Here is a 122,115-nt window from a genome sequence, read left to right on the forward strand (position 1 = left end):
TGTGTCCCCACCCAAATCTCATGTTGAACCGTGAGCCACAATGTGTCCCCACCCAAATCTCATGTTGAACCGTGAGCCACAATGTGTCCCCACCCAAATCTCATGTTGAACTGTGATCCGCAATGTTGGGCGTGGTGCCTGGTGGGACCCTTCGTGAATGATTTAGCTCCTTCCCCTTGGTGCTGTCCTCATGATAGAGACAAGATCTGGTCAATCAAAAGCATGTGGCACCTCCCCCATGACCCTCCCTCTTGCTCCTGCTGCCGCCGTGTGAGACACTTGCTCCCTCTTTGACTTCTGCCGTGATTGGAAGCTTCCTATGGTCTCCCTAGAAGCTGATGCCACCATGCTTCCTGTATAGCCTGCAGAACCATGAGCCAGTTAAACCTCTTTTCTCATAAATTATCCAGTTTCAGGTATTTTATAGCAGTGCAAGAATGGCCTGATACAATACTTGATTAATTTGAAAGAAGGCAAGAAAGGAGGAATAAGAACAAAAAGCATAAAGGACAAATAAAAAACAAGACGAGGCCGGGCGCGGTGGCTCAAGCCTGTAATCCCAGCACTTTGGGAGGCCGAGACGGGCGGATCACGAGGTCAGGAGATCGAGACCATCCTGGCTAACATGGTGAAACCCCGTCTCTACTAAAAATACAAAAAAACTAGCCGGGTGCGGTGGCGGCGCCTGTAGTCCCAGCTCCTCGGGAGGTTGAGGCAGGAGAATGGCGGGTACCCGGGGGGCGGAGCTTGCAGTGAGCTGAGATCGCGCCACTGCACTCCAGCCTGGGGACAGAGCGAGGCTCCGTCTCAAAAAAAAACAAAAAACAAAAAACGAGAAACCCACCGCAGCCAGCCCCCAGCCAGCTGCCTTCTGGTCTCGTGCTCACGTGAGGCCCCTGGGCAAGGCCCGGTGCTGGCACCTAGTGCAGAGTTGGTGCTCAGCGTGCGACTGAGAGTGAGTGAGGTGCGTCCCGTTTCTCTCCAGGGGAGGAGGCAGCGAGTTCGGAGTGTGAGAGGCTCCCACCTCCGTGGCTGGCGTCCAGGCGTGATGAGTGGTGTGGACCCATTGTTTCCTAAGTATTGAGTGAAGCGAAGGAAACGTGCCAGCCGTCCTTGATGCTGGGATTTGGGAAGTGTCTGTTTCTTTACGCTGCTCTAAAAAACAGTATTTTTACAACTTTGTTTCCATGCGCACTAAAATATCCTTTCGAATTTCCGCGTTGGTGTGAGCACTGATGCCAACTGTTTGTGGGTAATAAAGACTACATGTGGAAAGTGGTGTTCACCTTCCCTTTATTCTGCGTGCTCAGCAAGGAGCTGCGGGCCGAGGGGTCTTGGCCCTGAAAGTGAGGCCCAGGGCTGAGCGCTGCACAGACAGACAAGCTGCGGGCTGGGCTTTCGCAGACGTCCTGAGGCCGCACTTCCCACATCTGAAAAACAGGGCTGGGGGGTGCTACTTACACAGCTGTTGTGAATTCAAACAAAATAGTGTTTCTAAAACATCGAACACAGTGCAGGCAGAGCGTTTGTGATTTATGCTCCAAAATGTTGGCCCCGTCCCCTCTCGAATGCAAAAGTGAACTTGTTAGCAGAAATGGTTGGATTTGACCAAACCCTGGGGTACTGGGACCTTTCCAGGAAGCGGTGACAGGGCATGTAGGCATCCTGCAGCCGGCCAGATGGAGTGCTGGACACGTTTCGTGGGCATCAGGAGGGACAGGCTGGGTGCGGCCAGCAGCGCATGCCCGTGGGTGTGGTCGGAGGGGGATCCCGGGCCTCCCTCACCGCCCTCCCCTCTGACCACCTTTTCACATGGGGGGCTTGGGTGCTGTTTCCTCTGGATGCTCTCAGACCGTCGTATACACTCAGGGCAGGGACCCCGACACACCCAGTTCCTGTGCGGCACTGCGGGTACAGCTGGTGCGTCTTGGTCATTCAGAATGACTGTGGGAGCCTGGGCAACGTGGCGAAACCCCGTCCTTACAAGAAATTAGCCAAGCATGATGGCGCCTGTGCTATGGTTTCAGCTACTCAGGAGGCTGAGATGGAAGGATCGCTTGAGCCCAGGAGGTCGAGGCTGCAGTGAGCCGTGATTGCATCACTGCCCTCCAGCCTGGGCCACAGAGTGAGACCCTGTCTTTAAAAAAAAAAAAAAAAAAAAAAAAAAGCTGTTGGACTTGGGGGAAGTGATTTGTTTGTGCTTTTTCTACTGTTTCTGCGTCTTGACAGCCTTCCCTGGGTGTGGCTTCGTCCATGAAACCTTTGTTGGTTTGTGTGTGCAGCAGATGGGGCCGGAGGGCACGGCTTCCCCCCAGATGTCCATTTCACCCGCGGCAGCTGAACCATGGCCCCCGGTGCCAGTGTCTGACCTTGGGGAACGCACACCCCAGCTCGGCCTCTGCGGCCCTGGCAGTTTCTCCCCTTCCTCCTCGGGGCCTTTCTGTTCTGGGCCCCTCCTTTCAGGAAGGGAGCCCCTGAGCACGTGGGGGGGAATGGCCGCGGAGCCCGAGGCTGGGACCTTGAATGGTTCTGGCTTCTTCCCAGGGCCTCTCCCTGCAGTGAGAGTGCTGTGTCCTCTGCATCCTGAGTGTGTCCTAAATCCTGAAGGTGGGGTGAGGGCACACCCGGCACTCCTGGGTGTGTTTGTGTGTGGGTGCATGCAGTTTTTTTTTTTTTTTTTTTTTTTAGAGACAGGGTCTCACTGTCTCGCTGAGGCTGGAGTGCAGTGGCACTATCTCGACTTGCTGCAGCCTCTGCCTCCCAGGCTCCAGCAGTTCTCCTACTTCAGCCTCCCAAGTAGCTGGGACTACAGGTGGGTGCCCCCACACCCCACTAATTTTTATATTTTTAGTAGAGACGGGGTTTCACCGTGTTGGCCAGGCTGGTCTCGAACCCCTGAGCTCAGGCGATCTGCCCACCTCAGCCTCCCAAAGTGATGGGATTACAGGCGTGAGCCACCGCACCCGGTCCCATCTCACTCGATTTTTAGTACAGCTGTGACTAATTCCAGGTGAAGTTGGCTGGTGGGTCTTTTGTTATTTCTCTTAAGTTCTAGCCTCCTTTTTAATATTCTAAATTTTCCATCTCTCTTGTAAGAATTTGCCCTTTTGGGCCAGGTGTGATGGTTCACACCTGTAATCCCAGCACTTTGGGAAGCTGAGGCAGGTGGATCACGTGAGGTCAGGAGTTTGAGACCAGCCTGGCCAACATAGCGAAACCCTGTCTTTACTAAAAATACAAAAAATTACCCAGGTGTGGTGACAGGCATCTGTAATCCCAGCTACTTGGGAGGCTGAGGCAGGAGAATCGCTTGAACCCAGAAGGAGGAGGTTGCAGTGAGCCGAGATCACGCCATTGAGCTCCAACCTGGGCAACGGGACCAAAACTCAGTCGGGGCGGGGCGGGGGGGAGAATTTTCCCTTTTGTTTTCTGTAAATACGGTTTAGAAGTTGTCAGCATCCTTCGCTTGTCGGGCTGTGAACTGGATGACCCAGACGCCTGCCCAGCAGACAGAGAGGCCCTAGAACTCGGCAGGGGACAGCTTATTTTAAAACGTAATTTTCTGGCATCCTGCATGGCTCCTCCCTGTTTCCATCATGCACTGAGGTAAATAATAGAAATACTTAGAAAAAAACTTGGATTTTCCAAAGTTCGGTGGTCCTCCCTCACTGTCATAGGCATTCGGTCCCCGACAGGTGGTCCCGCAGAATCCTCGCGGAAGTAAACCATGGACACTGGCGCCTGCGTCCAGGGAAGCCTCAGCCGAGGCGCCTCAGTGTGATTTGAACGTGGGGTCCAGGGGCCTGGCCTCTGTGGGGGCTGCCATGGGGGCTGCTGTGGAGGAGGAACTCCTCAGAGTTCATGGCGCAGCCCCGCTCGCTGGTACCTGGGTGGACACCGATCGGGGGAGAGAACTGAACTTTGGGGTCTGACACCGTCTGTTGATCTGAAGCGTTTAACTCATGGACTTCTAATTCTCTCAACACCGTGTGGGAGCAGCAGGCCCGGCGGGACCCCATCGCACCCCTCTCCCCCTCCCCGCCTTCTGGAGGGGCATGGACGCAGAGCCGTGTCCTCCCATTGCTGAATGTGGGGGTGACTGTGGGGTCGGCGAGAGGGGGCAGCTCACTGTGGCTTGTGGCGTGGCCCCCCTATCCTGTAGCTCTGGAAATTCAACCCTGAGCCCTGGGGGCCGCCTGCTCCTCTCCTCTGCTCCATCAGAAGAGAAAAGACAAGAGCGGCCTCGGCTGGGCAAGGGCACCCGGTACCCTGCCCTCAGAGCGGAGGGAATGCAGCTTCAAGTCAGGAGAGCTCTGAAGAGGACCTGGGAGGGCAAGTGGCCCCTGCTGTGGTCCTAGGGGCCCCTGCTGTGGTTCTAGGGGTGTGGCTGCTCTGCCAGGCGTGACTGGTCCTGACTTGCGACCTCCTCGTGACGTGTCCCCTGCTGTGGTTCTAGGGGCGTGGCTGCTGTGCCGGGCATGGCCGGTCCTGACTTGCGACCTCCTCTGTGTGCTGGTTGCAGGCGATGAGCATTTCCAGGGTTGGGCCTCTTGTTAGTGTGGTCTAGGGTGTCCCGTCGAACGCATCTCCCAGTGGCCTGGCGTGCTGTGCAGGAAACAGAGGGGGACACGGCGGTCCTCACTGTGTGTCCACTGCAGCTTTGTGGCGTGGGGTGCTGGGGTGGGGATCCCACCACCTGCCCGGTTCTCCTCATCATGAATGCACCGTGGTTGAACAAATACAGCCCGGCCATGGCAATTTTGCACAAGAATGGGATGGTGGTCACAGATTTCTGAATTTAGAGAACCATTAAATATGCAGGCAGCAGGCACAGAGCAGCCGACACTCAGAGGGCCTTTGGGGATGGTTCTGGAACATTCTAGAAAAACTGAACTAGTTTCCTTGGATTTGTAGGACCAATAACCTTGGCTTGGCTGTTAAATTAAACAGATGGCAGTTTCGTTAGTAGACCACCAATCTCTGACATCCCTTTCAGAGGACTTGCTGTACTTCTCGTTTGATTCCGTTGAACTTTGCTCTGCTTACTTTTATTCCTTTTTCAGCATTTCAGCAGTAGGCTGGCCTCCTCCCTGTTAATAGTCATTGTTCACCCAGTAGAAACCATGAAAAGTGTCATTTAGACTCAGAACATGGCTGCCCACAAGTTGTGCTGGGCTGGCGCTGACCTGGGGCCTTGAGGTGTGCGCTGCCTTCATGTCTGCAAGCAGCACAAAGATGCCGACTTCACACAGACAAGAAGAGGATGTGCCGCTGGCTGGCCGACGGCCGGGGACAGGAGGCTGTGAGCCCCACATCAGCCGTGCCTGGAAATGTGGGACACGGCCTCTGGAGTGTTGCCGGTGTAACCCCCCTCACTCTTTTAAAGAGTCAAGGATTCTAGGGACAGCCATGGCGGTGCGGTCCCGCCTCCCGTGAAGCTCATCCCAGCTCCCTGCAGTCCCCTCCTGGGGGCACTGCTTCCAGCCGGCTAGTTACTGGAGAAGGTGGCTGAGCCCAGGCATCAGGAGGCGTTTTGCAGAGAACAGTCTCAGCTTGTCTTTGTTTTGGTTGTGGTTTAAAGGCTGTTTCCCTCTGGTATTTAGAGGATGAATCGAGAACTTTACCTTGGTTCTGGATCGAGACTGGAATCGTGAACAGTTACCAACCAAAGGGATTTAGTGGATGTGCATTTTCAGGCAGCCCAGGCCGGCGCGCCTCGGTGTTCTCATCAGGAGAGCATTTCTGCAGTCCAGACGCGTTCACACTCCGACTCCCTCCACCAAAACCCTCTGTTGGAATCACTTGGCTCCCAGGAGAGAGACCCACCCTGGAGAAGTCACGGGTGGAGACCCCAGACATTTGGGGTCGGCCAGCTGATCAAAGCACTTGAACACCTGCCTCCAGCGAGACCCCCGGGTCATCACCGGGCTCGCACCGCATACCGGGAAGATCATCGGTGCTTCTGGAACTCTCTAGAACCCAGCGGCTGGTACGCGTTCCCGTGGGTGAGACTCCTCCTTTCCTGTGTTCCCAGGGCCTGGGTCCCTTTGAGGGTCACTGATGGCAGAGCAGAAGCCCCTCCAGCCTCCACCCTCCACCCTCAGAGCCACAGGATGGGCTCTGGGGAACCGCCAGACCCAGCCCAGGGAGCCGGCGCTGCCTCCCCCAGCTCAGGTAAGACACCAGGGTGGCCAGCTTTGTCTGGGGCAGCTGGGCCAAACACTGGGGGCGCGGTGACCCTGATACCCGTGTGCTCGTGGCCACGACCCAGATGAGCCTGGGCACCTCCAAGGAGGCTCTTTGGTGGCACCTGCTCTCCATGTGCCCTTCTCTGCCACCCTCAACTCACCCAGGTACAGAGAAAGCCCGTTTTAGGTCAGCCAAGCTGTTCTCTTTTGCAGCAGTAATTGTTCCACTCCCATAGCAACAGGTTGTATGAAGTTGAATTGGTTTTTATATTTTGAGCAATTTTTTTTCCCCTAACGTAAAGACATTCAATTCATGTCGCAGTGGGTTGGAAACATCAGTTTCTAGAGCTCAGTGGTGGCGGCTGGTCCCTTCCAGGCCCGGTCACTGCCTATTTCTGGCCAAGCCCCGACTCAGAGGCCACTGCCCCAGCCGGAGCTGCGCAGAGCCCTGGTGGAAGGTGTTCTCCTTCCTGTGCCTGAAGTCGCAGGGTCTCTTCTGTAAAGAAAGGGCCATGGGGCGTGTTTGCCTCCTTGGAGAAAAAAAATTCTTTTTTTTTTTTTTTTTTTTTTTGAGACGGAGTCTCGCTCTGTGCCCCAGGTTGGAGTGCAGTGGCACGATCTCGGCTCACTGCAAGCTCTGCCTCCCGGGTTCACGCCATTCTCCTGCCTCAGCCTCCTGAGTAGCTGGGACTACAGGCGCCCACCACCACGCCTGGCTAATTTTTTGTATTTTTAGTAGAGATGGGGTTTCACCGTGGTCTCGATCTCCTGACCTTGTGATCCGCCCGCCTCGGCCTCCCAAAGTGCTGGGATTACAGGCGTGAGCCACTGCGCCCAGCTGAAAAAAAATTCTTTAACAAGAGCTCAACCCACTTTTTTTTTTTTTTTTTTTATTGAGATGGAGTCTGGCTTTGTCGCCCAGGCTGGAGTGCAGTGGCGCGATCTTGGCTCACTGCAAGCTCCACCTCTAGGAAGCGATTCTTCTACCTCAGCCTCCCAAGTAGCTGGGACTACAGGTGCCCCGCCGCCACGCCCAGCTAATTTTTTGTATTTTTAGTAGAGACAGGGTTTCACCATGTTAGCCAGGATGGTGTTGATCTCCTGACCCCATGATCCGCCCGCCTCGGCCTCCCAAATTGCTGGGATGACAGGCATGAGCTGCCTCAGCCTCTCACAGTGCTAGGATCACAGGCGTGAGCCTCCTCGGCCTCCCAAAGTGCTGGGATGAGCCTTGGTGCCTGGCCTCAACCACACATTTTGGATTTTGAAATTAATTGCTATTGCTACACGAGTCATTTCTCACAGGATAGTGTTGGTGGTGGGCGTTAATGTTTTGTTAATGCATATTTTTTTTAGTGTCTCTTCATTGAGAATTAATTACAGTCTTCCTTTCCAGATGGCTGTTGACAGGCTGTCTCTGTAGCGACTGGACAATGTCCCAGGTGAGTAAGGGTGGCAGAGCATCCACCTAGAAGTCTTGCCGCTTTTATCCCATCCTGACGGTCTGTAACTTGTCTGTCTCTGGTTCTAGATGGACACTTCTCATGGCGTGGAGAGCTGGGCGGAGCTGTCCTCTTCCAGTGTTGGCTCCGCTGGCACCAGGGTGGGTTTCTGCAGGGCCTGTGGCCTGTCCAGGATGCCTGAGGAGTCTTCTTTCAGCCCAGGCCTGGATGGACTTGCCCAGCCCTGGGAGCAGCCAGTGTCAGGACGGCTTGGCCTCGCCTGGAGCTCCTTGGGTGCTGACAGCTTTACCCTGAGGCCAGCTAAGGAGCCCCGTGAAGCAAGTGACAAGCAAAGGCACCTGCTGGAAGTGGTTTGGGACAGAACTGTGGGTGCCTCTGGTCTGTGTGCTGGAGCCAGCGTTTGCATTTGCCTCGATGCTGCAGCCAGGGCTTTGGTGACCAGGTCCCGGTGGCCGGCTAGGTGCAGCTGCCCATGCGCGAGAACTCTCAAGTGTGTTGGAGCAGGGGGGAGCTGGGTGACTGCACAGCCGTGTCTGGGAGGGGACGTCTGTGGAGAGCTGTGACCGGGAGCCGGTGTGTGCCTTTCTGTGGTCATTTCTCGAGTCCTCTGCCGGCCGCTGCCAGGTGAAGGCGTCTCCGTGCCCAGCTGGTGGGCAGGTGGGGCAGGTGGACCTCCAGCTTCTGCCTGATGGGGTTCAGATGACCGAGATCCCACGGGATTGCCAACATGTGGGGACGGGGGCTTTCGGGGACAGGAAAACATGCCCCCATCCATGGGAAGTGGAGCCACACAGCTCTAACCCAGCGACTTTCTAGGAAGATCTAAGGACACAGCCTGCCATGGCGTCCTTGGTGGTGTGTGCCTGGCATGTGCGTGGCGCTCTACGTGTTGGCGTGGAATCACAGGAATGTGCTGCTTTTCAGAAAGAGCGCCCCGCGGTGCCCTCGCCCGTCCTCGTCAGACGAATTAGGTTCAATGTCAGCTTTCTATTCAGAGCAGGTGGTTGTGGACTTGTTGAGCTCCGGGGACCCAGAGCAGCAGGTGGGCTCGGGAGGGAAACAGGCATCCCCCATTCCAGATTCTGGAATCACCAGAAGTGCCATCTGGCAGGGAAAGTGGCGTGTCGGGGGAGCCCACTCCCAGACCAGAGACGTGTCCCGCCATCTGCCCAACAGCCCATCCCCTTTCCGGAAGGTCCCCTCTTCACTCTGCCAGTCTTGTCTGCTGGAGCCTCCCCTAGTTGCTCAAATCTTTATTCCTGAGATGAGTTTCTGAAGATGGAGAAAAGTGGGATTTCTAGCGAGGTTTGGGGCATTTTACCAAAGGTGACTTGCGCTCTGCTGGCATCTGCGAGAGTCGGGAGAGCAGTCCACACAGGCCGCGCCTTCCGAGCTGCCAGACACCTCTTTATGCAAATGCCTGTTGGAACTGTAATGTCAGTCGTAGAGAAAATGAAGCTTTTCTTTTTTTATTGGTCACAATGGGATCTCTTGGCCAGGCGTGGTGGCTCATGCCTAAAATCCCAGCACTTTGGGAGGCCGAGGCAGGTGGATCACCTGAGGTCAGGAGTTCAAGGCCAGCCTGGCCAACATGGTGAAACCCTGTCTCGACTAAAAATAGAAAAATTACCCGGGGCTTGGTGGCGGGCGCCTGTAATCCCAGCTATTCAAGAGGCTGAGGCAGGAGAATCGCTTGAACCCGGGAGGCAGAGGTTACAGTGAGCGGAGATCACGCCATTGCACTCCAGTCAGGGCAACAGGAGTGAAACTCCCTCTCAAAAAAAAAAAAAAGATCTCTCAGCTGTTGGACCTGAGATGATATGTCTCAACCTGGGCACCGTGACAGAAGCAACATGTGGCATCTGACTGTGAGATTAGCCCACGCCTAGGCTCTGCGTTCATGGGTGGGGCACACCCTGGTGCTGTTGAAGCAGAGGCATCAGAGGCTGCACGACGACTTTGCCCTTTGCTCTCCAGGGTGAGCAGCAGGTGGGCCCAGCAGGGAGAGAGTTGTCTTGGGGGATTGATAAGGAGGCCTGATTGTAGAGATTCTCTCCGCACCATTTTGCTGAAAGAGTTTGGTTAACTTTTTGAAAACAATTTAAAAAGCATAGACATGTGCCATAGAACCTAAAAAAAAATGTTCGTGGCAGATAGTAAAATGATAAAGGCTGTAAGAACATTTTTAGGATAGATAGCAGTATGACTTTATCCTTACTTCTGACATTCTTTCCCCTGAAACTACACAGACATTCATTCAGCATATAAAGTTTTCAGGCCGGGTGCAGTGGCTCACGCCTGTAATCCCAATACTTTGGGAGGTTGTGGCAGGAGTACTGTTTAAGCCTGAGAGTTCAAGACCAGCCTGGGCAACACAGGGAGACCTTGTCTCTACAAAAAAATTTAAAATTAGCTGAGTGCGGTGCTGTACATGTGTGATCCCAGGTACTCGGAAAGCCAAGGAGGGAGGATCGCTTAGGCACAGGAGGTTGAGGCTGCAGTGAGCCGTGATTTCACCACTGCACTCCAGCTGGGCCACAGAGCAAGACCTTGCCCAAAAAACAAAAACAAAAGCAACACACACAAAGGTATTTTCAGCACGTTCCCTTAAATATTTCTTCTCCTGTTTTGAAATATTATTGCTTAGAGATTAACTTCAAAGAGATTTTTAAAAAATGTATCAGTAAGTAACATTAGTCTTCCTTAAAAAGAGAATTTCCATAATAAAAGCCTGGTTCGTTCTTTAGGTCCCTTCATTGCCACAAAGCTCGCTTCCTGTCTACAAAATTCATTCTGGGTTTCTTGGCATATTCACCGTTTTCACAAAATGTGAATGACCTCACAGACCTGGGTGCCCATCAGTATAGCAGTCCTGTGTGTCTGTGTGTGTCTGTAGAAATTAAGACCTCAAGCTGGGCACAGTGGCTCATGCTGGTAATCCCAGCACTTTGAGAAGCTGAGGTTGGAGGATCGCTTGAGCCCAGGAGTTCAAGACCAGCCTGGGCAACCTGGTGAAACCTCATCTCTACAGTTACTCTGGAGGCTGAGGTGGAAGGATCGCTTGAACCCAGGAGGTCGAGGCTGCAGTGACCCGTGATTGCACCACTTCACTCCAGCTGGGCCAGAGTGAGACCCTGTCTTAAAAAAGAAAAGAACCCCACACACGTAACCCATCCGGGAAGGGGGCCAGTGCAGGTGGGACAAGGCTGTCATCCTTGAGAGAAGAGAATACAGACAAGCTGCCCTTCACCCCAGCAGTGTTGCTGGCGTATTTCCCAAACCCTGGAACAGGAAGTGGAGCCTGAGCGGACGGCAGTGCACGGATACAGAGATTGTCCTTCAGGGTAGCCAGAGGAGCCGGGACTTGAGGGGTAAAATCCCAAAAGGCAAGAAACAAAGAGGAGGACCCCAACCTCTGCATACAACTGCCCCCCCCCCCACCACCCCAACCCTCTAAGCCACACACACACACATGCACACAGAGCAACACTGCAAGAACCAAGCAGAACAGTGCTGGGTGGGAGGCTACGCCACATGGCAGCACAGCAGTGATCTCCGTGCTCATGCACGTGAAGACACAGGCTGGAGGCCAAACCCCGGCAAGGTGAAGGAGATCCAGGAAACACCCTGGGCTTTCAGGTGAGACCCCAGAGGGACCACATCTCCTGAAGAGGGACCACATCTCCCGAAGAGGGACCGCATCCCCCTGAAGAGGGACCACATCCTCCCGAAGAGGGACCACATCCCCCTGAAGAGGGACTGCATCCCCCCGAAGAGGGACTGCATGCCCCCCAAGAGGGACCACATCCTTCTGAAGAGGGACCGCATCCCCCCCAAGAGGGACCACATCATCCTGAAGAGGGACCGCATCCCCCCCAGGAGGGACCACATCCCCCCGATGAGGGACCACATCCTCCTGAAGACCCCCGAAGAGGGACCGCATCCCCCCGAAGAGGGACCACATCCTCCTGAGGAGGGACTGCATCCTCCTGAAGAGGGACCACATCCCCCTGAAGCTTACTTCCTGCCCTTCACTCATTCCCCAGGAGTAAAACTAAAAACAGAATCGGACCAGTCCTAAAAGTTAAAATGAAGCCTTCACGGGATCAAAGGAATTCTCCAGAATCTACTTAGCAGAGACAAAAGCAAACCACCACCATTATAAAAGACAAACTTAAGTGTCTTTGGAAAAAGATGCCAATGTCTAAAGTGTGGCCTCCTTCTTTGATTTGCCATATCTAGCATCTACTAGGAAATTACAGGGCAGGTTAAATACAAGGGCCAAATGACTAAAACCAGCCAGAAAAAACAGATATTGCAGTTATCAGGCAAGGACTTGAAGACATCTGTAACATATGCAAGAAAATTGAGGAAATGATGGATAAGATAGATTAAAAGATGGGAGACTTTCAAGAGAATTTGAATGTATAAAAAAGAAGTGGGCTGAGAACAGTGGCTCATGCCTATAATCCCAGCACTTCGGTAGGCTGAGACGAGCAGATCACCTGAGGTCAGGAGTTCGAGACCAACCTGGCTAACATAGTGAAACCCCATTTCTACTAAAAATACAAAAATTAGTTGGGTGTGATGGCACGCACCTGTGATCCCAGTTACTCGGGAGGCAGAAGAATCGCTTGAACCCGGGAGGCAGAGGCTGCAGTGAGCTGAGATCGCACCACTGCACTCCAGCCTGGGTGACAGAGCAAAGACTCTGTCTTAAAAAAAAAAAAAAAAGAAGTGGAAATTTTGGAACTGAAAATAAAATATATGAAATGAAGAATTATTTGGAGAGTCTAAAAGCAGTCTGGACACAACAGAAGGTAGGATGAGCAAACTGGAAAACCGGCTCATGGAAAATATCCATGCCAGGGCTTAGAGAAAAATCGAAAAGAATGAGGAAAAAGGCAAAGAGACATGTGGAACATAGTGAAAATGCTTAATGTATGTGTAACTGGAGTTCCAGAAGAGGAAGGGAGAGAAAATGGAGCAGAAGCAATAGCTGAAGAGATAGTAGCTGAGAGTTTCCCAAAACTGATGAAAGATACCAACCCACAGATTCAGGAACCTCAGTGAACCCTAAGCAGAACAAATACCACACAAAACAATAAAACAACAACAACAAAACAATCTAGTACATTATAGTCAAACTGTTGAAAACGAAAAACACAAACATCTTGGCTGGGCGCAGTGGCTCATGCCTGTAATCCCAGCACTTTGGGAGGCTGAGGCGGGCAGATCACCTGAGGTCAGGAGTTGGAGACCAGCCTGGCCAACATGGTGAAACCCAGTCTCTACAAAAGTGCAAAAATTAGCCAGGCATGATGGTGGGTTCCTGTAATCCCAGCTACTCGGGAGGCCGAGGCAGAAGAATCACTTGAACCTGGGAGGTGGAGGTTGCAGTGAGCCGAGACTGCGCCATTGCACTCCAGCCTGGGTGAGAGAGCAAGACTCCGTCTCAAAAGAAAAACAAAAAAAACCCTTAAAAGCAGCCAGAGAAAAAATGCTTAACATTCAGAAGAACAACACTGGTGGCTGACTTTCCCAGAAACCACAGAAGCTAGAAGATAATGAATGACGTCTTTGAAGTGCTGGAAGGAAAAAGGTGGCCAACCTGGAACTCTATACCCAACAAAAATATTCATCACAATTTTTTTTTTCTTTTTTTTTTTTTTTGAGACAGAGTCTCGCTCTGTCACCCAGGCTGGAGTGCAATGGTGCGAACTCTGCTCACTGCAACCTCCGCCTCCTGGGTTCAAGCAATTCTCCTACCTCAACCTCCCCAGTAGCTGGGATTACAGGCGCCCGCCACCACACCCAGGTAATTTTTTGTATTTTTGGTAGAGACAGGGTTTCACCATGTTGACCAGGCTGGTCTTGATCTCCAGACCTTGTGATCTGCTGGCCTCGCCTCCCAAAGTGCTGGGATTACAGGCGTGAGCTGCTGTGCCCAGGCTTCGTCACAAATTAGGGGTATATAAAGCATATTGTCATGCAAACAAAACCAGGAAAATTCATTGCCAAATGACAAGAGGTACTAAAAGCCCTTCAGGTGAAAGAAAAAGTATCCCAGATGGGAGCGCAGAACTGAAGAAAGGAGTAAAAAAACACCAGAACGTGTCTGAGCACAGGAGCCGTGCCTGTGATCCCAGCACTGTGGGAGAATGAGGAGGGAAGATTGTTTGAGGCCAGGAGTGTGACACCGACATAGCAAGATCTCATCTCTACAAAAAAAAAAAAAATTAGTTTTTATTTTATTGATTGACTGAGACAGGGTCTCACTCTGTCACCCAGGCTGGAGTGTAGTGGTTTGATCTCAGCTCACTGCAACCTCTGCCTCCTGGGTTCAAGTGATTCTCGTGCCTCAGCCTCCTGAGAAGCTGGGATTACAGGCACCCACCACATCCGGCTAATGTATTTTATTTTTAGTAGAGACAAGGTTTTGCCATGTTGCCCAAGCTGGTCTGGAACCCCTGGCCTCAAGTGATCTGCCCACCTCGGCCTCACAAAATGCTGGGATTACAGGCATGAGCCACCGTGCTTGGCCTATAAATGTTTTTTTGTTTTTGTTTTTGTTTTTGTTTTTGTTTTTGTTTTTTTTTTTTTGAGACGGAGTCTCGCTCTGTCGCCCAGGCTGGAGTGCAGTGGCCGGATCTCAGCTCACTGCAAGCTCCGCCTCCCGGGTTTACGCCATTCTCCTTCCTCAGCCTCCTGAGTAGCTGGGACTACAGGCGCCCGCCACCTTGCCTGGCTAGTTTTTTGTATATTTTTAGTAGAGACAGGGTTTCACCGGGTTAGCCAGGATGGTCTCGATCTCCTGACTTCGTGATCCGCCCGTCTCGGCCTCCCAAAGTGCTGGGATTACAAGCTTGAGCCACTGCGCCCGGCCAAATGTTTTTTAAAATTAGCTGGTTGCGATGGCTCATGCCTGTAGTTCAGCCACTTGGGGTGGGAGGATCGCTTGAGCCCAGGAGGTCAAGGCTGCTGTGAGCCATGGTTGCACTGCTGCACTCCAGCCTGGATGACAGAGCAAGGCAGTCTCTTTTATATATATATATATATAAAAGCACCAGAAAGGGCAACTGTGTGAGTAATAGAAAAGAATCTTGATTGTTTAAAGCAACAATTATAATTTTAGGGATTTTTAAACCTAAATAGAAGCAAAACATATGACACTATTAGCATTGGGGTAGATGAGAGTTAACTTTCGTGTGGTTCTGGTTCTTTATAGTCACATGAATGATGACTAAAAGTAGTAAAATAAAGTAGTGTGATTCAAAGGCTCAATGAGGAGAAGAAATGGAATAATACTTGATCCAGTTTGGATCTGTGTCCCCACCCAAATCTCATGTTGAACCGTGAGCCACAATGTGTCCCCACCCAAATCTCATGTTGAACCGTGAGCCACAATGTGTCCCCACCCAAATCATGTTGAACCGAGCCACAATGTGTGTCCCCACCCAAATCTCATGTTGAACCGGGTGAGCCACAATGTGTCCCCACCCAAATCTCATGTTGAACTGTGATCCCACGTTGGGCATGGTGGCCTGTGGACCTTCGTGAATGATTTAGCTCCTCCCTTTGGTGCTGTCCCATGATGAGACAAGATCTGTCAATCAACAGCATGGGCACTCCCCCATGACCCTCCCTCTTGCTCCTGCTGCCGCCGTGTGAGACACTTGCTCCCTCTTTGACTTCTGCCGTGATTGGAAGCTTCCTATGGTCTCCCTAGAAGCTGATGCCACCATGCTTCCTGTATAGCCTGCAGAACCATGAGCCAGTTAAACCTCTTTTCTCATAAATTATCCAGTTTCAGGTATTTTATAGCAGTGCAAGAATGGCCTGATACAATACTTGATTAATTTGAAAGAAGGCAAGAAAGGAGGAATAAGAACAAAAAGCATAAAGGACAAATAAAAAACAAGACGAGGCCGGGCGCGGTGGCTCAAGCCTGTAATCCCAGCACTTTGGGAGGCCGAGACGGGCGGATCACGAGGTCAGGAGATCGAGACCATCCTGGCTAACAAGGTGAAACCCCGTCTCTACTAAAAAATACAAAAAAAAACTAGCCGGGCGAAGTGGCGGGCGCCCAGGGGCCCAGCTACTCGGGAGGCTAGAGCAAGAAGAAGGCGTGAACCCGGGAGGCGGAGCTGGCAGTGAGCTGAGCTGCCGACCCCACACCACCGCGGGGGAGAGAGCAAGACTCAGTCTCAAAAAAAAAAAAAAAAAAACAAGACGATAGCCTTACACCAGCCACATCAATAATTACATTATTAAAAATGAACAAAACACACGCCCTGTTTTTAAAAACTATTTTTTGGCTGGGTACAGTGGCTCACACCTGTAATCCCAGCACTTTGGGAGGCTGAGGTGGGAGGATCACGTGGGGCCAAGAGTTTGAGTCCTACCTGGGCAACATAGCAAGACCCCATCTCTAAAAAAATTAAATAATTAGTTGGATTTGGTGGTGCACACCAGTGATCCAAGCTACTTGGGAGGCTGAGGCAGGAGACTAACTGAGCCCAAGAGTTTGAGGTTACAGTGAGCTATGATTGTGCCACTGTACTCTAGCCTGGGTGATGGAGCAAGACCCTATCTCTACAAAAGAAAGAAAAGAAAAGAAAAAGACGAATCAGCAAACACCAAAAAGGAAGTCAGTATAGAAGGCTTAATATCAAAGTAAACTTTGGGAAGTATTACTCAGAGGGACTGGCATAATGATAACTAGTCAATTCAGTAGTAAAATAGAACAATCCTAAATGTGTATTGCTTCTAACGGCTCAGATTTTTTTTTTTTTTTTTTTTGGAGAGGAGTCTCCGTTGCCCAGGCTGGAGTGCAATGGCACGATCTTGGCTCACTGCAACCTCTGCCTCCCTGGTTCAAGCAATTCTCCTGCCTCAGCCTCCCAAGTACCTGAAGTACCTGGGAATACAGGCATGTGCCACCACCCTGGCTAATTTTTTTGTATTTTTAATAGAAACAGACTTTCACCATGTTGGCCAAGATGGTCTCAATCTCCTGACCTTGTGATCCACCCACCTTGGCCTCCCAAAGTGTGGGATTACAGGTGGGAGCCATCGCTCCTGGCAACAGCTCAGTTTTAAAATACATGAAGTAAAAGTTGGCAGAACTAAAAAAAGAGATAAGTTCACAATTACAATTGGGGGTTTTAAAACACTTCCCTCTTGGTAATTGATAGAACAGCAAACAAAATCTCAATAAGGATAGAGAAGATTTGAACACAGTTTTCAAATGTTAAATTCACCTTGAATTCCTGGAAATAAACACATCTGGTCACAAGCTGCTATTCTTTTTCTGTATTATTGGATTCAGTTTGCTAATGTTTTGTTTGAATCTTGCATCTGTGTTCATAGAGATACTGGCCTGCAACAGCACAATTAATCCAATTTGAACATTACACCAAACAAGTGCAGGATATTCCAAAAGGACAGGAAACATTTACCAAAATAGACCAACCAGGGCCATAATTCAGTTCAACAAATATCGAAGGATTGAAATCAGAGAGTGTACTCTCTGACCTTAGCAAACTGGAATTAGAAATCAGTAACAAGACACTAGAATGTCCCCCAAATGTTTGCAAATCAAATAGTATCACAAGTCAACCAATAATTCACTATGGAAATGATAAACTTTTTTTTTTTTTTTTGAGACAGAGTCTCACTCTGTCATCTAGGCTGGAGTGCAGTGGCACGATCTCTGCTCACTGCAACCTCCGCCTTCTGGGTTCAAGTGATCCTTCTGCCACAGCCTCCTGAGTAGCTGGGACTACAGTTGCCTGCCACCACACCCAGCTAATTTTTGTATTTTTAGTAGAGACAGGGTTTCACCATATTGGCCAGGCTGGTCTTGAACTCCTGACCTCATGATCCGCCTGCCTCGGCCTCTGAAAGTGCTGGGGTTACAGGTGTGAGCCACAGTGCCTCGCCAAAATATTTTTAACTGAATGATAATGAAAAAAATGCTGTATCAAAACTTTTAGGCTACATCTAAAGCAGTATTTAAGGGAAACGTAGAGCTCTAGTTCCATATTAGGAGAGAAGAAAGGTTCTAAATTTGTCAAGAAGAAAAAGAATAGCAAATTAAGCCCAAAGGAAGTAAGAGAAGGGAAATAAAGAATAGATACCAGGCTGAGTGTGGTGGCTCATGTCTGTAATCCCAGCACTTTGGGAGGCCGAGGTGGGTGAATCACTTGAGGTCAGGAGTTCGAGACCAGCCTGGCCAACATGGTGAAACCCTGTCTTTACTAAAAATACAAAAATTAATCGGGTGTGGTGGTGGGTGCTTGTAATCCCAGCTACTCAGGAGGCTGAGGCAGGAGAATTGCTTGAACCCAGGAGGCAGAGGTTGTAGTGAGCTGAGATCGTGCCATTGCACTCCAGCCTGGTCGACAAGAGGGAGACTCCGTCTGAAAATTAAAAGAAGAGCTATCGTTGAAGTAGAAAGCAGACATACAAAAATGAACAATGCATCTGGCATGGTGGTGCACACCTGTAATCCCAGCACTTTGGGAGGTTAAGGTGAGAGGATTACTTGAGGCCAAGGAGTTTAAGGTTACAGTGAGCTATGATTGCACCACTGCATTCCAGCCTGGGCAAACCCCAAAACCGAAAATGAACAATGCCCAAAGCCAGTGTGTTGAAAAGATTAATAAAACTGATATAACTCCTATGAAAAGTGATCAATAGATACTGGATAGATAAGATGATTATACACAACTGTATGCAAATATATTTGACAAATTGGAGGAAATGGGAAAATTCCTGGAAAACAGAATTTATCAAAACTGAAGCAAACAGGAAGAGTTCAATAATTGTATGATCTGCTGAGAAAATTGAATTAATAACTTTAAAACCTTCCCACAGAGAAAGCTTCAGGGTGAGTGCCTTCACTAGTGAATTATTTCCAGTTTTAACGGAAGAAAATGACGCCAACGTTACACATATCTTCCAAATACTAGAAGAAAAGAACAGTCTCCAGCCTATTTGAGCTGACATAGTCTTGATCCTAGAGCCTGACACGGCATTACAAGAAAGGAAATTATCACTCAGCAGAGATGCACAACTATTAAAGTCAATACCAGCAAATCGAATCCAGTGATACAGAGGAAGAACCGTGCCGCATGGTCCGCAGGCTCATTCCGGGAACTCAAGGTTAAGTGAGTGGAATCACCGTGTGTAATTCACCACATTAGCCGAATAAAGGAGAGAACCTGCTATATCACCTCAATAAATGCAGAAAACACTTTAGATAAAATTCAGTAGCCTTCATGATAAAAATCAGCAAATTGGAGTATAAAGAAATGTTCTGGCCGGGTGCGGTGGCTCAAGCCTGTAATCCCAGCACTTTGGGAGGCCGAGACGGGCGGATCTCAGGTCAGGAGATCGAGACCATCCTGGCTAACACGGTGAAACCCCGTCTCTACTAAAAAATACAAAAAACTAGCCGGGCGAGGTGGCGGGCGCCTGTAGTCCCAGCTACTCAGGAGGCTGAGGCAGGAGAATGGCGTAAACCCGGGAGGCGGAGCTTGCAGTGAGCACTCCAGCCTGGGTGACAGAGTGAGACTCCGTCTCAAAAAAAAAAAAAATGTTCTGAATCTGACAAAAAGTATCTACCAAAAAAAAAAAAGTTAACCTCCTGATTAATCGTGAAATCATGGTGACTTAGCCTCTGAGCATGGGAACGATACACAGATGCTCATCGTTACCACTTATATTCAGAGTTGGCTGGAGATCCCGGCCTGGGTTGTGTGTGCAGCGCTGCACTTGAGAGCTCTTGCCTTCCTAATGTGTGTGTCAGGAACCTCCCTTGCCCCCCTCCTCCCCAAGTCCCACCTCTTGTCCCAAGCTGTGCAATACAGTGATAAATGAAAGGGGCCAGGCCCTGTGGCTCATGCCTGCAATCTCAGCACTTTGGGAGGCTGAGGTGGGTGAGTCTCTTGAGCCCAGGAGCTCAAGACCAGCCTGGGAAACATGGCAAGACCCTGTCTTTACTAAAGAAAAAAAGAAAAGAAAAAAATGGCCAGGCGCAGTGGCTCACACCTGTAATCCCAGCACTTTGGGAGGCCGAGGCGGGTGGATCACAAGGTCAGGAGATCGAGACTACGGTGAAACCCCGTCTTTACTAAAAATACAAAAAATTAGCTGGGCGCGGTGGCGGGCGCCTGTAGTCCCAGCTACTTGGGAGGCTGAGGCAGGAGAATGGCGTGAACCCGGGAGGCGGAGCTTGCAGTGAGCCGAGATCGCGCCACTGCACTCCAGCCTGGGTGACAGAGCAAGACTCTGTCTCAAAAAAAAGAAAAGAAAAAAATGAATGGAAAGGAATAAGTAAAAGTGTCGTTATTTGTAGATGACATGATTATGCATGTAGAACATTCAAAAGAATATAGAAACCGTTAGATTTTTAACAGGAGAATTTACCAAATACATTGGATATAGAGCCAGTATACAAAGCGGGCTTTTGTATACAAAAGTAAATTGTATTTCTATAAATAACAGTTTCATTTTATAGGATATCAAATGCCTAGGAATAAATTAAACAAAAAATATGCAAAAACTGCTACACAGAAAACTATAAAATATTGCTGGGAGAAATTAAAGAAAATGCTAATAAATGCAGGGATATACTACGTTCATGGAAAAGAAGACTCACAATTGTTAAGATGTGAATCTCCCTAAGTTGATATGTTGGGTCAGCACGATTCCTGTTAAAATCCCAGCAGAGGGGTGTGTGTGTGTGTACGTGTGTGTGTGTGTGTGTGAGTAAATTGACTAACTCCTAATATTTGGAGATGCAAAGGATCTAGGATAGTGATCTAAGGACACCTGGGGATTTGTGTTAATCAGGTATGGTAGGACGCACAGACACAGAAATAACTCATAAAGGGAAGAAGTTTGTTATACCGATTTCTAGAAAGAGGAGGCCCACCATCCTATACAGAGCTACATGGGGAAGCACCAGGGTCAGTCAGGAGGCAGAGGGAGAGAGGGAGATGCAGGCTGGAGCCTTGTTTGGTTTCTGTGGGGAGGAATGGGCAAGGCAGGGTAAGCTGGTTAGGATTGTGTGATTTGAATAATTTCAGCAGGCTCTGGGGCATAGGAGCTGTGTCTAGTTGTATGGCCCAGGGGTGATTAGGGGAGGAGGATACTGGCCGTAGTGTGAGAACCTATGGAGGAGGTGGAGGGAGTGTGAGCTCTGGATGGGTTGGCTTACATATGAAAGGTGTACTCAAAGGTGAATCCAATTGCTATCTCTGGGAACTGGGAGAAGTTCCTCCAGGGTTATTGAGACCCCCTGATGTGAGGGTGTCTGAAACCAGGAAATAAAAGCCAGGGTTCATACAGATGGCTAAGGTGATCTTGGGAAGGAAGGAGAAAGCTGGGGGACTGATATATGCAGGTATCAAGGCTTACGGTGCTGCAGTCATGGAGACGCCGTGGTGTTGATGCAGGGTAGACAAGCCGTCACGGCCAGTGAGGCACTACAAAGCCACCTCTGCAACTCAAAGACGGATGGCCTTTTCAATATGTGGTACTGAGTGATTGTACATTTACATGGAGGAAAAAAGTCAGTCGTGGCTGGGCGTGGTGGTTCACACCTGTAATCCTAGCACTTTGGGAGGCCGAGGCGGGTGGATCACCTGAGGTCAGGAGGTTGAGACCAGCCTGGCCAACATGGCAAAACCCAGTCTCTACTAAAAATACAAAAATCAGCCTGGTGTAGTGATGAGTGCCTATAATCCCAGCTACTCAGGAGGCTGAGGCAGGAGAATCGCTTGAACCCAGGAGGCGGATGTTGCAGCAAGCTGAGATCACACCACTGCACTCTCAGCCTGAATTGACAAACAGGGAACTCCATTCCCCTTTCCCAAAAAGTGAATCACCATTAAGTACATTAAGCTAAGAGATAATTTGGGAGATCATAAATCTTTTGGAAAATTGTGGGAGGAAATCTGCAACGAGCCCAGGCAGGTGTTCAGTCCAGCCCCCCTCAGGGGGCATGCCAGCAAAATGAGGAACTTAAGAGCCAAATCAAAGTATTTCTAGGGCACCAGCAGAAATGAGGGAACTTAAGTCCTGCCAAGAAATCAGAAGCCACCCTCAGGGCATGCCCAACAGAAATGAGAACTTAAGTCACCAAAAGACACATGTAAGAGCCATCAGATCACCACTGTTCAACAGGTCCAAACTGGAACCTGCAGGATGGACATGTGGCTTAGTGGTGCCATGGAGTACTATGCACAACAAACAAGACCAAATCCTCCTCCAGGCAGCAGTGCAGGCCATGTCTAGTGAAGAAAGCCAAACACGAGCATAGGATCCCACATATACGAAGTCCTAGAGCAATAAAACGTGTGGTGATTGAGGGCAGAGCGTGGTCTCTGGGAGTTATAACTAGGGGAGGGCCAAAGGCTCATTCGAGGGTGCTGGGAACACACAATGACTGTTTGAGTGGCGATGTGGGATGTACGTACATAAAGTTCATTGAGCTGTATACGTATTTGCACTTTACATAAGGCTTAAAACGTTTTTGAAAATAATCTGGACATACCACAGTTTTGTCACATTCTAACACAGAGTAAGTGACAGCCTGATACATTTGTAAACAAATGGTACAGTTGATGTTTGGATCCTTTTCTGAAATGCACTTGAAGTGCAGTCTTTTGAAAGTTATATCCATTCCAATTCAATATCCAGATGGTATTGTGATGAAGACTCAGGAAGCAGCAAACTTGACCCCTCCAAAAATGCCTTGTCCCCTGTCTGCCTGCTGGAAGCCAACTGCCAGTCCGTTTGGTTCATGGCTGGTTTCTTGCAGTCTTTGACACTATCATGAAAAGGTTCTGGAATGTTTCCTGGTACAGTGGCTATTTAGGACAGGTCTGATTCTCCTGCAGTGGAAGCGTGCTGTGAGGGGACAGAGGAAGGGCCAAGGGCAGGTGGCCATGCAGCCGACTTGGCGTAGTGCAGGGAGGCCAGAGACCTCCACTCTTCCTCGAGCATAGGGGAGGGCGGCTCCAGTCCAGCATGAATGACTGCAGTGTTTTCGCAGATGCAGTTCTGTACCGTTGCAGCCGGATGTCACTGAATGTCCTATTTTAGGGGGTTCATGCCAGCTTTGATAGCACTGCTTTGCAGTTATTCTTTTGGAAGTTGGCCTTTTCCTTGCAAGAACACCTGATTCCTGGCAAAGGGTTCCGTTTTTAGGACAGATTGCGAGATTGCCTGTTTCCATGTAATGATCTTTATGCTTTTTTTTTTTTTTTTTTTTTTTTTTTGAGATGGAGTCTCGCTCTGTTGCCCAGGCTGGAGTGCAGTGGCCGGATCTCAGCTCACTGCAACCTCCGCCTCCCGGGTTCACGCCATTCTCCTGCCTCAGCCTCCTGAGTAGCTGGGACTACAAGCGCCCACCACTACGCCTGGCTAGTTTTTTGTATTTTTAGTAGAGACGGGGTTTCTCCGTATTAGCCAGGATGGTCTCGATCTCCTGACCTTGTGATCTGCCCACCTTGGTCTCCCAAAGTGCTGGGATTACAGGCGTGAGCCACCGCACCCGGCCCTTTATGCTTTTTTATTTAATTACTGTTACCAAATGGACTTTAAGGCCTTCCTAGTGTTTATGAGAATGAAACTATGTGATGTTAATTTTTCCTAAGATATATAGACTATAAATCACAAATAAATCATGGAAGGTGTTGTTTCCAGTAAGAAATTATTTTAGTAATGACAGCCAGTGAAATTCACTCAACGATCACGGTACTGTCAGTCAAATGTAGTGGGTTGAGCAGCAAACACCCGCCCCAAACATAGGTCTCCGTCCTGATCCTCAGAGCTGTGGATGTGACCCTTTGGAAAAAGGGTCTTGCAGATGCGATGAAGGATCTCCAAATGAGGTCCTCCTGCATTGTCCAGATGGGTCCTAAGTCCAATCACACGTGTCCTTCTAAGAGGCAGACGAGGAAGAGACCCAGACACAGAGAAGGCCACACAGATGGTGGCAGAGACTGGAGCAATGCGGCCACAAGCCAAGGGACAGCTGGAGCCACCAGGAGCAGAAGAGGCTGGAGGGACCCTCCCTGGAGCCCCTGGAGAGAGCCAGGCCGTGCTGATGCTTTGACCTCCGACCTTTGGCCTCCAGAGCTGCAAGAGAGTGGACCAGTTGTTCTGAGCCTCGCACTTTGGTTCTTTGTTATGGCAGTGACAGGAAAATAGAGCAGTAAGAAAAAACTGAAGTGCGTCACAGGCAGCGTCAGAAAATGCAGGGTGTAAGGGGACCGTCCACAGCTGCAGCTCTGCCCTGGGCCCATGGCGTTTATTCTGATGGGGTCATTAACACTGAGTCCTGCTCATGTCCATTCTAAGTTGTTTTTCTAGGGAAAAAAATACAGGGTTTCTATACAGAGATAAATATTTAACATGTAGGTATGAATTAAATAAAAATGGCTAAAATATGTGATAATTCAAAATTTTAATTTTCATGTTTGTATAGGAAGAATAGAAACCATGAAAGAATATATTCTCAAAAGAGTTGTTTTGGGCAGGTGCGGTGGCTCACGCCTGTAATCCCAGCACTTTGAGAGGCCGAGGCAGGTGGATCACGAGGTCAGGAGATCGAGACCATCCTGGCTAACGCTGTGAAACCCCGTCTCTACTAAAAATACAAAAAATTAGCCGGGCGTGGTGGTGGGCGCCTGTGGTCCCAGCTACTCAGGAGGCTGAGGCAGGAGAATGATGTGAACCCGGGAGGTGGAGCTTGTAGTGAGCTGAGATCGCACCACTGCACTCTAGCCCGAGCGACAGAGCAAGACTCCGTCTCAAAAAAAAAAAAATACAAAAAAGTTGTTTTGGGCCAGGCAGGGTGGCTCACACCTGTAATCCCAGCACTTTCGGAGGCCCAGGTGGGAGGATCACTTGAGCCCAGGAATTCAAGACCAGCCTGGGCAACATGGCGAGACCCCATCTTGTTTTTTTTAAAAAAACAAAAACAAACAAACAAGCTGGTCTAAATAAAATAATCGAAAAACTCATTTCCTTGCTCTCCTTTTGCAGTCTAGAATGTGTGGAGCGTTTGCTCTGTTGGGTGTGATGATGTGGGAACCAGGCGCTGTCAGGGTGAGAAGGGTGGCCTGGGGGACGGTGTGGTGTGAAAGAGAAGCCGGGGCACAGTGTGGCTGGCAGAGGACAGGCCAGGAGGAGCTTGCGTTTTCCCGCTCAGGAGCCGCTCAAGTGATGTGTGGCGGGGACGTGCGTGTCCGAACGTGGCCAGCTGGTCAGAGGTGGAGCCGTGCCAGGCTAGGCCTCTTGGTTTTTCTGTCTTGGCTACACAGACATGCTCATTTCACAAAATGGGCACTCCTGGCAGATGCTGAGTTTCCTGTTAGAGCTGCCTTTTGAGATGTCCTTGTCATGGGGGTGTGCCTGGTGCCCCCAGAACCTCAGTAGACCCTCCCTGCCCGGCAAGTGGGGACTACTGGTCAGGAGGGCAGGTGCTTATCCCACTTGTCAGAATTTATCTTCAGGAAGTGGCAGAAGGCTGCAGAGACCCATCTGTAGGAGCCTCACTGAAGTGTCCACAAGGGTGAAAACACAGAAACAAGTGTTCAGCAGTAGTGCCTGTTTAATAAATTATGGTGTTCAAACATCCAAAAGCTGTGTAGTTAAAAATCCTGGCATTGAGGCCGGGCGCGGTGGCTCAAGCCTGTAATCCCAGCACTTTGGGAGGCCGAGACGGGCGGATCACGAGGTCAGGAGATCGAGACCATCCTGGCTAACACGGTGAAACCCCGTCTCTACTAAAAAATACAAAAAACTAGCCGGGCGAGTTGGCGGGCGCCTGTAGTCCCAGCTACTCGGGAGGCTGAGGCAGGAGAATGGCATGAACCCGGGAGGCGGAGCTTGCAGTGAGCTGAGATCCGGCCACTGCACTCCAGCCTGAGTGACACAGCGAGACTCCGTCTCAAAAAAAAAAAAAAAAAATCCTGGCATTGAAAGGTGGTCGCAGTATGTGGAGGGGAAGATGTCCAGCACAGCAGTAAGTACATCGTAACCCCAGGGTGAGCAGCCCTTGGCAGGTGCGTACACCAGGCCTCGGGGAGTCTCCTGGAGGGTCCCGTGGACGAGGCTGCTCCGGGCTCTCTCGGTGGCCCATGCCCAAGTCTGACGTGCCTGTATCTGGGCCTGAGTAGCATAACGGCATTGGGGGTGCTGGGGCCCCCCAGGTTTTTGAGGCTGGCCCCAGAGCACGCACCGTGGAGATGGTGGTGTGGAGTTCCTGCCGCTGAGTGATGTTGGTTCTCAGGTTTGGGGGAACAGAACTTGATTAAACGGGTCTGGCTGCTTCTCTCGCATCCAGCAATTAGAGCCCAGGGCTTTGAGTTGCACCCACGTCTCCCATTTTCCCTGCACACTTCTGGACCCGTGTAACTCTGCAGTGTTTGTTTCTTATCTGCCTCTAGGGAGGCGTCTGATCTGATACCACGCCCAGGGCCTGCTACCCACGGATGCTCAGTGGGGTCCGAGGGCTGGAAGGAGGGTCCTGCAGGGACTGGGCACTGTGTTTGACATTGGCCGTTCTTACCGCTTGCCTCCTGCCTTTGGCCTGAGGGCTCTTGGTCTGTCGTCAGTGGAGCGATGGCCCCTTGGAATGTTCCCTGATGGAAACATCTCCTGAGAGCTGGGGCTCCTGAGCTCCCTGGGGCTCAGCCTTGCTGTCACCGTCCCTGCCAGACAGTGGGCAGGACAGTCTATGCAGATGGTGGGGGAGCCTGGCCTGCTCAGCCCCCAGTGGTGACCCCAGTGCTGACCAGCCCCCAGTGGGTCACGGTGGGAGACAGCCCGTCCTGGCTGCTGGGCTGCGCGGTGCAGCCGTGGTCTGTGGGCCGCGGGGTGGCACATCCCAGGCCCTGCTGACGCCTCGGGGGTCCCTCTCTTTCAGTGAATGAGTTCACGGTGATCAGGAAGAAGTTCAAGTGCCCGTACTGCAGCTTCTCGGCCATGCACCAGTGCATCCTCAAGCGTCACATGCGCTCGCACACGGGAGAGCGTCCCTACCCCTGCGAGATCTGCGGGAAGAAGTTCACACGGCGCGAGCACATGAAGCGGCACACACTGGTGAGTGCGGGGAGGGTCTGCGCACCGCGCGCTGTGTGTGGCCACGATGTCTGGGCAGGCGGGTCCCAGTGGAGGTGCAGACCGCCCCGGACCCCAGACCGGGTCCACTCTGCGCGGCGCGGGGAAGACAGCAGGGCAGGGAGAGCCGCCCCGGTTAGCACATGGCCCCTGCCTGCTCCGCCCTGGCCTCCTGGGCGTGGGTGGGCCACATGGCCCCTGCCAAGGCTTCTGCCCGCCCTGCCCACCTGCTGGCCCCCAAGGCAGCCAGGCCTCGGCAAGCTCAGCTCGCTCTGCTTGGAGCCCCCAACCCTCAGCCACTCTATGTCCCCCGCCCCCGCCCTGCCTCGGGACGGGAAACCCTGTCCTGGTGCCTGCCGACCTGTCTGCGCCCACTGTGCCCATCCTGGAGCTCAGCACCGGCAGGTCGTTGTCAGGTAGCAGGTGTGGAGTGGATGGATTTGCTTGGGGAGGAAATAGTAGAAAAAGGCAGGCTGGGAACAGGGAGGCAGATTTGCCAAAAAAGGCCTGACGAGAGCATCTCAGGTGGGTGAGATGACCCAGTGAGGTGCGCGGGGCACAGGCAGCCCAGAGCAGGGGCGGCCCCAAGGGTTCAGGGAGTCCTGGGACGCCCGCCCCGAGGCGCAGGGTGCAGGGGGAGCTCGCGGCGCGCAGCTGTGTGAAGAGAGTCAGTGGAGGCGGCCCCGGGCTCCGGGCTGAGGTGGGTCCGCTGTCGGGGCGGGAGAGGCGCGGGAGCACCGCTGCCAGTTTAGGAATCGCAGGAGAGTCAGTAGGTTCCAGAGTGGGACCTGCAGGAGACAAGCTCCACGGGGAGACCCACCAGGGGGTGGGGCCTTATGGGGAAACCCACCTGGGGGAGGACATGGGAGGCTCCCACCTGGGGGCGGGAGGGCTTTATGGGGACCCACCTGGGGGCAGGAGGGCTTTATGGGGGGGACCCACCTGAGGCGGGGAGCCTTATGGAGAAACCACCTGGGGAGGCTTTATGGGGAGACTCCTCCCACGGGAGGTGGGCCTGCTCGGCTCCTGGGGCAGGGAGCTTACTATGGGGAGACCAGAGGCGAGACCTTATGGGAAACCCCACCTGGGGGCAGGGCCTTATGGGCCACAGGCAGGGCTTTATGGGAGACTCCTGCAGGGGCCCAGGGGGCCATATAAACACCAGGCGAGACCTGCTCGAGGCTCCCACCTGGGGGCAGGGCTTTACAGGGGGAGACCACCAAGGGGCAGGGGAGGCCTCTAGATACAGGGGCAGGGCTTTATAGAGAGCTCCTGGGGGCGGGGCTTTATGGGGAACCCACCGGGGAGGCTGGGGCCTCAGGAGAACCCACAGAGGCGGGGCCTTATGGAGAAACCACCTGGGGCTGAGGACTATGGGGAGACCACGGGCCCGGGGGTCTTATGGGGGAAACCCCGCCTGGGGGCAGGGCATGGAGAAACCACCTGGGGCTGAGGGCTTTATGGGAAACCCACCTGGGGGGCGGGGCTTTATGGGGAGACCCACCCGGGGCAGGGCCTTATGGGAAACCCACCTGGGGGCGGGGAGGCACAATGGGAGACCACCTGGGGGCAGGGCCTTATGGAGAAACCCACCTGGTAGGGGGCTTTATGGGGAGACAGAGGCGGGGCCTTATGGGGCCTGGGGTGGGGCCTTTATGGGGATACCCACTGGGGGGGCAGGGCTGTATGGGGAGACCCACCAGGGGGCAAGGCCGAGCACCAGGGGTCAGGTTCTGTTGGTTTCTGCTTTTCCAGCGCAGTGGTGGATACTCATTTGGGGTAAAGACCCCTGTGGGAGCTCCCTGAGGTCAAGCTGCAGAGCTAGAGTGGCGCCAGGGACCTGGTCTGCCCGTGTCTGCCTGGCCAGCTGTGGGTGAAGGGCCACTCCAGGCCCTCGGATGCCACCTGGGATGTGTCCTGAAGTGGATGTGGAGCTGGGCTTAGTGCTGGGCTCTGGCCTTCCCTGATGCCGCCACACTTGCCTTTGCAAGGTGGAGGACAGTAGAGAAGGAACAGTCCTGAGAGGGGACCCTAGACCACAAGAGGGCAGGTCTGCAAGGTCAGAAGCAGAGCCATATCCACGTGGAGTCACAGAGGCCCCGATCTTGTTTTCCGTAGCTGTAGATGTGCTTCTGCTCACACAGGCCACAGGGCTCATCTTACAAACCACTTATAAAAAGTGGGGTAGGTAGCTGCACCATGCCAACATGTTTCCTATTCAGAGAAAATCGCATCTTGTTTTTTTTTTTTTTTTTTTTTTTTGAGACGGAGTCTCGCTCTGTCGCCCAGGCTGGAGTGCAGTGGCCGGATCTCAGCTCACTGCAAGCTCCGCCTCCTGGGTTTATGCCATTCTCCTGCCTCAGTCTCCCAAGTAGCTGGGACCACAGGCGCCCGCCACCTCGCCCGGCTAGTTTTTTCGTATTTTTTAGTAGAGACGGGGTTTCATCGTGTTTGCCAGGATGGTCTCGATCTCCTGACCTCTGATCCGCCCGTCTCGGCCTCCCAAAGTGCTGGGATTACAGGCTTGAGCCACCGCACCCGGCCGAGACAGGGTTTCATTGTGTTGCCTGGGCTGCAGTGCAGTGGCGCGATGACAGCTCGCTACAACTTTGACCTCCTGGGCTCAAGCGATCCTCCCACCTCAGCCTCCCAAGTAGCTGGGACTACAGGTATGCACCACCGTGCCCAGCTGATTTTTGCGTTTTGTGGTGATGGGATTTTGCTATGCTGCCCAGGCTAGTCCCAAACTACTGGCCTCAAGTGAGCCACCTGCCTCTGCTTCTCAAAGTGCTGGGATTACAGGTATGAGCCACTGTGTCCAACCAGGGCTGGGATGTTTATCCTGGGGTTTCATGATTGGACTTCAGGGGATCATAATTCCCTGGAAACATATGGAAAGCCAAGTGTGGTGGTACATGCCTGTAATCCTAGCACTTCGGGAGGCTGGGGCAGGAGGATAGCTTGAGGCCAGGAGTTCGAGAACAGCCTGGGCAAAATAGCGAGACTGTCTCTACAAAAAAACAAAACAAAACAAAAATTAGCCAAGTGTGGCACACGCTTATGGTCCTGGCTACTTGAGAGGCTGAGGCAGGACGATGCCCTGAGCCCAATGAGACTGAGGCTGCAGTGAGCTGTGATTGCACCACTGCACTCCAGCCTGGGCAACAGAGTGAGACCCTGTCTCTAAAGAAGAACAGAAACAAGCATATGGGGGCTTGACTTTTTCTGAGGAGAATCTGCGTGTGGCCTTCTCTGGGGTCCTGGACCTGAGAGCATGGAGATCCAGCTGGTCCAGCCTCCACTTTCACGATGGCACTGTCAGCCCTTCCCTGGCCTGCGTGGCCCCTCCACCCGCTCCAGGAGGAGCATCAGTGCTGGGGCCGGACCCCCCACGCCTTGGCAGGGCCACATTTGGAGGGTGGGCCAGCTGTCCTCTTGCAGCCATAGTGCCCCAGGGCCCGGGCGGGCTGCCAACGTGCCCCATCTTCCTTCTTCTTTCCAGGGCATTTGCCCATTTCGACGAGTGCCCAGCCATCCAGCCCTGGCCACAAGGTCCCTGTGCCACCCCAGGCTGTCCCTGCTGCCTCCTCAGGTGCCCTGGCCCCTGCACACATGGGAGCCCAGGCCTCGAGGGGCCTTGGTGGGTACACTGGCCCTGATCCAACCCTTCCTGGGCCCCTGTGCACCAGGTTGCCCTGTTGGGAAGTTTCTACTGTGGCTTGTCTTGAATTTTTGTTCTGGAAGTCCTTGGTTTAAAATGCAGCAAAACAAAAAGCCCAAAGGAGCAGTCCTGGCACCAACTTGTCTAAGGCTCTGTTTCTAGAATTAGTGTCTTTGTGCATCTGAGGTAGGCTGTGTGGTGCTGCCCTGGCCTGAAGGCCACCAGCTGCCCCCGAAGGTGTCACATCCCTGTGCAGCCCCCATCCCAGGCCATGCTTAGAGCTCACACAGTTGCTCTGGCAGCAAACATTTGAGAAGTGAGGTCTTTATGGTTCCCGGTTTTGTGGAAGTTACGGAGGTGGGTCTAGAGAAAGGGGAGGTCAGGCCGTGCTGGGTGGCCTGTGGGCCTATGGATTCGGGACGCTGAGACCGGTGACAGGAAGCGTATAAGGGCCAGGGCCCAGCCCCAGGATGGGGAGGTGGTAACTGTGGTACCTGCCTGTCACAGATCTTACAAGTGTAGAGGGACCCTCTTTCGCCATGACACACCTTGATTATATATGTACTTGCTCATGGGAGAAAACTGACGAGTTTGGAATGGTTTAAGGAGAGCTAAAGTCACAAGCACATCCCAGCCTCAGTTCTCCATGCAGCCTCAGAGGCACTGCAAGACCCAGGAGGCAGCCCTGCGGATGGAGGGAGGAGCCGAGGGGAGCCTGGGATCAGTGCCACGCTCAGCCTGGAGGACTGACCTGAGGCCGGCCCACCTCAGAGAAGCCCCTCGTGTGGACTTGGCCAGGGGTTGCTATCGGGGTCCTCTGTGGGTCCTGCTGCCTCCGTCCTTGGAGGGCAGGGACGGGGACTGTACTGTGAGGCATCAGGGCCGGTCCCCCAAGGCCTCTTCGAGTTGGCCTGGCCGAGGGTGCCTGTGCTGTGAGTGGGTACGTGGGCCGCCCCTCCCCGTCCCTGGCCATGTCTTTCTGAGGTCCTGTTCTGCCCAGCACGGGTGTCCCTGCCCACCCTCAGCAGACGCCCCCCTGTGGCCACATGTCCCCAGAGCATGTGGTAGTTCCCTCGGGCCTCCAGGCTGGTGCTGAGACCCTCCAGGAGCCCAGCACCTCATGTCCTGCCACATGGGCCTCCTCAGGGTGCTGCCCCGTCTCCCTGCCGGGCCCAGCACAGGGCACCGCATGGCTGCCCTCCCTGGCAGCCACACTCCTCCTCGGACCGTAAAGGCTCATCTCTCTTCTCGCGTGTCTAGTTGACCTTGAAACAACCTGAGAGTGGGGGAGTTGCCTCCTTTTCACATTCCTGGAGTCACGGTCAGGGGCTGAGGAGGTCAGGCTGAGGTGTGGGCCCACCTGCCCAGCTGGCAGCCCCAACCCCAGCCCGTCCCTGTACAGGGCGTACAGCCATGGCTGGGTACAGGAGGAGCTCTGTGAGCTCCAGTCCAATGCGGGGCCCTCAGCCTGTACTGAAGGGAGGTTTGGAGGAAGCCAGGCTTTTAGGCAGAGGGCATGGTGTGACCCCTGTGAGAAGTGTGTCAACCCGGAGGGCGTCTGGTGAGGGTGCTTGGACACACAGTGTGGACACTCAGACTGGCCCACCTAGGGGCTGGGCTTGCAGGGGAGGGGCACCGCCGCCCTCGTGCCAGCGTCCCCTTGGGGCAGGGCTGCGTTGGTGTGGCTCTGACAGGAGCTGGGGTCAGGGTCTGAGCACTCCTGTCTCTGTGCGCCTCCCCCACAATCCCCCACCAGGAGCCTCTGCCTATGCAGATGCTCTGAGGGCCTGGGAGGCTGTGCCCCCCAACCCCAACCAAGCCCTGCTCACCCCCTGCCCTGCTCCCCCCACCTCTACCGGGCCCTGCTCACCCCCTGCCCCACCCTCCCCATCTCCACCGGGCCCTGCTCACCCCCTGCCCCGCCCTCTCCACCTCCACCAGGCACTACTCACCCCCTGCCCTGCTCCCCCCACCTCCACCGGGCCCTGCTCACCCCCTGCCCCATCCTCCCCATCTCCACCAGGCCCTACTCAACCCCTGTCCTGCCCCCGCAGGTCCACAGCAAGGACAAGAAGTACGTATGCAAGGTGTGCAGCCGCGTCTTCATGTCTGCCGCCAGCGTGGGCATCAGGCACGGCTCCCGGCGCCACGGTGTGTGTGCCGACTGTGCTGGCCGCGGCATGGCCGGGTCCCTGGACCACGGTGGCGGAGGCGGCGAGGGCTCTCCAGAGGCGCTGTTCCCAGGTGATGGGCCCTATCTGGAGGACCCTGATGACCCACGAGGGGAGGCGGAGGAGCTGGGCGAGGACGACGAGGGCCTGGCCCCCGAGGATGCGCTGTTGGCGGACGACAAGGAGGAGGAAGACTCGCCGCGGCCGCGCAGCCCACCGGGGGGCCCCGACAAGGACTTTGCCTGGCTCTCCTAGACCCGCCCACCGGCAGGGTTGGTGGCTGCCTCGCTTCGTCCACCTGTGTGTGTGTCCGGTGGGTCTCCACTGCGGGGCCAGGGCCACGCTCACCCCTCTCGCGGCCCCTCCTCTGCTTCCCCCGAACCCACCCCCCACGGAAACCAGCCCTGTGGGCCAAGAAGCAGGTGAGACCCCAGCAAGGGGTGCTCTGGGACCAGACATGAAGTGAGTTGGGGGAGGTCACAGGGCGGGTTTGAGTGAAGGGAGAGCACGGTCCTAAGTCCCCAGCAGGTGGTGCGGGTGTGTGAGTGGCCCCTGTGACAGCCAGCCTGGCTTGGACATGTGACGGCCCTGTGGCCGGGTCCAGTGGGCACTGGGCGGGGTGGTATGTTCAGCCCAGAGGCCCCTGGCCTGAGCAGGTGCAGAGTTTTGCAGACACCCGGTCAGCCCGGCTGGAGCCCGCCCTCCCCTCCCCTAGCAGCCAGGTCACTGCCTGTGGCTGCAGCCGTGGCCCATGGCAGCCTGTAGAATCCAGGTGCAGTGCACAGAGAGCCCTGCCACCCTCTTACCTCTGGGCTTTGGTGCTTAACACACAACACAGCTGCAGAACCCTACTGGAGGCCGAGGGCTCCAGGTGCTATCTTAGGTGGACACAGCCCTGTGGGCTCCTTCCAGGAGGGGACCCTCAGCCCTGTGCCCCCCCAACTTCAGGCTACACCAGGTTCCCTCTGCAAGGGCCTTCGCTCAGTCATGTGCACTTCCTTGGAGAGCCTTGGGCTGCTGTGTCCACCCTGGGCTCTGCCCGTCCTGTTCTGCCCATGGCCCAGCCCGGCCGCTCCTGCTGACCCCTCCTGGACGGGCTGGAGCTGGGCTCCTGCCTTTGCTGCTAACACTGGAGGCGGTGTTCCTAACTGCAGTGTGCTGCTTACACCTCCCCGCGTGGGTAACCAAATTTTTAAGTAGTCAGAGACGTATCCAGGTAGTTACATAAAATTATTTTGTTTGGCATTATTTTTCTCACTTGATGTAACTATATAGGGTTGTTTTTCCTTTAGCTTGTGGTCAAGTCCTCTTGCTGTGTTTTCAAACGCGCTCACATGTTCTTTCTTTTCCTGAGTGAAAAGCAAGGGTCCCACGGTGTGCGCCGTGGTGCACTGCCTGGCTTTGGCGGTCCTGGAGGCAGACCGCCCGGACTCACAGCCTCAGGACAGTTGCCGCATCCTGTCTTCTCGTTCAGGCTGCCTGTGACAGCCCTCACCACCAGGATGTTCCATCCCTCACCCCCTCCTCTGGCACAGGCCACCACTGCGGTGCTGTGCCTTCGGATGGGAGGTGGGCACGGTGACCTCCTCCTTCCCTCCAGGACCTGCCCGTGTGAAGACCCCCTGGAGTGCTGAGCTTCAGGGCTGCCTGGAAAGAGGTTTTACTCTCTTTTTCTCTAGCCTGTATACCAGGCTTTTACCCACATTGTCAGGTAAAGCACCAGCTTCCCTGACCGCTGCTGCTCGGGGAGGGCTGGGCTGGGCTGGCCAGGGGTCCTGTGGAGGAGTGCATGGAGGACTCCAGGTACAGCGCAGGAGTCATGGCTTTTGTTTTTTTGACATCGGCCCCCAGTTCTACCAATGACAGGGCGCCCTGGCTGGAGCTGTCATCACACACACGCCTCAGCTCAGAGGCTGTGGCTCCTCTAAGCTGGAGAAAGAGGCCAAGATTTTTCTGCACACAGAGTGTGGGGATAGGAGCCAGCGCTTGCCCTGCCCACTCATACCGAGCAAGGGGGGCAGCTCTGGCACGAGTCCCCCGGGGGACAGCACGGCCACCACGGAGCTCCCACAGAGCCCTCCGCCCTCACCCCAGGCCAACCCCGCCCCGGCCTCTTTGAGAATTCTCAGAACTTTGTACCTTCCCCTGGTTTTTAAACCCCTTTTCTAAACACACTGACTTTCTTATAAAATGCATTTGGAAACCAGACCTTTGCTACCCACAGATGTCTCTGGGTTTTGTACCAGTCCCCTGCTCTCAGGCCACCCTGCCAGGACCCGGGCCCACCTCCCCCTCCACACTCAGGATGTCCTGCTCCGTCTGGCCGGCTCACTCCGTGCGGCCTTTGCTGACCGTTTCGGGGTTCCCTGTCGGAGCTACAGGGGCATTTTCTTCCCTAAAACCAACACTGTCCCACTGACCTCCCCAGGTGTTTGCTGCGCGGCAGATTTCTTGTTCTTGTTCGCAGTTTGCCGACTGAAGAGTGTGGGATTTCCGAGGCCCAGGTGCACACGTCCATCTCTCAGGAGGCGTGGAGGGAAAAGACATGTCATGAAGGGTTTTTTTTTACGTGACTGATTTTTTTTTAAATCGATGTTCAAACTAATAAATATTTTTTTATGAAGAGGAAAAATGTGTAGATTACATTTCACATTTTGTATTTTTGTTTGTGTGTTTGTATTTTGGTGTTTGCAACACCAAAGTGGGAAATACAGTCCATTGGGGGTGGTGTTATCTGGGGGTGGGGAGGGGGGGCAGGGACACCATGATTTTTCTATCAAGCTCGGGATCCTGACCAGGCTGTACACTGGGGCTCTCTGGGCTTTGGGAAACAGGACACTGCCAGGGCTATGTAGGGACCTGACTCAGAAGACGCAGCTTACTGCTTCCAACTTTGCACATCTTCCTCTTTAAAAAAAAAACTGAGAAAATGCAAAAACTGGAACTTTTTGCAATATTATAAAAGATAATCTTATTTTAGCTCATTCTGTGACATGTGCAACTCTTATGAAAGCCATACTTAATGGTGGTGTTTTTTATTTTTCAGATCTTATATTGTGTTTTGTATGCAGCCCTTTTAGAACTGCTTGTAGTGAGGGTGCTGTGTGTGCTTTTCTTAAATATTTATTTTTTCAACATGCTTTCAACCTGTCAACAAAAACAAAACAGACAAAAAAAAGGCAGTGTTTGAAGATTGTTGATTTTTTCCGGGGATAATCTATATTATATTGACTTTCTATTACTTGTTATAAACCTGTGTTTGTTTTGGAGATGTGTCTACTATTGGGGGAAGAGGTTCTCATAATCGCTCGGTGGGAAATCACGGCTCTGCCGTCCTGCCTCTCTGTGGCCGTGGGTTCTTGTGGCCTCTGCGGTGAGTCTCGAAGTTTCTGCCTAGGCGCCTGTGCGTTTCCTTTCTGTGACGGGATTAGCTTAGACATCCTTGCAAAGCGATCACTTTCAATAAACTGGGGATTGCTGCTCCAAGCAGATGCCTCCTGCGTTTCAGATGATCCTTCCTCCGGCCTCTCCTGGGGTGGGGGCGGCCGAGGGGTGACCCTCGGCCCTCTGTGGCCGGCTGCCAGCCTCCACCCACTCGCCCACCACAAGGTCCCAGCCCCACAGCCTTCCTCCCAAGAGGCAGACAAAGCTTCTGGAAAAACCTCAAATCTTTAATTTCTCTCTTCGCCTGGTGCAGCCCAGACGCGAGACACCTGAGCTTCAAAAACATGGTAAAAACAGCCCCAGGGCCCGAAAGCCATCGAGTTAAGTGCGAGTGGGGGAGTCCTCTCCCCAACACTCCTCAAAGTGCATCAGGACTGGCCCCCAAAGCTGGGCCCATAACACCCTTGACAAATCCATGGGCCAGCAGGCAGGGGGGCGGCTGCCCCCAGGGCCCTTGGGGCTAAGGGGGCAGCGGTTTGGCTTTAGTGCAAAAAGCTGGTTTCTTCAGAGGCACTTTGAGTGGTGGGACCCCCCCCCGACCTGGGGGGGTTCAGGGTCAGCCCCCCCCCCCAATTAAAAGCAGACCCTGCAGCTGGTGAAGGCCAGGCCCTGGGGCTCTCCCTGGGCTGTTTCAGCTCCAGGCCTGGGGTTGGCGTGGGGAGGGAGAAGGTGGTAGGTTATGTTCTTGAATGAGCCGGACTTAGTCCAGGAACCGCTGGCAGGCCTTCTTCCAGCGGCAGGCTGTGCACCACAGGTCCCGGCGCTCCATGCCATACACTTTCCGGCACTTCTTTGCATCGCCGCGGGGCTTCCTGGGGGGGGGCACAGGGCATGAGGTGCTGTGAGACGAGGACCCTCTCCAGCTGGTGGCGGCCGCAGGCCCTCAGCCCACACGCACCTCAGGCTGACTCCAGTCCTGGAGGACAAGGCGGGTGGGCAGGCTCCGACCTCCGTGGGCTGCGGCTCCAGGCGGGCAGGCGTCAGGCAGCCCTGCAGGGAGACACAGTCAGGGATTCACTCCCCTCCAGAGGGCCCTGAGACCTGCCCCAGCTGCCACCAGTGGCCTTACCCACCTGGTAGACACGGTCACTGTGGCAGGACTGGGGGTTAGCAACAGCGCTCAGGACAGGGGGTGGAGGCGGGGGCAGGGGCAGGGCAGTTGGCCGCAGGGGACTAGGCAGGGCTGGGGGTTCCAGCAGCTCTGGCAGCTCCAGGCGGGGAAAGGCAGGCGGCATGGAGGCCGTGGGGGACACTGGAGTCAGGCTGGACAGCCCGTCCGTCAGCGTGTCCACACCGACATCCAGCTCTGTATAGTAGAAGTCCTCCTCACCGTCACTCTGCTCAGGCTCTGCCTGCCTCCTGCTGGGGACACAGCCAGTGGAAGCTGAAGAGGTGGCCTGGCCAGGCCTCATAAACCCAGCCAGCCCGCAGGCCCCACCGCACCCCAGGCCCCGCCCCCCCCAGGCCCCTCCGCACCCCAGGCCCCTCCCAACCCCAGGCCCCTCCACACCCCAGGTGCACCAGGCGGATGTGTCTCTGCATCGCGGATGCCGTGCTCAACACCTTCCCACAGCTCTTCCACAGACACTGGAACATGACCTGGGCTGGGCTCTGCAGCAACAGGGACCAGGGTCAGGCTCAGCCGCCACACCCGCCCCTCCCTGGGGGCCGCCCCCAAGCTCACCTTCCTTTTCCTCAGCGTGGGCTCCCCAAACAGAAAGTGGGCTGCCTCAGGGGGGAGTGGGGGTGATGGGGTGGACGGAGAGGACTGGTCACTGGCCAGGTCCCAGCCCCAGTCTCCACTGTTGCTGCTGCTGCTGTAGCTGCCTGGGGGCCGTAGGAGGGCCTCCTTCCAGGGCTCCAGGCCAGGCTCTGTAGGGACACGCCCTCTGCCTTAGAACTTTGGGTGGGTCTAGGGAGTCCCTAACCCTGAGCTGCTCCTGTTCACCGAGTCCCGGGTGAGCCTGGTGGGCACAGCGTCTTGGAGGAGCTGGCCCCAGGGCTTGGGGAGAAACACCCCCGGCACAGGAAAGGGTCAGCAGATGTGTGTGGCCAGCGACGTGGAGGTAAACAGGTCAGGGAGGCCAGAAGGCCTGGGTCCTGCGGCTTTGGCCTCAGTAAGGGGTACTGAGGGTGCGGAAGTCCACTTTAGAAAGCAGTCCCAGGTTTGAGGGCTCTGCTTGCCCCACAGAGGCTGGGTGGGCGGTAGGTTCTGAGCCCTGTCCCCACCCACAGTGCTAAATGCAGACATCTGAGTCTTACCTGGGCTGAACGCTGCAACTGGGGCCCCCAGAAGGAGAGGGCTGGTGGACAGGCTTGTAAGGGCAGCGGCAGCCATGACCTCGTCCAGCCGGGCTTTTCCTGGGGTGGCTCTGGAGGAGATGGGGGCAGGGTGCGGGTGACCCAGCCAGAGCTCTGGGCCCCTCCCCTGGTCGGTCCACGTGCAGGCCTGGGCACGCGTGCACACCAGGCTCCCCACTCCCAGCTCTGGGCATGAGGCCTGGCTCCTCCCCCAGCTCAGGTTGCAGTGAGAGCTGAAAGCCACCAGGAGCCACCAGGAGCAGGGCCAGGGTCTCCTGAAGCCTGAGTTCTCCACACCTCGGGCTTGGCTCCACTGTGGTTCCTTCAGACCCTGGTGCTGGGCAGGGGTCTGAAGCCCTGGCAGAGAGGCGGGCCAGGCCCAGGCCTCCCCCTATCACACATTAACCAGGGTTGTGCAACAGCAGCTGTGGGCCTCACGCCAGGCCTGGGATGTGGGAGTGGCCAGCAGCCGGCAGCAGCCAGCGGGAGACTGGGCTGGAAGCACGGGCAGCTCCCCAGGCCCCAGCGAGCCAGGCCAGAGCCCGCCCCTGCCCTGGCAGCCAGACCGAGGTGTCCGGCCTGGCAGGGGTTGGGAGGTGGCGGTCAGGAGCCCCAGGGATTCCTGGACAGTCGCCCCACACCGACCGCGCAGCCTCTTCTGCACAGAGACGCACAACCACCCCCTCCCGGTTCTGAGCTCTACCCCGAGGAACTGCGGCGGAGGGAGGCGGAGGGACTCGAGTCACCGATCATTTCTGCTCAACTCCTCCAGGGCTGAAGAGCTTGGGGGTGGCCGGGGATTACAAACCTGCAGCCCTGACCTGGCCTCCGTCGGGGCCTCCCGAGGGAAGGGGCGGGAAAGCGCGTCTCCGCACCCCACCCACCGCCCCTGCGCACCCCGAGTCCCGGGACACCGCGCCTCCCGCTCACCTCTGCGCTGGGACGGGGATGTGCGCCGATGGAGTCCGGGGCCCCGCCGCCGCCCCCGCCCACTTCCCGGGGGCCCCCAGGTCCGAGGCCCGCGGCTCCGACTCCGGCGGCCGCGCGAACTCCAAGCCCGCGAAGCCGCCGCCCACGGAAGAGCCCTGCAGATGGGGAGGGGGCAGACTCAGAGGAGGCGGCGGCCGGGGGGGTCCCTCCACCTCCGCCGCGGATCCGCTCCGAGCCCGCCTCGAAAACCGGCTGCGGCCGGTGTGGACGGCGCGGCCCCGCCCCCGACCCCGCCCCCAGCCCGGCGCGGCGGGAAGGACTCCCCGGCCGCCCGGCGCAGCCCCGGCGGGACCCACGGACACGCGCGGACCGACGCTGCCGCCCTCCCCGCTGCCCCGCCCCCGGGGGCCCGAAGTTTGGGCAGCACTGACGCCATCTTTGCAGCGAGAGAAACTTGGTCGGCGCCCCCGCCCACCGGCGCCCGGTACCTGCGGCGGCGTGGGCACCGTCACGTGCGCGGCGCGCGGCCCCGGACCCTCCGCGTGCGGCTGAACTCGGCCCGCAGCGCACTGGGGTCCCGGCCGGCGGCGCGGGGCGGGGGGCTCTCCATGGCCGGCCGGCCGGGCGCCGAGGCTGCAGCGGCGAGGGCTGACTCTCAGGGACGCGGCCCCGGGCCGGGCCGGGCTGGCCGGGCCGCCGACCCCGCCCTGCGGATCCGGCCGCCGCCCGCGCGCCGCCCGGAGGCTACGCCCCGCCCGCTGCCAGCGCCCCGCCCGGTGCGCGCGTGCATTGGCCGCGCGGCGTCCACCACCGCAGGCGGGCGGGCCCGGCCAACCGCGCTCCCGCTGGCCCGCGCTCCCGAGGCCCGCCCAGGCCCGCCCCCTCCGGGTCGCTCCCGCGCTGGCGCAGGGAGGGAGGCCAGCCCGCTCCGACGCCTCCGCCCACCCCGCGCGCCCGCGCGCCCCTCCGGGGAGGGCCGGTGCCCCATGGGCGCGCTCGCAGAGCTGCCAGAGCCGGGGAAGGGGCCGCGAGTCCTTGGCGGGCGTCCCGGCAGCGGGTTACTCTTACACTGGCAGCTCAGGCTGCCCACCCCACCCCTTATGTAACAGCAGGCTGGTGGCGGAGCCCTCCCGTGGAGTCCAGCGTCCAAGTCCCACCCCGGGGCGGCCACCCCGCCGGCTGCGCTGCCCCCCGGGAGCGACTCGGACCCCGTCCCCGCACTGACCGGGAGTCTGGCCGGCAGGAGCACCGCCTCGGCTAGGCCCGGGCGCCCCGGGGGCAGTCAGCCCCCCAAGGCCAGAGGGGACAGCTCCCAGCCTTCCAGACAAGCCCCCGCCCCAACCCGCCCAGCTTTCAAGAAGAGCGGGCTGCGAGGCTGGCTGCGTTCCTCCTGCGAGGGCGCTTTATTTAGACGCGGGCCTTCTCTGGAGCTCGAGGAGGCCGCGGCTGTCAGAGCGGCCAGGACCTCACGGACCTCACGGGCTGGCAGCCCGGGGACCTGGGACTGGCGCTGTCAGCTGTGAGGCGGGGCGGGGCGGGGGACGGGCCTCTCTGGAGGCCGGAGCACAAGTCCTTGAGTGTTCGGGGCAGGGAGGGGTCTGCAGCCCCTCCCTAGGCTGGGGCAGCTGGAAGCAGGGGGCGTCCGGGTCCCGCACGTGCTGCTCCTGCCAGCAGGGTCCCCCAGCTCCCGGATGCTCTCATACACGTTTTCCAGGGGGCTGCTGTCCGCATCCAGGGCCCTGAGCGGGAGGGTCGCGTAGGCCAGGTCACTCGCCAGGGCCAGAATCGCTCCCTGGCCCTTGGGGTTCAGCGGGTCTGTGGTGGGTCCTGGGTCCCTCCTTCTAGGCTTGCAGACCCTGGAGTACAGGACGTCCACCTGGAGACAGGAAGCCAACCCGAGGAGGGGTCAGCACCACCAACCTGCTGAGGACCTGCCGGCCCTACCCACAGTGCCCCACCCTGGCCCACATTACCTGAGCGGCCGGGGTCACCTCAGCCTTCCCCAGCTGTGGCTCTTGGGGACTGCGTTGGGTCCCTTTGCGCTTCTGGACGCGGGCATACTCAGCCACCACAGGGCTGGCCGCCAAGCTGACCCCGGGGAGGGCCGCCAGCCCCACGTTGGAATAGGTGGCCTCGGGGCCAGCGCACCTTGCGGTGGCTGCAGCTGCCGGCAGAGCCCAGGGCAGCTCCTGGTGCGGGAAGGCAGAGAGGGCTGCCTGCGGTCCGGTGATGTCCCTGGACACCTCCAGCCAGTGTGGGCGCAGGAGATCCATGCTGGCAGGCCGCAGGGCTGGGGGTGGGGTCAGGGCAGAGTTCACTCGGGGCAGGGGGCAGGAGCGGGTCTGACCCAGGGGTTGGCACGCTGCACAGTAAGCCCCGCCCGGCCACCCCCGTCCCGCCCTCCGCTCACCCCTGCTGCTGCGCGGGCCCCGGTGCAGCTCGTGCAGTCTGGTGTCCGACTTGCTGAGGGAGCAGAGGTGGGTCCGCCTCAGCAGGGACTGGGGGCGAGGAAGGCTGGTCGGTCCCCTGCGGGCCCCGCCCTGGTCCCCGGGACAGCCTGGCACTCACCGCTTCCGCTCCCATCGCACTGCCCTGCAGCCTCGCCCGCTGCCTCCGCACCCTCTTCCTGGGGGCTAGAGCGTCCTCAGGCCTTGGGGGTAGAGGTGGGGGGCGGGGTCGTCAGCCTCAGGTCCAAGGCCCAGTGCAGGGGCGCGTACAAACCTGGGGACGCGGACCTGCCTCCAGCCCCTTCCGGCGCTGGGCTGAATGGCAGCCGCAGGAAGGCGCCAGACAGAACCGGGCTGATGGACGTACCTGCGGCAGGCTGTGCACAGCGACCACAGCCAGAGGAGCAGAGCGCAGCACCCTAGAACCCAGAGGGCAGGAGGAGCCCAGGACACTGGCAGCCCCATCCTGTGAAGCCAAGACCCTGGGGGCAGAAGAAAGGGGCACTGGGTGCTGGCCAAGGGGACCTACGCCACTTGGCAGCGCCAAATCTGCACCTCCCGCGGCTGCGGAGCTCCTGCGTCTCCCGCTCCTGCTCTGACTCAGCACAGGAAGCCCCAAGGCCTGGCAGTCCCTTCCTCCCAGAGGTGCCCACCTTCCCTTCTGGCGGGGGCTCCCGGTGAGGTGAGGTGAGCAAGGGCTGCTCTGCCTGGCCCCTTGGTGTCCCTGCAGGTGACCATGGTAACGCCCAGCACGGCCGCAAGGAGGGGCAGGGCAGCTGTGGCCACTGTAGCCCAAATTGTAACCAGCATCGGGGGGAGGCCCTGGGTGTGCGCCACAGGCCACAGACGCCACCTGCAGCCACTCTCTGCCCAGACATGGTCTCCTGTGTCAGGGAGCGCCCCCAAGCCACTCGCCACAGAGCCCAGAACTGGGAGAAGCTGGAGGCTGGGTCAGCAGGCAGCAGCAGCTGCTGGGGGTGCTGATACCCCCACCCCACTTCTGGCTCTTCTTGTCTGCCACTGTCTCTGCCAGAGGATCTGTCCCCTTCTTGGGGATTAGCAGAATTCTGGGGGTGGGGGACGCCTTATAGTCAGCACATCCCGCGGCACAGAGGCAGCGGCTGGCGGGTGAGGGGTGGTCTCTGGAGTTTGGGGCCAGTCTGCCCAGACCCAGGGGGTGGGTTTCAGCCCGGCCGACTAACCCAGCTACAGCCACGTCCCAAGGCCTCCCAGACCCCAGCTGCCCCCCAGGAGGGCACTTGGGGACCAAGAGACTTGGGGATCTGCCCAGGCACTTACCAAGCCCACGGCCAGGGGTCCTCAGCTCTGTCTGGGGCAGGCGAGGAAGGTCTTTGTGCAGCCCTCGGCTGAGCTCCCCACCTCATCACTTCCTGCTCCTGTTGCCGAGCGCCTCCCCTGAGCCTCCCACCCTGGGCAGCAGCCACCACCGCAGCCTCACCCACCTGCTGCGCCCCGCCCGAAGCCTAGATGAAACGTGTGTGCCTCGAGCCCGCACTGTTCTGACAGCCTAACTCACATCCCCTCCACACATGAAGACGTGAGCAGAGCTGGCACAGAACCCCCAAACTCACAGGGCCAGGTCTGCCTGCCTCACCAGGAGTACCCCACATGGTGGGCCACAGTCCTCCCACCCGTCTCGCCCGCTGGCCCGTCTTGCCTGCTGGAGCAGCACTGAGCTCCACCCATCTGTGGGTGTCAGGCAGCCTGGCGGGCACCCTGGCCTCCAATCTGCCTTGGACAGAGAAGGGACAGAAAGGAGAATGCTAGCCTCCTAGGCCCCTCCAGCCCAGCCCGCCTCTCACCACAGCCCTGCACAGACCCTTCTCTCCCCAGAGACCCTGCAGCCAGCTGATCTCCACTGAATGACACTGTGATGAAATCACTTTAATGTCCTTGCCAAGGAAATGCCCAAGACACTGGCAGGTGGGCAAGAAAGTGTCCAGACAGGACCCTGCAGCCCCGTCTCCACTCAGCAGGGTCCGCATGCCCCAGGCCAGCAGGCCGGCCCCTCCTTGGGCAACACTGGTCTTTCTGAGGGCAGCCTGTGCTGGGGTCCCACACTTCATCCATAGTGCTTGCAGGGTTCTCTAGAACTCAGTCATCTTCTTGTGGGTGTCTGCTTTCCTCTGCTCCTGCTGCAGGCCTGCTTCCTGAGCCCGGAGCTGCCCCAGCTGGCGCTGGGCTCCTGCCAGCTTCTCCTGCAGCTGGGCTGACGCCACACTATGCCTGCAGAGAGGCTCACCAGTCAGTGTGGGGTCCCCGGCCATGCCGCCAGCCCCAGGCTGCCATGTCCACTGCCCGTGTGCCCACTGCCTGTCCTCCAACATGCAGACCCCTCCTGGACTCAGCGTGACATGCTTGGGTCAGGTGACCTCCCGCAGGTGTCCTGGGGGCAGGGCCACCCTGGGTTTCCCTCTGCCCTGAGCCGGGCCCCACGCCTACCGGCCAGCGTTGCGGGTGAGAGCCTCCTGGATGCTCCTGATGTCCCGCTGGGTTCGCTCGATCTTCTCCTCGGTCTGGAAGAGCCGCAGGCTCAGCGCCCGCTTGGCGCTCTTGCTGGCATGGTACATGTCCTTGCTCCTCCTCCCCGCCGTGGCTGCCCCGGCCTCTAGGGCCCCAGGAGCCTGGCCTTGCAGCTTTTCATTGAGGAAGTCAAACACATTCCGAGGGGGTGGGCGGCCCCCAGGCCGGGCCCCTCTTCCCCGGCACCTGGGGGGCTTGTTGGTGCCAGCCTTGCCAACCCTGGTCCGCTTCTGCAGTGTCTCCACACACTGGTCCAGCGACTTCCCTCGTGGCAACACTACAGCATGGATGGGCTCCACCCGGCCATCTGCGTGTCGGCCCAAACCTGAGACAGGAACGGCAGTGCTGTGGCTGCCGGACGCTGGGAACGTGACGGCTGCGGGACCCCCGGGAACGTGACGGCTGCGGGACCCCCGGGAACCTGATGGCTGCGGGACCCCCGGAACCTGATGGCTGCCGGACGCTGGGAACCTGATGGCTGAGGGACCCCCGGGAACCTGATGGCTGCCGGACGCTGGGAACCTGATGGCTGCAGGACCCCCGGGGAACCTGATGGCTGCCGGACGCTGGGAACCTGATGGCTGCGGGACCCCCGGGGAACCTGATGGCTGCGGGACCTGGGCTATGCTGCAGCCTCTGCCCACTTCTCCAGGGCTGCTTGTACTCACCCTTGCCAAACTCGTAGCCCATCTTGGTGAGGAGTCTGGAGCCTATGCCTCGCGTGTGCACCTCCCAGCCGGCAAAGGCAGAGCTGCAGGTCCCGGAGTCCACAGTGTCCGACCCCACCACTGCAAGAGAAGGACAGAGGGCAGTGGCCGGCCAGGGCAGAGGACTATGCATGGTGACCTGGGCTCTGACCAATGAGCTCAGATCCTGGGCAGAGCCCCAACACCCCACCTCTGGGGCTCCGTGCTCTGTCACTGAGGCTGCTGTGGGCATGTGACACCAGGTAGAGTGCATGGCAGTCCCCACGGCCTCCTGCACCGGGGCACCTCCTCCACAGCCCTCTCCTGCCCTTGCCCTTCTCCACCTTCGCAAGGCCGTGAGCTCCTCACCTGCCCTCACAGAGTCCTTGGTTTGGTCCTCCTTCACCAGGGACTTGGGGCTTCAGAAACCACCATCACTGATCCCTGGGTACACCTCCAACATGCAGACCCCTCCTGGACTCAGCCCACCATGCTTGGGTCAGGTGACCTCCCGCATATACACACACCCCTCTGGAGAGCTGGCCACCGGCCACTAGTTCCCATTCCCGAAGCTTCCACTCTGGCTGTCTGGACACAACCTCTGTCTGCCAGGATCCACCAGGCACCCAGGTCCCAAGTTTGAGAAGCCACGCAGAGGAGCTGCCCCTCTTGCACTCCAGGCCTCATCAGTTGTTCATTTTCTGTGACTTCCTTGGCAACTGCGGGCGCCTCCTCTCCCATGGCCACAGCCATGACCGTGGCCTCCCATCAGTGAGACTGTAGCTGTTGTACCCATGCTCCTTGAAGACAAAGGCCACCATGGATCTACCCCGGCCCTTCACTCGCACTCCTGTACCCCTGCCCCACACGGCCTCCCCAGGCACGGCTGGCGCCCTCGCTGTGGCCACTCTCTCCAATAGTTTGGTTAGATGGTCGGTGCCCTCAAAAGCCAGGAGCCTCTCAGGGTGACCCCACCTTCCTGGCTCCTGGGTTCCACAGCTGCTGCCATACCTCTGGCATAGCTGGAGTCACCTGTGCCATCGCTGTCTGAGTCGGACTCTGTGGCCTCTGTGCGCAGTGGGGGCAGGATGCCGTCCCCCTCCACCACGGCCTCCCTCAGCAGCAGCGAGTCAAACTTGACTGTGTAGTAGCCATTGTCCACATCTAGAGGCAGAGACAAGCTGCAGGTCAGCATCCTTGACAGCAGGTGCCACTGATGGGGAACCACCCTGGACATCAGGAGCAAGGCAGGGCAGAGGCTGAGGGTGGATGTGCTCATTTTGGGCCCAGAGCCAGAGTCCCAACACTCATCCCAAAGGAGGCAGGGAGCAGCCACGCAGTAATAACACGTGTGGAGCCTGGGAGGGTGTTCCCGGGAGGCCTCCACGGCCAGCCTCACCGGTGATGCGCGCCGCATGCCAGAGGCCATCCTGGTGCTTGGCCAGACACGCAGAGCCGGCCTGCAGGGAGCTCAGGTCTGGGTCCTGGAAGGGGCGCAGCTCATCCAGAGAGACCACCTGCCCATGGGAGAACCTGCAGACAGAGCCATAGGGGGCAGGGCTCAGACATGGGCCACCAGGGGCAAATAAACCCAGGAGCACTGACCCATCCACCTGGGCACTGTCCTGAGGGAGCCAGACACATGCATGTATACACACACACGCACACATATACACATACATGCACATACACACATGTACACATACTGTTACACACATGCACACGCACTAACACATGCATACACGTACATACACACAGGCGCACACATGCATATACACATGTACACACGTGCATATACACACATACACATACACTACACTCGCATGCACACACATACACATATACGCATGCACACACATACACATGTACACACATACACACATGCATATAACATACACATGTAGTCATACACATACAGAGACCCTCATTTATAAACATGTACTCACACACTCATGCAAATACATATGCAGTCATACATGGATATACACAAGCACCCTCTCACCCACGCACATGCGCGCACACACACGTGCACATGCACTCTCACCCACACACATGCGTGCACACACACGCCCTCTCACACACACGTGCACATGCACTCACCGACACGAGCACACACATGCACACACGCGCACAAACGTGCCCTCACCCACACATGCAGTCACCCACACACATGCGCACACACGCAGACTGTCACATGCACTAACATATACACCCATACACGCATATACACACATGCACACACACGCACATATGCACATACATGCACACACATGACATGCACATACATGCACATATGCACATACATGTATGCACACTCACACTTGCACACACACATACAGTAGTCTCTTGGTATCCGTAGGAAACCCCCTGTGGACACTAAAACCCAAGGATGCTCAAGTCCCTTAGATACAATGACACAGTATTTGCATACAACCTATGCACATCCTCCCATATACTTTAAATCATCCCTAGAGTACTTGCAGTACCTGATACAATGTAAACACCATGTAAATAGTTATTATACAGTGTACAGACGCAGCCATCCTTTTCTTCCCCAATTATTTTCGACTGGAGATTGGTTGAATTGATGGTTATGGAACCCGCGGATACCAAGGGCCAACTGTACACTTTACACACGTATGCACATGCACACACACAGTCTCTCTCACAAAGGGCCTACTGTACACTTTACACATGTATGCACATGCACACATACACAGACACACAGTCTCACACACACACACACCAAGGGTCAACTGTACACTTTACACACGTATGCACATGCACACACAGTCTCTCACACACTCACATGGGCCTACTATTACACTACACATGCCTTTATGCACACATGCAGTCCACACACCCAAAGGACCCAGCAATTGCTTTACACGTATGCACATGTACCTGAGTCTCACCACACACAAAGGGCCTGCCTGGCCCTGCGATGATGCGCATGCCTGCAGCGGTCTCCTGCCACGGATACTGTACGCTGCACGTTAATGCTGTGCGCACATGCCGCGATCACGCCGGGATGGCCTCAATGCGCTTTACGCAGTATGCCGCATGTGCACCTGGGATCCTCACCACCCACCTGAGGACCTGCTGTGCACGGTAATGCTGTGCACGCATGGATCATCACGCACCCCAAGGGATGGCCTGTGCCTGTGCACACGTAATGCTGTCTTTTACACAGGTCACGCACGCACTCACGCAAAGGGACCTGCTGTACGCTTTACGTATGCACATGCACGCCGGTCTCACATCACACACAGACGCCGCGTTTTCTCTCAGGATGGACTTGGCTGCTCCAGAAGAATATACCCTGTCGGCGATCCCCATCGCCTGCTGGATCCCCGGATGTGGCGGCCGCGACAGCAGCTCGGTCTCACTCTGCGCACAGGGAAGCCACAGCGCCAGTTCATCAAGGCAGAGGTGTTGGGGGTGTGCATGTGCTCCTATGACTGAGTCCTCCCCCACACTAGGAGAACCTGCTTATGAAATAGCGGTGCCTTGACTTTCAGATATCAGTGAACCAGTAAAATTAAAACCAAAACCAAGACACAGAGAGAGAGAATGAAAAGGAAACGTGGGGACAGACAGGAGCGCAATCTTCAACTTTGCCAAATAAAGACATGAAAAACTAACCGCCATCCACTGCTGCCGTGCCATCGTTTCAAAAGGAAGTTTCTTTTAACCCCACAAAAGCAACTGAGCGGCCGGGCGCGGTGGCTCACGCCTGTAATTCCAGCACTTTGGGAGGCCGAGGCGGGTGGATCACGAGGTCAGGAGTTCAAGACCAGCCTGACCAACGTGGAGAAACTCGTCTCTACTAAAAATACAAAAATTAGCCGGGCGTAGTGGCCCGTGCCTGTAATCCCACCTACTCGGGAGGCTGAGGCACAAGAATCACTTGAACCCAGGAGGCGGAGGTTGCAGTGAGCCGAGATTGTGCCACCACACTCCAGCCTGGACGACAGAGTGAGACTGTCTCCAAAAAAACCAAACAAGAGCAACTGAGGACAGGCCTTCAGCCCACGACATGCAGCCAGGGCTGTTTCCAGTGGGAACGGGTGGGTGGAGCAGAGGGAGGTGGGACAGGGAGTTTGTCTCATGGGTAGACAAAGGTGGCCTCGCACACCTCCCCAGGCTAGGATTTTGGGCAGTTCCTCCTCATGCCTACTGCTCTCAGGCACACAGCGCCCTGCCAATGACCAGGGAGAACCAGGGGCTACAGGACTGGGCCTCAAATGCACTACAGCAGAGACTGGCTGCAGGGAAACAGAACACATTCAAAAAGAAAGGGCTAAACCCAGAGTGAATTCAATTAAATACGCCCCTTCAACACACCCATACCATCAATTAATCAAACCTCTTCTAGAATATTTGACAATATTAAAAGCCTTGAAATTGGTAAACTCTTTAACCCAGAAAGTGCTTCTATGATTTTTTTGTGTGCAGTAGAGCCTTGCTGTCTTGCCCAGGCTGAAGCGCATGGTGCGCTCACTGCAACCTCCACCTCCTGGGCTCAAACAATCCTCGTGCCTCAGCCTCCCACGTGGTTGGGACCAGAGGAGTGTGTCACCATGCCAGCTAATTTTTGAATTTTTTGGTTGAGACAAGGTCTTGCCATGTTGGCCAGGCTGGTCTTGAACTCCTGGGCTCATGTAATCCTTCCGCCTCAGCGACATGACTGTTAAGGAGAATGCATGTAAAGACTTAACCAAATATGAAAAACTTGGAAATAACCTAAATTTCTAACCATGGAGAGTAGCTGAGTTAATGGCATATCCATGAAGTTAACTGAAAACCAAAAGAATAGGCAAATTGATCAATGGAGCAAAGGAGAGCCCCCAGGGAGAGCCCCCACTCTTACAGAAAGCCTCGTGTGCAGAGGAAGCATCACAGATGGGGTGTGGGGAGAAAGACCACGGATTTCATAAGAGAATCGCAGGTGGGGTGCGGGGAGAATCGCAGGTGGGGTGTTGGGGGAAAGACCTTGGATTTCATGAGAGAATGGAATTGAAGTGCGGGAGAATGCATACAGGTGGGAGGTGTTGGGGGAAAGACCTTGGATTTCATAAGAGAATCGCAGGTGGGGTGTGGGGGGAAAGACCCCGGATTTCATAAGAGAAAATTAAAAACTGGGTTTTCATACATTAAAGATCATTAAAGGTCCCAACTTGCCTCACAGCATTGACAGAAATACACTCCAGAGTACGTAGAGACTTAACCCTGAAAACAACCAACATCTAAAACTAAAAGAAGCTTCTGAGTTTCAGCCACACCCAAGTAGAGAGTTCGCTGAACCGAATCTAGGCCGGGCGCGGTGGCTCACACCTGTAATCCCAGCACTTTGGGAGGCTGAGGTGGGTGGATCACTTGAGGTCAGGAGTTTGAGACCAGCCTGGCCAACATGGTGAAACCCTGCTTCTACCAAAAATTTGAAAATGAGCCAGGTGTAATGGCGCACACCTATAATTATAGCTGCTCGGGAGGCCGAGGCAGGAGAATCACTTGAACCCAAAAGGCGGACGTTGCAGTGAGCTGAGATCACACCACTGCACTTCAGCCTGGGTGACGAAGTGAAACTCAGTCTCAAAAAAACATCTAAAACTAGACAAAATTATCAAAACTCACTGATTCAGAACTTTTCAGAGTTCGGGAAACTGACCCAAGCTGAGAACTCACTGAGAAGAGATCCTTCTTGAAAAACGCTGGGCCTTGGGTCAGAACACTGGGAAGTCTGCAGCCTTTGCACCTGGGGCTGCCACTGGCTCCTACTCCTGAGTCAGCAAACCTGAGTGTTTTACCAGGTCAGGGCTGGCTGCAAAACCCAACACCAGCAGAGGTGGATGTGGGACAGAAGGCAAAACCCAGACCTCGTAGTTAAAAGTGGTGACTCGATAAACACAAAGAAAACTGACAGCCCTGATCATCTGGGGTTGTGATCCCAGCTGGAGTGAGCACTGGGCCAGCCAGATACTTAACAGGAAGACTCTGAAAATCAGAGAGCCACAGAAGGGCTCAGCTCTCCCAAGAAGGGCCTGGCTCTTGAGGAAACCACTGCAGGTGTTGGGAGCTCCAAGAGAGGCCAGGGGAAAGTGAAAGCGAAGAGAGAGGAGCTGGCTGAACTCCTAGCGTGCTCTGAAACCCCACAGGGTGGTGGGGAGCCTTTGGATTAGGAGTGTGTGACATACCCTCTTGCCCAAATCAATGGCTGACCACTACCATATGCGAACACAGAAGCAATTGCTAGGAAGCCAGAGTAAAAAATAGAATTTAAGGCCGCGTGCGGTGGCTCACGCCTGTAATCCCAGCACTTTGGGAGGCCGAGGCAAGCGGATCATGAGGTCAGGAGATTGAGACCATCCTGGCTAACATGGTTAAACCGCATCTCTACTAAAAATACAAAAAATTAGCCAGGCGTGGTGGCACGCATCTGTAATCCCAGCTACTCGGGAGGCTGAGGCAGGAGAATCAGTTGAACTTGGGAGGTGGAGGCTGCAGTGAGCTGAGATGGCACCAGTGTACTCCAGCCTGGGCAACAGAACAAGACTCTAACTCAAAAAAAAAAAAAAAAAAAAAAGAATTTAAAAATCTGAGCAGAGATATCAGAGGCTACAGGACTGGGTGGGCAGGTATTGCAGTTTAAGTCCAAACAACTTAACTAAAACAAACAGAACACAAGACTCAGGAAAACAACTCCGAATCCAGACACAGATCATCTGAAATATCCACTTTTGACAAAAAAAAATTATAAGACAGGTAAACAGGAAATCATGATCCATATTTAGGAAAAAAAGCAGTGGTATAATCTGACTCTGAGTGGGCCCAGATGTTGAATTTAGCAAAGACTTCAAAGCAGCTACTATAAGTATGTTCAAAGAGTTAAATGAAAATATGATGACAATGATTTAGGAAATAGGGAATCCTTTTTCTTTTTTTTTTTTTTTTGAGACCAAGTCCTACTCTGTCAACCAGGCTGGAGTGCAGTGGCATCATCTCAGCTCACTACCACCTCCCAAGTTCAAGCTATTCTCAGGCCTCAGCCTCCGGAATAGCTGGGACTACAGGTGTGAGCTACCACGCCCAGCTAACTTTTGTATTTTTAGTAAAGATGGGGTTTCACTATGTTGGCCAGGCTGGTCTCAAACTCCTGACCTCAGGTAATCCACCCACCTCGGCCTCCCAAAGTGCTGGGATTACAGGCGTGAGCCACCGCACCCAGCCTAGGGAATCTTAAAAAAGAAATGATATAAAATAAATCAAATGGAGGCTGGGCACGGTGGCTCACGCCTGTAATCCCAGCACTTTGGGAGGCTGAGGCAGGCAGACCATGAGGTCAGGAGATCGAGACCATCCTGGCTAACACGGTGAAACCCCGTCTCTACTAAAAATACAAAAAACTAGCCGGGCGAGGTGGCGGGCGCCTGTAGTCCCAGCTACTCAGGAGGCTGAGGCGGGAGAATGGCGTGAACCCGGGAGGCAGAGCTTGCAGTGAGCCGAGATCGCACCACTGCACTCCAGCCTGGGCGACAGAGCGAGACTCCGTCTCAAAAAAAAAAAAAGACAATGACTGAAAGGAAATTTTTACTGACTGTAGTGGGGAGGGCAGATGAACAGGTAGAGTACAGAGAAGGGGTAAGGTGGTGCAGCTTCTCTGTCTGATACCACAAGAGTAGATGCCTGTCATTACACAGGTGTCAAAACCCACAGAGTGTACACCACCAAGAGTCAACCCTAATGTAAACGATGGACCTTGGGTGACAATGATGGGTCAATGTAGGCTTTTGGACTGTAATAAACACACCAGTCTGGTGAGGAGCATGACGGTGTTGTGGGGAGGGGCTGTTGTGATTGTGTGGGGGTCGGGGTATATGTGAAATCTCTGTATCCTCCACTCAATTATGTTATGAACCTAAAACTACTCTAAAAACTAAAGCCATGGTCAGGAGCGGTGGCTCAAGCCTCTAATCCCTAGACTTTGGGAGGCCAAGGCCGGCGGATCACCTGAAGTCAGGAGTTCAAGACCAGCCTGGCCAACATGGTGAAATCCTGTCTCTACTAAAACTACAAAAATTATTTAGCCAGGTGTGGTGGAGGGCACCTGTAGTCCCAGTTACTGGGGAGGCTGAGGCACAAGAATCGCTTGAGCCTGGGAGGCGGAGGTTGCAGTGAGCCGAGACTGCACCACTGCACTCCAGCCTGGGCGACAGCAAGACTCTGTCTCAAAAACAAACAAACAAAAAACCTATTAAAAAAAAATACAAGGCTGGACGCAGTGGCTCATGCCTGTAATCCCAGCATTTTGAGAGGCCAAGGCGGGCGGATCACCTGAGGTCAGGGGTTTGAGACCAGCCTGGCCAACATGGTAAAACCCTGCCTCTACTAAAAAAAAAAAAAATTAGCTGGGCATGGTGGTGGACACCTACAAACCCAGCTACTTGGGAGGGTGAGGCAGGAGAATCGCTTGAACCCGAGAGGTGGAGGTTGCAGTAAACTGAGATCATTCCATTGTACTCCAGCCTGGGTGATAGAGCGAGACTCGGACTCCAAAAAAAAAAAAAAAATTAATTAGATGTACTCAACAGCAGATTTGAGATAGCAGAAGAAAAAAAATCATTAAAAATTATCCAGGCTGGGTGCAGTGGCTCACAACTGTAATCCCAGTACTTTGGGAGGCAGAGGCAGGCGGATCACCTGAGATCAGTTCAACACTAGCCTGGCCAACATGGTGAAACCCTGTCTCTACTGAAAATACCAAAAAAATTAGCTGGGTGTGGTGGCAGGTGCCTGCAGTCTCAGCTACTCAGGAGGCTGAGGCTGGAGAATTGCTTGAACCCGGGAGGTGGAGGTTGTAGTGATCTGAGACCACACTATTGCACTCCAGCCTGGGCAACACAGTGAGACTTTGCCTCAAAAAAAAAAAAAAAAAAAAAAATCTACATGAAGTTCGTCAAGAGTAAAAGGAAATGGCACTAGACAGTAACTCAAATTCACAGGAAAGAAAAAGGGGCAACAAAAATGGTAAAATATGGGGGATACAAAAACCTACAAGTATACTTTTTTCTCTTTTAATTTCTTTCTTTTTAAAATAGAGATGGGGTCTCGCTATGTTGCCCAGGCTGGTGTTGAACTCCTGGCCTCAAGTGATCCTCTTGCCTCAGCCTCCCAAGGCTTTGGAATTACAGGCATGAACCACGGTGTCCAGATTTTAATTTCTTTTCTTTTCTTTTTATTTTTTTAAGGCAGAGTCTCACTCTGTCGCCTAGGCTGGAATGCAATGGTGTGATCTCAGCTCACTGCAACCTCCGCTTCCCGGGTTCAAGTGATTGTCTTGCCTCAGCCTCCCGAGTAGCTGGGATTACAGACGCCCGCCACCACGCCCGGCTACTTTTTGTATTTTTAGTAGAGACGGGTTTCACCATGTTGGCCAAGCTGGTCTTAAACTTCTGACCTCAGGCGATACGCCCGCCTCGGCCTCCCACAGTGCGGGGGATGACAGACGTGAGCCACCGTTCCCAGCCCCTTTTCTTCTTTTTTGAGATAAGCTCTGCACCCGGCTGGAGAGCAGTGGCACAATCTCAGCTCACTGCAGCCTTGACTTCCCAGGCTCAAGCGATCTTCCCACTTTAGCTGGGATCCTCCCCCAAAGAGCTAGGACTGCAGGCACACGCCACCACACCAGGTTGATTTTGTGTACTTTTGGTAGAGATGGGGTTTCGTAGAGATGTTGCCCAGGCTGGTCTCCAACTCTCTGGCTCAGGCGACCTGCCCACCTCAGCCCTGCAAAGTGCTGGGGTTAAAGGCATAAGCTACTACCTCCAGGCAACTTCTTTCAAAATACTTTGGAAGCAATAATTACAACACTGAAGAGCTGAAGCTATAACATACATAAATGTATATATGGCAATAATGCATGAAGGAGAAGAGGGAATGGAGCTATGTGAGAGGAGAAGGGAGGATGGAGCTATGTCAGAGGAGAAGGGAGGATGGAACTAGGTCAGAGGAAAAGGGAGGTTGGGATGGTGCTATAGGAAAATGGAGGGGAACTATGTCATAGTACGACATAGATCCATGATGTAGATCCATGTTACAGACACGTCGCCATACTTAGGCCCGGCGCAGTTGCTCACACCTGTAATCCCAGCACTTTGGGAGGCCAAGGTGGGCAGATCACGAGGTCAGGAGTTCGAGACCACCCTGGCCAACATGGTGAAACCCTGTCTCTACTAAAAATACAAAATTAGCCGGGCGTGGTGGCACGCACCTGTAATCCCAGCTACTTGGGAGGCTGAGGCAGGAGAATTGCTTGAACCCGGGAGGCGGAGGTTGCAGCGAGCTGAGATCGCACCATTGCACTCTAGTCTGGGTGACAGAAGTGAAATACACACACACACACAAAAATTGCTATCCTTTAAGTGTTAAGTCAGTAATAATCTGAAATACATTGTGGTAAGTTAAAGACGCACATTGTCATCTCTAGAGCAACCACTAAGAAAATAACTTAAAACAGCATAGCTAAAAATTCAGCAACAGAGCTGGATATCACTCAAATGATGGTGTCGGCAGCTCAAGGATCTGTCTCTCCAGCAAAGCAACTATTCTGCTGTCAAAACGGTCACAAAAAACCTTTTTCTGTTCAGCTGTCAAAACTGTCACAATAAACTTTTTTCTATTAAACTGTCAAAACCTCACAATAAACTCTTCTGGAACTCCGGTGTCTACGAACCAGATGACTGCTCAATGAAGTAAGACCCTGCTAAATTTCAGGACAGCTGGGGTATTTCTGCTTGGCCACTACTACCAGCTCACATGTGGCCACGAGGAAGGCAACCTGCGTTTCTGCTGTGGCTTGCTGGTGTCAGAAGGGATGACACAGAGCTTTTCTCAAGGAATCATGCTTATGCATTTGGACCTTTCTAGTATCTCCCTGAAGGGCTTGCCTTTGTTTCACCCCCTCAAACTCTCTCAGGGCTGGGGCAGCCTCCAGGGTGGTGCTATTGAAGGCTTTTTTTTTTTTTTTTTTGAGATGGAGTTTCACTCTGTCGCCCAGGCCAGAGTGCAGTGGTATGATCTCAGCTCACTGCAACCTCCGCCTTCCAGGCTCAAGCAATTCTCCTGCTTCAGTCTCCCAAGTAGCTGGGATTACAGGCACCCACCACCACACCCAGCTCATTTTTGTATTTTTACTAGAGACGGGATTTCACCATGTTGGCCAGGCTGGTCTCAAACTCCTGACCTCAAGCAATCCACCCGCCTTGGCCTCCCAAAGTGCTGGGATAACAGGTGTGAGCCACCGCGCCCGGCCTGAAGGCATTTAAAGGCAGGTACGACCTGAAGTTGCAGGAGCAGGGACAACAACAGATGGGCAAAGAGTGGACAGAAAAGTCTAGGAAGGAAGAGGCTGGGAAGAGCGACATGAAGGTCTAAGGGCTTTGGAAAGCTCCTGTTCATGCTTGGAAATCCAGAACGCCATGCACACAGCGGGGGCGACAGGTGCTCAGAAACACCTCAGGCGGCCCCCAGCTTTCACCTCTGGCTCACCCTTAGGCTCCATGTGAGCGAGAAGTAAAGGGTGAGGAAGAGCCGTGAACAGCCTGGCGGGCACTGAAGGACTCGCCCCTGTACAGAGGCAACCTGGAAAGGATGGAAGATGCTCTGTATCCTTTTTTCTTTTTTTTTTTTTGAGACGGAGTCTCACTCTGTTGCCCAGGCTGGAGTGCAGTGGTGCCATCTTGGCTCACTGCAACCTCCACGTCCTGGGTTCAAGCGATTCTCCTGCCTCAGTCTTCCCAGTAGCTGGGACTATAGGTGGATGCCACCATGCCCGATTAATTTTTCTATTTTTAGTAGAGACAGAGTTTCACCATATTGGCTAGGCTGGTCTTAAACTCCTGACCTCAAGTGATCCACCCGCCTCCAACTTCCCAAAGTCCTAGCATTACAGGTGTGAGCCACCGTGCCCAGTCTCTTTATCCTTTTGCCAATAGACATTGAAAGAAATCTCTTTCAAAGCACAAGCTAACCACTAACCTAACAGAACAGAAACAAGCACCGCTGACGGAATACAGTCTTTATTTAAAAAGGTCAGGAAAGTAACTAAACAAATGAGAAACGACAATCCACAGCAAACAGCAACAATAAACCCTGCAGAGGGCGGAGGATCCGATTTTCAAAGTAACCACACTATCATCTTCAAATTGTGCAGGTTTCAGTAAAAAATTACAAGGCGTGCAAAGAACAAGAAAGTGTGGCCCATTCACCGGAAATAAAGAAATTAACAGGCCGAGTGCAGTGGCTCACACCTGTAATCTCACCACCTTGGGAGGCCAAGGTGGGATGACTGCTTGAGCCCAGGAGTTCCAGACCAGTCGGAGAAGACCCTGTCTCTAAAACAGTAACAACAACACAACCAACCAGGCATGGTGGCACATGCTTGTAGTTCTAGCTACTCAGGAGACTAAGGTGGGAGAATCACTTACGCCTGGACGGTTAAGGCTGCAGTGTGCCGGGGTTGTGCCACTGCACAACTACACACCACTACAGCCTGGGTGACAGAGGGAGACTTTGTCACACACACACAAAAAACAGGTCGGGCACGGTGGCTCACACCTGTAATTCCAGCACTTTGGGAGGCCAAGGCAGGAGGATCATGAGGTCAGGAGATTGAGACCATTCTGGCTAACATGGCAAAACCATGTCTCTACTAAAAATACAAAAAATTAGCCAGGTGCGGTGGCACGCACCTATAGTCCCAGCTACTCAGGAGGCTGAGGCAGGAAAATCGCTTGAAGCCAGGAGGCAGAGGTTGCAGTGAGCCAAGATCAAGCCATTGCACTCCAGCCTGGGCTATAGAGAGAGACTCCATCTCAAAAAATAATAATAATAAATAAAAATTAAAATTAAAAATTAAAAAAAAATTTTAAAAAAAAGGAATTAATAGGAACTATTCCTGAAGAAGCCTAGACATTTGAATGACTAGACAAAAAAATCAATTATCTTAAATATACTTAAAAAAGAGGCTGGGTGCAGTGGCTCACATCTGTAATCCCTGCATTTTGGGAGGCCGAGGCGGGCAGATCACCTGAGGTTAGCAATTCGAAACCAGCCTGGCCAACGTGGTGAAACCCAGTTTCTACTAAAAATACCAAAAATTAGGTGGGTGGCACATGCCTATAATCCCAGCTACTTGGGAGGCTGAGGCAGGAGAATCGCTTGAACCCAGGAGGCGGAGGTTGCAGTGAGCTGAGATTGTGCCATTGCACGCCAGCCTGGGTGATAAGAGTAAAACTCCATTTCAAAAAAAAAATTAATAACTAAAAAAAAATAAATTTAAAAATAAAGGAAACCATGGATAATGAACTAAAGGAAAGCAAAAGAACCATGTCTAACCAAATAGAGAATATTAGTAAAATGGTAATTTTATAGAAAGAAACCAAATAGAAATTTTGGAGCTAAAAAACACAATAACTATAGTGAAAATTTCACCAGAAGCTTCAACAGCAGATTTGAGAAGGAAGAAGAAAGAAACAGTGAACTTGAGGACTGGTCAGCTGAATTTACCCAAATGAGGAGCAGAAAGAAAAAAGAAGTAAGAAAAATGCCCAGAGCCCAAGGGACCTGTGTGACACCATGAGGCACGCCAACGCGTGCATGACGCAAGTTTCAGAAGCGGCGAACAGACAGGAAGAAACAAAACTAATATTTCAAGATGCCAAGAATAGTAGCTGAAACTTTTCAAATTTAATGAAAGGCATGAATCTACACATCCAGTAAGTCCAATGAACTCCAAGTAGCTTATAAATTCGGAGATCCACACTGATACATTACAGTCAAACTGCTGAAACCCAAAGACAGAGAATTTCCTAGAACAGCAAGAGAGAAGTGAACAGTCAGTGTACAAATGTTCCTCGGTAAGATTAACAATCAATTTCTCATCAGACACTACTGGGCCAGAAGGCAGTGAGATGACATTTTTTTTTTTTTTTGAGACGGAGTCTTGCTCTGTCGCCCAGGCTGGAGTACCATGGTGATCTCGGCTCACTGCAAGCTCCGCCTCCCGGGTTCATGCCATTCTCCCGCCTCAGCCTCTTGAGTAGCTGGGACTACAGGCGCCCACCACCACACTCAGCTAATTTTTTGTATTTTTTAGTAGAGATGGGGTTTCACCGTGGTCTCGATCTCCTGAACTCGTGATCCGCCCACCTCAGTCTCCCAAAGTGCTGGGATTACAGGCATGAGCCACTGTGCCCAGCCCACACCTGGCTAATTGTTTCTATTTTTAGTAGAGACGGGGTTTCACCATGTTAGCCAGGGTGGTCTCGATCTCCTGACCTCGTGATCCGCCCACCTTGGCCTCCCAAAGTGCTGGGATTACAGGCGTGAGCCACTGCGCCTGGCCGAGATGACATTTTTAAAGTCTTGAAAGAAGGCCAGGCACTGTGGCTCACACCTGTAACCTCAGCACCTTGGGAGGCCAAGGAGGGATGATTGCTTGAGCTCAGGAGTTCAAGACCAGCCTGGGCAACAGTGACACCTTCTATTAAAAAAAACAAAATTGGGGGGCGGGGGATGGTGGTGCACGCCTGTAATCCTAGCACTTCAGGAGGCCAAGGCAGGCAGATCACCTGAGGTCAGGAATTCAAGACCAGTCTGACCAACATAGTAAGACTAAAATATAAAAATTAGCCAGATGTGGTGGCACGTGCTGGTAATCCCAGCTACTGGGAAGGCTGAGGTGGGAGCATCACTTGAACCTGGGAGGCAGAGGTTGCAGTAAGGCAAGATTGTGCACCACTATTCTCTAGCCTGGGTGATAGAGCAAGACTCTTTCTCAAAAAAAAAAAAAAATTTTTTTTTTTTGGAAAATTTACAAATATGCAGAAATAAAGATACTCTTGAATAACCGATGAGTCGAACAAAAAAACAAAAGGGAGATTAGGATATCTTGAGATCAATGAAAATGGAAATACAACAGAACAAAACAGCCAGGTGGCAGGGTGCAGTGGCTCATGCCGATAATCTCAGCACTTTGGGAGGTCGACGCAGTAGGACTGCTTGAAGTCAGGAGTCTGACACCAGCCTGGGTAACAAAGTGAAACCCTGTCTCTGAAAAAACTTTTTTTTTTCTTCTTTTTTTGAGATAGAATTTTGCTCGTCACCCAGGCTGGAGCGCAATGGCGTGATCCCGGCTCACTGTAACTTCTGCCTCCCAGGTTCAAGTGATTCTCCTGCCTCAGCCTCCTGAGTAGCTGGGATTACAAGCGCCCGCCACCACGCCCGGCTAATTTTTGTATTTTTAGTAGAGACAGGGTTTCATCATGTTGGCCAGGCTGGTCTCCAACTCCTGACCTCAGGTGATCCACCCGCCTCAGCCTCCCAAAGTGCTGGGATTACAGGCATGAGCCACTGTGCCTGGCCTTTTCTTTTTTTCTTTTTTTTGAGACAGAGTCTCGCTCTTGTCACCTCGTCACCCAGGCTGGAGTGCAGTGGCATAATCTCAGCTCCCTGCAACCTCCGCCTCCCGGATTGAAGCGATTTTCCTGCCTCAGCCTCCTGAGTAGCTGAGATTACAGGCATGAGCCACCATGCCTAGTTAATTTTTGTACTTTTAGTAGAGACAGGGTTTCATCATGTTGGCCAGGCTGGTCTCCAACTCCTGACCTCAGGTGATCTGCCTGCCTCCTCCTCCCAAAGTGCTGGGATTACAGGTGTGAGCCACTGTGCCTGGCCTCTGTAAAAACTTATAAAAGAAATTAGTTAGGTGCAGTGGTGTACACCTGTAGTCGCAGTTACTTGGGAGGCTGAGGCAGGAGGACTGGTTGAGTCCAGGAGTTCAAGGCTACACAGTGAGCTATGATCACTTCACTGCTCTCCGAACAGCAACAAAGTGAGACTGTCTCAAACAACAAAACAGCAACAAAAAAACAAAACAACAACAAACAAAAAGTCTATGGAATGCAGTGAAAGCAGTGTTTAGAGGGAAATCTGTAGCAGTAAATGCTTACATTCAAAAAGAAACACCTTGGCCAAGAAACATCTACTTGGGAGGCTGAGGTAGGAGAATGGTGTGAACCCGGGAGGCAGAGGCTGCAGTGAGCTGAGATCACGCCACTGCCCTCCAGTCTGGGTGACAGAGGGAGACTCCGTCTCAACAGCAAAAAAAAAAAAAAAAAAAAAGAGAAGAAAAAAGAGACATCTCAAATCAATAACTTAACGACGCACCTTAAAGAATTAGGGAAAAGAAGAGCAAATTAAACCCAAACCAGCAGAAAAAAGGAAGCAAAGGTTAAAATGGAAATAAATGAAACAAAATGGGAAAACAATAGAGATCAGCAACAAAAAAGATCAACAAAATTGACAAATCTTTAGAAAAACTGACCAAGAAGAAAAAACAGGCCATGCGTGGTGGCTCATGCCTGTAATCCCAGCACTTTGGGAGGCCGAGGTGGGCAGATCACCTGAGGTAGGGAGTCCAAGATCAGCCTAGCCAACATGGTGAAATCCCGTCTCTACTAAAAATACAAATATCAGCTGGGCATGGTGGTGACACCTATAGTTCCAGCTACTCGGGAGGCTGAGGCAGGAGAATTGCTGGAATCCAGGGAGCGGAGGTTGCAATGAGCGAGATTGCACCACTGCACTCCAGCCTGGGAGACAGAAAGAGACTCCATCTCAAAAAAAAAAAAACAAAACAAAACAAAACAGAAAACAAAAAACAAAACAAAACTAGCTGGGAATGGTGACTCATGCCTGTAATCACTGCTACTCGGGAGGCTAAGGCAGAATTGCTTGAACCTGGGAGGCAGAGGTTGCAGTGAGCCAAGATCATGCCACTGCACTCCAGTCTGGGTGACACAGTGAGATTCCATCTCAAAAAAAAAAAAAAAAAAGAGATGACTCAAATTGCTAAAATCAAGAGAGAAAGTGGAGCTATTACTACTGATCTTACAGAAATAACTAGAGCTATAAAAGGATACTATGAACAATTGTATGGTAACAGATTAGATAACGTAAGACAAAATGAACAAATTCCTAGAAACATGCATGCAAACTATTGAAACTGACTCAAGGCCAGGTGCGGTGGCTCATGTCTGTAATCCCAGCACTTTGGGAGGCTGAGGCGGGTGGATCACCTGAGGTCAGGAGTTTGAGACCAGCCTCGCCAACATGGTGAAACCCTGTCCCTACTAAAAATACAAAAATTAGCCAGGTATGCTGGCGGGCACCTGTAGTCCGAGATACTGGGGGGGCTGAGGTGGGAGAATCACTTGAACTCGGGAGGTAGAAGTTGCAGTGAGCCAAGATGGCGCCACTGCACTTCAGCCTGGGCAACAGAACGAGACCAAACTGACTCAAGAAGAAACAGAAAATCTGAATAAACCTAAAACAAATAAAGAATCAGCAGTCAAAAAACTTCCAATGAACAAAAAGTTCAGAAACTTTCACTACAGTTATTGTACTTTTTAGCTTCCAAAAAACAAGTCAATTTCATATAAAGAAACTGAATCAATGGTCAATAAACTTCCAACAAAAGAAAAGTCCATCTCTCTCTCTATATATATATGTGATCGTATATATCATTTCACTGTTGAATTCTATCAAACATTTTAAGAAGAATTAACACCAATCCCTTTTCACCTCTTCCCACAATATAAAGAATACTTCCTAACTCATTCCATGAGACCAGTATTATGCTGACATCAAAGCTACACAAAGACGTGTCAAGAAAAGAAAACTACAGACCAATATCCCTTATGAATACAGATGCAAATACCCTCAACAAAACAGCAGCAAATCAAATCCAGTAATGTTATTACATGGTAAAGCCTTAAACTTTTAACTGTTAAAAAGATAAGGCTGGGTGCGGTGGCTCGCACCTGTAATCCCAGCACTTTGGGAGGCTGAGGTGGGCAAACCATGAGGTCAGGAGTTCAAGACCAGCCTGTCCAACATGGTGAAACACTATCTCTACTAAAAATACAAAAATTTAGCTGGGTGTAGTGGCGGGCACCTGTAGTCCCAGCTACTCAGGAGACTGAGGCAAGAGAATCGCTTGAACCCGGGAGTGGAAGTTGCAGTGAGCTGAGATCGTGCCACTCACTCCAGCCTGGGCAACACAGTGAAACTCCGTCTCATTAAAAAAAAAAAAAAAAAAAAAAAAGCAAATAGATAGGGCCAGGTGGCTCATGCCTATAATCCCAGTGCTTTGGGAGGCTGAGGCAGGAGGATCACTTTAGCTCAGGAGTTCGAGACCAGCTTGGGCAACAGAGTGAAATCTCATCTCTACAAAAATAATAAAAAGATAATATACCATGACTATGGGTGATTTATCTGAGGAATTCAAGGATGGTTCAACATACGAAAACCAATTAATATACTACATTAACAGAATGAAAGGAAAAAAACCACACATGATCATCTAAAGCAAAAAAGCATTTGAAAAAAACCAACACAGCTGCGTGCAGTGCAGTGACTCACCCCTGTAATCTCAGCACTTTGGGAGGCTGAGGCAGGATTGCTTGAGCCCTGGAGTTTAAGACCAGTCTAGGCAGCAAAGCAGGACTCTACCTCTACAGAAAAATTAAAAAATTAGCTGGGCATGGTGGCTCACACCTGTAGTCTCACCTACTCAGGAGGATGAGGTAGGAGGATCCCCTGAGCCCAGGAATTTGAGGTTGCAGTGAGCCATGATCATGCCACCGCCCTCCAGCCTGGGCGACAGAACAAGACCCTATCTTTAAAAAAAAAACGGCCGGGCGCGATGGTTCAAGTCTGTAATACCAGCACTTTGGGAGGCCGAGGCAGGCGGATCACCTGAGGTCAAGAGTTCAAGACCATCCTGGCTACATGGTGAAATCCTGTCTCTACTAAAAATACAAAAAATTAGCCGGGCGTGGTGGCAGGCGCCTGTAGTCCCAGCTACTTGGGAGGCTGAGGTAGGAGAATTGCTTGAACCCAGGAGGTGGAGGTTGCAGTGAGTCGAGATTGTGCCATTGCATTCCAGATTGGGTGACAGAGCAAGACTCTGTCTCAAAAAAAAAAAAAAAGGAAAACAAAAACAATTCCTTAGAGAAGCATCAAAAATAATACTTATTTAACCAAGAATGTGCAAGACTTGTACAGTACAAAACACTGTTGAAAGAAATTAAAGACCTAAATAAATGGACAGATCCTTTGTTCATGAATTGGAAGACTTAATATTGTTTTTTTCTTTTGTTACTGTTGTTGTTTAAGATGGAGTCTTGCAATACAAAAAACTAGCCGGGCGAGGTGGCGGGTGCCTGTAGTCCCAGCTACTCTGGAGGCTGAGGCAGGAGAATGGCGTAAACCCGAGAGGTGGAGCTTGCAGTGAGCTGAGATCTGGCCACTGCACTCCAGCCTGGGCGACAGAGTGAGACTCCCTCTCAAAAAAAAAAAAGATGGAGTCTCGCTCTGTTGCCCAGGCTGGAGTGCAGTGGCATGATCTCAACTCACTGCAACCTCCTCCTCCTAGGTTTAAGCGATTCTCCTGCCTCACCCTCTCGTGTAGCAGGGATTACAGGTGTGCACTACCTCCAAGTAATTTGTTTTTTATTTTTAGTAGAGATGGGGTTTCACCACATTGGCCAGGCTGGTCTTGAATTCCTGACCTCAAGTGATATGCCTGCCTCAGCCTCCCAAAGTACTGGGATTATAGGCGTGAGCTGCCATGCCCAGCCAGAAGGCTTAATGTTGTAAAGATGGCAATATGCCCCAAACAGATCTACACATTCTGTGCAATCCATATCAAAATTCAAACTGTCTTTTATGCAGAATTGGACAATCCGATCCTAAAATTCATATGAAATTGCAAAGGATCCAGAAACAAAACACTCTTGAAAAAGAGAGCAAATGGTGAATAACTACTACTTCCTGAGTTTAAAACTTATTACAAAGCTATAATAATCAAAACAGTGTGGTACTGGCATGAGACACATATACCAATGGAAGGGAAGAGAGAGCTCACAAATAAACCCATATACGTATGGCCAATTGATTTTGGATAAGGCAGTCAAGACCATTCAGTGGAGAAAAAGCATTCTTTTCAACAAATGGTGCTGGGAAAACTGGAAATCTCCATGCAAAAGAATGAAGTGGGGCTGGGCACGGTGGCTCACGCCTGTAATCCCAGCACTTTGGGAGGCCAAAGCGGGCAGATCACGAGGTCAGGAGATCGAGAGCATCCTGGCAAACACGGTGAAACCCCGTCTCTACTAAAAATACAAAAAAATTAGCCAGGAGTTGTGGTGGGTGCCTGTAGTCCCAGCTTCTTGGGAGGCTGAGGCAGGAGAATGGCATGAACCTGGGAGGTGACGGAGGTTGCAGTGAGCAGAGATCGCGCCACTGCCCTTCAGCCTGGGCGACAGAGCGAGACTCTGTCTCAAAAAAAAAAAAAAAAAGAATGAAGTGGACCCTCACCTAATAACATATACAAAAATTAACTCAATATGGATCAAAGACCTAAATTTAACAGCTAAAACTACAGAACTCTTAGAAGAAAACATAGGTGAAAATCCTCATATGTATGGATGAGGCGATGGTTTCTTAAATCTGACGACAAAGACACAGGCAATAAAGAAACAATAAATTGAACTGCATCAAAATTTAAAATGTGCATCAAAGGACACTGTATCGAGTGAAAAGACAACCCAAACAATAGGAGCAAATATCTACAAACTATATACTTCACAAGGGATGAACATCCAGAATATATAAAGAAATCCTGGCCGGGCGCGGTGGCTCAAGCCTGTAATCCCAGCACTTTGGGAGGCCGAGGCGGGTGGATCACGAGGTCAGTCGAAGAGACCATCTAGCTACTTTCACGGTGAAACCCGTCTCTACTAAAAATACAAAAACGCTTGAGTAGAGTGGCTGAATCCCAACTACTGAGGAGGCTGGGGGAGAATAAAGCGTGAAGACAGGCGGAGCTTGCAGAGTGTAGAGGCAGGACCAAGCTACACCTGCCTAAACAGGCAGGAACTCCCATCTCAAAAAAAAAAAAAAAAAAAAAAAAAAGAAAAAGAAATCCTAGGGCGGGGTCGCGGTGGCTCACATCTGTAATCCCAGCACTTTGGGAGGCCCGAGGCAGGTGAGGATCCAGAGGTGGGGAGATCGAGGTTGTATCCTAAGCTAACAGGGTGAGGCAATCTCTGCAAAATACAAAAAAACTAGCCTTGGTGAGGTCGTAGCCTGAGTCCAATACTGGGAGGCAGAGACTTGGAGAATGGTAGCAGGAACCGGGGAGGCTGGGAGCTTTACAGTGAGCTGGGATCGGCCGCTGCAACCTAGAGAGGCAAGCCGAGACTCAAAATACAAAAGGCGTGGTGGGCTCCAAACCTGTAATCTGGGAGGCGAGACAGAGAGGCCGGATCCGCGAGGTCAGAGGTCGAGACCATGCTGGCTAACTGCAGTGAAACCCCGTCTCTGCTAAAAACACAAAAAATTAGCCGGGCGAGGTGGCGGGCGCCTGTGGTCCCAGCTACTCGGGAGGCTGAGGCGGGAGAATGGCGTGAACCCAGGAGGCGGAGCTTGCAGTGAGCTGAGATCCGGCCACTGCACTCCAGCCTGGGCGACAGAGCGAGACTCCATCTCAAAAAAAAAAAAAAAAAAAAAAAAGTCCAACACAAATCCAAGAGAACTTATCAGTCCTGAATGGTGGCAAGGTGGGTGTCTGTAAGATGCTCCAGAAGCCTTCAGATCAGGCCTGATGCTGACACGGCAAGCAGCACCGGGTGGAGCAGGGGATGGAACGAGGGCGGGGGGCAACCGGAGCCCTCTGAGCCTTGAAGCCTTGAGCCACTCAGTTCTTCTATTCCTGTTTCCTCCCCTGTCAAATGGTGTGACTGCAGGGCCTACCTACGGGGCTGTTGCACAGATGAATGAATGTGTATGAAATTCTTGGAGCAATGCCTGGCCCAGAGGAAGCATCATAGGGATGTGTCAGATCTCTCATCAAGGGGATCAGGAATTCGAGACCAGCCTGGGCAACATGGTGAAATCCCATCTCTACAAAAAATACAAAAATTAGCTAGGCGTGGCAGTACACGCCTGGAGTATCAGCTATTGGGGAGGCTGAGGTGGGAGGATGGCTTGGGCCAGGGAGGCAGAGACTGCAGTGAGCCAAGATTGTGCCACTGCACTCCAGCATGGGTGACAGAGCAGCGAGATCCGGTTTCAAAAGAAAAAAGAGGAAGATACTCAAAGAACTAGAATTAGGGATGTTACGTGGTCAGCCTGAACTATTGGCTAAAAAAGAAAATTACCTACTAGAAGGCTTGATAAATATTTCTTCTAAGAGGAAAGTAAAAAGGAACAAAAATAAAGTTATGCACTTACAGAAATAGAAACATCACAGTAATAATTGTGGATATTTGAATATGGAAGAGGTATTACCATTAAATGTGTTACCATTTAATGTAATACTATTACCTATTATAACATGGAAGTTACTCTTTTTTGTCCTCACATCGACTTGGACTTCCAAAAAGTTACTTTTTAAGTGATTTCCTAATCAGTTAGATTAACGATACACTCTGAACTATTCATAGTTGGAAAAACCCAGTAACTTCTGAAATTTGCTTTAAAATGGTCCAGGAAAGAAAAAAGTAGAACAGGGAGAAGAGACAAAACAAGACTAGCAAAATGTTAATCAATGAGGACACTGGATGATGGACCGTGGATGATGGACCGTGGGCAGTGATTATGCTAAGCTCTCTAATTTGGGGTATGTTTGAAAATCTCCATAAAAGTAAAATTTTCAGGCCGGGCGCGGTGGCTCATGCCTGTAATCCCAGCACTTTGGGAGGCCGAGACGGGCGGATCACCAGCTCAGGAGATCGAGACCATCCCGGCTAACACAGTGAAACCCCGTCTCTACTAAAAATATTTAAAAAATTAGCTGGGCGAGGTGGCGGGCGCCTGTAGTCCCAGCTACTCGGGAGGCTGAGGCAGGAGAATGGTGTGAACCCGGGAGGCGGAGCTTGCAGTGAGCTGAGATCAAGCCACTGCACTCCAGCCTGGGTGACAGAGCGAGACTCCGTCCCCAAAAAAAAAAAAAAAGTAAAATTTTCAAGTTGAACTCTAGAGAATAAAACTAACAACAGGGCCGGGCGCAGTGGCTCATGCCTGTGATCTCAGCACTTTGGGAGGCCAGGGCAGGTGGATCACTTGAGCTCAGGAGCGTGAAACCAGCCTGGACGACATGACAAAACCCCACCTCTACTAAAACTACAAAAATTAGCCAGGCGTGATGGCTCATGTCTGTAATCCCAGCATTTTGGGAGACTGAGGCGGGTAGATCATGAGGTCAGGAGTTCAAGATCAGCCTGGCCAAGATGGTGAATCTCTGTCTCTACTAAAAATACAAAAAATTAGCCGGGCATGGTGGTGGGCACCTGTAATTCCAGCTACTCTGGACGCTGAGGCAGAGAATTACTTCAACCCGGGAGAAGGAGGTTGCAGTAAGCTGAGACTATGCCACTGCACTCCAGCCTAGGCGACAAGAGTGAGAAACTCTATTTCCAAAAAGCAGGCACGGTGGCTCCGCCTGTAATCCCAGCACTTTGGGAGGCTGAGGGTGGGCTGGGATCGCGAGGTTAGGAGATGAGACCATCTCCCGGAAGAGCTATACGGGTGAAACCCATCTCTACCTAAAAAATTACAAAATTAGCCAGGCCATGAGGTGGCGAGTGCCTGTAATCCCAGCTACTAGGGAGGCTGAAGGCAGGAGAATTGCTTGAACCACGGGAGGCAACAGAGCTTGCAGTGAAGGCAAAGGACGCTGCGCTCCAGCCTGGGCAACAGGAGGCAGGGGCTCCCATCTCAAAATAAATAAACAAGTAATAATAAATACAAAAATTAGCTGGATGTGGTAGTGTGAGTCTGTACCCCAATTACTAGGGGCGCTAGGGCAGGAGATCAGTTGAGCCCAGGAGGTCCAGGCTGCAGTAAGCCAGGACTGCGCCACTGCACTCCAGCCTGGTTGACAAAGTAAGACCCTGTCTCAAAAAAATTAAAACAACAACCAAAAAAAAAAAAAAATGCGATAGGCTGGAGACCTATTCTCTTCCACATAAGCCTTGCACTGTTGCTCAGGCTGGAGTACAGCGGCTCCATTTCCGCTCACTGCAACCTTGGCCTCCTGGGTTCAACCAATTCTCCTGCCTCAGCCTCCTGAGTAGCTAGGACCACAGGTGCGCGCCACCACGACCAGTTGAATTTTGTGTTTTTAACAGAGATGGGGTTTCACCATGTTGACCAGCGTGGTCCTGAACTCCTGACCTCAGGTGATCTGCCCGCCTTGACTTCCCAAAGTGCTGGGATTACAGGTGTGGGCCACCGCACCCGGCGACCTTCTATGCTTCTTGATTTACCCCGGAAGAAAGACGCAGACGCCTGAACACAGACACTGCTGTCACAAAGCATGCCTGCCCCAAGAAGCTGAGACAAAACTGCAAAGCAAAGGGAGGGCCCACCCTGACCCGACCCTGTGTGCGTGCCCCTTACGCCCCAAGGTTGGCATCCTGATAACAAAGGGTTTTACCTGCAGTTCTCCTTGAAGCGGCACTTTCCCTCCAGGAAGAACGGGCACGGCTTCAGAGACTTGTGAGTGGGGTACAGGTAGAGCACACGGACACCCGCCGAACCATCCTCCGCCTCTTCCGCTCCCACCACCATGGCGTTGTGATACTCCAGAGTGCCCCATGAGCTGTAGTAGGGTGCGCTCACCTTCGTCCCACTCAGCTCTTCCTCGTCCTCTCCCTCTTCCTCCTCCTGCCCACCTGCTGCAGATTCGGGCCCCGCCTCTGCTTTAGGAATGGTCTCTGATCCGGACTCAGGGGCTGCTGCTGGCGCCTCCACCGCCTCAGTGATGGCCTCCCGGAAAGCCTGGTACTCAGCATCTTCCCGGCCCGTGCGCTCTTCGTCCAGCGCGGCCAGCAACTTGCTCTTCCTGACAGACACCAGGCTGGCCTCGGTGAGCTCGATGAGCTCCTTCAGGTCCCCCTGCAGCTGGCGCAGGTCCGCCTGCTCAGACGAATCCAGGCCGGCGCCCAGGGCCAGCTCCACCTGCTGCAGCTGCGCACGGTAGGTCTGCAAGGCCGACTCCAGGCTCTCCTCGTCCATGCTGAGAGAGGGAGGCGCTGGACCAGGGCTGCGAGAAGAGAAGCCAGGTGAGCCCCGCGTCTCGGGACCGGCCCCACAGACTGCGGGAGGGCACGGGCACGTCCCCTTTCCCTCGGGGAGACACCGGCTCAGAGGCACAGCTCCCAGCGCAGAGGTCGCAGACCGGGTACCCTCGCTCAGGCTCCGCGCTTCCCTTCCGAGCCGCCCTGGGCTCGCCGCTAGCCGGGTCCCGCGTCACTCCGGAGACCCCTCCCCGCGGGGCGCCCCGCCGCCCGGCCCTCCGCCGAGCCCACCCGCCGCGCCCGCTGCCTTCCAGGCCGGCCCCGCCCCCGCGCCCGGCGTCTCTGCAGTCTGGCCAAGGCCGCGTCCCCGCAAACCGCGGTCCCCTCTCCCCGGGCAGGGAACCTCCCCCGCGCGGTTTCCCAGCCGCCGCCATAGAGAGCCCGCCGGCCTCACCGGCTAGAGCGGCCCGGCGCCCCCCTTTCGTCCCCGCCGCCGACCAGCACTTCCTCCCGAGCGCCGCCACTTCCGGAAGTGCCTGGCGCGCGGGGGCAGCCGGGAAGCGGAGCGCGGAGGCCGCCGGGACGCGTTTCAGGTCCTTCCCTGAGGCCGGCTCTCGTCCCGTCAGGCGCCGCGCGGGGTTAGCGCGGGGTCAGCGGAGGTCAGCGGGGGTCAGCAGCGGCGGCTCCGAGGTCGCGGCGGTCGCAGGTAGGCCGCAGGCTATGCGGTGGGGCGCGAGGCCCGAGGGGCGGCCCAGAGCTGGAGGTGGGACGCAGGTGTGACAGGAACCAGCTTTGGCTGCTTGTCGGCGAGCCTCCAACCTGGCGGCCGTAGCCGGGGTCCCCGACGCGGGTTCTTCCTCCGCGGGAGTCGTTCCCTGCCCGCCGCGCGCCGCCTCCGGGAGCAGCCGGGCCGCTGCGCACCCGCCCTGTAGTCCGCTCCCCGCTGGCCGTCCCCGTTTTAAGAAACGGGTTGATGGGGCGTCCCTGGGGAGCTCCTGGGGAGCGCGCCGGCGGCTCGCTGCTCCCGGGTGGGGCGCGGGGGCCCAGGCGGGGCTGCCGCGAGTGTGTCCCCGTTCCGCGCGCGTGAAGCGTGGGAGCGAAACCTCGGGGGAGGGCGGGAGCGCAGCGGAGCTCGCCGTGAACACCCGGCGGGGTGGTCCCGCGAGCAGGGGGGACCGGAGCCGCTGCGGGTTCGGAAAGGTCGCAGTCATTGCTGTGAGCGGAAGGACGGAGTGGCGGCCGGCCTGGGAGGAGGTGCAGGGGTGAGGTGGAGGAGGGAGAGTCGGGAATGGCCCCCAGGCTCTCGTCCTGAGCGGCCAGCTGGACGCGGGGCGCCACTGCCCACCGTGGAGAAGCCGGGGGAGGGAGCTGCGTTCTGGCTGCACACTGACACATGTTGGGGCGCCCAGGGCAGGATGTACACGCTGCTGTCGGGCTTGTACAAGTACATGTTTCAGAAGGACGAGTACTGCATCCTGATCCTGGGCCTGGACAATGCTGGGAAGACGGTGAGTGCCCACTCCCTTGCCCGCACCTTTCCCACGGCCGGGTGGCCCCCGCCTCGGTTTTGTGCTGTCAGCTGCATGTTCACTACCCAGATGGAAGCCACATTTCACCTGAGACGACAGGATTGTCACCACCAGCTTCCTGAAGAGCAGAGTGTTGCTTTGTTTCTGTTTTTCTCTCTTAAGGAACAGGCCTGAGGAAGGATATTTGGGAAGCCAGTGTAGCCCCTATTTGATGTGTCTTCCTCTCCCTCTCTCCTCAGACCTTCCTGGAGCAGTCAAAAACCCGGTTTAACAAGAACTACAAGGGAATGAGTCTATCCAAAATCACCACCACCGTGGGTCTAAACAGTAAGGGGTCTAAACAGTAAGGGGTCTAAATAGCAGGCTGTGGGTTTGGGGCCTTGAGGATGCTGTGACGTTCACAGTCCAGCTAGCCCTTGGCCACAGCCCTGTCAGTCCCCTCTCAAGTCTCATCTGAGTGGCACCAGCATGGTTTGCTCCATCCCCCGGGAGAGCTGGGACTGGGTGTGTCGAGGACCAAGGTCACGAGCCTTGCCTGTTTCCTCCTCTCCCCAGTTGGCACTGTGGATGTGGGAAAGGCTCGGCTCATGTTCTGGGACTTAGGAGGGCAGGAAGAGCTGCAGTCTTTGTGGGACAAGGTAAGACTCCCTGGTCAGGACCACCCCCCCTCCAGCCCTTCAGTGCCATTTCTTTCCAGAGGGCACCCTTTGGGCCGTTCCTCAGCAACTTTCATTACCCACTTTGTCCCTGGGGGTTTCTCTCTGGTCCTGTCCCAGGTTCCCGAGTGGCTCCCTGCTTTGTCCCAGCCGAACCCTTAGCTAAAGTTGCCCCAAAAGTGGTGGTAGGGGAGTTTCCTACTTGGGAGTTCCCTGCGATGGGGCTAGTGGAGATTCCAAGGAAAGAATCACTAAACGCCAAGGCGATCAGATCAGAGCATGTATTAGGGAACTTGTTGACAGAGTGGGCATCCTCAGGTCAGGGCACGCGTTAGGGGAACCTGTTGACAGACTGGGGCATCCTCAGGTCAGGGCACGCGTTAGGGGAACCTGTTGACAGAGTGCAGCATCCTCAGGTGACCAGCAAAGGGAAGGGCGTGCTCACTGGTTCTGTCCGAAGTTGGGAGAGCAGGGTGTGGCGTTTAAACGAAAATTTAAGGAATTGGGTTCAGGGCTGGGGCTAATTTGTTTCAATGTTTTGAAACCTGAACATTATGTTAACAACCTAAACATCTTACAAGTGTCGGAATGTTCAAGCCCTGGCTTGGGTTTGAGCCCAAGGGAAACCTCATTGGCCAGGTCAGAGAGGTCAGGGCAGTCTGTTTCTTTCTCAGTCAGGACAAGACAAAGTGTGGGGACCCGGGGACCCTGCACTCCCCCAAAGCGAGTGTCTCCTTCCAGCTCAGACATCTTGCTGCTCACCACCAGGACACAGAAATGGCAAAGACCAGCCAGATGTGGGGAAGGCACGACGGCTGCCTCTCCCCGATGGGGTTACCTCAGGTCTAGCTTAACATTCGTTCTTCCGTGGTCACCAGAAGACCCCTCAGGGTCCTGCAGCAGCGGTCTCCTCGTTTGACGCAGGTTTTGGGCTTTTCTGAGATCCCAGTGTGGTGCCCCTCCCCCACACCCCCCAGACTACAGTTTCTCTCCTTCTCAGCCTGGGCCAGGCACTGAGGCCAGCACTGAGCAGGGCAGAGCCTGTGGCTTCCTGGGGTTCCCTGCCCTAGGCTGGCACAGTGGGTGTGGGGCGGCCCCGGTGCCTTGGCTGCCCTGATGCTTGCCAGCCGCCAGCTCTAGAGTTGAATGCCCAGGTCCTGATCTCCTTTTTGATCCCAGTTCCTCTTGCCTAGGCCCCACCGAAGTGTCCCCTCCTGCCGTGACTTCTAGCCAAGAGGTCATTTCTCCCATGGCCAAGTGATCTCTGATAGATCCTGTAGGTCCACTGTAGTCAGATGGGACAAGCTGAGTCAGAGCCTGGGTCCAGTGCCCAGCGTGCTTGGGGAGGGACAAAGATGATGATGATCTTGTCACAGGCCAGTGTCTCAGGCACAGATGCCGAGACAGGTTGAGGTACAGGATGCATATTGGGGGTCAGTATCAGGAAGGCAGCAAGGATGGGAGAGGAGAGGTCGATTCAGGCAGCAGGATCCGCGGAGCTGTGGTTGGCCCAGCAGGGAGCCCTGGAGGAGAACTGGCTGTGCTGGGCCATGTGGGGCCAGGCTGGCCGGGACTTCACGCCACGGCCCGGTGGGTCTCCAGCGTGGGCTGCCCTGGGCAGGTGTGACCTGGCAGCATGGCTCTTTGCAGCCAGAGTGGGTCCCACAGAAACCAGAACGAGGCCATCCGCTGGTACAGTGTTATCCAGCATGAAGCAAGAATACACTGGGGCCACAGACGCCTGCACTGGCCACAGCCGCAGCCTTGCATGGACCCACACTTCCACATCGGAGACGGGCCCCTCCAAGGTCCCGAGGGTCTCTCTTAAGGGGAAACTGGAAGAGGGAGACTTAAGGGGGCCACTATAGCTCATCCTTGCTGCTGGTCTTAGGGCTGCATTCTTCCTTGAGTGTCCCCCCAATTCACTACCACTTCTGCTGGGGTGTGATTTCCTGGTAGTCTGAGTCCTTCTCCAGACGCCACCTTGGTGGGGCCAGTGGCTCTCTGGGTCCCCAGCTGTGGGATAGCAGCCCCGTCTCCTGCCCACCAGGGTCTCCTAGATATGAGGTGCATTTCATGCCCGTGAGGCAGCTGTGGCTCATCGTTCAGCGTGTCAGCTGAGTATGTGCTGCTCTAGTGGCTGGGACGCCTGACCCTGCTGAGCTCAGAGCTGGGAGGATCAGCAGCAGAGACCCCCCAGGAGGGACCAGAAGGGAGGTCTCTGCTCCCACCCCGGTTCCTGCATCCTGCATCCTTGTGCAGAGCGGAAGGGCTCTGCTCCCACCCGGTTCGTGTATCCTGCATCCTTGTGCAGAGCGAAAGGGCTATCATTGGGAATTGGCCTCGTCCTGGGGCTGGACCCCGGGCCGGTGTCCACGTGTGGCATGTGCCAGGACCTCAGCTCCTGGGTTCTTTGCTGTGACACTAGTCTCTCAGGCTGGCTGGCACTTGGCAGTTGGGGAGCTCCCATTGCTGCTGGGGAGAAACACTCAGACCCACAGTCCCTCTGATTGCTCCGCTGGGGTCAGCTGGCCAGCCAGGAGCCACGCTTGGACATTTCCCTCTTGCCCTCGTTGTGGGGTACCACACAGTGACCACTGCTGTGACGCCTCCACTGGGGCATGGGGCTCTAGGTCCTGCCTGCACTCAGCCCTGAGGTGCCACTCCCGTCTCACTGCAGCCCTGCTGGGCTGTGTGCCTTGTGCCTGGTAGGTGTGATGGGTGGCTCTGACCACGCACGTGGTCCCATGGTCCAGGACCCGGTTGCACATGAACCTTCTGCCACCCTGTTCAGAAGCCCCGGGGGCCACGTGGGGATTCTCTCACTGGGCTTGCTGCAGCCTCCACAGAGCCGCCCCTCCCGCCGCAGAGGTCTCCGCCTCAGGGTCCGCCTGCTCCTGGGTGTCAGCAGCAGACAGTCTCCACACTGCAGGGTCCCCTGTGGGGCTGGTGGCCTGTGTGTGGCACCTGCCTGTAGGCCAGAGAAGTTCCTGGGGGTGTGGGGGTGCCTCGCTGCCTGCAGAACCCTGGAGGACGCCTGGCCTTGGGCTTCTTTCTCCACTGTGAGAAGTGCAGGTGCACAAGCTTGTCTGGCACTGGGATGGGGTTGCCTGGTACTCCCTGCTCGGACACCCTAAGGATTTCGGAGAGTTGGGCGGTGCCTCCTGACTTGTCACGCTCTCAGGGGTATGTGTGTCTTAACACACTGACCACCAGCTTGTCCTACCTGGTCAGCATCCAGTTCCAGGTCTCTGGGACCTCATGCCCAGGCAGGAGAGCTGGCACAGCCTGGAGGCAAAGTGGCAAATGTGAGCTGTTTGCTCCACGTGGACGCGGAGTTTCCTGTATTATTTTCTGATTCCGACAGAGGTGCACTCATCTGGTCCGGGGCTCGGCACTCGTACCTGAGGCCGCAGGGTCTGTGCCCTGTCTTGCCCAGCAGTGTCGCCAGCGAGCCCAGGACTGACCAGCCCAGCCTGCAGAAGTCTTGAGTTCAGTGACTCTGGCCCTGTCCTGGCAGGGAGGGCTCGCCTCGTAGATGGCGCTGGTCAGTGTTGTCATCCGCATGGCCACAATCCCTCCCCGCACGAGGTGCTGGCACGGAGCCCCACAGGTGCACTCCCTCGACAGGCCAGGTTGTGGTTTGTGTTCCTCCAGCCCCCAAACCCTATCTTTTTTTTGAGATAGGGTCTCTCATTCTCACCCAGGCTGGAGCACAGTGGCATGATCAGAGCTCACTACAGCCTCAACCTCCCAGGCTCAAGCCATTCTCCCACCTCAGGCTCCCAAGTAGCTAGGACTACAGGCGCACATTACCATAAGCTTTTGTAGAGACGAAGTCTCACTACATTGCCCAGGTTGGCCGTGAACTGGGCTCAGGTGATCCTCCTGCTTCTGCCCCCTAAAGTGTTGGGATAATTGTGAGCTACCATGCCTGGCCCAATCCCTGTCTTTCACCTTTTTCTCTGGCCACCATCAGGCCAAAGGTTGCAGGCAGGTTCTTAGGAACAGTGCCTGGGGGCACCTCCACCAGATTTCCCCACAACCCCGGAATGCATCCCAGAAGGGTCTTGCAAGCGGGAGCTGCTCTTTTGCCCATTCCTCATGTGAGCCCCCCACAGTGGCCATGGCACAGGCCTGGCCCTTGGCAGGGTGGGGACTGAGCCCCAACTCCTGCTTCCTCCCAGTATTATGCAGAGTGTCACGGCGTCATCTACGTCATTGACTCCACCGACGAGGAGAGGCTGGCCGAGTCCAAGCAGGCGTTCGGTGAGTGCGGCCTGGCTGCTCTGGGAGGGGTGGATGGTGAGTGGGGGCAGGTCCAGCTTGGGCAGCTCTGTAACTGGGGCTGGCTCAGTGTGTGGTCAGAAGCGCTCCTGCCTCATGGGCAATGGGGGGCAGAGGGAGCAGCTGTAGGCGTCCACGGCTGTGGGCCCCAGGGCAGTCAGAGGCAGGATGCCGGGTGTGAGGTGCTGCCTCTCCTGCCCTCCCCAGAGAAGGTGGTGACCAGCGAGGCGCTGTGCGGTGTCCCTGTCTTGGTGCTGGCCAACAAGCAGGATGTGGAGGTGAGCCCCACCCCGTCTCCTGCAGCAGCTTCCCAAGTCCCCAGACTCCCCCACAGCAAGGGGAGCAGTGTGTGCACCCAGACACCCCAGGCCCAGGCCCAGTGACCGCCCAGGGGCACAGAGCCATTCTCAAGGCCCGCCCTGCCCCCGGCAGCTTCCCAAGCCTGGTTCCTCTCCGGACCTGCTGCTGCCAGCCCTGGAGGTTCTCCCACCTCGGGGCAGGCGCCCAGTAGGCCTCTTCCTGCCATGCAGGGCACCTCTCCCCTGAAGGCGGCCATGTCTCAGAAGCGTACGACTGAGCTGTGGGGAGACCCAGATGAAACTCAGAGCTCAAAAAGTGATGCTGGGGCCCTGGTGGGAGTCAGCTCTGACCCTCACTTGTTCCTGCTACGCTTGGAGGGGGCATCTGTGCCAGCCCCACCCCCAGGGCAGCCCCTCAAGACCCCTCTGAGGTGCTGCTGTCCCCTGGAGCACTGGCCACACTGAATTCTTGCCGTCCTCTTGGAGTAGCTTCCACAGAAGCAGTGCAGCGTCCAGAGGGCCAGGGTGAATCTTTACTGCCCACCTTCTCTGGGGCAGCTCTGTTGCCCCCAGCCTGTAGGGCTGGCCTCCCCTACAATCTCAGCCGACAAGAGGGCCACCTGGTGTGGGGCAGGGGTCTCCCCTCAGAGGAAAGGGGAGGGGCTGCTCTTTTGAGGACTGGGCAGGTGGTTGTGAGCAGAAGTGTCCATGATTGCAGACTGCCCCCATCACCGACGCAGGGCTCCCCCCCCACATCATCCCTGGCCATGTGAGCCCAACGCAGGGCTCCCACCCCTCCATTATTCCCAGCTGTATGGGCCCCTGGGACCTGCCTCCACCACTGCCCAGGAGGCGTCAACCCTCGGTGCCCCACCTCGGGCCTCATGGTGTCCCCCAGGAAGGGGATGGGGGTGGATTCCTTGCAGCTGTGTGGACGTCTAACGTCTGTCCCAGGCACTACCAGCCACGTTCAGCCTCGGGGTGAGCGCAGGGTCCTCACCGCTGTGGCCTCTGGGAGACACTGGGACCCTCGTGGAGCTCTGCCTGTTTTTCTGGGGTGAAGGGCATATGCCCTTCTGAGAGTCCCAGGCCCACAGCCAGGACAGGGCCAGACGTGGGGGCTGCTCCTCATGGCCTTGCCTCCCCCAGACGTGCCTCTCAATCCCTGACATCAAGACGGCCTTCAGCGACTGCACCAGCAAGATCGGCAGGCGGGATTGCCTGACCCAGGCCTGCTCGGCCCTCACGGGGTGAGTGGAGCTGCACCTGCAGGGGCTTTGGGGACCAAGGCCAGCCCCCTCACACCCCCTGTCTTCACAGCAAAGGGGTGCGCGAGGGCATCGAGTGGATGGTGAAGTGTGTCGTGCGGAACGTGCACCGGCCGCCGCGGCAGAGGGACATCACGTAGGCGCGGCCGCGCTGCCGTCGGGACGGCTGGTGCCCGGTGCTGGAGGAGTGGCCTGTTGGCTGCTCGTCTGGGGGGTGGGTTTGCTTTGCTTTGGGGTTCTTCCATTTCCTTTGTTTTCTCGAAGACAAACTTTCCTCTACGTCTGGAAAAGTGTAGGCCTCGGAGGTTTTGGAGGGGAGTCTGGCCGCCCGGCTAGCGCCCTCTGGCGGCAGCCTTTCCATGGGGCGCTGCGGTGGCCTTTCTGGGCCCTTTCGGGGGGGGTCTGAGGGAGACCTGGTTGGGAATCGGGGCTCCAGTGCTCAGGCTGGCTTGGACTGCCTGGGGACAGCCCTGTGGGGCCTTTGGGAGATTCCGTGGCTGCATGTCCACCCCATCGAGAAGGAGGCCAGTCAGCCATGGTTGCCCTCTGGCTTGTGCCCCGTGACCCTGGAGGTGGTCTGGGGCTGATCTTGCCTTGAGGAAGACCCAGGCCATGTCCCCAAAGGCCAGCGGGGGCCCTGGATTCTGATGCAGCCTCGGGACAGAGCCGAGGAGGCCTGTGAGGGAAGACATACACTCCGCACCTCAGCCTGGCTTCGCCTCATCTTAATCCCCTGGGAGGGAGCTGATGCAAAAAACCTGAGGGGGCCTCTGCTGGGAGTGGCTGTTTTTGTGCCCCAGCCCTGCAAGTGGGGAGTGTGTGTGGGGATCCAGAGCCCTCTCCCAGCCGAGAGAACCTCCTGGAGGGGTTCTCTGGGGGGCTCTGTGTCAGTGCTGTGCGGGGCCTGCGTCCCCTGCTTGGGAGTGAGGCTGATCCTGGGGCCCTCCCTGCACAGCCCCCACTGGGCCTGCCGAGGGCTCTGTTCTTCCTCAGTCTGGCTGTGGGCAGGAGCTGCCTGCCCAGTGCTGCCCAGGGTGAGTGCAAAATAAAGACGGCAAGTGTGGGTCTGTCCATCCCTTCCCTCCTGGAGGGCTGAGGCTTGGCTCCTGGCTGTTGGACACGGTGACTGTGGCACTGGGCTGCTCAGGGGCTGGTGGGCAGGTGAGGGGCTCCCCAGGTGGGTCTGGAGCCTGGAGAGTCCAGGCACTCCCTGCGGATGTGGGAAGGACGTGGGGGGCCTGGGAGGAGCTGCTGGGAAGGGGCATGAGTCAGGGTGGGGGTGGCACAGCAGCTGCGGGGCTGTGACTCACAGGAGTCGGGCCCTGGAAGTCCCCGCGTCATCTCCAGGACACCCTGTGTGTGTTTTGCAGGTTGGTTCCCAGGACCTAGGGGGCGGGGCCTCCAGCCACGGGAAACTGGCCACGCAGGGGAGTGTGGCTGGGGCGGGGAGTGTGGCTGGGGTGGGCCCCCAGTTGCTCTGGATGCATCTGAAGGCTTCAGAGCCTGCCCCAAAGGGGAAAAGCTTCACTTCCCAGGAAGCATGGGAGGCCTGGAGGAGGTGTTTGGCAGGTCTCCTCTTGGGAAATCCCCTGAGAGTTGGGAGTGGGAGGAATTCAAAAGAGGGGGTTAGTGTGGGGCCCCGGCGACTGGGGCTGGCCTGAGCCCCGTCCTGTTCTTCGAGCAATGATACCCTCCCAGGCCTTAACCCTCCCTGAGCTTCAGGGGCCCCCGCCACGTGCCACAGCCAACGGGAGCGTAGAGGAGGCACTCCCAGTGATCCTCCCTGGGAGGGTCTGAGGTAGGGGAAGCCCCGAGCAACAGTTCTGATGGCAGCCTGAGGGATCTGGGCACACCGGGTGGCTCAGGTGTCCGCGGCTGCCCTCCCAGTAGCTGTGCAACTACAACCAGTTTTATGAAAAGGCTTTATAAAAATAAGCTTTAAGAAACCTCATTTCTTCTATTAAGCCGCTTTTAGTGCAAGTGGGGTGCCAAGGATGTCGAATAAATAAGGGGGAGAGGGGGCCAGGATCAGTGCCCAGGGAGGAAGCGCTCACGGACGCTCCGCTCCAGCCCGGGCATCCTGGCCACACGCAGTGCCTGCAGCAGCCGCACCAGAAGTGCCCCGTCCTGCGCCTCCAGGAGCTCCGTGAGCCGCTGATGCAGTTTCAGCCGCAAGGCTGCGCGGCCCGCCCTTGGTGTTGGACCCCAGCCCCCCGGGGCCTCAAGGGCCTGCAGCAGCCGCTGCAACCTCTTGATGGAGATATCCTGGAAAGCCACGAAGTCGATGACGGCACGCTTGCACTCCTCAGTTCCTGTAGTGGGTGGGGAGGCAGCAGTCCCCTCATTTCACCCACAGACACTGGTGGGGGCCTGCCGAGCACCCTGTTTTCTGGGCCCCACCCAGGGGGTTTGCAGGAGAGAAATCCCTGTACAGTGAGCCGTGCTGGAGTGAGCACTGCAAGGGTGGGGACTGGAGAAGGGGCAGGAGCCTTCAGTCAGCGAGGTGGAGCAAAGGCGTGGGGGCAGGAGTGGCCACTCGGAGTTTGGCTGGGAGAGGCAAAGGGGCCCAGGCAGGATCTTAGGGCTCCTGGGCCACTGGAAGGGGCTGGTTGGGATCTGCAGATGGACTGAACCTGACTTCGTGTTAACCACTGTGGCTTCTTAACAGTGGCTAACATCGGGCCTCAGTTTCCCCATGTCAGAGGGGCCAGCCACCTTCCTCTCGGGCAGTTAGGAGAGTGCTGCCCACCTTCCCAAGGCTCCCCAGGGGAGGCTCTGCCCTGGCTCGGATCCTAATCCTCAGCCACCCCTGAGGGGGCAGACTTGGTGGGGATCTAGAGGAGGGACCCCTGACCCCTCAAATCCACTGTGGTCCCTTCCCCGAGGCCAGCTGGCATGCTTCAGGCTAGATGCACGTGTAGGGGCTGGAGTGAGGGCACAAGTGGGCCTGGCCTGCAGTGCGCTACTCCCTCAGTCCTCTGGCTCACCTGGTACCCTGGTGCTGAGGGGGAAAGCAGTGCAGCTGGTGCACAGGGCGTCATGGGAGGAAGAGCCTGGCACGTTGAGGGCCAGGCCCAGGGCCGTGCAGTTACGGTGGGGCTGGCACTGCTCTGAGCTGGAGCTGCTGGCTGAGAAGGTGCCTGGGGGGCATGGCTGGCACTGTGTGTTCTGGCTGGGGGTGCCTGCAGCCGGGAGGGAAGAACAGGGTCAGGGGAACTGGTGTCCTAGCTCAGGGTGCAAGCCTGGGACCAGCAACCTGACCCCTGCCACACCTCCGACCACCACTCCTGGGGGCCCTTCCCCTCACCCGGCTCTCACCCGGGGCCATCACGCCGGTGCCAGGTGGACACGATGCATGCTCCAGGCAGAAACCAGCGTGCGCGAAGAAGCCGGTGCGGCAGCGGCAGGCGCGGTTGTGGGTGGCGTGGCAAGGCCGTGCCTCTTCCTCGCGCTCCCCACAGAGGATGTTGCAGTAGCGGCAGCGCTCCAGGTAGTTCCAGAACTGCGTGTAGTGGCGTGGAGGACACGGGCCACACGTCGTGGGGCTGTCTCGGCGGCAGGGCTGCTGCACAAAGGTGCCTGGGGGGCACTGGGCACACACCAGCCACTCCCCCGTGTCTGTGTCCCGCCAGGGGTAAGTGGGTGCCTCTGTCGCTCCACGCATGGCCGGCACCAGCAGCAGGGTGGGCAGCGCCCACACCAGGCACAGCAGCAGCAGGCCCGGCCCCTCCAGCGCCCTCATGGTCCTTGCTGGAGCAGGGAGAGTGGCTCAGCGCGGACACCGGATCCTGCTGTGCCTGACCAACATGCCGCCGCCTCTGCCTTCCCTCCGCCTGCGGAGGGACTGCCCAATCCCCAAGCCCATCCTGCTGCCGCCCTATATGGGCAGGGAGAGGGCTGGGCCAGCCTCACCACGCCCCATAGGAACTCCTCCCTCCCCAGGCAGCCCCCCTCACCCACCTGGTACCATCCCTCCCCACAGCTCAGTGCAAGGGTGGTTCTGTGAGGGGCTTGACCAGCCAGGGAACCGCCCTCCTCAGCACCTGGGGCAACTCCTGACCCAGCAACCAGCCCAGGCAGCTGGTGTATTGGTGGATCCCCCCACAGTTGCAGCTTGGCTGCAGCAGTGAGGATGAGGGCAGGGTTGAGCCCACTGTGGAGGAAGTAGTGTCACAAGGCAGGCTACGAGGGGCCTGTGCCAACTCCCTGTCTCTCCTCAACTCCCACCACCAAGCCCAGGCCACGAAGACACCGTCCGGGGCACTGCCAGCACTTTTATTAGAGAACCCTGTCGCCTGATGAAAAGTGGACACATGCCCACGGGGGTCTCCTCCTTCCTGGTGAGGGGCTCAGCTGGGTTGCCCCTGTGGCACCACTCACAGGCCAGGAGCCAGGGAAGTTCTGGGGAAGCACCTTCCCAGAGACCCACCCCAGACCCCAACGTAGCTCAGGGCTTCTCAGAGGGAGGCCCAGATCCGGTCCCACCGCAGTGGGGCAGGCAGGCAGGCATGGGCTGGCCTATTCTGTTGGGTGGTTCTTTGGCCCACCAGAGCTGGACAAGCACGTGATCAAGCCACGTCGGGTGTGCTGAGGGCCTCCGTGGGCACTCACTGGGGCTCTGGCCAGAAGACCTGCGTGACGCTCTGCTTCCTGGAGGCGGTGTGGCAGGATGGGCACGTCCTAGAGGCCTGTGAGACAACCGGCCCACTGGACGCACCTGCCAGGCGTTGCCACCAGCCCACCACCTGGGGCTATACCCTGCCCTTTCCCCCTCAGCCCACCACCTGGGGCTACACCCAGCAGGAACTGTAGTGGCCAGGCACCAACCTGAAGGTGCCGTTGCCAACAGGCTTGGCAGCGCTGGAAATCACAGGCAGGGCACTGGAAGGGCACCACGTCCTCCGCCCCACAGCCCTGGCACACACAGCCTGCTGAGAGGGGCCCACTCGGAGCTCCCACAGCCTGCTGCCCAGCGAGGTCTCTCCCAGGAGGCTCACCCCACTCAGATGCTGCAGGCCCGTGGGGAGGTCCTGGGGACTGGCTGGGCCCTGCAGCCTCACCGCCCGCCCCCACAGTCCCTGCTGGCCTCTGTCTAAGGAAGGTCGAGATCTTGCTCTGGGTCTTTCCGGGCTTCTCGGACCGTGAGGGGCCTGGAGACGGAGACTGAGTCTAAGTGGGGCCTGGGGCTTTGCTGCTCACTCCCAGGGCTGCGTGTGGTTGGGGCACTGTCAGGAGCAGCCAGGCAGGCGCCCTACCTGGTTGGGGAGCCCTGTGGGTGAGCACAGGAGGCACAGCAAGACTCTCCTCCTGGGGTCCTGGTGGCTCCATGCCCAGGGAGGGTCTGCCGGTCAGGTCTGTGCACGTCTGTGAGAAGCGCTGCTTGTGGTGTGGACGCACAAACATGCTGAACCCTGCGGGGAGCTTCACTCAGACCCGGCACGGCCCCCACCCTGCCCCTGCCCCCGCCCCCCCCCCACTGGCTGTTCCCCACCCCCACCCCACTGGCTGTTCCCACGCCCAGGCCACTTGCTCTGCAGCAGGGGGAAGTCCTCCGGCTTTGCAGTGGTCAGGGCGGCCAGCACGGCCAGCACCTTGTCGAGGTCATCGTCTTGCTTGTAGGCTGTCAGCGCTGCCAAGAGCTGGCTACAGCCTGCAGACCCCAGGGCCCTGCGGACATCTGCCAGGTAGGTGCTCACGGCGCGCTGGCCCTGCTTCCCTGCTCTGGGCGCTCTGGACCCCTGCTGTGGGTGGCTGCCAGGGCCTCCTGGTGTGGGAGTAGCATGGCTCAGAGTGGCGCTGGGGCGGAGGGCTGAGAGTCCCACCACCCTGCCTGCCCTTCCTCCCACGAACTCCTGGAGAGCTGCTCAGGACAACTGCGGGGTACAGAACCGGGAGCCCCCACCAGGAGATGCTCCCCACAGGGGCAGCTCCACTGGCACCTCCGGTTCAAAGGCTCAAGCCACACTCAAGTGTTAGCCTCATCAAGCCACTGAGGAACCCACCAAGTCGCAGGCTACACACAGTTCAGGACTCAGCTACCTGTCGGGGGTGGTCTGGGCGACAGGTGGGGCCTGCCCTGGTTCAGGTGCTCTCGGGGGTCCAGCTGCTGGGCTGCAGCCTTGGACACAGTCAGCTTGGGATCTAGCGCTGTCCTTCCTGATGAAGAGATGCAGAGCCACAAAGCTGGTCCCGAGCACCTGGAAAGTTCCCCCGGGGAGGGGAAGGGCTGGCTGGGGAGGCCAGGCCTCACCCACCTCGGACCAGGGCGGGAAAACCCAGGCAGGCACACGTGCCCAGGTGCCAGGGGCAGCAGAGGAGACACCAACTGCTGGATAGGGGCTGGAACAGTGGCAGGCAGGCCAAAGCCCTGCTCAGGAGCTCAGAGCCCCAGGGTGGGTACCAAGCCCAGAAGGGGTCTGGGGTCTTCCCAACAGGTTAGGTTCCCCGCTGGGTGAACCCTGTACTGGAGGAGCTCTATGGGGGCTGTTCGTTAACAAGCACGAACACAGACACTCCCACCTCTGGAGGCTTGGACTCCACCCTAGGCAAAGGCAGAAGTAGGGAGGACGGGAGGACAGGGGTCTAGGGGTCTAGGACCCTGGCGTGTGCAGTGGACTCCCCAGGGCTGTGCATGGGGGGCAGGGGACACGTGCGGCAGCTGGACAGGGCTGTGCGTAGGGGTCAGGGGCTATGGGAAGGGCAGGGCCCTGCGTGGAGTTGCACAGGGTCTCCCCAACAAGTGATACTGCTGCTGGTGGTGGGGGGTGGCCCCCATCACTCCCACACAGGAACAGAGAGGCGGGGCCACGCAGGGCCCCAGGGATGCCCACCCCAACCAGCCCAGGACTCCGGTGCCTTCCACGGAGGAGTCTGAGGGTCCCACCCGAGGCCCCATTTACCAGTGGGGTCCAGGGCTGGCTGTGCCCGCTGCCTTCGGGGAACGCTGTGCTCTGGCCGGTAGCCGCAGCCCCGTCCCGTCAGCTGGATACAGACCTCCTCAAACTGCTCCTTGTGGTGAGGCCGCACAAACTGGTAGAAGCCTGTAGAGGAAGGGGTGTCTGTCCCCATCCGCCCTCTTTTCTCTAGAGAACAGAGGCAACCTTGGACCCAGATGGCCCCCACCCCACACAGCGGCAGCACTGCCCTCAGGATGGGCGGCCCCTGCAAGCCAGGGCACCTTGGAGCAGGCTGTGCTTCTTGGGGTCCTCAGCAAAGAGGGGGCCGAGACAGGCGGCCAGGGCGGCGAAGTCATCGGAACCCTTGTAGTCCTGCAGGGCCTGGGTGAAGGTGGCAAAGTTGGCTTGGCTCAGTTCCTGCTTCACAGCCACCATGAAGAGCTTGGCCCTGTCCATCTGTGCGCCAGCCACGGGCTCCTCCTGCAGCACACAGGCCCGAGGCTCCATCAGGGCCAGCCTCATCATCCCGTCCCTGGAGCTGCAGAGCCTTCCTTGGAGCATTGAGTGTTCCCCGGGACAGTGATTGCTGAGCGGGGGCTGCTGCCTGAGAAAGTGGTTGGCTGGATGGACACGGAGGTGCTGCGGGAAGAAAGCTGCGGGGCTGGGCCTGTCTGGGTCACACAGTGAGAGGCTGGCAGGGAACCGAGGGCAGCGAATGGGCAAAGGGTAGACTGGCTCTCCCTCAAGCTGGGGGTCCTCTCTCCTCCTCCCTAAAGCCCCCACCCCACAGCGGACACAGCTGAGGCTCCAGGATGGCAGATCATAGGGAGGGGCTTCCCAAGAAGCGGTGCCCATCTCTCCACACACCCCAGACCAACACAGAAACGTGGAAACCAAGGCAGGGGCAGCCCCGGCACTCCCCACCCAGGCCCTCAACAGCCCAGGCCCCTCGGCAGCCGCCCACTTCCGGATGGCACCAGCCCTGCCTGGGCACCACCCAGTTCTTCCCAGAAGCCAAGGGACATGGACAAAGGCTGCCACACTTGGGGCTTTCCAGCAGGCAGGGGGCTTCCTGGCTCCGACTACAACTCGGTTCTTTCATCCAAGGCTGGGAATGGGCTGCGCCCCTCGCATGAGGCAGGTACACGTCCACACTTGAGGGAAATGCCAGGGCCAAACCCAGTGCTGCAGCCCCCAAACCAAGCCTGCCCAAGGGCGGGGCCTGATCCCAGCTGCCCTTGAGCCCTTGGGCCGACAGCTTCACAGCCGCCCTGGACATCAGCTCCCGGGGGTAACTTCCCTGGTCCCATCGGGCCCACATCCCAACTTGGCTGGGGGCACCCAGGGCCGGGTTCCCACACATGTCTATGGTGGTCGGCACAGGTGCAGGGACAGCTCACGCACCAGGTGGCTGATCAGCCGGATCTTCTTCCTCCCTCCTCGCAGCTCCTCTGCCGGCCTCTTCTCAGCCAGGAGGGACAGGGTGGAGCAGCTGTGGGCCTGAGGAGGACACAGCTGTGGTTCCAACCACACACTCCAGGGCCCCAAAGCACCTGGGCCCACAGGGAAGATGGCCCCAAGGAGCCCTGAGCAGTAGCCAAGACGAAGGTCGGGGGAGGGGGCGCGGCACACCCTGGTGACAGTCCCACAACTTGGTCCTGTCCAAGCCACGCCAGCAGCTCATGAGGCTTACAGGTGGTGACACGTAAGAGCAGGTCCAGGAAGGACAGTCCGACCACAGCGAGGGGCTGGCAGGAAGGGGACACAGGTGTCTGGTGCCTGCACCCGGGGCTCACTCCAGGAGCCTGAAGGGCAGGGACAGGCAGCAAGAGGAGAATGGCTCCCAGCAGGAAGCAGGGAGAAAGCTTCGGGTTGGCCTGAGAAATTATGGGCTTCTGGGGCAAAAGGCCCCAAGGAGGAAGGAACCTGGGTCCCAACCGCAGCACATTCCTGGAGAAAGGCCAGCCTCAGGCACAGCCAGGGGCAGGGGCACCTGATCTTGAGTGCCCTGAGCCAAGCTGACCTGCCAGAGAATCAAAGTGATGTGGGGGCACCCGCTGAGGGCCAGGGCATGCACCACCTGGGAGCCAGCAGCCTGTGGGTGAGGCGAGGTGGAGGGCACACACATAGCCAGGCAGCCGGGATCCCTCACCTGCCTGCCCGCCCGACAGGCAGGGGATTTACAGGGGTTTGTGGGGAGGTGCCTGAAGTCAGATGGGCGGGGTGGGGTTGGCCTCAGGAGACAGAGGGTCTGTGTCCATCCCAAGGCCCTGGAACTGCACCTGCTCCTCGACAAGGTCCCCGGCCCGCTGTTCACTGTGCTCCAGGGCGGCCAGCAGCCCCCTGGGCCTCTGCCGGGCAGGAACTGGCTCCTGCTCATACTCCACACACAGGCTACTCTCGGGGTCCCCGGCAGCTGGTGATCCTGCAGAGTACCCGAGTGCGCAGTGAAGCCCACCGCGGGGCCCCAGCTGGGGGTCCCTGCCTATGACGGAGCCCCTCCTGAGGGAGGGTCCCAGCATTTGGGGGCCCTTGCCTGTGGGTGTCCCCCCTGCTATTAGGGGGAGTCCCAGCCTTGGGGCGCATCTTTGCCTGAGGCGTTCTCTGCCTGTAGGGGAGGGTTCCAGCCCGTGGGAACCCCACCCTAGGAGGTAGACACAGCCTTTGGAGGTGGGAGGGGCAGTGCATAAAGCCAGGTGAGCCGCCTCCACCCTGGGCGCCTGGTGCCGCCCACCCCACACCACCTGCCCCGCTGCTTGCCCCACACGGCCCGCCCCAATCCGCCCGCCCCGCCCACCCCACACTGCCCATCCCGCACTGGCCATCTGCACCTGAGGACCTCTGCTTCAGGCTGGGGACATGCAGGTCCAGACTCTTAGCTTTCCTGGTGGAGAGGAGGGGGTCAGGCGACTTGGCCTCCCTGACAGCATCTTCTCCTTCACGCAAACTGGGTGCTGCAGCCCGGGGGGCCGGTGCTGGCATCTGCAGAACCACTCGGGGTGGGTGGGCCCATTTCTGGCTCCTCTGGGGACAACACCCTCATCCCCTCCCTGGGCAGAAACTCACAGTTCGCTCGGCAACACGGAAGAACTGGGCCACGTCTCGGATGACGTGGCCGAAGTTGTCGTACACCCTGACGTGAGGACGCACCCAGGAGGGCAGCTGGGCTCTGGCATCGGCAAAGGCGAACCTGGGGGGTGGCCACAGCCCTGCTGCCCTGCCCACAGCCGCTTCAGGGGGTCAGTTCACCCAAGTGAAGACCCTCATCTGCCGCAGGGGCCTCAGGCTGACCCGAGTCGCCAGAGAGGCTCTGGGGGAGACGGGGCCTCATGTGGGGAAGGAGAGTCCAGGGGCCCAGTGGGATGTGGCCGTGTCCCCTGGCGCCACGCCTGCCCCCGGACTGCACGCACCTGTGGTCACAGAGGAAGACAGCCCCGTAGTCCTGGCGGTGCCGGATCACTCGCCCAATGGCCTGGTTCACCGCCCTGGACGCCTGCTGCCGGTACCACTCCTGTCCAGAGAGGAACTGGAGGGCGCGGAGGCTCGGTCACAGGGGGGCTCAGTTGCCAGACTGCCTTACCCCTGCCCCGCCCTGCTGTAACTCACCTGGCCCCCAGCCCCACCCTGGCCCTTCATCTCGTCCAGGAACTGCATCTTGAGGACAACCCGGGGGTCCATGCGGGGGGGGTACGGGAGGCCCGTGACGATCACACCACGGCCATTCGTGTCTGAGAAGTCCAACCCCTCGCTGGCCTGGGGGACACACCAGGGAGCTGCCTGGGGCCATGGGGGCTCCTCCCCCCGGCTGCCCATACCCAGCCCAGCCACCTTCCCCGAGGCTCCAACCCCAACCAGGGGTGGGAGGAAGCCCCATCTATGGGTCAGGACCCCACTTGGGGTCCACAGCTCCCAGACGCCACCTCCAACTCTCGTGGCCAGGAACCTCCTGCATCCTGCCTGCCCGACCCAGAGCAGGGCACGCTCCCAGCAGGCCACCAGTGCTTTGCTCTTGTGGGGCCCAAGGAGGGGACCAGGCAGCCCCCAGGGCCCAAAGTCAGCTGGGGAGCCATGAGCACCCACCAGGGAACAGGCAACCGGGTCAGGACAGAGGGCCCCAGAGAGCTCACCTTGCCCCGGCACACCGCCAGGAAGGTGGCGCCGGTGGACCCAGGGGCAGCGACCCTTGCATAGTAAGCACTGATGGTCTGGAAGGAAAGTTGGTCAGGCTCAGCCTGGAGCCCACCTCAGCCCCTTCTTCCCCCATGAGGGAGACCCAGGTCTCATCCTCCAAGATGAAGGACTATCCTAGCCAGGAAGGCCAACCGGGTTCTGGAAGCTTCTTCCTGGCACGGATCCCAGGCCGATCCTGCGCCTGCTCAGTGCTTCCCAGAAAACACGGGGAATCCCAGGGCCAGGGTGGCCGCCGGCTACAGCTACTCAGACAGGAGGACCACTGTCACCACACCCACCCAGTGCTCAGGGCTTTGTAAGATAAGAGGCAACACTCAGGGCCAGGAAGGAAACGCAGGGGCCCTGAAGAGGCAGCCGGCAGCCGCCAGAGCCCGTGGTCAGGGCTGGTGGTCAGCCTCGGGGAAGCTGTGAGGGGCACGGGAGGCACGAGGGGGCAGCAGACTCAGAGCCCCGGCCAAGTGCCGACCTCGGAGAAGCTGCCTTTGCTCCTGGGCTCCACAAACAGCGGCTTCAGTGCCTCCATCTTCCTGGCCAAGTCGCGGGCCTGTGGGAGGAAGAGACAGGGACACGGCAGCCCTGGTTACGCCGCCGATCCGATGAGGGCAGGCAGGAGCTGTGGCCACTGCCTGCTTCGTGCTCCAGCCCTGCCCTCACCCACCCCACCCAGGACATACAGGGGAGACATACTCGCCAGAACTCCAGGCTCTTCTCCATGACAGGATAGGAAGGGAAGAAGATCAGCAGCCCGTAGGGCACCACGCGGGCGATGTTGCCTGGAAGTGCAGGCGCTGGGGTCAGGGCAGGGGCGGGGCGTCTTCCGGGGTCCCTACCAGCTCTTGGGAGCAGGGTCCAGGATCCAGGATGGGCACAGCTGGGGTGTGCCGGGCACTTACCCAGAGCCTTCCCCAGGGAGGACAAGCACTCCTCAGAAAACCTGCACAGAGCCGAGAGGCCAATGCTCAGGGCCTCAGGGCTCAGTATTCCCCGACCTCGCACCCCAGCACGGCCCAGGGACAGGCCCTTACCGTCTGTCAAACGCAGAGCTCAGCTGGGCTCCATCGGGACCTCTGGGGACGACCCCCACCCAGATCTGGTGCTTGTCGATGATGTGTGGGTTCTCCAGGCAGACCGGGAAAGGGCTGAGCGTGGCCGGAGGGACAGACAGTGGGGAAGGACACCAGCACCCCTTTAGCCCTCAAGGCCCAAGACCCCCAGTGAGGCCCAAGACCCCCAGCACCCCGGCTTATGGGGACCCCCAGCACTCCCACCCCACTACCGTCACAGGCGTCACCAGTGCTTAGGCCCCTGGCAGGGGTGGCCCGTACATCTGCATCTCCAGGGCAAAGGAGGACACCGGGGCCAGCGTGCCGCTGGTAAGGATGAGGGAGCGGACGCCCTGGCGGACCAGCTCGCGCATGCTGTGGCCGGGACTGAAGCACCAGTAGCTCAACACCTTCCCTGTGGGGCGGAGGGGAGCAGGGGACACAGGGTGTGAGGACGGGACTGGGGGCCTGACCGCCTGCCTCTCTGCCCATCACCCTCTCACCCACTGGCATCAAGCAAGTGAGCCGCCCACAGCCACCCAGGCCCAGCGTGCAGAAGTCAGAACAAAGGAGGCTGCCCTGAGTGTGAGCGCAGTCTGCCAGCTGGGGTCCCCTCTGGGGGACTGGGGGTCCTCGGAGTACGAGGCAGACCCCAGGCAGATGCTGGGGACACCTCCAGAGAGGTCAGCCCACTCCAACCCTAAACTTCTGCAGAAACGGTGACATGCGGCTCAGGGCAAGCTCATCCCGCCAAGAGCGCACGGGAAGCAAGCACCAGCGTCCCGACATTCCAGGGACGCGCACAAGAGGAAGTGCCAGTTCCCCGCTCCACCAGGAAGCCTCTGAGTGGCGTCAGCAGCGAACAAGGGCACCGGTTCAAAGGAAGTTCCTAGAAGTGCTTGACTGACTGACCGCAGCGGCCGCGGCCTGGGGAGGAGACTGAGCCTGGGCACTGGACACCAGGAATTAAACACGGCACAAGCAGAACGACGCTGACTGTGACTCAGGGTCAGCAGGGACAAGGCACCTCTCCCAGCAAAGGTCACCCCGCTTCCTGGGGCTGAGCGTGCCCTGCAATGGGGGAACTTCCCGACCTCCACCTCCAGGAGCTCATTTCCTACAAACGCCCAACGCAGGGAGTGGCTGCTTCTCAGAAGTCAAGTGACGTCAGAGGTCAATGGAACAAATAGATTCCAGGCCCTCAGGATCTGTGCGCCAGCTGCCTCAGGCACGCGCCGCCTCCCACGACCCCCCCAGGATGGACGCTTCCTGCCGGGAGAGGCCTTGCCACAAGGCCATCACCGAGCCACCGACCGGGGGTCAAGCCACGCAACCCTGACATCCTCCCGGCCCTCCCCTTCCAGCTCGGCCAGGCAGACCAACCACAGCAACCACGCGGGGGCTGCTTCAGCCAGGGCCACGTCGTGCCACCGCGGGCCAGAGAGCTCTGAGAAAGAACGTTCCAGAGAGGGACGAACCAAGCCCAGAGGCAAGGCCCCACTGGAGCACAAGAAGGGGCAGCAGCTCCCACCACTGCCGCCACAAAGCCCCCCTTGGACACCACATGGCCGGGTGGGGCCGGACACACTCCAAGAACCACAGGACTCTGGACACGGAGCCGAGGGCCCACTCACAGGCCCCATCCACACAGGTCCCCGGCAGCACCGACTCGAAGACGCCACAGAGCACAGGAAGCCAACAAGGCATGTGGGGCCTCAGGGCCGAGCGCACCAGGGGCTTCGGACAACAGGGCCAGTCGGGCCCCCTTCAGATGTGACCCTGAGGCTTGGCCCAGCCAGGCGCTGGGTGGGGGCAGCAGGGAAAGCTGTGCCTCACTGTGGGGCTCCGTGCTGACGGCCTTGGCATAAACCAGTGTGTCCCAGCAGGAAGGCCTGGCTGAGCTGTGGCTCGCCGCCACCAACCAGGTGACTCTGGGCAGGTCACGGTGCCATCAGGCCCTCTCCCATGTCTCTCAGTAACTCCAGCCTTCAGAGGGACAGTGAGGAGAACACTCTGGATTGGCCTGGACATGGAGAAGGTGGCCAGGCCCAGGGGGGCAGGAGACCCACGGCTGGCCACGTGCCTAGCCTGTGGCATGCTGGTGCTGAGCACCACACCCAGGCGGGCGGGGAGAGTGTGGGCCCAGGTCTGTACCTCGCTTTCTGGCTGCAGTGGTGCTCCAGGCATCAGACCGCTGAGCCGTCCTCCGGTGGCCAGCATCAGGATGGATGTGCACCTGGAGGGGACAGGACCAGGAGTGTGGAGACCCCGCCCATGTCCTGGGGGCAGCCCCTTACCTTTCAGGACCACAGGACCCCCAGCCCCACCTGCCTCCTGGAGGTGGCCCCTACCTTATAGGACTGTAAGGGTCCCAGCCCTGCCGGGGAACCACGGCTGCCCTCGGAGGGGTCCACACTAAACACAATCTGAAAGAGAGGAGGTGCAGTCCCATGAGGAGGCTGAGGCCAGAGCCCGGAGCCCTGGAGGTCACCTGATCTTCTGCGGCATCAGCCCCACACACGGAAGGTCACAGGACACCCAGAGGTCATCGGTTCACCGGCCCCTGCCATCATGCAGCCCCAGGCCGATGGACAGGAGCTGGCACCTGCCTGACCCTTTCTCCTCCCTGGAGGAACCCCCGGTGAGCTCTGTTCCCCCTACGCAGGCCATCTCCGTGCACTGGAAACGCGGCAGCCCGAGAGGCCTCTCCTCCCACCAGCTGGCCCAGCCCTCCTCTCTGTGCCCCTAAGGGTCCCAAATTAATCTAGAAATTCAACATGGCCTAGTGCAGTGGCTCACGCCTGTAATCCCAGCACTCTGAGAGGCCGAGAGGGGCGAACTGCCCGAACCCAGGAGTTCAAGACCAGCCTGGGCAACATGGTGCAACCCCAGGGTCTCCACCAAAAAAATATGAAAACTAGCCGGGCATGGTGGCACGTGCCGTGGTCCCAGCTACATGGGAGGCTGGGCTGAGACGGGCATGGTGGCACGTGCCGTGGTCCCAGCTACTTGGGAGGCTGGGCTGAGAGGATCCCCTGAGCCCAGGAGGTTGAGGCTGCAGTGAGCTGTGATGGTCCCACTGCACTCCAGACTGGGCAACAGAGAGACACTGACTCAAAAACACAGGAATTCCACACATTCCAGTCAAAATCACAGCAAGATTTTTAAAGGAAGCAGACAGGCTGACTCCAACATGCATCACGGAGAAAACATCAGGGCAGGTTTAAGAAGAACAAGAGGCCGGGCGCGGCGGCTCACACCTGTAATCCCAGCACTCTGGGAGGCTGAGGCGAGAGGATCACCTGAGGTCAGGGGTTCGAGACCAGCCTGGCCAACACGGCAAAACCCCGTCTCTACTAAAAATATGAAAATTAGCTGGGCGTGGTGGCAAGCACCTGTAATCCCAGCTACTCAGGAGGCTGAGGCAGGAGAATCATTTTAACCCAGGAGGCGGAGGTTACAGTGAGCCAAGATCGCACCACTGCCCTCCACCCTGGGCGACAAGAGCGAAACTCCGTCTCAAAAACAAACAAAAAAAGAAATTGGTTCTGGCCGACACCAGGACTTACGACAAAACCACCACGAACAAAACCGTGAGGAAAACAGTGTGGCAGGTGCCCAGCGGAGTTGGGAGAAGCCGAGCCACTCGGTCAGCAGACGGAACCACCGGTGTGGCGTGCTGGGAAAAATCCAGGTAGAGTCTGCCTTTCACACCCCCACAGGTGACGCCGGAAGGCGCGGAGGCCCCGACACAAAGCTCCGCCACCCTACAGTGCAGTTTGGAGAACACACAAGACCCAGTTTAGATCTTGGTCGGGAGGTACAAGCTCAAGACAAAAGTCTGATGACAAGGAAACATCTGTTCACCAAACCTGTCGTGAAAATGGAAAAAATGACCAGCACGAGACCAGGAGAGAATATGTTGGCATGTGTTCCTCAGATCTTACAGAGAACCCTGCAAATCAACGGGAAAGGGACGATGCCTGCGCTAGGAAAAGAGCGCGTGACGACCATTCCCGGAAAAAGAGCCGAAAATGGCCAGAACAGGAACGCGAAGCCCCAACAGGCTCCGCAGAGCGGCCACGTCAGCCCAGCCGCCGTCAGAGCCCTGGAGAAGCCGCAGACTTGAGGGAGTTCTGCTGGGAACATCAAGAAGCCGGAATCGTTCACAGAAATGCGGGGAAGCTGAACTAGAGAACACGGGGGCCGGCACCGCAGCTGGGACACAGAGACCGGCAGCGTGCGTGGACTGCACACGTGTGCACGTGCCTGGGTATGCACAGGAGAGAGAAACTTCCTTCCATTCCTTCCTTCCTTCCTTCCCAGCCATTTTCACTGTCAAGACAGCTAAATACAAGGCCTTGCGTTTTACCAAAGCATTTGGCCCACAGGGATGGAAACAACAGAACAAATTCACCATGACACCAGGGGCTGCCATGAGCAGGGGCTGAGGCTGCCTCAGGAAACAGCTTCCCTCAAAAAGCCAGCCCTCTGATGGGCAGGCCTGGAAGCTCTTACCTGTAATCCCAGCACTGTGGGAGGCCAAGGTGGGCAGACTGCCGGAGCCCAGGACTTGGAGACCAGCCTGGGCAACATGGCAAGACCCATCTCCACATAAAAATTTAAAAAATTAGCCGAGCGTGGTGGTGCACGCCTGTGTTCCCAGCTACTCAGGTGGCTGAGGCAAAAGGATGGCTTGGGTCCAGAAGGCTGAGGCTGCAGTGAGCTGGTGACAAGGCCCGGCACTCCCGCTGGGGTGACAGAGCGAGACCCTGTCTCAAAAAAACACCACCACAAACCGCCCCGTGCTTCAGCCCCAGGGCAGCTCAGGCAGAGAAGGAAGGGGACCCACTAGTCTCACAGGGGCCCAGCGGTGACTGGCTCCCCAGCACGGGCCAGCACTGCCCAGAGTTTGCCTCCAGCTAAGCTCTACCTCCCCAGCACACAGCCTGGCCCTGCCCGGAGTTGCCTCCAACTGAACCGTGCATCCCACATACTCTTCCTGGGGCCACTAGCCCCACTCTAGCCCCACTCTGTCCCCAGGGTCACCTGTGCCTCAGGGCTGCAAGTCCAGCCCAGCAGCAGCCCTACGAGCAGCGCCCACACCTGCAGGGACTCAGGAGCAGCTGAGGGTGAACACGGTGCGCAGTCCCCAGGGTTGGGAGGAGCTGAGTCATCTCCCAGTGGCTACTTAGAGCAGCAGCCAAAGGAAATTCCAAACCAATGGGGTGAACAGGATTTGGTTCCAGAGTGTGGACACTTCTCCATACTGGAGCCTGGGAAGCCACATTCCAGGGAGGGGCAGGCCCGGGCCAGCTCACACCTGCCCTCCAGGCCCTGGGCTGCAGGGCTGCCTCGATGGCCATGTGCTGGAGGTGCTTTGAGTGACCCATCAGGACATGGAAGCAGGTCCGCCTGGCAGGTGCACGGCCTCCTGCTTGAAGAGCCAACCACGCTCCAGGCGGGACGGCAAAGCAGCCCTTGGCAGGCAGGAGCCACAGAGAGAGGGGTCTGGCCCTGGGATGCCCACCGTGCCTTTGGGGAGGAGCTGGGAGACATAGCAGTGCCGTCTTTCCAGCCCCAGCTGCCACACAGAGAAGACACAGGCTGTGGCATCACTGGCCGCAGAGAAGGCCACGGTGGAGGTAGGGCTGAGCCTGGGCCCTACCACCTGCTGTGCCCACCCCACCTGGTCCCTGCCCAGGTCTCGCCCCTGCTCAGAGCCACGTCTATGAAGAAGGCAGTGCCTGGTCATCCTGGGGCCTGCAGCTCCACACCCAGCAGCATGCATAGAGCACTGCACCGCACTGCACGCACAGGCCGGCCGTACATTCCAGGGTTCTTCTGCGGCCTCCCCCAGCTCGAGCACCCCCCACCCCAGGCGGACACTCATGAAGTTGTCACAGAGCTGGGCAGCCCCACCTAACCCTGCCATGACCTCGTGTGGCCAGGAGGTTCAGTGTGGGCAGCACAGAGGCAGCCTCACACGGCTCCACACAGCCACCTGTGCCTCGGTTTCCCCAAGGACTGATGGCCTCCCAGTCAGGGACTTGTGGGTCTGCTTCTAAAAAATGCACCGAGGTCCAGGAGAGGCAAGTGTGTGCCCAGAGCACCCAAAAATGGGGCTTGCCCTCCACAAACCGCACAAGCCCCTCTGCCTCAGGGAAAGCAGGTGCTGCCACAGGCACAGAGCCAGGAGCAACCTCACATGGGAGGGGACAGGCATCGCAGGGCAGGACGGGGCCAAGAAGGGGGCCAGGGCCGCATCCCCCATCATGGGCTCGCAGGGACACCCCCGCCGGCAACCTGCAGGGTCCCCGTTTGTCTGTCCCTGGAGAAGCTGTTCAGGAAGCTGTGTGTGTCCAGAGCTCTTCATCTGCGTGCAGCTGGGGCTGCCAGGAGTGGGTCCCCCCTGGCCTGAGGGCCCGGACAGGGCAGGAGCGGCTCCCTGGCCCCCACTCCCCTTCACGTCCTCCCCCACCAGCGTCACCCTGGGCACGTGCCACCAGACCTCGTCCTCCCCCATCCCCGCGGGAGGCCCAGTGTGGGTTTGGGTCACAGGAAAGGAGCCAAGGGTTTGCCAGTCGGAAACAGGTGGTGTGGGGGCCGTTCTCCCACCCCCACGTCTAGAGTCAGTAACTAATACAGCAGGAGAAGGCACCCGCCCAGCTTCCATCAGAGAAGGAGACGCCAGAGGAGCAGGCCCCACCTGGATGATGTCCGCCAGCTTCTGCAGTCCAGCTGTGTTGGTGAACACTCCAGCACCTGGGGAGGTAGCATGCTGGGCACTGACACCCGCACTGCAGGCAGGGGAGGCCCCGACCCCAGCCCCGCCCTTCCAGCCATAAGCCAGCTCAGCCCGACTGCCAAGCTCCATCTCCTGCCCAACGGGGGGCCCAGGGTGGAGCGCAGTGTCCACTCAGGGCGGGCAGCTCGCCTGCCCTTCCCAGCAGCCAGGAGAGAAGCCAGGCAGGGACAGCGTCTCCAAGGGGGCCGGTGGAACTTGAAAAGAGGCTCTATGGTCACCTAAGGTTTGAAGCAGCAAGAGCCGCCCTCCCCAGCACCTGGGAGCACAGCAGAGGCCCCGGCGGGCCGGCATCTCAAACCAGAGCAGCCCATGACGACACTGCCTCTGGGCAAAGCCTCTGGACCCCACAGCTCTGAGAGGCAGAATCGGGGTGTGTGGAGAAGCCAGAGGCCCCACAACCCAGCCAGGGCCTTGGGCTGCTCTTCCTTAAAAGGGGAATAATGGGATGAGTCTGCAGGAGGAAGCCGCCAGCTGCAGAACTGGGACAGGCTCTACGGCAGTGGGCAACCGGCACTAACGCCTCCACGCCCCGATCAGAAGGTGAGGTTCTGTGAGCCTGTTCCTGCTGACGGCCAGGTGATGGCCAGGCGAGCCCTGACTGCCAGGATGGAGGCCTGCTGCACCCCCTACGCCACGTTTGCCCACACCAAAGACCCCGCCCCGGCACTCACGTCCGGCCAGGTGCTGGATGATCTGGTCCAGCGAGTCCAGGATGCAGCCCTTGGTCTGAAACGTGATCTGGGCTTCAGCAAACAGCTCAAAGATGTAGCTGCGAGGAGAAGAAGGCGGCTCGAGCCTGGACGGGGGATCAGGCTGCAGCTTTGGGAATTGAAGGCAACAACTGTGGAAGTTTCCTTCCCTCGGAAACAAACTGAGCCCTCCAGGGGACGCCGGCATTGGGGGTGAGAGGCCTCTGCCCTCAGGAGCCTCCAGATGGGAAGAGGAGGCCTGGCCAGCACGAGAACAGCACCAAGGAAAAGAAGCCTCAGGGCAGAGGCCGTCATCAGAGGGGAGGGATGGGGTCGCCGGGGGGTCGTCAGGGGCTTCTGGGAGGCAGCAGCTCTGGGCAGAGTCCCCAAAGCCTTGGGAGAGTGACAGTGATGGCGGCAGCAGAAGCTACAGGAGGGGCCCCTGGGGGTGCAGGGTGGCCGAGGAGCCACGCCAGAGCCTTGAGCATTACGCTGAGGACACTGGCTCCACCTGGAAGCAACTGGGAGTCGCCACAAGGTCGGCGCTCAGGCAGAACGCGCTCGCCTCGGCGGCTGTGCACTCAGTGGAGCCCCACACAGGCCCCAGGCCTGACCCTCATCTGCCTGCAGGACAGACAACAAACGCTGCTGCCCTGGCCGCGGAGAAGACAGGAGACCCACGGAGCCTTCAGAATGTTCCGGGCCTCCCGGAGTCCAAAAGAGGTGGTGGCTGGGACACTCATCGTCCTAACAAGAAGGTCTCATTCTAACAGGCACCTGAGGAGGTCCAGGGAAAGGCCTGGAGGAGGAGAAACTGCAGGAAACCCAGCGGCTCCGCACCACGGCCTGTCTCTAGCTCTAGGCTGGGCCTGCAGTGAAGCAGCTGGCTCCCCGCCTCTCACCTCCCTGGCTTGGTGACACCACTGTCGTCTCCAGGCAGCTCAACGGCATCGATGGCCCCCTCCAGGCGGAGCAGGATCACTGCAGGTCGGGTTGAGGAGGCATCAGGGGGAGGCCCCACCCAGCCGCAAGAAGGTGGGGAGGGCAGCACTTACTCTTCAGCTTTGCAATGTCTTCCAGCTCCATGTTCAGCCCTGGGCAAGAGAAAGGCAGCAAAGGTACAGTCTGTGTCACACTCAGACCAACAACCCCGCCCTTGAGAACCAGGATTCCCGACATGGAAAAAAGGACGCAACCATGGGGGAAGAGGCTACCAGAACCCATGCCAGCCAGTCCAAACTGGAGACACCAAGAGAAGGCGTTTTCCCTTTATTTATCTATTTATTTTTGAGACAGGGTGTCACCCTGTCACCCAGGCTGGGGTGCAGCGGCACTATCTCTGCTCTCTGCAACCTCCGTGTCCCAGGTTCCAGCGTGTCTGTCTCCCAACTAGCTGGGACTACCGGCGTGTGCCACCACACCTGGCTAATTTTTGTGTTTTTAGTAGAGATGGGGTTTCACCATGTTGCCCAGGCTGGTCTTAAACTCCCGACCTCAGGTCATCCAACTGTCTCGGTCTCCCAAAGTGCTGGGATTACCGGTGAGCCCTTGTTCCCGGCCGGGTGGTTTACCTTCAGAGTTAACATTTATGAACACATCTGTGCGTATGGATGTATCTCCACAAAAACACCCAGTAACAATGACCAACCCAGTAACCATGACCAGCCTGTTGCCGCACCGTGGGTCCTGAAATACCACCTTGCAGGAAAAGAAACCAGAGCTTCTTGGAGACTTGGCTGATTCCAGGTCTGGAGCAGGACATGAGTGTGAAAAATCCTGACTCCCAGACAGCAAAGAGGCCACAACTGCCGGGGTCAAGACACACGGGCCCACACGAAAACACCTCGAGGTGGAGAACGGAGGTCAGGAGTGAGATTCAGGGTGGCGCGAGCAGGACCGATCCCTACGCGCTCTCATACATTCACTGATGACGTCTGATTGATTGACTGATTGATTATTGAGACAGAGTCTCGCTTTGTTGTGAGGCTGGAGGGCAGGGGCGCGATCTCAGCTCTCTGCAACCTCTGCCCCCCGGGTTCAAGTGATTCTCCTGCCTCAGTCTCCCCAGTAGCTGGGATTACAAGCACGTGCCACCACGGCCCACTCATGCTTTGGGGTTTTTTTTGTATTTTTAGTAGAGACGGGGTTTCACCATGTTGGCCAGGATGGTCTCAATCTCTGACCTCGTGATCCCACCGCCCTGGCCTCCCAAAGTGCTGGGATTACAGATGTGGGACAGCACACCCGGCCCACAGCCAGCATTTATCCTGCCTTTCCTGTGTGAATGGGATCACCACACGGCTGATGCGATGCAGAGCATGGTGCTAGATTATTCCTGCTAACTGACTAAGCGACAGAATTGGCACACTACCATCTTGCAATCCCCCAATAATCAACAAGAGTCAGGTGTTCAGCAGCAACAACATTAACATCGGAAGGAACTGGAAAGCAGATACTGAGCCTCCTGATAGAGGACATCCCGCCTGGAGCCAGGCAAAGGGGGGCCCCAGTCTAACTGGGGTCCTCAAGCCACCTAAGGGCACCTAAGTGCGGAGGAGACGAGGACACCGGGGAACTCGTGTGACTGCCCCTCCCACACCCAGATTCAGACTCCGCAGGGTTCCTCTCAACGTCTCAACAACCAGATCGTGCAAACCGGGCGCTCTACCGGGCTCTCCAATAAATAAAGTGTGAGGAAAAGAATGAACCCTGCCAAGCACGGTGACGCACGTCTGTAGTAGTCCCAGGAGTTTGGGAGGCCGAGGCAGGAGGATCGCGTGAGCCCAAGAGGTGGAGGCTGCAGGAGGAGGAGGCTGCCGTGAGCCCTGATGGCACCACTGCTCTCCAGCCTGGGTAACAGAGCAAGACCCCATCTCCAAAGGCGTAGGAGGACAAATAGTGATGAAAACTGAAGTTCCGGTCCTGAATGAGACGGCAGAAGCCCCCCTCACCACACGTCCCCCACTAGTTACAACGAAAAGCCCTGCACATCAAGTAACTAACAAAACTGAAGAGTGGAAAAGGCCCCTGTGGCGGTGTTCACACAGCCCTGGAGGTGGCCGGTGTCTCTCCCACGTCATATAACCGACGAAAGGGCAGCTGCCGAGATGCGGGAAGGAGACCTGTCACTCTCCCCACCCTGCGCCAGGCAAAGGATGGAAAGAGGTGGCCATCCACTCCCAGTTAGAGGTGGGGTTGGGGGACTGTGGAGAAGAGGGAGGTGGAGCGTTCAAAGTCCCAGGAACCCCTTCCCCTACTGCAGCGCCCTGCGTGGCAGCCTTGAGATCCGATGGCAGTGGCGACCGCCTGTGGTCCCGGTGCTTTAAGAGGCTGAGACGGGAAGACCCCACGAGCCCAGGAGGTTGAGGCTACAGGGAGCTAAGATCGCGCCACCGCATTCCAGCCTGGGCAACAGAATCAGACCTTGTCACTTAAATATATGTATATATATAAACGGATCCTAAAGCCAGAACAAATGCCAAGTTCGCAAACTCACTCTCTCCCAAGCAGCCACCCTGGTGAGAAGGGTGAGGACGAGGCTGCCCAGGGTCCAGGGTCCCCATGGTGTCCGTCCACATGTGCGATTTCAAAGGAAAATGAGGAAAGCTGGTGCTGGAGATGCTCACACGCAAGTCACAGCGGAACCAATGAAGATACTCGCAGACTCCTAGTCAGCTGTTTACAGAGGCCACGCAGAAAACACGGACACAGGCCGGGCGCGGTGGCTCACGCCTGGAATCCCAGCACTTCAGGAGGCCGAGGTGGGCGGATCACCTGGAGTTTGAGACCAGCCTGGCCAACATGGAGAAACCCTGACTCTGCTAAAAATACAAAATTAGCCGGGCGTGGTGGCGCGCGCCTGTAGTCCCAGCTACTTGGGAGGCTGAAGCAGGAGAATCACTTGAACCTGGGAGGAGGAAGTTGCAGTGAGCCAAGATCGCACCATTGCACTCCAGCCTGGGCAACAAGAGTGAAACTCCATCTCAAAAAAAAAAAGAAAGGTAGAAAACACAGACAGTATAGACCAACCGACCACATCCACGGGGGTTTCCGTGTTTTCCACGTACGCCGTGACTAGCACTGTGTGGAAATACGCCTCTGGACGAACACTGGGAAGGAACCTACGGGCACAGCAAGTGATGCAGGCCCGATGTGTGGGTCATTTAAACACGCAAAATGCCCTTACAGTGAATATAGTTTTACTTTTTTTTTTTTTTTTTTGAGACAGCCTCACTCTTGTCGCCCAGGCTGGAGTACAGTGGAGCCATCTGGGGCAAGCTCTGCCTCCCGGGCTCAAGAGCTCCTCCCACTTCAGCCTCCAGAAAAGCTCAGACCACAGGACCACAGGACCATACCACCACACCTGGCTAATTTTTTGGTAGAGGCGAGGTTTCGCTATGTTGCCCAGGCTGGTCTCGAACTCCTGGCCTCAAGCGATGCTCCCATCTCAGCTTCACAAAGTATAGTTCTCTAATTTTACACAGTAGAGGCCAAGTTGACACTGGCTGGGAGAAGACATAGGTCTTCGGAAAATACCAGAACTACTGAACGATACCAGCCCTTCCACAGCCTACAGGACCCCAAACAATTCACACCCGAGAAGCCTCTGAGAGAAGTGGGTGCCCTGCAGTGCGAGCCTGAACAGACAGTGCCCAGGCCGACCACACACAGCCACAGGGCAGGCTGCCCCCTGCAGCAGCGCAGGCCTCAGGACCAAGCAGCCTGGCTATGAACGCACCTGGGCTGGGGGAGTCTGTGCTGAACTCCGGGTGGGGCTCGCCCAGCTGCGCAGTCTTGGTCTGCTCCTCCAGCACCTGGTCTATGACGTCCAGTCCTGAAGCCAGGTCATGGGGGGTCAGGTCAAAGGACGCTGATTCTTCACACATCTTCTCCTGGAGTCCGAGCACACCCAGATCACCACAGAGCAGGACAGAATCGGGGGCCGGAATCACGGATCACCACAGAGCAGGACAGAATCGGGAGCCGGAATCACCGGGATCACCACAGAGCGGGACAGAATCGGGAGCCGGAATCACCCGGATCACCACAGAGCGGGACAGAATCGGGAGCCGGAATCACCGGGATCACCTGGGGGCAGGATAGGATGGGAGCCAGGAATCACGGGATCCTACAGGCGGGGATAGGATCGGGAGCCGAATCACGGGATACCACAGGCAGGACAGAATGGAGCGGAATCACCGGGATCACCACAGAGCGGGATAGGATCGGGAGCCGGAATCACCGGGATCACCACAGAGCAGGACAGAATGTCGGGGCCTGAATCACGAGATCACCACAGGCTGGGACAGAATCCCGGAGCCGAATCACGGGATCACCACAGGCCCGAGGGATAGGATGGGAGGCGGAATCGCGGATCACCACAGGCAGGACAGAATGGGAGCCGAATCACGCGGGAGATCACCACAGAGCGGGACAGAATCGGGAGCCGGAATCACCGGGATCACCACAGAGCAGGACAGAATCGGGAGCCGGAATCACCGGGATCACCACTGAGAGCAGGACAGGATCGGGAGCCGGAATCACAGGATCACCACAGAAGCGGGACAGAGGTCGGGAGCCGGAATCACCGGGATCACCACAGAGCAGGACCAGGGATCGGGCGGAGTCTGGGATCACCACAGAAGCAGGACAGGATCGGGGAGCGGAATCACCGGATCACCACAAGCCGGGATGGATGGGAGCGGAATCACCGGATCACCACAGGCTGAGATAGGGTCGGGGAGCGATCACGGGATCACCACAGAGCGGGACAGGATCGGGAGCCGGAATCACCAGGATCACCACAGAGCGGGACAGGATCGGGCGGAATCGCGGATCACCACAGAAGCGGGACAGGATGCGGGCGGAATCACCGGATCACCACAGAAGCGGGACAGGATAAGGCAGATCACCGGATCACCACAGAGCGGGACAGGATCGGGAGCCGGAATCACCGGGATCACCACAAATGGGACAGAATCAGGGAGCGGAGTCTGGGATCACCACAGAGCGGGATAGGATCGGGAGCCGGAATCACCCGGGATCACCATAGAGCGGGATAGGATCGGGAGCCGGAATCACGGGGATCACCACAGAGCAGGACAGAATCGGGGGCGGAATCACCGGGATCACCACAGGCCCGGGATAGAATGGGGAGGCTGGAATCACCAGGATCCTGCAGAAGCGGGACAGGATCCGGGCAGGAATCACCGGGGGATCCTAGGCCGGGACAGGATCGGGAGCCGGAATCACCGGGATCACCACAGAGCAGGACAGGATCGGGAGCCGGAATCACCCGGATCACCACAGAGCAGGACAGAATCGGGAGCCGGAATCACCGGGATCACCACAGAGCGGGATAGGATCCGGGCAGATCACGGGATCACCACAGAAGCGGGACAGAGATCCGGGAGCAGGATAAGTCCTACAGGCGGGATAGGATCGGGGGTTCCAGAAAGCAGGAATGGGGTTGGGGTGCAGAAGGCACAGGAGGCTGACAGCCAAGTCCCCAAAGCCACTCCCTGGGGTCTCTAAGGCCAGGCCACAAGCAGGTCCAAACACGACTGTCTGGCCCACACCAATATTGAGAAACGATTATTTCAGGCCAGGCGCAGCGGCTCACACCTGTAATCCCAGCACTTTGGGAGGCTGAGGTGGACAGATCACTTGAGCTCAGGAGTTCAAAACCAGCCTGGGCAATGATGCAAAACCCCACCTCTACAAAAAATACAAAAATTAGCCAGGCGTGGTGGTGTGCACCTGTAGTCCCGGTTACTTGGGAGGATGAAGTAGGAGGATGGCTTGAGCCCAGGAGGTGGAGGTTGCAGTGGACCAAGATCACACCACTGAACTCCAGCCTGGACGACAGAATGAGACCCTGTCTCAAAAAACAAACAATTATTTCACTGGCGTTGCCAATTTTTTTTTTTTTTTTTTTTTTTTTTGAGACGGAGTCTCGCTGTCACCAGGCTAGAGTACAATAGTGTGATCTTGGCTCACTACAACCTCCACCTCCCGGGTTCGAGCAGTTCTCCTGCCTCAGCCTCCTGAGTAGCTGGGACTATAGGCGCCCACCACCACGCCCAGCTAATATTTTTGTATTTTCAGTAGAAATAGGGTTTCACTATGTTAGCCAGGATAGTCTTGATCTCTTGACTTCATGATCCACCCGCCTCGGCCTCCCAAAGTGCTGGGATTATAGGCATGACCTACTGCGCCCAGTCAACATTTTTTTTTTTTTTTTTGACACAGAATCCCGCTCTGTCACCCAGGCTGGAGTGCAGCGGTGTGATCCTGGCTCACTGCAGCCTCCACCTCCAGGGTTCAAGCAATTCTGCCTCAGCCTCAGGCCATGTGGCCGGAAGGGCAGAGACACCGCAGGCGAGACCACACGCCTGCTGCTGCCCTGGTGACAGAAGCCGAGGGCAGAGGAGACATCCCTGGCCCAGGCTGACCCCTAGCTGGCTGGAGGGAAGGGGTCTGGGGAGCGGCCTGTGGGGGCCCTGCGCCTGAGGGGCAGGTCCCTGGCCCAGCTGGCCAGTCTCCAGCCCCAGCAGAGGCATCGGATCAGAGTGGGACGGGGTGCAGAAGCTCCTGGGGTGCTCAGTCCTCAGTCCTGGGCGCCGAGGGCTGCAAGGGTTTGGCCAGAGCCCCTCCAGAAAGGTTTGCGCTGCTCTTGAAGAAACAGGAGGCGTTTAGGAGGCAGTGGAGACTCACCACATTGTGAGCTTCGTCAAAGATCACGACCGTCCCCTTCAGGTCAATGCTGTGTGCTCTGCGGCTCTACAGGAGGAAGAGAAGGGACACGGTGCTGGAGCTCACAGGGGCAGGAAGGAGGGAAACCAAGGCACGTGCAGCCGGCATCAAACATCGCAAGTGCCGATGACAAACACCGCCGGCGACGTGGAGAGGAGAGGCCAGATCTGGATGGCAACCTGGCAACACTGCCCCACCCGAAGCAGCAGCTCGCCACGCTGGGAGACGCTCACGCGCGGCATGGAAAGGCACGCACCACGCTCAGCAAGACGGACGGCCACGACGTCCTGGGAGCCCCCGGCCACCGCAGTCAGCCAGCCACAGACCACAGGAGCCAGGAAGACCCAGACCCAGCAGTTCTCTGCCCCGGCCCCACTCAGGGAGATTTACAAACCCAACTCCAGGCCGGGCGCGGTGGCTCCCACCTGTAATCCCAGCACTGTGGGAGGCCGAGGCAGGCGGATCACGAGGTCAGGAGTTCGAGACCAGCCTGACCAAAATGGTGAAACCCCATCTCTACTAAAAACACAAAAATTAGCCGGGCGTGGTGGTGGGCACCTGTAACCCCAGCTACTCAGAAGGCTGAGGCAGGAGAATCGCTTTAATCTGGGAGGCAGAGGTTGCAGTGAGCCGAGATTGCACCACTGCACTCCAGCCTGCACCACAGAGCAAGACTCTGTCTCAAAACAAAAATCAAAAAACAAAAAACAGCAGGTCCTCCTCAGTTGGCCTCTGGGTTAGCACATCTGAGACTCACTGGCTCCCTGCTGCTGTGTGACCACAGCCCATGCCCGCGGCTGCTGTTGGGGTTTGCGAACCACGGTTTGTCCATTCACCAGTGGATGGACTCACGTGGGCGGCTTCCCAGTTCTGGCAACTGTAAACAAAGCTCTGGTAAACTTGCACATTGAAGTATTTTTTTTTCTTCTTTCTTTTTTTTTGAGATGGGGTCTCCCTATGTTGCCCAGGCTGGTCTCAGACTCCTGGGTGTAAGCGATCCCTGAGCCTTGGCCCCTAAAGTTCTGGGATTACAGGTGTGAGCCACTGAGCCTGGCCACACACAAATCTTTGAACACGTCTTCCCTTCTCCCGGTTCGGCTGTTCGCCACACGTTTGTGGAGTGGCTACACAGCTTCACAGCTCAGGAGCAATGGATGAGATCCAGCTGTTCCACCTCCTCGTGCCACACTCAGGCTTCTCAATTTCAGCTAGTGGGACCGTAGTGCCGGCTCCCCGTGGCTTTAATCTGCCTTCTCCTGTGACTGGAGATGCTGGGCGTCCTTCCATGTGCCCAACTGGCCACTCCATCCATCTTGGTGAAACGTCTGTGCAGATCCTTTCTCACTGGTTAACTGGGTTTTTTGCTTAGTTATGAGAGAATTTTACATACTCTGGTCAGAGATCCTTTAAAATAAGAGGAGGGCTGAAAAATGTTTTTTAAGTCCTCTGAAAGACAGAAGCATTTTCTCTCTTTCTATAACTGCTCTTTAATTTTCTCAAGTCTTCTAAAGGGTTGAAGCTTTAAATTTTGGTGAAATCCAAATTTTAATGTTTTTCTTCATGGCTAGTGCCTTGTGTATCCACACTAAGAAATCTTTGCCTACCCCAGAGTTGCAAAGACCTCCCCCATGTTTCTTTCTATAACTTTTAGTTTAGCTTTTACATTTAGGTTTATATAGAGTAAAGCAAGAATGAAGATTCACTGTTTTCCAAACAGATACCTAGCTGTTCTTAGCACCACTTTTTCAGAAAACCAAAAATCAACCTTCATTTCCTCTCTCAATTACACTGGCGCATTTGTCAAAAAACAATCACCACGGGCAGCGAGTGGTGGCGCACGCCTGTAATCCCAGCGACTCGGGAGGCTGATGTGGGAGAATCACTTGAACCCAGGAGGTGGGGGCTGCAGTGAGCCGAGGTGGTGCCACTGCACTCCAACCGGGGTGACAGAGCGAGATTCCAACTGAAAAAAAAAAACAATGACCGCAAGCGTGTGGGTCAGCTGGAGCTTGCTGCCTTCTCCACGGCCTGCAGGCCTGTGCCTGAGCTGAGCCGTCTCCACCTCCACTCCTGCAGCTTTAGAGGAGTCTTGAAACCAGTGAGGTGAGTCCTCCAGCTCTGTTCTTCATGGTCATCGTACCGTTTTAGATATTCTGTGTTTCTGTGAAAGTGTTGGACTTAGCTTACCAGCTGTGACAGAATTGTCCCAGGGAAGGGCCTGGTTGGGTTAGAAGCTCTCCAGGTGGTTTCCAGGGGCAGCCACGGCTCAAAGCACCGAGTCACCCGCAACCACGGCAAACCTCACCACAACCACGGCAAACCTCACCAGCTCTCCGTGGGGTTCTACAATCACTGCCCAGGAGTCGGCCCCCAGCCTCCTCCCTTGCTCTGCTGCACCTGCTAGGGCTCCGCTCAGACCCATCAGCGTTCCCCATCTCCTGCCGACATCGCACTTGGGCCCTGCCCACTCAGCTCTGTCTCCACCTCCTCCCTCTGCTCTACTTCTCTTCAGTCTCGTCGGCTCACGGGCTTACTCTTCTGCTGTCTACCTGTCCCCACCACTAGAATCAAAGCTCCACATGAATGAAGCCAGTCTTGCTATGCCTGGAACAGCCCCCAGCACGATGGGCTCTTGATAAATATACACCCTGAGAATGAGCGAACCAACGGAGGGATGTGGAAGCGTCACCACATCATCGCCACGTGAACACAAGTCACTGACCCGCGGCGTGATCCCACCTGCACTAAATAAAAAGTGTGGGGCACAACAGCATGTGGGTGAGTACAGGCTACGAGGAGGGAAGTGAGTGTGGGGCCGGGCATGTGGGGGAGTGAGTGTGGGGCTGGGCACATGGAGGGAGAGTGAGCGTGGGGCTGGGAGGAGGGGAGTGAGGGGGCTTCCCGTGTTCTCAGTGCTTTGCTTCCTGTGATCGGACGTGAAGGAGAGAACCTGAGCTGTCAGGATCAAGAGTGGGTACTGCCCTGTGGACCACAGCCTGGAGGCCTCTCCTCACTCCCACCAGCCTGCCCACTCCCAGATTGCTCAGAACAACTGACCCAGGGCCTGGGGGTGATCACAAGTGTGTCTGGCCAGGTTGAGCCCCTGCCCAGTGACAGAGGTGAGTTCTCCCACCTAGGCCTGCTGCTGTAAGTCCCTGCAGCAGCAAAGGCTCGGACGGCCTTTCCCAAGCCCAGGAACCCCCCTGGACATCAGTTGTTGTCAGCTACGCAGACTGAGCCCCCACCTTGGCATCCAACAAGTAATTGTACGGCATGAAGACGATGTCGGCTTGCTGCTTCAGGTTCCGGGACAGGTAGTAAGGGCACACCCTGGGAACGAGGAGAGGGAAAGATGCTGTGAGCACCCCGTGCAGGGGACGGTGACCCGAGGCCGGGGCCACCACGTCTTCTGACCCGGAAGGAGCCCTAATCCTGAGCATGGGGTCCAGGTGGGAAGCCGCTGTCTGGGATGGACGGGGAGTCCACATGAGTTTTAAACCATGTAAATCATCATCTCTTTAAAAACTCGATGGAAAAGAAAAACCAACCCTATTCCTGGATAGGCGTCATCAGAAACAAACCCAGCACAGAACCACTAAAGCAAAGCCGAGCTGGGCCGGGCGTGGTGGCTCCCGCCTGGAATCCCAGAACTTTGGGAGGCCGAGGCGGGTGGAACTCTTGAGCTCAGGAGTTCGAGATTGGACTGAGCAACAGAGTGAGACCCTGTCCGTACAAAAAATACAAAAATTAACCAGGCGTGGCGGTGTATGCCTGCAGTCCCAGCTACTTGGGAGGCTGAGCTGAGAGAATCACTTGAGCCTGGGAGGTTGAGACTGCAGCGAGCCAAGATCATGACGCTGCACTCCAGCCTGGACAGCAGAGCGAGACTCTGCCTCAAAAAAAAAAAAAAGAGGGACAGGAGCTCTCCCCCTGAATATAAGAAAAGCTTTATTATAACTTAAATCTCTGAAACTATAAAAGAGGTGGACAAAGGACATATTTGCTGTCCTCAGAAGAACGAAGCCGGACGACCAGCACCAGCATGGGAAGCTATCCACAACGCTGAGTGAAAACAGCAAACTGCAGAACAGTCTGTGCAGACAAAACCGTGCATGCTTCCACACAGACACGAGCCTGCAGGGCTCTGTCCCGGCTCCACGGTGGCTCCTGGGGTGGCTGACGGCCAGGGAAGAGGGAGGCGGTTTTCGCTTTTTACTCTACGTTCCTCAGAGCTGCTTCAACTTTCTCACACTAAACGGTGGTTAGTTTCACGACTTAGAAAGGAACAAAGAAAAGAGAAGAAACGTATCTGGGCCTCCACAGGTCACGGGAGAGCTGGGCCATGGAAGGACAGTGGCCGTGGCCTCACTGAGGGGCCTCACCTGTGCTTGCTTCCGCTCTTGACCAGGTCCTCGATGTCCAGGATGGGGCTGGCCAGCTCCTGCTCCAGGCCTTTCTCTGCAGGTGTGAGGCGGGGTAAACACACACCCTCCGGGTCCCAACCACAGAGGGATGCCCAGGACAGAACAGCTCCTACACGGCAGGCAGGGCTGGGTGCCCCCCGCCCAAATCATGAACGTGCCACAAAGCACCCATTGAGGGTCTCAGGTGTCCAAGGGAGGCCCCCACCCGAAGTGATCCCGACGGAGCCCTCCTGTGCCCCTAGAAGGCCTGAGGTTGAGGGTGGATCAGACAGGGGCCAGCAGGGTTCCGAGGGTTCTATGCATCCTCCCTGAGACAGCCCAAGACAGGACAGGGGTGACGGCTACACTCAGCCCTCCTCAGCGTATCGCCCCAGCCCACAGAGGCATCTCCCAAAAATCCCGGAGGTGCCCCTGTGATTAGCGCCGTGGCTCAGCTTCCCTGCCAACCACAACAGGCCCAGAACTGCCAGCGAAAGGAACGTCAGGTTTTCCTAGGCTACATGGTGGCCCGCTCCCCTCTGCAGCATGGCAGCCCTGGGAAAGGGCCCTGCCTATGCTGGCTGAGAGGACCAGGGCAGAAAAGGCTTCAGGGAGTTGGGGGGTCCTGCCCCTCCCTCACCTCCACAGCACAGGCCCCCAAACTGGAACCACAAGAACTCCTTAGGAAGCTGCTTAAACACAGACAGAAGCAGGGACCTCTTCCAACAAGCACCCCAGAGTCTTAGGGCAGCCGCGTGGGGCAATGGGGCCTTCCCCAGCTCCCGGCTCCATCATGGCTGCTTTGTGCCCGTCCCCGGGAGGTGCCAGGCCCCCTGAGAGCCAGGACTCAGCTGCAGAGGCCAGAAGCGCACACGGGCACATACACACACACACTCACACACACACCAGCGATGACTCAACTCCAGACGTTCCCAGGGATAGCAGGGAAGGCAGGGGAGGAAAAGCATATCCCTGAGCGACACCATAGCAACGACCAGCCAATCAGCACGCACTGCCGCACAGCGGCACTTGCCAAACCTTCCCTGGCAGAGAGCTGAGGGCGGGGCGAGGACAGGAGCTGCAAGGGGAAGGGGGACAAGGGGCAGGGGCCTCCCAGAGGCTCTTCCCCAGGCTGACCCCAAGCTTGCTGTCCCCAACCACAGTCCTCACAGGACGCAGGCCAGGAAGGGTGCCAGCTCTCTAGCTGTCTCTTCATTCACAAAATACCTGCCTTCCTTCCTCTCAGACCCCTCCAGGAGCTGCAGCCCACTCTAAAGATGCCCAGGCTGGCCGGGCGCGGTGGCTCAAGCCTGTAATCCCAGCACTTTGGGAGGCCGAGGCGGGCGGATCACGTAGTCAGATCATCGAGACCATCCTGGCTAACATGGTGAAACCCCATCTCTACTAAAAATATATACAAAAAATTAGCCGGGCATGGTGGCGGGCACCTGTAGTCCCAACTACTCGGAAGGCTGAGGCAGGAGAATGGCGTGAACCTGGGAGGTGGAGCTTGCAGTGAGCTGAGATCGCGCCACTGCACTCCAGCCTGGGTGACAGAGCGAGATTTCGTCTCAAAAGAAAAAAAAAAAAAGATGCCCAGGCTGGCACAGGTGTTGCAGACACCCCCTCAGAGCCTGTCCAGGGGGCAGACGGGATGCAAAGGTTCACCGCTAGGCAACCTCCTGCCAGGTCGGGCAGTGAGAGCCCAAGCCAAGGGCGACAGGCTGGGGCTGGATTGAGTCTTCTTGGACTGATCCCACAGGCCTGGGGGGGAGACAGATGGGCGCCCAACACCCAGAGGCCTAACACGGATGGAAGCAGCACAGGAGGCGGTCAGCGGCCTCCCCGCTAGGCACCAGGCACCAGGCCCGGCGGCCACAGGGCTGCTACCCTTGTCCAGGACCACCACCGGACAGGCCCACACTCAGCGTTCCACACTATCCCAAGGACCCCCGCTGCATGGGACCGGGGACACCCAGCAGGCACTCCTGTCCTGTCCCAGAAATGCGGGTGAGGACTTTGGAAATGACGACGGGCTGAGAATCTCCAACAGCACATCTGCCCTCCCGTCCCGGAGTCACGTCCTGTGGGCACCACCAGGACGAGTGGGCAGCTTCCATCAGGGAACTTGGCGGCAGAGGCAGAGCCCCTCAGAGCCCCTTCTCAGGACCACCAAAAAGGCCTGGACAACCACACATCAAGGTGACTGGAGGTCCTTGGTGCCACCAGAACAAAAGACACAGCAAACAAGAAGCAACACAGAAGATGCCTCCAGCAACACAGCACGAGCCTCCAGTAAGCGGAGGTCTCCCTGCAGGCCCAAGTTCCGCCCACCCTGTCCCTCCAGGGCCCAGAAACGCCTGGTGGTGGGTCAGGCGGGACCACCCGGCTCCGTCTCTGCCAGGGGAGCACCGTCCTAAATATAACAGCAGCTTCAGGGTCCTCAGTCCTGGCACACTGAGCACTCAGCAAACACGAGTGCAGACAGCAGCCCGCAGGACCGCCGACGCCTTCTAGGTGCTCCAGGGCCACGTCACCTGAGGCTTGAGCCCCAACTGAGGCAGGAAACAAAGGGAACTCGATCCCACAGAAGCTCAGGCCGTGCCAACTGCACAGATGCCACCCTCAGGTCACAGAAACTGTAAGGGCAGCCGACGGGGGCGCACCCTGCTACTGTCTCTGAGACCCCGTGAAGAGCCCCAGAAGCCCCTGACATACCCGAGGGGCAGCCACGTGGGTGGAGAAGCACCCCTGGCCCTCACAGGCTGTGGCCACCTGCAGTCACAGGGCGAGGTGCCCTGGCTCTGCTCCCGTCACTCACTCATCCCGTCTCCTGAAGAGGCCCCAAGGCCTCCCGTGTCGGACCCACAGGACTCAGCCTGGAGTCACGCTCAGGGCTGTAATTTTTCTCTGCAACGTCAGCACAGGACAAAGATACATGCGGCAAGGTCGGGGGAGGCCAGACACGGCTTCCAGGACACCCTCCCAAGATGATACAAGGGCCGGTCACAGGAGCACCCGCTGCTGGGCAAGCAACAAAACCCCAGGCTCCCCGAAGACAAAGCAGGTGTTCAGCAAAACCGCCGCTGTATGCACCAGTAGTCAGGTGCAGGGAGCCCTTCTCGTCCGGAAATGGAGGGAGCCTTCCCAAAATCCAAGGCCCCAGGCACCAGCCACAGGCAGTCCTGCCGGCTGGCTGTCTCAGACCACTGTGTGAGCCCTTCCACACAGAACACTAACACGGGTGGTCCCGAGTCAGAAGACAGTGCCCAGGTACATGGCTGCACTGGCCGCCCCACCCAGCAAGCACAACCAGGCTGACGCCCTGAGAGGCTGCACACACTCCAACCTGAGCCTGGTCCCACCGAGCTGCCTGTACCTTCCACGTTGTTGTAGAAATGACAGGAGCGACTTGCCACCTTCTTGCGGCACAAGTGGATCTGCGGGAGGAAGGGCAGAGTGCGCGGCTGGAGCATGGCCAAGAAAGGACCCGAGCCAGTCCCCACCCCCACCAGGCCCTCCCCTGCAGTCCCCCAGTGAACTTCGAACCCCAGTGGGAGCCCAGTGGGAGCACAGCCTGGGACTCTGGATACCCAGCAGCACTCGCCTCGCAGAACCCTGAGCCGGAGCGGGAGCCAGGAGCCCACCTGCATGTGGTTACTCTCTTGTTTCTTCACCTCTGGATGGATGCACAGCTGCTCCCGGGAGCCCAGCACACACACCTTAGGCCTGGAGAAAGAGAGCATTATGGGTGGAGGAGGAGCTGCATCCAACAGCCACAGCATGGTCCCGCAGCGTGAGCCGTATGGAGACACACAGGAGCACTGGCAGCCAGAGGAAGTCAGCATAACTGCAATGTGGTCCGGGCGTAGGAGAGTGGCCTGGGCGTAGGAGCATGGTCTGGGTGCAGGAGAGTGGCCCCGGCATAGGAACGTGGCCCGGGAGTAGGAGGGAGCAAGGAGACAAGCGGGGGAACTGGACAGAGGGACGAGATTCGACAGCTTCCACAGCACCCCGCCATCGGCCCCTCCACAGGAACCCTGTCGAACACCAAGACTCTGCAGGGCTCTGACAAGCGGCAGGGCCTCCTCCCACTTCATGTGCAAAGCTGCACTGGGGGCCGGCCCTGACCTGCCGCACAGCTGCCACAACAGCACCTGAAAGGAGCTCAGGACACCAGCCCAAGGTCAGCACACAAATGCAAAGCTGCCTCCTCACAAGTAATGGGCACTAGAGACAGCCCGGGCCCCGCCCCACCCCTGGGCACCAGCACACTGCACACTTCTGGGGAGCGTCTGGAAAGACTGCCCCCTCCACTACAGCACAGCATGGTCTGTGGGCCCAGCACCACGTCAAGCTGGTTCTCTCGAGGACCCCAAGACAGGCGTGAACTCGTCTGACCCACCGGTAGGAGGTGTTCCGAAGCTCGTTGATGACCTGCGTGAGTTGCGAGTGGGTCCTGGAGGCGTAAATGATCTTTGGGATATCCGTGTAGCAAGCTGCCCAGACACAAGCAAGCACAGAGGTCATGGTTCTCACGTGTCAAAGGCGGGTGGCATTCGGCTAACTCAGCCCTGCAGACAGCCAAGAATCTGACACCCCAGAGACTTGTTTATCACAAATGGGCGAAGTGGACACCTGCCATGCCCTAATTCAGCAAAAAAGCCCACCCTAGGTTTATACCCACGATGGCGAGAAATTATGTGGCAGCTACAAAATTCTCCTTGAGCTCTGCTGGCAGAAGTCCCCGTGGGCCCACCCTACCCTCGGCGCCATCCCTTGCCAGCCATCCCCACAGGAGGCCAGGGGAGGCCTGGGAACTAGGGTCACCTATGGGATCTTCAGCAGCAGCAGCAGTGTTGCCCCAGGACGACAAGGCCTGATTCGGGAAAAGCTCCCCTTGAACCCTCTCGGCAATCTTGCGGGCAGAGATGGTGTCTCGGAGGTGTTCTCGCCAGGCCAGCGTGGTACACAGCAGGCACAGCGTCTTCCCCGTGCCCGTGGGGCTCTCCAGAATGCCGTTCACCTTCTGAACGGAGTTGGGGGCAAGGGTTACGGGGAAGCCAGGAAGAGGCGAGGCCACACAAGCCACCCTGAGACAAGCCTCAGCAGCCAGCGGGCAGCTCTTCGCAGATGCAGAGGCCGCTGTCAGGTGGCGAGAGCCCCACGGGACCATGGATAAGTCCGCAGGACACTTTCCACTCTTGCCCTAAAGGGCGTGAAGCAACTCCAGCTGCCATCAGCAGACCATTTGCAGAACGTTACCCGAAATGCGACAGTATTTTTCAGTCTAAATAGTAAGAAGACTAATTAGGCGTCAAGTCTCAAAATAGGAAACTGTTCTGCGTTTCCAGATCCAAACATTTACGCTGTCCTATCTGATGTCCTACATACGAGCTCTCAGATGGGAACCTGAGCAGGAAACTCGGGGAGGGGAGGGGTGTGAGCCGGGTACAAGAGGGCACCTCAAGGAACCCAGGAGAAGGCAACCTGCGCCGCTGCCACCTCCCTGCACCCCCAAGGTTCAAAAACCTTCAAAGTGAGGCTGGCCACCGGCTGACCCTCTGATGGAAATGCTTCCTCCTGACCTGTGAATACCAGCCGCTCCTCAGAGGCCCCCAAGGCACTAAGTCTGTCACTCTCAAGGCTGATGTTTTTACTTGTCAATCCTCTCTCTGACCCCACCTGGAACACCAGCCCTTTTTATGACAGAGGCTGCCTCTGGAGGGGCCTGGCTGGAATGGGTCGGGAGAGGGACGCACACCCAGCCCCAGCTGAAGCTCCACCTGCCTGCAGTCCTTTCCTCCCAGCCTGTGCTCTACCTGCTGCAGACATTCCAGGACCTTGGTCATGTACTCCTGTTGGCATTTGTAGGGCTGGAATGGGAAGTCTATGGTCACACCATTCAGGACTATCTTGGGCATATCAGCCTCTTCTCAGGAGGGCACAGAGGGTGGCTGAGGGGCAGGCTATTCGGGTCTGTGCGAAAAAACCACTCCGAACATCTTAGGATCTCAGGCACTCCTGGTAAGTGATGCGAGCAGGTGCACTGGGACACAACGCGGTTCTCTTGGAGAATCCCTATGGCACAGACCTGGGAAAGACAGTAACACTCTGTAGACAGCCTTTGTGGGTACCGGGCCACTTTCCCAGGCATTTCTGTGGAGAGGGTCGGAGGGCAACCCTGGCATATGCCATCTCAAGGAGCTGGCGGGGCAAAGATGCGAAATGGCGGGGCCTTGCCTTATCCTCCCGCCCCACAACTCCGTCCTTCCCTGGCAGAGACGGCCACAGCGCTGCAAGTTCCGCCCGCAGTAATTCCGTGACTTCCACAAGAGCGTGAGGGCTGGAGAGGCAAGCGGCACCCCTCCTGGCCTGACCAGGCACAACGTCAGAGCGAAGGGTCTGAACCTCCGGCCCTGCCTCTCCAGCCCTGCCTCTCCAGCCCTCTGCCCTCCTGGCTGGCTGGAGGCCATTCCCCATCCCGCCTGGGTGGGCAACCAGATGCAGCCAAAGTAGCGAAAGAGTATCCCGGGATGCCAATCCGTGCAGCCCTCAGCAAGTCACTCAACTTCTCTAAGCCTCAGTCCCGCTTAGGAACTGGGACTAACAGACCAGACGCGGACACACGGAATATCGGCCCTTCCCTCCAGCCCCGGCCATCGGCTCAGCCAGCGCCCATGAGCGCAGGAAACTACAGGTCCCAAAATGCAGCGCGGCCAATCCGCCGACCCGCGGCCCCGAGGGCGGCACGGGGCCTGCCGGGAGCTGTAGTTTCGAAAACCGCAAGGCGCCCACGAGCCGCTCGAGTAAACCACTTACAGAGTCACTGCGACTCACTGCTCACTTGTCTCTGGGGCGAACCTTCCAGAACCGGGGGCCCTCAGGAACTCAACCGACTGCAGTCGAGCGCCGCCACGGCGTCCCCAGCTATCAGCCAGTTCAGACTTCGCGGGCAGAGGCGCGCATCGCCACTGATCCCACTGCACTTCCGCCCCCACTTCCGGTCCGCTGCTTTGTCCTCCCGGCGGAAACTGTTTCCCCCGCGGAGGGGGTCCGCCTGCTCTTCGGCTCCTCCAGGCCTACGGGGCCGTTCGCGCGTTCTGTGTGCGGCTGCCCTGCCCAGTGAACCTCACTCCCATCGCCCACAGGCAGCAGAAATCTGGGGTTCCGCCCGTCTCCTCCCTTGATGTCATCCCCCACCAGGGTCTCCGTTCCACTACCGCCTCTCTAGGCCGAGCCACCACCGTTGCCCGGAGAGCTGCACGGGCCTCGTCCCCAGAGGCATCTTTTTACTGCTCAAGTGTGAGCTGACCGCTTTCCTGAAAATTTGAAAATGGCTGCCCCTTGCCCAGGACCCGGTTCCTGAGAGCCCTGACCGCCTCCTCTCCTTCCTCTCCTGCTCTGTCCAGCTTCTGCTCGGGTCACTGTCCCTGCACTGGCCCCGGCGGCCTCCCTGAGTCCCCAGCACCCGGCACTGGCTGGCAGCAGGGCGGACCCCAAGAGCGAGGCCCGCACAGTTCTGCGGGGTCAGCCCAGCGTGAGGGATGCTAGTCTCAGGCGGCCCCAGCCCCCGTGCCCCAGAAGGCCCCAGGAGGAAGCTGGCGCTGCGTGACCGCGCACGGTTGGGTTTCATGTCCACGGACGGCACAGGCGATGCCCTGCGTGCCCATGCTCGTGGGTGTGAGCTAGTGCTCGGAGAAGCCCCAGCACTCACTGGCACCCAGCCCCGTGTGCCTGTTCGGGTGAAGGAACCGCGGGCTGCCCGTCTGAGACCTGGCAGGGAGTGGAAGACGAGGAGACCAGCCACACAGGCTTGTGGAATGAATGGGCACCACAAGTTTCAGTGCCCCCCATACGTGCTGATACGGCTCGTCTCTGTGTCCCACCCAAGTCTCACCTCGAATTGTAATCCCCGCGTGTGGAGGGAGGGAGGAACCTGGAGGGAGGTGATTGGATCATGGGGTCAGTTTTCTCCAGGCTGTTCTCATAATAGTGAGTGCTCAGGAGACCGGATGGTTTAAAAGTGGCAGTTTCCCCTTCTCTCTCTCGCTTTCTGCTGCTGCCATGTAAGACCTGGGAACTGGGACTAACATAGACGTCACCTTCTGCCATGATTTTTTTTTTTTAAAAGACAGAGTTTTGGCTCTTTTTTCCTAGGCTGGAGTGCAATGGCACAATCTTGGCTCACTGCAACCTCCACCTCCTGGGTTCAAGCAGTTCTCCTGCCTCAGCCTCCCGAGTAGCTGGGATTGCAGGTGCGCGCCACTAAGCCTGGCTAATTTTTTATATTTTTAGTAGCGATGGAGTCTGACCGTGTTTGCCAGGGAGGTCTGAAACTCCTGACCTCAGGTGATCCGTCTGCCTTGGCCTCCAAAGTGCTGGGATTACAGGTGTGAGCCATCACACCCGGCCTCAGGTAGTATCTTAACAGCAGTGTGAGATTCGACAAATGATTGACACACTTCTCCTCTGGACGACCTCTGGAATAAGTCCTCTCTTTTTCTTTTCTTTTTTTCCTTTTTTTTTTTTTTTGAGACTAAGTTTTGCTCTTGTCCCTCAGGCTGGAGTGCAGTGACACAATCTTGGCTCACTACAACCTCTGCCTCCGGGGTACGAGCAATTCTGCCTCAGCCTCTCAAGTAGCTGGGATTACAGGCGCCTGCCACCATGCCTGCCTAATTTTTGTATTTTTAGTAGAGACAGGGTTTCACCACGTTGGCCAGGCTGGTCTCGAGCTCCTGACCTTGGGTGATCCACCCACCTCAGCCTCCTACAGTACTGGGATTACAGGTGTGAGCCAGATAAGTCCTCTCATTGTCCACACTTTCTGTGTGAAAAAATGAGGCACAGGGCGTTGAGCAGATTGCCCAGAGTCTGCCCAGGAGCCAGGAGTTTTACCTTTTGCTGCCACACACTCCATCACCTAAAAGCAGTGACCAGAAAAGGCTGTCCTGGCCGGGCGCGGTGGCTCAAGCCTGTAATCCCAGCACTTTGGGAGGCCGAGACGGGCAGATCACGAGGTCAGGAGATCGAGACCATCCTGGCTAACACGGTAAAACCCCGTCTCTACTAAAAATACAAAAAACTAGCCGGGCGAGGTGGCAGGCGCCTGTAGTCCCAGCTACTCGGGAGGCTGAGGCAGGAGAATGGCGTGAACCCGGGAGGCGGAGCTTGCAGTGAGCTGAGATCCGGCCACTGTACTCCAGCCTGGGCGGCAGAGCAAGACTCCGTCTCAAAAAAAAAAAAAAAAAAAAAAGAAAGAGAGAGAGATTGGGAGCAATGCCTCGAGGCTCTGGGCAGGAGCTTCCCTGGCACCCACTGTGTCTGTGAAGAGGTGGCCTGGATGGGTCTGGGGCCTCGGCATCCTCCCTCTGCAATAAGAGGCCGTAGACATGCTCTTTAAGCCTCACTAGCTCTGAAAATACTGGTCCAATGTCCCACCTCGCTCCTGGCCAGCCCTGCCCTGGGTGCAGACTTCCTCTTGGTCGCTCTCTCCAGAGTTGGCCAATTCCTGACCTGCTCTCCTGCCCCCTCCAATCTGCCTGCCCTTCCTCCCTGTAGCCAGACCACAGGGTAGGCCTCACTCCCACGGGCTCAGGGCAGACAGGGGCTTCGAGCAGCTGTTAATCACGTTTTCTGACCTTTATGGTAAACACATTCCGGTTTTTGTTTTTTGAGACAGTCTCGCTGTGTTGCCCAGGCTGGAGCGCAGTGGCGCGATCTCCGCTCACTACAACTTCCGCCTTCCAGGCTCAAGTGATTCTCATGCCTCAGCCTCCTGAGTAGCTGGGACCACAGGCGTGTGCCACCATACCCGGCTAATTTTTGTATTTTTAGTAGAGATGCGGTTTCACCATGTTGCCTAGGCTGGTCTCAAACTCCTGTTCTCAAGCTATCCTCCTGCCTCAGCCTCTCAAAGTTCTGGGATCACAGGCGTGAGCCACTGTGCCTGGCCACATTCAGAGTTTTGGATATATGATAAGGAAGGATGATCTGAAGGATAGGGGCCTGGAGTCTGCTGACAGGGAGCTGGTTGCTGGCAGAGTCAGGCCTGGAGGGGCCACGTCCCTGCCTTCCTCTCCTCTCTCAGGACCCGGCTGTGTTCTGCCCCAGCCCAAACTCCCTCTTGCTCTCTCCCTCCCCTGCCCTCCTGAGCACAGGGCTGGCCATCTCCTCAGCTCCTCTAAATGTCCCCAACGTCTCCTGACCTGCTGTTGTGGAACACGTGGCTGGCACACCCTCTAACTCCCTCATCACATCCTCCTTTTTTTTTTTTTTCACTTGAGCCTTCCGAGACGGAGTCTCGCTCTGTCGCCCAGGCTGGAGTGCAGTGGCCGGATCTCAGCTCACTGCAAGCTCCGCCTTCCCGGGTTCACGCCATTCTCCTGCCTCAGCCTCCCGAGTAGCTGGGACTACAGGCGCCCGCCGCCTCGCCCGGCTAATTTTTTGCATTTTTAGTAGAGACGGGGTTTCACCATGTTAGCCAGGATGGTCTCGATCTCCTGACCTCGTGATCCGCCCACCTCGGCCTCCCAAAGTGCTGGGATTACAGGCGTGAGCCACCGCGCCCGGCCACATCCTCCTTTTTAAAATTAATTTTTAATCGGCTAGGTACTGTGGCTCACACCTATAATCCTAGTACTTTGGGAGGCTGAGGTGGGAGGATCCCTTGAGGCCAGGAGTTCAAGACCAGCCTGGGCGGCTGGGCGCAGTGGCTCGAGCCTGTAATCCCAGCACTTTGGGAGGCCGAGACGGGCGGATCACGAGGTCAGGAGATCAAGACCATCCTGGCTAACATGGTGAAACCCCGTCTCTACTAAAAAAATACAAAAAACTAGCTGGGAGGGGTGGCAGACACCTGTAGTCCCAGCTACTTGGGAGGCTGAGGCAGGAGAATGGTGTAAACCCAGGAGGCGGAGCTTGCAGTGAGCTGAGATCTGGCCATTGCACTCCAGCCTGGACGACAGAGCGAGACTCCGTCTCAAAAAAAAAAAAAAAAAAGACCAGCCTGGGCAACACAGCGCTACTATATATACATATACATTTGAGATGGAGTCTCACTCTGTCACCCAGGCTGGAGTGTGGTGGCGAAATCTCAGCTCACTGCAACTTCTGCCTCCCAGGTTCAAGCAATTCTCCTGTCTCAGCCTCCCCAGTAGCTGGGACTACAGGTGCCCGCCACCTTGCCCGGCTAATTTTTGTGTTTTTAGCAGAGATGGGGTTTCACCATGTTGGTCAGGCTGGTCTTGAACTCCTGACCTCGTGATCCGCCCACGTTGGCCTCCCAAAGTGCTGGGATTACAGGCGTGAGCCACCGCGCCCGGCCGAGACACCACGACGACATTTTTTTTTTAAAGCTGGTGTGTAGGCCGGGCGGGCGCGGCAGCTTGACACTAGCCTGACCAACATGGCGAAACCCGTCTCTACTAAAAACACAAACATTAGCCGGGCATGGTGGCACGTGCCTGTAATCCCAGTTACTCAGGAGGCTGAGGCAGGAGAATCTCTTGAACCCAGGAGGTGGAATTTGCAGTGAGCTGAGATTGAAAAAAGAGAAAAAAAAAGCTGGTGTGCTGGCGTGCACCTGCAGTCCCAGCTACTGAGGTGGAAGGATCAGTCAAGCCCAGAAGTTCAAGGCTGCAGTGAACTGCACAGCTGCGTCCTACACTCCAGCATGGGTAACGGAGTACAGTCCTGTCTCTAAAAAATAAAGTAGGTCAGGTGCAGTGGCTCACACCTGTAATCCCAGCACTTTGGGAGGCTGAGGCGGGCGGATCATGAGGTTAGGAGATCAAGACCATTCTGGCCAACATGGTGAAACCTCATCTCTACTAAAACTACAAAAATTAGCCAGGCATGGCAGGCGCTTGTAGTCCCAGCTACTCGGGAGGCTGAGGCAGGAGAATCGGTTCGACCTGGGAGGCGGAGGTTGCAGTGAGCCAAGATCGCACCACTGTGCTGCAGCCTGGCGACAGAGCAAGACTCTGTCTCAAAATAAAATAAATTAACTTTTAATAAAAAATACATGAATGGATTTTGCATGTGAAAAAATAAAACTTAGGCCGGGCGCGGTGGCTCAAGCCTGTAATCCCAGCACTTTGGGAGGCCGAGACGGGTGGATCACGAGGTCAGGAGATCGAGACCATCCTGGCTAACACAGTC

At 56.5% G+C, this 122,115-nt stretch overlaps 7 protein-coding genes across 31 annotated transcripts; 2 read left to right on the forward strand and 5 right to left on the reverse strand.

The window, feature by feature from the left end:
• Positions 1-3,416: 3,416 nt before the first annotated feature.
• Positions 3,417-36,112, forward strand: LOC101007235 (zinc finger and BTB domain-containing protein 46). Of its 2 annotated transcripts, XM_031661864.1 has the most exons (5): positions 3,417-6,174; positions 7,585-7,630; positions 7,720-8,693; positions 26,601-26,776; positions 32,510-36,112. In XM_031661864.1, exons 3-5 carry the CDS (start codon positions 8,492-8,494, stop codon positions 32,879-32,881), a joined length of 750 nt encoding a protein of 249 aa, XP_031517724.1. In that variant the 5' UTR covers positions 3,417-6,174; positions 7,585-7,630; positions 7,720-8,491; the 3' UTR covers positions 32,882-36,112. The 2 variants fall into 2 exon arrangements, with proteins under 2 accessions (XP_031517724.1, XP_031517725.1); XM_031661865.1 differs by lacking the exon at positions 3,417-6,174 and having other exon boundaries at positions 7,340-8,693.
• A 164-nt stretch (positions 36,113-36,276) lies between these two features.
• SLC2A4RG (SLC2A4 regulator) lies at positions 36,277-40,031 on the reverse strand. Its single transcript, XM_003904485.4, is given in 9 exon segments — positions 36,277-36,882; positions 36,969-37,060; positions 37,144-37,429; positions 37,581-37,681; positions 37,755-37,942; positions 38,333-38,442; positions 39,302-39,456; positions 39,790-39,848; positions 39,851-40,031. Coding segments are annotated over 9 exon segments (1,164 nt in total). The 5' UTR covers positions 39,912-40,031; the 3' UTR covers positions 36,277-36,770.
• Positions 40,032-40,677: 646 nt separating this feature from the next.
• Positions 40,678-43,994, reverse strand: LIME1 (Lck interacting transmembrane adaptor 1). 5 transcript variants are annotated; one of them, XR_002515449.1, is made up of 6 exons: positions 43,589-43,994; positions 42,116-42,230; positions 41,870-41,951; positions 41,712-41,764; positions 41,275-41,591; positions 40,678-41,177 (listed from the first exon to the last, which is right to left on the reverse strand). XR_002515449.1 is itself a non-coding variant. In XM_021921780.1 (6 exons), exons 1-6 carry the CDS (start codon positions 43,833-43,835, stop codon positions 40,815-40,817), a joined length of 1,212 nt encoding a protein of 403 aa, XP_021777472.1. In that variant the 5' UTR covers positions 43,836-43,856; the 3' UTR covers positions 40,681-40,814. The 5 variants fall into 5 exon arrangements, 2 of the variants coding, with proteins under 2 accessions (XP_021777472.1, XP_009213996.1); XR_001891719.2 differs by lacking the exon at positions 43,589-43,994 and adding an exon at positions 43,048-43,507; XM_021921780.1 differs by having other exon boundaries at positions 40,681-41,177; positions 41,712-41,799; positions 43,589-43,856.
• Positions 43,633-70,716, reverse strand: ZGPAT (zinc finger CCCH-type and G-patch domain containing). Of its 2 annotated transcripts, none has more exons than XM_009215738.3 (7): positions 70,581-70,716; positions 69,544-70,152; positions 46,378-46,511; positions 46,011-46,142; positions 44,961-45,080; positions 44,212-44,617; positions 43,633-43,995 (listed from the first exon to the last, which is right to left on the reverse strand). In XM_009215738.3, the coding sequence occupies exons 2-7, from the start codon at positions 70,122-70,124 to the stop codon at positions 43,857-43,859; spliced, it is 1,512 nt and encodes a 503-aa protein (XP_009214002.1). In that variant the 5' UTR covers positions 70,125-70,152; positions 70,581-70,716; the 3' UTR covers positions 43,633-43,856. The 2 variants fall into 2 exon arrangements, with proteins under 2 accessions (XP_009214002.1, XP_003904530.1); XM_003904481.4 differs by having other exon boundaries at positions 45,990-46,142.
• ARFRP1 (ADP ribosylation factor related protein 1) lies at positions 70,674-79,291 on the forward strand. 7 transcript variants are annotated; one of them, XM_003904486.4, is made up of 8 exons: positions 70,686-70,832; positions 71,541-71,634; positions 71,895-71,982; positions 72,211-72,293; positions 76,499-76,580; positions 76,806-76,876; positions 78,047-78,147; positions 78,218-79,291. In XM_003904486.4, exons 2-8 carry the CDS (start codon positions 71,542-71,544, stop codon positions 78,303-78,305), a joined length of 606 nt encoding a protein of 201 aa, XP_003904535.1. In that variant the 5' UTR covers positions 70,686-70,832; position 71,541; the 3' UTR covers positions 78,306-79,291. The 7 variants fall into 7 exon arrangements, 5 of the variants coding, with proteins under 5 accessions (XP_021777473.1, XP_003904535.1, XP_009213998.1 ...); XR_002515451.2 differs by having other exon boundaries at positions 70,706-70,832; positions 76,811-76,876; positions 78,218-79,288; XM_009215734.3 differs by having other exon boundaries at positions 70,715-70,832; positions 71,536-71,634.
• Positions 79,292-80,073: 782 nt separating this feature from the next.
• On the reverse strand, positions 80,074-82,099 carry TNFRSF6B (TNF receptor superfamily member 6b). The gene is made up of 3 exons (XM_003904489.4): positions 81,484-82,099; positions 81,153-81,347; positions 80,074-80,477 (listed from the first exon to the last, which is right to left on the reverse strand). Exons 1-3 carry the CDS (start codon positions 81,905-81,907, stop codon positions 80,194-80,196), a joined length of 903 nt encoding a protein of 300 aa, XP_003904538.2. The 5' UTR covers positions 81,908-82,099; the 3' UTR covers positions 80,074-80,193.
• Positions 82,100-82,426: 327 nt separating this feature from the next.
• On the reverse strand, positions 82,427-116,965 carry RTEL1 (regulator of telomere elongation helicase 1). Of its 13 annotated transcripts, XM_009215745.4 has the most exons (36): positions 116,773-116,965; positions 115,773-116,044; positions 114,781-114,979; positions 114,356-114,449; positions 113,598-113,679; positions 113,330-113,390; positions 109,930-110,005; positions 108,793-108,877; positions 105,509-105,574; positions 102,531-102,684; positions 98,848-98,886; positions 98,695-98,773; positions 97,775-97,872; positions 97,005-97,060; positions 92,647-92,721; positions 92,450-92,531; positions 90,578-90,710; positions 90,278-90,391; positions 90,146-90,186; positions 89,940-90,025; positions 89,719-89,796; positions 89,189-89,266; positions 88,668-88,814; positions 88,472-88,587; positions 88,128-88,251; positions 87,893-88,043; positions 87,344-87,486; positions 86,466-86,561; positions 85,343-85,541; positions 85,065-85,205; positions 84,205-84,321; positions 83,696-83,929; positions 83,421-83,576; positions 83,163-83,315; positions 82,993-83,079; positions 82,427-82,853 (listed from the first exon to the last, which is right to left on the reverse strand). In XM_009215745.4, the coding sequence occupies exons 2-35, from the start codon at positions 115,872-115,874 to the stop codon at positions 83,033-83,035; spliced, it is 3,702 nt and encodes a 1,233-aa protein (XP_009214009.2). In that variant the 5' UTR covers positions 115,875-116,044; positions 116,773-116,965; the 3' UTR covers positions 82,427-82,853; positions 82,993-83,032. The 13 variants fall into 13 exon arrangements, 11 of the variants coding, with proteins under 11 accessions (XP_009214009.2, XP_009214012.2, XP_009214007.2 ...); XR_002515447.2 differs by lacking the exon at positions 82,993-83,079 and having other exon boundaries at positions 83,163-83,328; XM_009215748.4 differs by lacking the exon at positions 83,163-83,315.
• Positions 116,966-122,115: the final 5,150 nt, after the last annotated feature.

This window comes from Papio anubis, unplaced genomic scaffold (assembly GCF_008728515.1).
Source record: "Papio anubis isolate 15944 unplaced genomic scaffold, Panubis1.0 scaffold271, whole genome shotgun sequence".
Classification (NCBI taxonomy): domain Eukaryota; kingdom Metazoa; phylum Chordata; class Mammalia; order Primates; family Cercopithecidae; genus Papio; species Papio anubis.

Coding starts and splice junctions, on each gene's coding strand:
- ARFRP1 (XM_003904486.4), top strand. CDS start 71,542: ATGTACACGCTGCTGTCGGGCTTGTACAAGTACATGTTTCAGAAGGAC. Junction 71,983..72,210: donor CACCACCGTGGGTCTAAACA/GTAAGGGGTCTA, acceptor TCCTCTCCCCAG/TTGGCACTGTGGATGTGGGA. Junction 76,877..78,046: donor CCAACAAGCAGGATGTGGAG/GTGAGCCCCACC, acceptor TGCCTCCCCCAG/ACGTGCCTCTCAATCCCTGA.
- LOC101007235 (XM_031661864.1), top strand. CDS start 8,492: ATGGCGTCCTTGGTGGTGTGTGCCTGGCATGTGCGTGGCGCTCTACGT. Junction 8,694..26,600: donor CCGGGGACCCAGAGCAGCAG/GTGGGCTCGGGA, acceptor CCTCTCTTTCAG/TGAATGAGTTCACGGTGATC. Junction 26,777..32,509: donor ACATGAAGCGGCACACACTG/GTGAGTGCGGGG, acceptor CTGCCCCCGCAG/GTCCACAGCAAGGACAAGAA.
- RTEL1 (XM_009215743.4), bottom strand. CDS start 115,874: ATGCCCAAGATAGTCCTGAATGGTGTGACCATAGACTTCCCATTCCAG. Junction 92,722..97,004: donor AGCTGGCGGACATCATCCAG/GTGGGGCCTGCT, acceptor CCTCTCTTTCAG/ATTGTGTTTAGTGTGGACCC. Junction 83,577..83,695: donor GGACTTCCCCCTGCTGCAGA/GCAAGTGGCCTG, acceptor AGCTCCCCGCAG/GGTTCAGCATGTTTGTGCGT.
- LIME1 (XM_021921780.1), bottom strand. CDS start 43,835: ATGAAGTGTGGGACCCCAGCACAGGCTGCCCTCAGAAAGACCAGTGTT. Junction 42,231..43,588: donor GGGTCTCTGGGGAGAGAAGG/GTCTGTGCAGGG, acceptor TTCTGCCCCCAG/GGTCTTGGCTTCACAGGATG. Junction 41,800..41,869: donor GTGCGATGGGAGCGGAAGCG/GTGAGTGCCAGG, acceptor CCTCGCCCCCAG/TCCCTGCTGAGGCGGACCCA.
- ZGPAT (XM_003904481.4), bottom strand. CDS start 70,124: ATGGACGAGGAGAGCCTGGAGTCGGCCTTGCAGACCTACCGTGCGCAG. Junction 46,512..69,543: donor CGCTTCAAGGAGAACTGCAG/GTAAAACCCTTT, acceptor CTCTGTCTGCAG/GTTCTCCCATGGGCAGGTGG. Junction 43,996..44,211: donor CTCACCCGCAACGCTGGCCG/GTAGGCGTGGGG, acceptor GCCTCTCTGCAG/GCATAGTGTGGCGTCAGCCC.
- TNFRSF6B (XM_003904489.4), bottom strand. CDS start 81,907: ATGAGGGCGCTGGAGGGGCCGGGCCTGCTGCTGCTGTGCCTGGTGTGG. Junction 81,348..81,483: donor CACCGGCGTGATGGCCCCGG/GTGAGAGCCGGG, acceptor TCCCGGCTGCAG/GCACCCCCAGCCAGAACACA. Junction 80,478..81,152: donor CCTCAGCACCAGGGTACCAG/GTGAGCCAGAGG, acceptor CACCCACTACAG/GAACTGAGGAGTGCAAGCGT.